Genomic DNA, 144,179 nt, shown 5'->3' on the forward strand with positions numbered 1-144,179 from the left:
TACGTACATGCCGTAGGGAGCATGTTGTTTGTAGATGTTTTCGGAACGGATTTAAGTTGAGTAACATGTTTCAGCTTTCCTGCTAATGCTCTTAATATTTAAAAGAGATATTAGTATCACGGATTATAGTCGAGCCAATACAGAATTAGCGTGACTTAATATCATGTTTAAATTCTAACGAAATAAGAGTTTTATAAGTTTAATATAATAATCTGTATATTTTTTTATGTTTTTTTCTTAAGGATGACAACGGAATGATGCACTTACTTACGCTAACGTTGTCGTGGTATCAGTGGTGAATGATTACATGAGCACGAGGTAAGGAAATTATTATGATGTTTTCCAGGAGAATCCGCGTGGAGGTGAACATTGCTTGCAATTGGATCAGTCCACATTACTAAAAACCCCCTTCTCTCTACTATCTGTGTATTTGACTGTGACACCATAGCCAATAATGTAAGTATGAAATAATATTTTTATTACGATACACATAAATATTATTATAACTTTACAGCTGTCTACATTTCTGAATTGCTTTTGGATTGCGGACGTAAACGCATCCATTAACCCGGCTGCAGGAGCAATAGAGTTCGCTTCTCTATTTCTGTTCACTGCAGTAAATCCTGTATCGCGCGTCCACGTCGCGGGGGTGGGCACTGCTCACTCTAATAGGACAGAATGAGTTGGTGGCTAAGTTGTGCAGGGACCTAGCTCTCTGAGGTATAACGCAGACCCCAGCCCAGGGATACGGGTGAAGACCTCAACGGTGGATCGAGCGGAAACAAAGTATGTTGGTACCGTCGATACGGCGGAAGAGGCAGCCACAGTGGCCTAGTATCTGGATCCTAATGGAGGGCAGCGGTATCCATTAGTACTGAGTTGAAACGCAAGGAAGTTAGATCCAGACCGGTTCATTATCAGATTTTTGCAGTCACTGAGCCTGTAGTACCGCGATTTAGAAAGCAACGGGAAACTACTACATTATGAAGTCCCACGAGAGTTTGAATGATGAGTATTAACCAAAGACTACCTATGCTGGACGATCCGTTTAGCAACCGGCGCTCTGAGCTTTCCGGGGCTCATAGTGTGAAATTGGCTACCGGCCATGGGAATGTAGGTGACCAGGCATTACATGCAGAACATACTACTGGGAAAAATATTCAGTTAAGGAAAAACATTCGCATAGGTACGTGGAATATACGAGGACTCCTTGACAAGGGTAAACTTCACATTCTGGACAAAGAACTCAAGAGATGCAATACCATTATAACTGGTTTAAGCGAGACTCATTGTAGAAATAGTGGACACTGTGAATTGGAAAATCATACCATCTATTTTTCAGGAGAAAATACAACTAGTTTCGCTGGAGTAGCTATTGTGATCCCCAAGCGTTGGAACCGATTGGTATTGGGTTATGAACCAGTGAGCAACAGAATTATCACTATGAAACTCAGTGCATCTCCTGTCCCTCTTAACATTATCCAGGTATACGCTCCTACAATCTCAGCACAGGATGACGAAATAGAAGATTTCTACAATAAGCTAGGATCTGTGATAACAAAAATACCACAAAGAGAGCTGCTCATTATCCTTGGTGATTTACAACGCAAAAATAGGTGACACAAAAATGGATGTAGGTCTGAGAAATATTGTAGGTTTATACGGCTATGGGCAAAGGAACGCGCGAGGTGAACGACTTCTCCAATTTGCAACGGAAAATGATTTTACTATCATGAATACTATATTTAAACAACACCCCAGAAGGCTGTATGTATGTATGTACATCTAGTATGGACATCTCCAGACGGAAGGTATAGAAATCAAATTGACTATATTTTGATAAGAACGAGATGGAGAAGTTCAATTACAAACGTTCACACTTTACCTGACGTTGACTGTCAATCTGATCATCAGTTTCTAGTATGTAACTTAAAACTTAAATTACGTAATCATTAGTAACCCAGAAAAGCTGCAAAGAGATTAGAAATAAGAGACCGTACTGCCTTCATTGACAAACTAATTGAGAATGATTATAAATGGCGGACAGAATCTGATAACAGCTCTGATAATAGCCCTAATACTCTCTGGATATTTGCTAGAGATTACATTATGGAATCTCTTCACTTATTACAACCTACAAAGTCTCAAGTCAAGCGCAAACAATGGATCTCAGAAGATACCTGGAATCTTATAGAGGAACGACGTTCTATCAAAGCGAAAGGGGCGTCAATCTATAACCTAAATTTACTAAATAGTCAGATACAAGCTTCATGCTGTCGAGATTATAACAACTATCTTAAAAATATCTGTATGGAATTGGAAAGAAATGCTGACCGCTATGAAACGAAAGATCTGTTCAAAAAAATTCGGTACATCACGCGTCAGTTTAAGCCAAGAACATGGGCTATTGAAAATTGTAACGGAGATACTGTATCTGAAATACAACAAATTCTGGGAGTGTGGAAAGATTACTGTGCGTCGCTTTTTTCTGAGAAAAGTATACAGAGTTCTACGATCACACCCACCAACACTACTGACTTACAATTAGAACCATCTATTTTAAGGGACGAAGTACGAGCTGCGATATATCATCTAAAGAGAAACAAGTCTGTAGGAATGGACAACATCCCCATTGAAATATTTCAGGCCATGGGTGAATATGGAGTGGACATACTATATACCTGTGGACATACATACTGCAATGGTATATGGATTTCTGAAAAATGGCCTCAAGATTGGTCACATTCAGTGTTCATCCCTCTTCATAAAAAAGGAACAACAAAGAAATGCAATAACTACAGGCTTATCGCGCTAGTTTCTCATGCCAGTAAAGTACTATTACACATCATAAACACCAGAATTCAAGCATTTATTTCTCGTGTAATATCGCCTGAACAAGTAGGATTTGTAAAGGCCGGGGAACTAGGGAGCAAATACTTATACTTCGACAAATAATCGAAAAGAGTAGAGAGTTTAACATTCCACTCTACGTTTGCTTCGTGGATTTCCGAAAAGCTTTCGATACAGTGATTTGGGAAAAATTATGGGACGTACTCATAGAATTGGGAACCCCATCACACCTGATTCGTCTAATTCGCCAATTTTATGTTGATGGCACTGCGAATGTTCGTATAGATGGCGTCAATTCGGATTGTTTTAAGACACTGACTGGGGTTAGGCAGGGCTGTGTCCTCTCACCATTATTGTTCAATGTTTATACAGAATACATCATGAGATTAGTATTGGACAAATGGGACAAAGGTGTATCAGTTGGGGGTCGACGAGTATCTAACTTACGCTATGCTGATGATACCACTCTCCTTACCCAGTCACAAGAAGACATGGAACAGTTTCTAGCACGCCTCGAGACTATAAGCATCTCCTTTGGACTGTAAATCAATAGAAGCAAGACAAAGATGATGATTGTGGACAGAGCTGGACAGAACAGACCTGATATATCAACAATTCGAAACTGTGAAGTTGTATCAAGTTATGTATATCTCGGTTCCACAATCACTAATACAGGCGGATGTGAGGATGAGATAAGAAGGAGATGCGCTATCACGAGAAAAGCCGTGACCAAGTTGCAGAAGATATGGAAAATATCACCAAGAACACTAAAATGCACTTAATGAAAACACTAGTTTTTCCAATTTTCCTTTATGGTGCAGAGACTTGGACAGTGAGGATGCAAGAACGCAGGAAAATTGATGCCCTCGAGATGTGGCGCTGACGGCGAATGTTGCGTATACCTTTGACTGCTCGTCGAACCAATGTTTCCATCCTTAACGAACTCAATATCAGGGAGAGATTATCGTCGACTGTGCAAATATGAATTCTTAAGTATTTTGGTCACATTAGCCGGAACGAACACTGTATGGAGCGGCTAATTATCCAAGGTTCGATTGAGGACAGACGTTCTTGGGGTCGATCACCAACGAGATGGACTGACATTATAAGAACGGCTACACAACAGTCCATGGTACAATGTTCTCGTGCAGCCAAAAACCGTACCAGGTGGAAGCAAATTGTAAGGAGCTCTTTCGCCAAGGACCACAACGATACCATATCACAAAATATACCATCATGAAAGCCACGACCACTCTGCCAAGAGTGAACGACTGAAGAAGAAGAAGAGACATTTCTGAAAAGTATCAAATATTAGCTAAATATGAGAGTAGCTACTATCCGGACTGATAAACAAGGAAGCGTGGTTCATCGTTTTAAGCTTATCGATCAATCCATCAACTTGTCTATTAATCAATCAATGTTATTTACATAATATGAGTGGAATTTTGTCCATAAGATACTGATCCGTAAGATACTTAGTTTGAATATATGGTTTCAATTGATCCGTATAGTTACGGATATATATGCTACACGATACTTATCATGTTAATTGTGCATGATTTTCGATTTAGAAATCTTCAATGTTTGAAGTCCTGTTCTTTTAAAAGCCTTAGTATTACATTAAGAATAGCGGTCTAATTCCTAGTAACATGGCAAAAGACATGAGTAAAAAATATAAAGAGTATAAGTGGGCATATATATATATTGAATACAGTATCTGATTATTATCAGGAAATATTTACTGTAAATTATTAGAAAGAAATAAAGGTTTCAGTAAATTGTCTACGCCCGTAAATATCTATGAGAAATAGCAACCTCTTTTAAGCACAGATTGGATTCAGTTACGAAGGACATTAAGATATAATTGGTCCGATCTACGCGACTGTTCAGATTCCCGTAGCGTCCAAATGAGTTTGCGGGACCGTAACAGCAAATTGTGAAATGGACTTAAAAGTCCAATCCTTGAGTCGCTAGGTACGGTACGCCGAGAATATTGTTTGAAGATATAATAAATTTCATGTAAATTGGAAGTACAAACAGATTCGCTGTTCGTATATATTTCAGAACTGTTTACAATAGTAGTTAAAGGATCAGGCTAACTTACATACATTGAATTGAGTACTCTGTTCATGGTTTACAAACACAAATATACACAATATATACGTACCTACACCTACACCGTAGCGTACTTTATTGCTGATACATATAATAATGATATTGTTACAATTCTTGAGACATTCCTGCACTAAAAACTACCTTACTTATTTTGATTAATAAATGTCATTTATTTATCTATATATCTCTATATCTTACTATGAATAAAATTGTTGCCTAAGTACTAAAAATATTGTTATATTTTCAGTGCTTAGGCAACAACTTTATAAATTCATAATTATGTATTAGAAATTACATGATAGTATAAAAACAGAAAACCTTAGCAAGTATTTAAGACATACATACCTAATAGATAATATTAGTATATTTTTGTTTATTTGAGAAATAAACAAAAAGACGTAGACGTAGACGTCTATTATACTATGAAAGTTTTCGAATTAACTGGGACATAGATGGTAAAAATTACATACCTATATTTTTAAACTTTCGTGTTTAATATACATTATTTATATTGTTTACCTGGTCTTAACAAGACTAATTTTATCTCAAATGAAAGTACTTACCTCTCTCGATGTTTCGACTAGGTTGCACTAATAATTTTATGGTAAATACCTTTATTTGCCATATAATTATTCGGGTTAAGACCCGGTTAACAAATAAATAAAGATTAAGTTATTCCATAACTTTTAAACATTGAAGTAACAGTTGTTTTTTAAAATAAAGTATAGCTCTTCATTACATTTTAGATTACTTTTCATTTATTATTGTTTTTGAATATGCATACTAAACTAATGTATAGTCAGTAACTGCAATTTTACGGAAATCCAATATCGCGGGTTTAAGTTGCGACTATTTTGAACAATTTAATAAACTTGGCTTCTTCACTCGGAGAGCTAATAATGCCATGTCTTAGATCGGTGCTTCGTGCCCTTCTCACTGAATGGATACTGTTTCACTAAATATTGCTTGGTTAAATCAAGGTGCATTATTAACCACCTGTTGTACGATCACGACCCTACTGTTATGTGTTTTTATTTATATTAACAATTAAAATTTAAGGATTCAAAAATTATTATGACATTTAAAACGTAATCGTATCTTTCCTGATACATATTTCACTATGTTTTACTACAAAAAATATATACACTATATGATATAAGCGAATAAATTTATAACTTATGTATTTCTTATAAGACTGTAGGTCTACTTACGTGTTTCTATTGTTGAGAAAAACAAATGATTAGTAACTTAGTTAAACATCACAACAATGCTCATTAAATAAAAACCCTGCTAATAATGCTCATAATTACACGGTTTACACAATTAAACATTGAAAGAGAAATGAAATAGATCACTCAAACAGGACAGAAACACAGTTTGACAAGTTTCACCTTCTGTAGCGCTTCTGTAGAGCAGGGCTCAGCGCTACAGAAGAAATAATTAAAGTATTCTCACAAAGGCTCAAAACGGAGATTCGTTTGGGGAATTCGTTTTGTTAAGCTTATACTATAATATTATAAGTTTGAATTATGATATGCCAAGTCATTGTAGAAATAAAATTCTGTGGAAGGATGTAAAGGACTCGAGAAGATTTTTATTATCAAATATAGCACTGTAGATCAGTGTAAGGTCGGTCGGTCGGTCCTTAGTAACATTCAAAACATAATACCTCAATACATTTATTATATTACAAAATATGAAATCACTGTAAGTAGTGGAAACGGGAGTAGGTAGTAAAAGTCAATAAGACTATTACTAGCTACTCCCGTTAGTAATGTAGGTACTCTATCCATTATGGTTACTTCCTATTGAATTCTTCAAGGGCTAACTGACTTCATCTTGATCCTTGATCATCATTCATCGACTTTCTTAGTATACAGTTACCGCAGGCAGGTCTAGGTATAATTTCACATACCTACACCCATTTTGAAAAATCCCTAGTGTACGTGTAGGTATCTATTAACTATTAACTAATTATTTCTCCATACTAACAATATTAAAACAATTCAAATTATTATTAATTAGTTTATAAGATTAGCAAAATAGAATGGAACGTTACGTGCTACAAATTGGGAATATTGACATAATCGGATCAAGTGGTTACCAATTGAAGGGATTAATTTATTATTAGTGCCGCCTGCCACAGATAATATAATTGATAATATGAATCATATCTATTATACAAAAGTAGTTAGTATAATTTTTGCTATCACTTATTTTATTTATATTTTTATCTACCTCTGAATTGGTTCTTAAGTAGGTATACATGTCAATAATTTCAGGATCAGACCCTAAATATAACTTTACAAAGTAATTATCGAAATAAGTCATACGAGACCAAAGTCGATTGGATACTTTTATTTTTAGTTCCTATGGGCACTTTCCAGCATCATTATAATTAAAATATTCCATCTCAGAAGGTATTTTATTACAGTCTTACCATATTATATTACTGTATTTTATAACCATTTATATAATATTAATAGATGCTTTCTAACGCATATAATTATCAAACACTAAAAAGTTTTATATCCCATCAATGAATAAATTTACTAATTGTATTTTTCTACAACTACTATCTACTATTATTTTACTACCTTTTCGTTTTTTTTTCTATACACATTTAATGTTTTTGACTGGTTAGCCATTTATTAAGCGAATTATTAATACTGTCAGAAAAAGTATATAGATTATAGATAGATATTTAAATAAAAGATTTTTTGTAGTCAAAATACATTACACCGTTTATGAATTTGGAGGACATAATTTACCTGTACATAAACAAGTCTATAAACGAGGGGTTATGAATAGCCACCCCATTTAAAATCCGACAAGCACTCTTCAGCGTGGAGCAATTATAGTAAAGTGCTCCTGAAAGATAATTTCTTTTGCAAGACGATGACTTTGCTTAGCATTATCCTATCCGGAGGGTGGTAATATTGAACATATTTAATGAGAGGAGAACGTTAAGAAGGAGTTTTTAAAAAAATAACTGTGTATTATGTTTTGTTTTCGTTTATTGTTTGTTTTGCATTACTAATACCAATTAACCTATTTTTAAGCTAGGAATCAAATAGGTCGGCGTGACATTCGTGATTTTTTTTCTTCACCTGTTCTAGCACAGTATTTTAGAATATTGCAATGTTTCAGATTTTTAATTTTCAATCGTAATAAGAAATTATAGGTGAAAGTATAGGTTATAACAAAATTATAATAAAGGCTAAAAACCTTACTAAAGAAATAATCGAAAATAGTTATAGTATAAAAAATGCTCTAGATTTCGTGTATGCCAATGGAATAATTCACCACTCCAAAGTCTTCCCTGATTACTTTAAAATAGAGTATTAACTCTTGATATAACTTCCATAAAGTATTTATAAAATTAACGTTTTATATTATATTGCTTTAACAATTTTATTGTACCTTATTATTTTATTAAATGTATAGCTTTTAATAACTGCTACAAGATTCTGCCTATTTTTTGTTTATCTTAGACTTATTAGTTCCTTTGTAAGAAAGGTCATTGATGACGAACACATTCTCTCAATTTCCCCTAAAAAGATACTAGTCAACAAAAAGAATGTCATTTTTTATATTAAACTTGCATAAGACCTGTCAACTTAACAAATTTTATTTAGTAAAGAATGTTTAAAGGATAATCAAATATTAACCCAGAACTGATATACCTAATCGGATGGGACGACCTTTGCGGAGAATTATGTATAAACATCGGTTTTCGTTTCCATATTCCCAGCGGTGCGACGCCGGACAACATTGTTTTTATGTTCTATTATTCTTGTTTATTTACATAGGTTTTGGTACAAAAGAATTTAGATTTACATTTAACTAAAGACAGATATATACTTATTTTAAAAATAATTCATTACTAACTATAATACTGATAAAAATAGCATCGAAATAAGAAACATGGTTGACTGGGAGAAATTTAGATGTTAACTCCGCCATGTGCACTTTATGTATTATGCACATTTGTATATACATAAGTGCATTTAATTTTAATACATAAATAAAATAAACAAAGTAAATAATTCATGACTTGTCATTGCAAGCAATGGAGTTACTAATAACCCCTCCCCTTATCATAATGATTTATGTGTTCCATTATTGTTTAATTATTCTGTCCATTTGTTACTTTTTCATGGCTGAACGAATTATGATCTGTCTTCATCTTCATTTTCATCCTAATAACATTTAATACGAAGACCGATTGTATCACCATGAAGGATGTATGCTGTATTTTATATCAATAGAAATAAACTTTATTCAAATCTTATAAGCATTTGAATAGTACATATCCTTTTATTCTATCTTTAATTCGGAACGCAGATTCATCAGTCATTCAGCATGAGATGCACAAACTTTAATTTCATATTTCACAATATGAAATTAAAGTTTGTGCATACAAAGGTGCAGGTAACAGTAAGGTCGCTAGTATTTAATATAGACTGTTACAATAGATCAATGTAGCAGTCTATGGTAGAAGAAAAGATACTTCTTTAAATAATAAAATATTTACGGTACATACCTACAGTACGATACCTATATAGTTAGATATATACTTACTAAGTATATCAAATGACACCAAAAATAAGTAGGTAGATTAAACAATCCGTTAGTTTTTTTATATGTTACGCCATATCTTCTAAACTGAACGAATTTTAATGACTTTTTCTTTTTACAATCGATAAGGTTTACTCTGATGTTGGTCACATATACTAATTTTATGATTCAGAAGGTATATTCAGTTTTTGTAGAACAGAGTTTACACTACTTTGTGGAACGAATACCTATTCATATTAAATAGACAAGAAAGTAGGTGAAGGAAACTGTTTCCAAAATAAACATTTAATATTTTATATTGTTTATTTGGATTTACAATTGATTTTTTAATTTATTTATAGAAACATTTCAACTTTGCGAATAGCTTGAGATAATAACGTGAATTTCTCGACCATACTTCATTTCTGTGGCCTCTGTTAGTCAAGTCTAATTAATATTTCATGTTAATACTTTTGTATCTGTAAAGGAATCTGAAAGATTTATTTCTGGAGAAAAAAATGGTATATACAATTTACAGAATTAGGTACTTACCAATCTTTTTATAATATTAAAATTTCCATTACAAGTATCTATACTTAAAAATATTCATGAATATTGTAAATAATTTGATACTTTTATTACTTAGCTAAGCTGTACTTATAACGATCATTATTTTGGTTATTTGAAAAAGCTTGAAATATCCTTCAAAGTATACTCATCATATCATATATGTAGATCATATCTGAGTGTAGTGCTAAAGTGTCTCTACACACCCTGTACCATATACGTCTATTTAATATCTTATATATTATGTATTTCATAATAGATGATAATAATAATACCTCGGCACATTTTACAAAACGTCATCTAGTCCCAAGTTAAGCAGAGCTTGTTGCATGGATTCAAATAAGTTATATAAAGAGGTACTTACATTTTTTTGTAAATACATAGGTACATAACACAAAGAAAACATTCAAACCGGTAATGTAAACAAAAATATTATAGAAATGTTTGTAGGGTACAATGCTAGGAATTGAATCCGCGATAATCGGAAGTATAGCGGTACGCTTAACCACTAGACCACTGAAGATCTACCAATCCATTTAATATGATCTATGAATCAATTTCATAGAATTATTATGATAAAATACATAGATTTTGTTAAAAGCCATTCTTTAATCAAGTTATATATTAGCCGCGAATCGGTCCCTAGGGTCGGTACCCATAATTCCTTATTCGTTGGGAACGCTGAACACGAAAGTATTATCATTATTTCATATAAAATTTCCCAAGATTTCGTACTGAAAAGACGTCTATCATTATACTTTTTTATAAGAAATGGACATTAAAATTTTGTTTTGTTTGTTATTACATGTCATGAACATCTTATGTGGCCAGAATTTAATGGCTCAAATTTCGACTTCGAATAAATTATGGGATATAAATTCCGACTATTTAAAACCATTTAATATATTACACCCAAGTACCGAATACTATGCGTTGAGTCATCGATTGAAAAGAGATAATGACATAAATATAATACTGGAACATCGAATAGCAATGGTGGATAAAATTAAAAACATTCCTGACGCTGGTAATATGAATGTAACGAATATGGACAAGCATGGATTAGTGATTGCTAATTTTAAACGAACTTGGCCGGTAGAGAAATGGGGAAAGTATGGATTTTTTTCAGACGATTTCCTAGATATGATTAATGAACATTGGTTACACTTTCCGCCACCTTCACAATCCTTACAGATGACATTGGGAAGTTTTTATCTGATATTCTCCACTTTTGGCTGTTGGGGAAATGTTATTGTTTTATTTATGTATTTCAAGTAAGTATTATTTTATATGTTTATTATTTAGAACATTCGAGAAGCTTAATAAATCTAAATAATTTAGTACACCTTACCCTATAATATATCATAGGTTATAGCTATTAAGTATATCGTGTATAATTCCTGATGAATACGATAACGCTTTTCTAGTTAATTCAAAATAGTATTGTAGTTAAATGTATTTGAATGTAATTGTTTATTATATATAAGTAGGGTAAAACGCGGATAGATGCCGCATTGGGAAAGGTGCCTCATTTTCAAAAAACCATACTTACGAAACTCGTGACTAAGTGTTAATAATATATGTAGAAGCCAAAGTGACCCCGCATCTTCATTATCCACGGACTGTTGTTCAATGAGGATGTATTTCACTTGTGCATGTAATCATCTTCGCCGCGGACTTCAGAAATACGTAAAAGATATAAAGGTTAATATTTGCCGTTGTGTAGCTTTAAAAATAGTAGGTATAAATTCTTTTATATTTTCTATTACGTCAATATATTGGCGCATTAAGTGTGCATCTAGATGTAAATGGTAGTTCTTTTAATTTTACTTTTTTTAAAAAATACTTGGACATCTGTCCCTATCACAATCCTTTGTGATTCTTATCTTACCTATCCTTAGTTGCCCTGAATTTTCGAGGTACAGGAGGATAGATGATCCTCAAAAACAGGGTTCCACAAAAAGCTAAATTCTGCATAATCTGTAATTGATAGGTAAAAAAAACAAATAGTAATTCAACATAAATAATTAAACTATTATAGTTACATAGAACTAAATAAAATAAAAAGTAATATTTAAAGAATTAGGAGGCAATTTCAAAAAGTGGCGCATCTATCCGAGTTTTACCCTAATTACTTATTTACTTTGTTATGACAATATTTATTAAGCAGATTTGTGTATTTATTCTAAGTATCTACTTTGAACAAATAAGGAGAAGGCAATCTACGAAAATAAATATTAAACGTTAAAGTACTATATATTTCGATATTCATACAATTTATGAGTACCTACATTACGTACGTACACATAATATTCATGATGGTATATAAAATTTACACAAAATTTTACAGTTTGCTGTCTAATTAATACATATTAATTGCAATTCAATATTAATATTTTACGATAGGTAGACTGTATAAAGTTTTGTGCGTTTTACTATGTAATATTATGTTATCTGTGATTTCACCTACTTCAGACGTCAAAGAATTTGCTTTGTAAACTGTGTTATATTTAGGCGCAGATTATGCAGTGAAATTAGAGGATACGAGACATAACTTTGTAGTCCTCTGGAACCAGGAGTGGTGACCAACCACATGATAACGTGTTGCCCGTAGTGCTGTTCATGTGGTATATAGGTGACAGTTGCCGCTTACTATCAGGTGGACCGTTAGCTTGTTTACCATTCCAATTAGATACATTAAAAAAATAGGCAACAATGTGAGATACATTGTTACAAGACTACAAATAAATTATCCTTACTAATATTATAAATGCGAAAGTAACTCTGTCTGTCTGTCTGTCTGTCTGTCTGTCTCGCTTTCACGCCAAAACTACTGAACTGATTTAAATGAAATTTGGTACCCATATAGTCTAGACGCCGAGGAAGAACATAGGCTACTTTTTAATGCGAAAAAAGGGTTGTAAGGGGTTGAAAATGGTAATGCAAGGTTATCTTTATGCGGTTGAATACACACTTATTATAATAATGGCTTAACTAAAAAATTTGATATTTTGGAAAGTCTACTTTATAATTGTGTTATTAAGTCTATTTTCAAAAATTTTTAATTTCTGAATTACACCAGTATTGTACTAGGTATGCGACTTATTAACGCTCATATGTCATAAATAAACATATATGTCATTTGTATAAGCAGCGCGCAGGCGATGTTGCGCGCGCAACTGATTATTGTCAATCCGTTGTCTCCTTATGAATTTAAATGAATAAACGTTTGCTCTGCAATTTTATTTTATAAATACATAAATATAATCCTGGTATAGCCTATATCTGATGACCCTGCTCTTGGACAAGAGCGTAAGAACATATTATTAATATTTTTGAAGAATAAAACAACATATAATATTAAAAATGTTGTCAATACGTATGAACAACATTTCCTTGGAAGAAACAACATCTACCGTTCCATCCGAGCTATTCAGGTTCGGAATACGCGTTTCTCCATTCTGGCCAGTAGAGTCAGAGATATGGTTCGCGCAAGTAGAGGGATAGTTTGCAATTTAGAATATCACATCTATTATTTTGATTTAACAAAATTTTATTATGTTATTGGCCAACTGGACCACCAATTTTCAAAAGAATTTAAAGAAATGTTTAAACTGTTTATTAAATATAAATAAATATGACATTTAAATTTGTAAATATCACATTGTCACCATTCAAGGGGTAAAACAAAATAGCAGATAAAAGTTTTTATGGAAATTCGTCATATTTGAAGCTAGAACGATGAAGCTTTTTTCTTACGCTTTTTTGGGTCAGTTTATTTAATAAATACCTTACTAATATTATGAAAGTGAAAGTGACTCTGTCTGTCTGTCTTAAAAGCCAAAACTTCTGAACTGATTTAAATGAAATTAAAAGTCTAGATCTTGAGATAGGACATAGGTTACTTTTTAATGCTAAAAAGGGTTATAAGAGACTGAAAGAAGAATTTTTTTAAAGTTTAAGCTAAAATCTTATTTTTTTGCGTATTGATTAAATATAATTAACGAAAATGGGTTGTAAGGGTCAAAAGGGGAGTTAAAATGTTGTATGCATGTATTGTCATTTTTTAAAGCTAGAAACTTGAAACCCATTTTTTAGGCTGTTGAGAAAATATCAGTACCTACCGCCACAGGACTCAGCCATAAATGGTTACATTATAGCGACATCTTATCATTGGTACATGATGACACTAATATAAGTAGCATTAAAAAAAACAAGAAAAAGGGTTATAAGGGGTTGAAAGGGGAGATGTAATGTATGTATGGTATGTATGGAAGTATCTTCATTTTAAAGATAGTAGTTTAAAACTTAGTTTTTGGCTGTTGATTGAATTGTATGGAATTATGTATGGAAATTCATTTTTGAAGCTAGAACGATGAAACTTTTTTATTGGGTTAGATTATTAATATATATATTTTATTATTTGCTCAAGGTCACTATTTTACGCGGACGAAGTCGCGGGTACAGCTAGTTGGTTATAATTATAATTAATATTATCAAAATCTTATACTTACATTATCAAAATCATACTTACATATATTAAAATTCTTTGTAGATATATTAGAGATTCTTATAGTAGATATTATCAATACTTGTAACCTTATAATTTCCCAATAGTTGATTACCTGCAGTGCTTTTATACGTATAATTAAGTACTAAGTTACTTTACTTACTAACTTTTTTGAGGGAATAAATACCTATCTAACCTTTGACCTACTTTCCAAAGTAACAAACAAACAAAAATATTTATTATCGAAAACAGGACGAGATGGATCGTTACAAAAGGCGGATAACAGAAGTGGAAATACAATGCAGCTATTTCTTTATTATTTTTTCACCTAGAGGTGGAAGGAACATTCTTTCAGTGCCTGATAAATACACCTTTATTTTGATGGTATCTCTATGGATTCGAACCTAGACTGAAGCCATCGTAATTTCGTTGCCCATTTGAATGGGATAGGATACCAATCGGAGGGATGATGTTAAGACAATAGATTAAAAGGTAGTCAACCGGACGTACCCCAGAGACAGGCGAGCACTGAAAACGTTTAGCTCTATATCTTGTCTCGACATCTAATTATGAAAGTATCATATCTTTGTGTTATACATATTTTAACTAAATGCCTAAACCTACAAAATAAAATAAATTTTTACATAACTTAATAATCTTTAATTAATTGAATCAATTATCAGCTTTGCAAACGTAGAAAATGGGCAAGTGGATATATAGGCGGGCGCAATGGACCAAACAAATTTCCCTTAGTTAAATTAGTCATTGCTCGGATACGTCACGGCGCGGTGTCAGCGCCCTTCGGGGTGTTGAATAAGAAAATAAAAGAATATTATTCGATATTAGGCATATTTTTATTTTCAATAAGGTAAAAATATATATTTATTGAGGATGTATACCTCTACATTATAAAAATATATAATTTAATTTATTTTTAGTCATATATTAATAACATTATACTTTCCCGTAAGCAAGAGTTTATAGACAATAATAAACACATATTTTAAGGATCGTGGAAGTAAGACATTATGACAATATAATTTTGAAAATATTTTCAATCCAGTCCCCTATAGCACCAGGAATTGTATTCCGTGCTTGTTCATTATCAAATTTCTTCGGCGGTGTGTTGGGAATCTCTACGTTACCAATATCTACCTTCCATCCAGTAGAATAGTCTTTATTTATCAATATGCATGCTAATAAACTTCCAATATATTTGGAACACTTTAGATAACTCTTTTTAGTTCCATCTTCTGTAAAAAAAACTTTTAAGGTATTACCCAAATACTTAGATCCGTTTTTAAGATATCCATTATTATTATTACTGATATTTATATAACTCTATTTGCACACAGTACTTTATAGTGATGAGCATAATTATTTAATTACTAGTTATAACCCCTGCATATCCCGTGTATATTTTGGTAAAAAGTAACCTATGTTATTTACTCTATATCTAGAGCATTTATCTAAGTCCTTTACTATTTTTTTGAATATTCCGCGCAGTAGTCTTTGTTTTAAAAAGTAAAAACATTCATTAATTATTAAAACTTTTGCATTTACAATGTTAATAGAATTTCCATAGTGTTCTACGGGAACTGCGATATATATATATATATATATCGCCGTCCCCGTATATGTGTATATGTGTATATAAGTATATGTATTTAAAGTGATAATTATAAGCAATTAAATAATTATGTCTAGTACCACCTATACGTAAGTAGGTACCTACCTGTGTTGTTATTTTTATTAGATTTACTTGCGCCTGAATCATTATCACCCGTGATTAATGAAATGGCCTGCTTATTCAATAAATATTCACTTAAATCTTCGTCTGCATTAAGTGTTACAACACAAATAGAAAAATACAACAAATATATTATTATTTTATTTTCCATTTTTAGTTCCAGTTAAGACCAAGAGGAAAGGTGCGCAATTAAATTACAACTAAATTATAATAATCAAAATACGTCGTTAAAAGACACCTGTGTCAATATATAAATACCAGTTAGGTATATTTAAATATTAAATAATTAGACTAGTGACGGCATAAGAAATTCAATATCAATTTAATATACATCTGTAGTTACGATAAAGTAAGTACCTGCCCACCTAAACCTTGAGCTCCAACATTGTAACTACACGATTACGTCCCTTTGTATTTAGAATTATAATTATCTTTTCATTTATCTGTTTTCTGCGTCATCGTGCATTGCTGAAGTTTATCCTCCTTTCCGTGATAACAATGATGGGATAATTAATGAAACTATGCTGTATCTATCTGATAGATTTTAGTTAGATCTTACTATACCTATGTTTTCCAAAGTTTTTTTTGTATTATTACTAGTGAATTGATACTTAATATGTGATTAACTAATAGGTACCTATAGTTGTTCTTGAAACATTATCCCCTGAATTTACCTTCCTTGATATTATTGTTTCTTAGTCTCATCGTAAGTTTCTACAACTTGGCTTTAATTTTTGTTATTTTACAGATGCCGATCACTACGCACACCCGGAAACATACTAGTAGCTAACCTCGCTCTCAGTGACTTTTTGATGCTTGCCAAAACTCCTATCTTCATATTCAATTCATTTAATCTTGGTCCAGCCTTGGGTAAATCGGGTAATTACAAAATCATAATTTATATATATAACTGATCCGTTTTTACACTACTTACTAGGAAATATGTTAATATATAACAATAAACGGCAGTATTTAGCTAGGAATATTACTTACACACACAATTAATACTTCCAAATTATTTTCCCAGGTTGTATAATTTATGGATTTGTCGGCGGCTTGACTGGAACCACCTCCATAGCAACATTGTCAGCCATCGCACTGGATCGCTACTGGGCCGTCGTCCGACCGCTAGAACCCCTCCGGGCCTTGACCGTGTTAAGAGCGCGGTTGATGGCTGTCAGCTCTTGGATCTATTCCGCAATATTTGCTTCGATACCTGTTTTCGACTTCGGATACGGACACTATGTTCCCGAAGGTTATCTAACAAGTTGCAGTTTCGACTACCTTACAGAGGAGCACTTACCACGTGTCTTTATATTTATATTCTTTTGTGCCGCCTGGGTTGCACCTCTCAGCCTGATATCATATTGTTACATTAGCATTTTTCATGTAGTTGCTAGTAACAGAAATATTGTTATGAAAAATCAAGAACAAAGGCTCTCTACAAGACACGTCAAAGAGCGAATTAAACGTAAAGTAGAAATTAAACTAGCTCTTTTAGTTATGGCTGTCATACTCTTATTTTTCATATCATGGACTCCATATGCCATAATAGCGCTTATAGGCATATTTGGAAGAAAAGATCTTATAACTCCATTAACTTCAATGATTCCCGCATTGTTCTGTAAATCTGCCGCTTGTATAAATCCATTCATTTATATAATAACACACCCGAATTTCCGTAAGGAATTTAAAAAACTAATTTACCGTAATAAATCGGGAGGTGGAGGGACGATAAAAACTAGAGACTACTCTACGGACACTACCAAAATTCATAGAATCAGCAAAGAGTCAATTGATGCCGACATTGAAATTATAGAGATGAAAGACATACCACTTAGAGGTCAAGAAATAACACAAATTAATAAAGATAGAGTGAAGACAATATCATCAAAAATATCAAAAAATGAACGAACACAATCAAATGTAAGTATGAAAAGCTTTGAACAAGACGTAGTCAGTCCACCGTCATGGTATCGTGAGCCACAATTTGTTAAGAGAATGAGTTTCCTAGGTCGATCAACTAAGAGTGTAGTAGTTTCTTTAAATACAGATCTTGATATTTAACATTATAAAAAACGTTATGAAAAAAAAGGTTGAATTAGTTAAGTAGAAACATATTGTACCTACAATATACATTCAGTATAAAATAATCGATTAAAAAAAAATGAAGTAAATACGAAACCATTCAAGTGGGAATCGTATTCAATAATACTGCCTATATAAGAAATCGAACCATTCATTGCTATGTAAACTTAACATAATTCAGCCGATTATTATGGAACTATAACCACTGTTAAATGATATTTTGATTAATCATATTTACCTATATAAAATCTAAAGTAATTCACGCAATTGAAAATTGAGTTGAAAAGTATGAAAAGTGAATGTCGTACCAAAAGGGTGGAAAAAGGCGCATCAAAACACAATCCCCTCGGGTCTACGGACCGCGGTCTCTCGAATCAAAGTTCCTAGGGTTCTAAAAACCGTGGACAAGATAGTACCTACTAAAGTTGTTACCTTATGCAGGTACCAAATTATAGTATTAGATACATGGATATTTAATACTAAATACAGTTGGATAAATAAATCATAGATATTTTTTGATTATTACAAATCACACACTATTAAAATTATTAACTTATGTAGGTCACAAATTATAGTATTCATCTTGTGTATTCAATAAAAATGTATACCTACCTATAATTAATTTAAGAAACTACAATGTAAAGCTTTTTTAGACAAAGGAAACCGTAGGGGTTTGATAGAGATAATAAGATGCCACCAATCCTAATAATTAATTTAATAGATACTATAAAACAAACAATTTATTACAATATTATCATTCATCATCAGATGATAGTTGGAAGTTGGCAGTCGATTTATTAGATTAAAATAGTCATTCTAGAAAACGTTTGTACTGTACAGAACTGTGTAGGTATTTATAATTTCTACGTTCTCCCGTAACAAAGTCTCGAGTTAACAAATGTTATGAATAAATATATATAACTATTCAAAAGTGCTTGTATTTCTTTATTGTGCACACACACATAGTAAATTAAATTATATAGAATAAATGTACAAGGGCGAGCTCATCTCTAAAGAGATTTCTTCCAGCAAACCTAGAAAATGTCATAGAATAGTGTTAAATAGAATAGTCATACATACATGTATGAAAAGAAAAGAAAAGTATTTATTTGAATAAAGAATATTTATCTTTCTATATCAATTATATAGTTGGTTACAGCATCTCCATATTATTGTTACATAGGATACAAATTGAAATCACATAGTGTCTAAGCTTTCTACATATTTTTTTGGTAATTAGTTATAAGTACTTCTGTTATTGTCTTATTGTACAGTTAAGATTGGAGGAATGCAGGAATGGATGCCACAGAAACACGAGCAAGAGCAAGAGGTTTCAGTGGCATGTTTAATGTAACTATATCGTGTAATATGTAATTTGCTAAATAAATAAACGAAATGTCCAAGTATAATCCGTATAGTATAATTTAATAGCCTTAGATATATGAAGGCATGGAATTCTTTCATTTACAACATTTCTCCTTTATTTGATGTCAGTTAAAAATCCAGAATAGACGGCGTACTTTTTTTTAAGTAAATTGATCACAGAATCTAAAACTATTGAATAGTGCCAAGCCATAAAAAAGAAAAAAACTACTGACAGCAAAGGCAAGTAAGTCAACCGAACGCCAATGATGCCATTATACTTCATACATCATACTTTGTTTAGAAATGTTGGGATCACAGATAACATAATATTACATAGTTGGGATAGACCTAATGAAAATTGAACTGAAGGCTGTTGCCTGTAATGTGTCTAAAGAGCTTTCAGAATTTTACACAACAATTGATCTGAGACGGGCTTGCACATATTCTACAAATACGACATAAACCTACAAAATAAACATAAGCAAACAGTAAATATAACTTGCAAATACGCCTCGTTCAAAAACCATTTGTATCACGGTTTCATACAAAAAATATTCGGATCCTAATGACGTTAGCCTAGACAAATATCACTGTCATATGTCAAGTTGTCATGCAATACAGACTACATTCAGAGAAACCAAACCGTTCAACGTTTCAATATATCACCTTATGAAATTTACATTATCTAATCATGAAATATATAACGAAGTTGCAATAATATTTAAAAATATAAACGAGTCTACTTCTAAAATAGCCATGATTAACTAATAATAAGTGTAAAAAGGAAAATGCTATATGAAATCAATAATCTCTCTCGAATAATCGGTAGAAAACAATATGAATACATGAGGAATTTTTACAGCAAACGTTCTTACAATGTGCTTTTTTTTGGCTCTGACAGTATAGCACTTAGTAGTTTGAGGAAAGTAAACGAATTCAGGTCAGTAATACAATGATTATAAATACTATTTATTGTAACTGTAGGTTCTTTACAAGGTAAGCAAAGAGAACCGATTTCTTTTATTCTTTCACGTAACTCTGTCTTCGTCTCTTTTGTAACTAACTCAAACTGGTAGCGGAATCATTAGATCTGATGATGATAATAGTTCTAAGTGATCTCATTCATCAGTCATATACATTGTAATTTGTGGGCATATTGTATGTAAAACATAATATTGTGCTAGTACTTATGCTAACACAAAAATGTTTTACATCTTAACATTATTATCATAGTTTCAGTTTTTACTGTAATTTAAATTCTGTCTTATTGCAGGAAAAATAGCCATAAAATTAAATGTTTAAACATTGTTACAAGTAACACTTCAAAAAATAGGACAGTAATTGAAAAATATGCTGCAAGTGAAAGATTACAAATATTAACATGGCCTCTTACAATTCAACCTGGAGAATATGATATTGGATTAATTGTTGCATTTGGTCATTTAATCAAACACTCAGTTCTACAACATTTCCCTATGTGAGTAACTGTCAAGTAGATTATTTAAAAATTTTGTAATTATATAGGCTTCTTAGAATCAAGAGTAGTAATTGTAATTGTACAATTGTCCATTATATTCCTTTCTATATATAAAGATATATAGAAGTGCTAAAAAATTTTCTGCATTTCCTTCATCATATTGTAGAGGGTAGATCGAAATATTTGTGGCCTAACACATAAATTCTTGAACTATTTTAATGTAATTGAAATAGTTCAAGAATTCCTCCTTCCTTGCTTACCCAATGGTTATTACTTCTATTCTCTACTAAATTCTATTGCAATAGCATTAAGCCTAAGTGCAGCATCTTTAAAGAATGGAGAAAATTGTGCCACATGCAGTCATCAAATACCTGTTTAAAAAAAACTAACTCCATAAAATATTCATGAAGATATGTCAACAACATTCGGAGAATCTGCTCCGTAGTATACAACTGTAAAAAAGTGGGTTGCAGAATTTAAAAGTGGACGAGAGAGTATTGAAGATAACCTGCTCGCTCCAGCTGGTCTATGATGTCTATGACTTATGACAAATCTGTGATCTGATATTAGCAGATCGGAGATTAACCATCAGGGAGATTGCAGACACTATTGGTGGACTACCACTACTTGCAAAAGGTGAAACTATAAACTCAGCTTATTACTGCACCCTTTTACATCATTTGCGTGAAACAATCAAAGAGAAAAGGCCAGAATTACTCTGCAAGAATTGTTGTTCCATCAGGATAATGCACGCGTTCAAACATCTGTTAAATCTATGGCTCAAAATCGTGATTGTGGCTTTGAATTACTGTTCCCCTGATTTGGCACCTTCAGACTTTCATTTAATCCCAAACCTAAAAAAAAACATTGGAGGTCAAAAATTTGTATCAAATGAGGAGGTCAAAGCTACTGTGGGTGCCTTTTTGAAGGCCTTAAAGAAACTTTTTTATGACTGACATACAGGCGTTGGAAACCAGATGGAAGAAGTGCATTGAGTTAAGTGGAGATTACATGGAAAAATAAAATTACTTTTGTTTTTTATTTTGTATTGTTTTCTTGCTGAGGCCGCGAACTTTTCAATCCACCCTCATTTACAAGACACAAATTTCTTTCACAAATTTTCTGTGTCTGTCACAAATTTCTTTGTTACTGTTATTAAAAAATATTCTTATTACTTAAATGCAAATATTCTGTTTTGTGTCTATTGGCCTTCAAAATGTCTGTTGCTACCTTGATCACAGTATGAATTGGTAGGTAATATAAGATCCAATGCCTAAGTATTCCAGTCATCTATGCTGCATAGTCCTGATAATATGATGATAGATGATGTGGCTACCTAAGTTACTGGAATAATAATAACAATATTGCCACAATAATAGTAATAATCTTTATTATTCTATTATACATTATATCCTTTATTTCTTACATTTAAATAACTTTTTTGCTACTGTATGTATTTCCTTTATAGCACTTGTCTTTCATCAATGGCTAGTATCATTTCTTATCCAAATGCAATTTTGGATTAAATTTTTTCCTATCCCTATGCACACTAATTATACCTATCTATCCCTGTGTGCACTAATTATATACATTGTAATTATGTACTATATTCTGCATCAGTATTATTTTATAGGGGAATGGTAAATGTACATCCAAGTTTATTACCAAGGTGGCGTGGAGCTGCACCTATCATTCACACATTATTACATGGTGACCAAATAACTGGAGTCACACTTATGAAAATCAAACCTGATGTATTTGATGTGGGTATGTTCACATCTCATTTTTAGTAATATTTTACTATATATGTTATAGTTTTGTAGAACAGTTTATTGGGTATACGTACATCCAAGTTTTGTATATTGTAATTAAAAATTAAGACCTAGTAGTACTAGTACCATTAATGTAGATATATTCAATAATAAAAGGAGATGGACAATGTTAGAATACTAAAGTGATTTGTATTTTCAGGTGAAATTATAAGTCAAAAAATAGTTCCAATTTCACAAGATATAAGGTTACCAGAATTAACTGAACAACTGTCAGAGATTGGTGCAGACATGTTAGTGCAATGCATAGAATCATTACCAGACAGTTTGACCCAGACTAAACCACAAAGTTCGGAGGGTGTTACATATGGTAATTAATTTGTTAAATATTAATCATCTGTGATTATGGTCACTAAAAGAACAATATATAATTTATGTTAAGTAGGTGGTATATGAAATATCATTGCATATAATTTCTAAAAGTATTTTTAAAGAGAAACAAAGACATATATATATTACTTAAAAAATAAAATACTAAAACCTATAGACATGAATAATTGTTACATTTATTCCAAAATATTGCAATGGATGAGAAAGAAAAAGAACTGATTTTTATTTTACAATGTATATACTAGCAGTAATGATGCTATAATTAAAATATGTCCTAATTAACGCCCTTAATAACTATGTGTGTACTTAAAATCCTTAATAACTATGTCGCACTTGTGTAGCGTGACATAGTTATTATTATTATTTACTGAATACTAAACCACACCTAAAACTGAATAGTTTCATAAATCTTATGTAATAGGCATAAACAATGTAGATATTGAAAACTTTATAAATATGTTTAGTTAAATAACGGTTTAGAAAATATTCCAACAATTTCTATAACTAATTGTCGTCGTAATCTCTTACAGACAGGCTACAAAAGAATGTATTGCAGGAATGCAATAAAGTATTTATTATTTCTTTTCAGCTAAAAAAATTAATAAAACTTTAAGTGAAGTAAGATGGACAGAAATGGATGCATTACAAGTGTATAATCTCTATCGAGCAATATATGGTTTATATCCATTAACTACAAAATTTAGAGATAAACAGATGAAATTGTTTAATGCTTTCATATACGATAACTATGTTGCAGACCCCAGCGTGCCAGTAGGAACACTTGAATTTTGCCAAAAATCAGAAGCCGTTAAGATATTATGTAGAGATAGAAAATATATACATTTCAAATCGCTCAGAATAGTAGGTAAAAGAGAAATATCAGCGTTAGATTTTTATAATGGTTATATAAAAAATGTCTCGGAAGATAAACGAAAATGTTCTGTCTTACAACGTACAAATTAATACAAATTTTGAAAGCAGTCATGCCTTTTATTCATTAGAAACAACCAATGCTTATCTTAGTGGTCGAGTTAAATACAATGATAAAATTTAGCACAAGCGCCATACTTTTTATGATTCTATTTATATCTCTTTAACATTAAGTACATTTGTTCTTTTATACGACTATCCAATGTTAATTTCAACACTTAAGTTGTTAACAATAATTATATGTTTATCAACATCATGGGGAAGAAGATTGTTAATAATGGGGATCAGGGGCCCCAGTGCTAGCAATTATCATGTCCAGTTAACGTCCACTACGGCTCTCCCTTAAAACCGTCGTGGTTTATTTCCAATTGGAATTCGACATGATGGGCAGCTGACTTGATTTCATGGTCATCCTATTATCCTCCACTATGCCCCGCTACCATAAACCGTTAACGCAGCCAGAGACATTAACCGCGCTTGCATAAAAATAAATATATATAATATAATAATAAAAAATAAATTGCATGCATGGGCGCTGAGGACCGGCCCTGAACGCAGGCATATGTATCTTACCATTATCATCAATCCTAACAATACCTTTAGATCTTCATAATAAACCAGTAAAAAGAGTAGTCAGAAATAATTGCAATAAAGTTTATTTAGACTGTTTATTTTTTTATAAGATTCTTTTATATACAGATATTTCATAGAAAATAGTTGAACTCAGAAATGAATTGCACATTTAATAATTATTAAAAATTCGTATTACAATCACCGAAGCAATCAATTATATGTTTGTCCATTGTTTAATAGCGCACGATGAGACAGCTAGCATCACCATCAGCAGGATAAAGTAGTGAGTCTTTATTCTTGAAAAATAGTCAGTCAAGAAAAAATAGTGTATAGAAATGAATTGCTCATTTAATAATTATTAAAAATTCGTATTCCAATCACCGAAGCAACCATTTATATTTTGTACATTGTTTAATAACGCACGATAAGTCTGCGAGAATCGGCATTAGCAGGATAAAGAAGTGATGGTTTGTATTCTTGACAAATAGCAAGTCAAGAAAGTTTAGTGTATACTAACAATATCGTTATATCAACCTATTTCTTTTTATTATTACATATATATTCAGATTGAATATACACATTAATTACCTACTTAAAACTATAAAGTTTATATTAAAATGTATAGATAACAACATATTACGTAATTGTAAATAACTTTCACACTAATACAAATCACTGGGGCACAAATAGTCTACATAGGTACGTCTAATCTTTTAAAAATATTTAAATTAATTATTCAAAGATCTATCTAATTTCGAGAAGACTAAAATAACTAAATATTTGTGTAACTAATTGTCCACTTTCATCCTGAAAAAAAAATACAAAAATTAATAAACCTTTTTATTCAAGATAAGAATTATGTAATTCATGTTGTGGCTGATACCTAATTCGTAGAATGTTAAGTGTTAGGTAAACTTAATTACTATAAAGCCATCTTGATGTTTTTTATCCAAAACCTTCGAAACCAGTTATTATATATATTATATATATGTTCATACACATAGATTAGGTTCAATTATGTTCAGTTGTTAATTCAATTCAATTTATCAAGGGCTAATAAAAAAATTATAGACAAGATTACTCATGTACTTACCAATACATAATTAAATTTCTAATTTATATAATGGCATAATATACTGAACACGATACATAATGAAACGATTAGTGCTGAATTAGTTACCACAAAAAGGAGATAATGTGAATGTAGATGAATATTCAAACGCTGTAGCTAAATGTAACAAGTTCTTCCTGCTCCTCCAACTTTAATTAAGCCATGTATATAGCTACCTTATTAAAAAAAAAAAAAACTTTTTTAAAATAGATATATATTCTTTGTGAGGTATAAATCCATGTAAATTCCTTTTACATAAAAAATACCTAATAATAAACTGGATAATTCATACAGCGCCATTTGTTTCCAAATAAACAGCTTGTATTCTGGGTACTAAACAACTGACTAAAATACTTGATACTTGTTTTTGTATATACAAACTCGCGAATTCAAACGTTTGTACTGTGCAAGGAATCAACCATTGAAAATAAATCGGTGTGCTAAACCGCTAGTCCACCAACGCCGTCAAACATACGTAAACGTAAAATTTATAATAAAGACATTAAATTATTCGGAATGTATTGAGGTACTAGATATTATAGATATGCGAACTAGCGCTATAGTTCTTGTCCGTTTTATAAACTTTTGTTTTTTACGCCTCTTTTGTCTATTTAAAACAATATTCGTAGTTGCTGAAAAAGTTAAATTTTTCCACTATTCAACCTACTAGAAATTTAATGAAGTTTCTTGATTTTTTTTGTAAGTATTTCTGAAAGAATCTTAATGCAATAAAATACTGTTACTTAAATGTCGCTGTTTAGAATTCATAGTAGGTAGGTATGTATATAATTACGTATCTTATATCTGAAAATAATAAACCATTTTTATCTGACACTGTATAATCATGAAAAACAAAATATTGCTCAGTACAAAATATTGCTTACCTATAATATAAAAACAGAAGCCGACATATTTAGATCTTACCTCCTAAATTTAGCTTACACAGCAATGTGATTTTCTAACTATCCGAAACTACCCTGAAAAAAACTAAATATGTATGTTTTATTTTTTATTTACTGTAATTAAGGCTTCTGTTTTTACGTATACTGCTTATTTAAACGATTGACAAATTGACGCAATAGTAAAGGTACCGAACTATTAACTAGAACGACATAAAAACATTTTTACAAAGCGAAAGTCTATTTACACTATGAAAATAACAGCAAGAAATCATAAAATAATCCAACATCTATAGATTTTCTTTAACCCTACAACAGTACGTCATGGTTGGATTAATTATTAAACTATTTATTGCATCATCTTCACCACTGCATTTTAACACATAAGTACATTTTATATTGTATCTAACATATTTTTAGAATATAGACTAGGAAAAATGGCTTGTGATAAATATTTAACGAATTACAATTCCGCAACAAAAGGCGAGAATTTCTAATTAGGTATCTAAGTACAATTTCTCTTTTTTTTATTATACTACATTACTCAATTCACTATCCCCTAAAATATGAGAGAATAATATGCCCGATATAAACATTTCTCAATAATCCTTATAAATTGATAGTGAACAACATGCCCAAGCCTAATCTAAGATTTTCATTCTATTTTGTATACTAAATGCAGAAATAGTTCAATTTATCGATGTGTTTGAAAATGTAATAACATAAATTAAATTCAATAAAAAAATACGTGTTTTTAAAAAGTTGTTGGCAAAAATAGAAAGTAACACAAAATAAAAATACATCACATATAATAACATGATTCACATAGGAAAGTGCAAATGAAATTTGTTTTCTAAAAATGTACAACTGAACAAATAGATTTATTACGGAACTTTATTCACTTAATCTTAAACAATACACCTATTGAATGATCAAAAATTAACGAAGTAGTACTAATTGAAATAACTGCAAAGTTATTATTTGTATCATAATATTGTAACATTGTTTAGAAAACATTTGTGTTTTGCAATGATTCAGATTTGTTTTAAAATATTTAACATTGATTAAACCATAAATAAATATAATGCTTTGTGAAGCATTACTATCAAATTTATTTGTTACAATAAACAAAAACACTTTTTTATAACAATACGAATAAGCCATGTCTTAAGACATTATATATTGAAAGGTGCCATCACGACATATTGCACAATATCAAAACGCCTGATTCTTCAATTAAAAAAGTCGTATTTGAAAGCACTCTGAACTACGCTGTACATTATAATCTTTACATAATCTGTCTAGTTTAAAATCAAATATACCTATATACCTATCTGCAGCAATGAGTCTTTCATGCCTGAACATTTTTTTAAGCAATATATAATAGTAATTACTATTACATATCATTATTTCTTTTAGTCGTTTATGTGTACGACAAGACAACCGTGTATATTTGCGTAACAATGAAAGCCAATACATCTCAGTAATAGCACTAATTTTCTTAAATTATTGCACTTATCGCGCTCCCTACAGAAATGTATTATACTATCACTTTTAAAATAGTTATTATACCTCTTTTTACAACACTTATATGAACACAATAATAAAACTGTAATACACATATATGATGTTAGGTTTACAAAATTAAGCTGGATGGTGCAAATCAAATGAACATAAATAGAAAATTTGACAATTATGGTTTAACCAATTTGTATATTAAAGTGGTAAATCTGAATAGCAATGCCTCAGGTAGTGACATGTGCAGTATGTGCAGTTGACTGGAATGCGATAATCTCAACTTGATGTCAAGCACTGATGGGGCCCGTCACTCAGGTCACAGAGAACATTTGGGCTGCGACTGTTCCCTAAAATATTAGTGAAATGTCAGTAAAACTACTGAAATTAATAAATTATTACCAGCACCATGATGTTTGTCCTATTTATCGCGTAGGTTTCGTCGTGATATTTAATAAATGTTTTATTTTTTTCTTTCAAGATAAATTCTCCTTTTGAAAGGATGTGACAACAATGTTTAATATCCCGATATATGGCAATTAAAAGTTCATACAGCCGTTGGAATGGAAATATCGTATTATTAAAACACAGAAAGACAAAACAAACATATATTCATAAAACAAACATGCATATAGAAAAATATATAGCTTTTACATACAAAAAATACAAGCACACTGTTATAAAAAAATTTCGTATACTTTCAAAATCGCATTTAGTATATACTGATATTTTTAGGACCGAATCTGAAATATTAAAGGAATTATGGTAAAGGCAAATAAATAACAAATGTGCACTGACAAATAACCTTGCAGCGGAAGAATTGCACAAGTGTTGATAAACGGATATATGACCTTCGACCTTCGATGCAAGCTATTCAATGTCGTAAGGTCATGATAAGATGTTCGTGATACGTATTTATATAATTGAATAAGTAAGACAAAACGTGATACATATATACACCGGATAACTTATGTCGTTCAAATGAAAATGGCAAATGACTATGGCTTAAATACATTTGAAAAAGTAGTCATATCTGTTGGTCAATTATCCAAAATATAATCTGACACAAATTGCCTTCTGAGAAATAAATGAGGTAATTGTTTAATGATTTTAATATCAATAGAATAGCCGTCGTGTAACTATCATGCGATATTTTTTTTCACGCGATAAACTAAGTTATCCGGTATAAAAGTAAAGAAGACTGTAAATATGGTAATATTGTTGTTAAGGAAAGAATAGTTTATTTTCAACATGTTTATTATGGACACCGTAATTTTGGTTACAGGTAGTAATTCCTATTCGGGAAAACGTGGAATAGCTAAGATAAGATTAAATTGATAAAATATATTATTACAAGTTACTCTTACGATACATACACACGATACATTATTAACTATGTCTGTATTCAACTACTATGTAGGTCTTTACAACATCAATAAACTTTATCTCAACAACCACTCGAATATGTTCATTTATACAGAGGCTAGTAGTCAAAACTAGATAACAAACCTTGTGCTAGTGAAATTTGTTAGCTAATTTGACAGTTAATACATCAACAATGATAAAAATAGTATCCACTACCTATTCTATATTAATAGCAAAGTATACATACTTCAAATCTACTGTCAGTTTGTTAAACGACAAGATGCTTCTGTTCATGCTTTTAACTTACTGTAAATAGAATGAATAATATGACTGCAAGTTATTAACATTTTATAACGAATAATATAATAATGCTTATTGTCAACATGCATCTTTTGATGTATTTAATTAAGTTGATAGTACAAAAAAACTAACAGATACGAATGTATGTCCAATTGAGAGTACAAGTGAAACAATAAAAATAGCTCTACATGGATTTTTTTAAAGTGTATTATCAATAACCTAATTGAAACATACTAATATAAATGTTTTTATTTAAAGCATATATATAGTCCGATTAACAATCAGGCTAAAATTAAATTAAAAATATATTTCAAAGCAAATTGCAGTCAACATATTCATCACTACAGACACACACATTGATTTCGATAGATGTCGCTTTAAGTGCTTGTTTATGCGCTTAGTGTGTGCTCTTTGAACCTTAGACTTCGGCTGAGTTTTAATTCGGGATCACTTTACAATGTTATTTTTTTAAAGGAGATGGGCGTACATTTAAGTTTAAGGTGATGAACAACTGTCAGTTAACAAGTAATCATGGTGTCTATTAAAATCTCGTCAAACTCAGTAAGTGCAATATCTTATTGTAGAGCACAATGTTGCTATAATATTGCAAGGTTACGTATTTTAGATATACATACAAACATTAAGCTTATTTGGGTACTGGCAATTGCTTAAAAAAATACGAAGAAACAAGTATAAGCTTATTAAAAGTTTAATCATGAACGAAAGAAACAGCATTGGATAAAATAATTTTTTAATGATTCTAAAGGAAAGTGAGAATTTATGAATAAATAGCTCTTGTAACATCACAGTAAAGAAAAAATGAAATTTTTATGCTTTTATTTAAACGAAATAATTGCGACATCTATCAATTCCGTCAATGTCGGTGACTGTACAGTTTATCTAAGTACTAGTACCTTGTATAATAAATCTACACACTGTGTTAAGTTATTGCCTCTATTCTACATAACGGGCTGTATAATGATCTAAATGTAAGCTTGGCAAATAGGAAGCTGATGCATGGAATGAGTCTTACATGTGTTCTGGATGACTGCGTATACAGTCAATGAAGTCACTAGGTTTTAGCTCGCCTCGGCAGATACGGAACACAGCTGTGAAAAGTGGAAACCTGTAACATAAAAAATAGTGGTATTAAATTACCCGGTATACATATATATCTCAAGGGAGGTGCACGATTTCAAATGCTCATTTCCAGAAGCGATAGTTTTCATATAAAAAGAAAATAAAAACGAAATAAACTTCTGTAAACATTTACACATGCCGTGGCAATCATTAATTAAGTCAACACTATATATATGAACTTCTCGGAAATAATAGTAAGTGTAACTACATAGTGGATGTCTTGCTGGTCGCTCAAATATAATAAATAAATAAATAGGACGGGTAAATGCAATATTTCACCCTTCTCAAAGAGAAAAAATATACTATCTACTACTATTAGTCTATACATATCCAATTCATATCAGTTGCTAAGCGCTACCCTCGGTTAAAGCGATACAATAACATATAAACACTTCAGTACTTCCGTTGCAATATGAAGTAACCTTTTAAAATATTAGAAATTGACAAAATACTAAAGTGTTAGTCTATACTATAGTGTGAGTAAACTTAACTGTATGTAGCCAGTTCAATTAGGTTACGTGAGAGAGCAGAGAAACCAACTTAAATTCGTCCAGTAATATGATTAGGAAGAAACAAGAAAAATACACATAAATTTCAAAATATTCTAAAAAATCTGTCTATTTTACTTCATAGTATTAAGTAAATGCTTTTAAACAGTTTTGTTTATACGATGATTGTCATGAAGAGCGTATTAAAATGTACAAAATACAGTGCAAGCTGATTTAACCTACACAAACTACATGGGTATGAGCCAAGATATTCTATTTTCATACACATTTAAATGAAATTATGCAAAATGTGTGTACACGCATCTACATTAGCATTTAATTTTATGTTACTTCAAAAATATTGATATCTTTATTATTATTATACATATATCTTATATATAAAATTCTAGTGTCACAGTTTTCGTTTCCATACTCCTCTGAAACGGCTTGACCGATTCTCATGAAATTTTGTGAGCGCATTGAATAGTTATGAGAATCGGCCAACATCTATTTTTCATCCCCCTAAATGTTAGGGGTAGTCCACCCATAATTTTTTTTTTATTTTTTAGACAAAATTTTTAGTTTCTATTTTTTTATGATACAACATACAAAAATACATGCAATCCTAAATTTTCACCCTTCTATCATCAACCCCTATTTTTTTATTGCGTTATTAATTTATATGGCAAAACACCGTTTGCCGGGACAGCTAGTTAATAATAAAAAAAGCATAAAATGCGATTCGAAATACGCTATATTTGTTAATTTGTTACTACCACCAAAAAATATTTAAAACTGTTTAGTAACACAGAATACGTGCACCACTATTGTCAAATTACTTTATTAATTATTATGTAATGCCTAGTATTATACGCACGCGTTTTTTACGTGTACAATATAATTAAACACGAAGCAGCTACGGTCTCTTTAATCAGCACGCTTTGTTTAGTTGGTTTTTTCTTCAATGCACGAACAGTTGGTTTGTATGTACACTATAGTGATAAACATAAATCACGTAGCTAGACGCGTCAACACGATAATAGTTGTCGCATAGGTCGCGTGATAGGTCGTGTGAGAGTTCGTCATAGGTCGTTCATTCGTTACAGAATATTACATTGATTATTGATAGATCTACTAATACATCGTTTGTAGGTGGCGTGATAGGACGCATGATAGTGCCACCTCATAGATCACATCATAAATATGTGTTATTCTAAATGATACGTATTTCTTCATGTATTAATTCTTTTGGAAACTGTTAACATATATATATATAATAACGTCATTGCCTTGCCTTTATCATATTATTTGGGGTCGGCGCAGTATTTAAATATAATAATATTATGTAATTATAATAGTACTATTTTATCATTTATACTACATATTCCGTGTGTATTTGGTCGTCACACTATACCGTATCGTTCAATTAACGTTAATCGTTATAATACAAACGTCACATACCGATTTTAACGGGCATTTATATTACTGGATTTTTCCATCAACTCGATGAATGAACTGTTATATAATACAATATGTAGTGTTAGAAATAAAATAGCGAAATAATGAATACTATAATATTTAGTTATTTTTCTACTTCTCACACTGCAATAATTCGATCTATCATTAATGTGTGGTTTAACCTTAGCTCACGAACGTATCACTAACCGTTTATCACTTACCTATACCATACAGGACCTACAAAAGTGACAAGTAATACCTATGAATAAAGTAACATGATATAAACACTGATTTTGGGTTGTTCTTAATAGTTACTGTAAGCATAATCGATTTATATTATTTTGTTTAATTCTGCTAACAGTAGCATGTGTGAGCCCACAAATTCAGTGCGGAGACCAGACTATCACTAGCATTACCTACATTTCCTTTTTGTGATCAAGTAGTCGCTAGTACAGTAGTTTAATTCCACTGAATTCAAAGTAATATAACAAAATAATATAAACCAATAACATAATTAAAATAGAAGTCGGCATAATTTATTTTAAATTGTAATAAACTTACCTGTTCTCCATATTTTTGTTAGCCAGCATGTGGTTCACTTCATCGGCAGTTATTGGTCCCTGAAGTTTCTGTCCATTCAACATCTCATCTTCTAGTTCTTTTATAGAACGGCCTGTTTTCACAAAGGCTTCTGCTACTCGCCTATTTCTGCCACCTACAATATATCGAAATTGTTTCGTAGAATGTTTTATACTCAACTAACAATACCTGATTATTTTTTGCCGGCTGATGTCTAGATCAGGTCTCTTATCAAGTTGCGAGACAGTACTGGTTATTCGGACTATTCATAACATAAATTAAAAACGCTCTTCTAACAAGGATTAACTCAAAGTCTACAATACTAAAATATTTAATCGCTTAATGTATTTATGTGCTTAGGTCGTTATATATTATATATATTTATATATATTTGCTTTATTTAGTATAGTATATTTTTATACATGTATTATAAATATATTGACTGTACATAGTAATATTCTATTTGTGTATTTAGAACTCTTGTACTACCATTATCCGCTATATGTCCACTGACACAGCGTTAGGTTGGCTGGAAGAGATCTCTTTCAGAGATAAGCCCACCCTTGCTCACATTTTTATTTATAAATATGTTGTTTCTTACTATATATATATAACAATATATTTACAAGGCAAATTTTGTAACGATACAACTACTATCGGATACTATTAGAATAAAAATAAACCCTAGTTAACACAAATTAAAAAAAAGGTACTTTTTAATTTAAGGAATTTTTACGAGGTTCAGGCATATTATTCTTGAGCAAGAAACTTGCATGTTGCTTTTTGTAAATAAATGTAGTTCAAATATATTTTTTGGTAAGATTAAAATGAATGTATAGTAGTTGATATAGAACAAAAATATAAGAGTCAAAGTATGAAACACATAAATAAGTAATACATTAAATATTACTTATTTATGTGTTGTTTTTTAAATTACCTAAAATAAAGACTTTATGTAAACACTACTTCGATAAAATTGTACATTCTTTAAGTTTGGAATGTTACATAACAGATAATATCTGATGTAATGGAAGTATTTGTAAGTGGAAGTGAAGACTATAATAATACCTACATAACAAGTATTACATATTGTTAGTAACAAACAGGTAATACAGCTGATAAGGGTTTATTTTATCAAGTCAATCCCTATTATCTTTTAGATAAATATTTTATCTATTATAATAATTAACATACTATTTTTGTGCTTCTGCGTATATAAACGGATGTGTGTAAATATTATCGACATTATCGACTAATGCCATTTGTTTGTACCAAAATGTCGAGGTTTATAACCTACATTGATGGGCAAAGTACGGTCCGCGAGCAAAGCGCGGCCCGCGATGGGCTTTAATCCGCTCATTTAATTTCTAACAAAGGACAATCAAAGTCCCTCGGAAGTATATCTCGGTGATTCATTAACAAATGAGGTACAAAAATAAATAAGATAAATCGAAATCTGAGTGGAAGACATTGACAACAAAGTTCGTTATACTTTGTGTTCTAATGTATTGTTATTTTTGTAACGATTATTTTAAATAAATTTAATACAAATTTATAAAAAATCATACATTGTTTAAAGGAGAATGCAAGTTTTAGCAAACATTTAACAGCTAACATGAATTCAGAGAATGTGTGCTAATGATATTATGTCATATTTGTGCGAACAGATTCTGGCAACGAAATACCTGAAATGTTGCAATCAGTATTATACTCGAAATATTTTTTCCAATATGTCAGTTTATGTTATCGATTCTCTAAAACCTTAATATATTTTATGTTATAATTTCATGTTATTAAACACTTTACTTAAACACACTGCCCACTAATCTCTGTTTACCCTATGATCGACTGGGAGAAAATACCTTATGGTGTTAAGTCCGCCATATGCACCTTTATTTTTGTATTTGTGCATCATAGTTTTAATATTTTTTTATTTATTGCTTTTGAAATAAATATCTAAACGCACTAGACTTGGATGGGCGGCCTTAGTAAAGCTTGAGGCTTTATATAACCGAAACCTGTGTATAGAATTAAATTAAGGTAAAGGATATAGCATGTAGTGTAGTGGGAATGCAAAACGTAAAAAAAAATTTGGATGGGCCGAACTCTTGTTGATAACCAGGTATAAGTACGCATACATAGTATCTTTGAATTGAAATACTTATTATTTAATTAATATATAAGACTTACCGTAGCAAGTGGTAACAAGATCGGCAACCCCGCAAGATTCAAAGAATGTACTCAACTTGCTACCAGGGTAAAATACATCAACGAATTTGATCATTTCCATAAGACCTAGCCGAATAACTGCTGCTTTTGTGTTATCACCGAAACCAAGACCGTCAACAAATCCAGCACCCACAGCAACTATGTTCTATAAGAAATATTAATATTTGTTACTTAAGAATTTGTAAAATTTTCATCAAAAAAACTGGTGACGTAACAGAAAGAGTATAACACTCGTCTAGCTGCACAAAGACCCATATTCCACGAGTCTTCATACAAAAGTAGTGTAATGTATGTAATATATGTCACATGGTATAATACTCGTATGTACTCAATTTTGACCTGACTAGGAATAAGTTACCTATTATGCCTATTGTATCACAGACCGTAGTGTTTTCCCTGCATTTCATGCTCAAATTTCAAACACAAAACTTATTGTATTTTCATAATTCTTTGTTTAATTCAATATTAAACTAATAAGAAATTGTGTTAAACAAACTTTATATGACATAAGAATCACCTTCAATAAATTATGAAATAAGATTTTCAAAACAATTTCAGACACAACTGTTAGGAGTGCTTTTCTGGATGTCATGACACCAAAAGTGATACTTAAAACATAATGCGTTATTAAATATTAGTGTTACAGTAATTAGAGAAAGAAATCATGATTAAACCTTAAGAGCTCCGCAGATCTCGACAGCGTCCTCGTCATCGACGACTACAACCCTGAAATATTCCGTCTGTATGATGTCACGCAATACCGGTGCCAGCAATACATCGCGGCACCCGATAGTAGTCTCGCAGAATTTTTCTTCTGCTACCTGAGAGAATATATAAATATTTTATATTGATAAATTCTATGGTTCAGAAAGTTTTTATCCAATTGAAAAATAAGCGTCTTTATTTGTCTTGAGTGCATGTTATACGTTATCTACGTCAACTTTAATTAATTAATTTTCAATTTATATGTGAAATTTACGCCCAGTGTTGGTCATATATTGTTAATATCATCATGATAGAAGTCCGCTGTTATGTAAACATAAAAAATAATTATGTATTTGTGTCTTGCTTCTAAATATGTTGTCACTGTCTTCGACTAATATTTGATTTGTTATCAGCGTTTTCCACTAACTAGAATGGTATTTATATTGACACAAAGTTTCTCATATCGCTTCAGATTCGATTTAACGACCGAGTCAGAGTAGGAAGTCACTAACTCACGAGTCGTCATTATTGATAAAAACCTTAAATAGTAATGGACTAAGTGTATAATCCCTGAAGAATATCTGACGAGACACCAATGAAGATGACTAATGATGAGGATAGAAATTCTGTTTGTCTCTATCTAGTTTATATTAGCTAAATAGAACAAGGAATATACAATGGATAAAGATTTCCATGGCTTTCAGTTTACTAGAAGGAATAAAATTATTTACTCAACCCATAACATTGTATAGTGAACAAAATTAATCATGTATTTACGTTAAAGAGTATCTTATCACTCAGCAGCAATTACTTGGAATGAAGTCCAATGCTAAGTATTTACTTATATATTTATAGCACTGGACTTCATTTCAAGTGTAGTTATTACTCATTCACATGTGTAATTGGTAAGAGCAATTAACTCATACAAAACCGGAGACGAAACTATAAATTATAATTATTATAAATTAGCGAGCCCTACGGTGAACAGGCGATTATTCTAGACATACAAACGCATAAAATGTTGACTATCAATAAAGTATAGTTTAGATATCATCTACTTAATAATGGTTTTAAGTAGACTACGAATAAAGTATACTTTTAGACAATCTATAAAAGAACAACCACTATCGATCTATTATAAAAACTTCGGAATTGATCAATAATATCAATCAGAGATAATGATTTCGAAAAAATGAGATACGTTAATGTTAATTGTTGTATGGGCATTTTTTAATGCAATTGTCTTTACGAAAACAATTACTTAACTAGGTAGGTATAAACTACTATTTTTTATTGTAGATGAATTGACTAGGTATACTTCATAAAAATGATCGTACATATTAATTATAGGAAATTAAAAAAATATTCCAGCTTGATTACGCATAGAACTACTATATACTATGTACAAACCTCGGATGCAATATTAGCTCCCATGAGCACAGCACAAGGAATTTTCAAACATCTTGTGATGATGTGGGAAATCAGATCAATGCCACCTCCTTCTGCGATATCGAAGCCCTGAAACACACAGCAAAATTTTATATACCAGTCAATCAACGGATGCGAATTACGTAAAAGTAGATAAACCATTTTAAGTGTTTATAACTCTGTTATAAATACTTTATTAAAATTACTAATTCATTTGTGAATTAAAATAATTGAGAGGCCAGCACAGTATATTTGACATTATAGCAGTACAGTGAGTAGGTTCAGTCAGTGTTTATAAACCAAAAAATTAAACATTGATATCAATTTGATTAAATTTTCTGTTATATCGATCAGAGGGAAATACCTTTATTAATGATAGTGCAGCCGCGGTTGGCTTTATTTTCCCAAGAAGCGTAGAACATATAGTTCGTACGAATTGATGAGGCACAACGAAAATGAGGATATCTGCATCCTTAGCCGCATCTACCAAATCAGGGACAGCAACCTATATAAACAAAAAATATATTTAATTAATTAATTACTATTAAATGAAGCATTTCATTAATTAGTGTCCATAAATAAAGTACAAGATACAATGTTACAATTTTTAAAGTACACCAAGTTACAACATTTTATATTTACATTATTGTGTGTATAAAATCTAGATTAAGTTAAATAAGATATAAAAAATATAGAATTGACGGTTAATCATATTCAAACTAAAGGCATTATAGACGGTCCAACTCATTTATAAATCATGCAAGTAAAAATTTTCCATTACTTTAGGTGTTCAATTAACAGAATACTAATACAAGCTCTATAATATCTCTTACTTTATAATGTAGAATGTTTACATAAAATTTTGTCTCCTGCTTTATAAAATCAATCAAGTGCGAGTCGGAATTGTGCATCGAAGAAATATTGAAAATGAGTTATTAAGTAACAAACAGTTAAAAGCAGCTAAATAAACAGCTTTAGGCTATTCAATATATCGATTCGATGCCATGAGCAATTCCTAGAATATAACGCTGTAACAGACGCACGGACAAAGTGTCATATTAAGAATAAAATGTTTTGCGAATTTATGTGGTTTGTTTGATTGTAGGTATTTATAGCACCAACGAAGTTTTTGTAATCTTCAAGCCTTTGATAATAAGCGACATTATTTATACCTGCATATACATTAGTTACAAGCGTGTTATTTACCTATTTGTAAGTCTGATTTATAAGCAAATAGATTATTTTTATATTATCACAAAACTATATGGTTAGGTAAAAAGCCCTTAATGCAAGATGCTTTTTACATTTAAAGTATTATTGTCTTATATCAAATTATAACCAAATTAGGGCAGCAGATTAGCCGTAATAAGCGTCATTTAATAACCATTACCTACTTAATTTTAATATATTGTTTTGTTATTAAATAATAACATCGAAATTAAATGGGAGTGAAAGCAATATTTGACATTGTGTCTGTATAAGATAATGTACACGACGTTTTTTATTAATTTTTCACTTTCAATTCTTAACTGTGCTTAAAACACGTACGAAACCTAATAATACAATGAAACGTAAATGGAATACAGATACAAAATAATTATAGATTACATTTGCCTGTTCTTTATATAGACACTTAACATTCAGACACAATAAACCTGATAGCATTGAATGGTTACCTAATGACATTGGCAATGGAACAACTCCCTTATGATAGAAAGATATAAATAGATTCTATGCACGTGACACTGCAAATATCTAGATATCACAAAGTTCTAGTTCTCAATCTGTATTTATTCTTCAAACAATAAATATACATTTTTTGTTAAATTTAATATTTATTTTTTAGATTATAAATATGTAAATACTTTTAATATTTTGCTGAAACCAAAGACGTTTTTTATACACATAAATATATACCACAGTGGTGGCAACCAAGAATACGACCCATCTGATGGTAAATGTTAATAAACGTGTGCATTGCCGTCTCTCAAAAAACCCTAACATACACTTCTTGAAACACCCCTATAGTCCTCATAGGTAGTTCATTTGATTATATGAGTGTCCGTAAAAGTAAATGCCTCTGAAATGACTGAAGTTTCATAGTGTGAGGATGAATTTCCTTCCGAAGCCAAGTGGTGTAATGGTATAAGGTTGCTGCGGACATCATATTAAATTAATTTCTTAGAACACAATCCATTGTATAATATATGTATTCAATAGAACAGGCAAAGTCAGGCTAAGTCTTACCTCACTATGAGGGTCTATATCTCTAGTGACATTGAGATCATCCACAATTCTCATGGCACTTCTCTGAACCAGGTCATAAGACTGAGATAGGTGCAAGGAGCATCTAGATATCGAGTCAGTGGTTTTGATGGTCCTATAGATGAGAGCAGCATTTACATGGGGGCGGGACTGGGGATTAGTAGAGTAAAGCAGTTCCGACCATGCTCGAGAATCCCAGAAGTAAGAAGGATATAGGTACAGCTTATATAACATATATACCCAGTATTATTGTCTTTATAACAATGAATGTCAGTGAAGGTCAATAAATCATTAACAAAATAATTTGCAAATCTACAAGAACACCAGTCCAATCTATTAGAGGATAGAACACCTAATCTATTTAATAATAAAATTCTAATATATTGGAAGATAAAAGTATGTTGGTAGAACAGAAAGCACAATGTTAAATAGAGAACTGTTCCATTTCGAAATAAAAATAACTTTTGAAACTTATATATGTTACACACAAATATAATATATATACGCATGACATAAAATCTTATAGGCAAGTTATGTGTAAAATATTAATATATAGGTATACATATATATATATAATAATTTCTGAAGTAAATATAGCATTGTGAAATGTCACATGTCCTCAAAACTAAACTTATTATAAGGTACATATCAAAGATAAGTTAGTGTGGTAAATATTATAAGCAGAATTTAATATAACATATTGGCATAACCAAGTGCCAAGATAGGATATTATACTTATATAATATCCTATCTTGGCACAGCTGCCAGTTTCTTTTGACACTGGTGTCTTAATTGAATTACAATGCAGTTCCTACAATGTTTCATTTCAAACAGTCTGAAATTGCAAAATATACAATTCAGCTTGAAACCATGGTGTCATATGTTTCATACAAATCATATTTGAAATGTGTTCCAAGTGTATAATTTGTTACAATATAGGTATAAGGGCTTCTCTTTCAGATATTTCTTATTTGAGACTTTTTAAGAAAAATGTTCTTTTTTTTGTAATAATATAATATAAATCTGCTTATTATTATATTTATAAACATAAAACCTTTCCGTCTCTTGTGCATGTCTTATTTTTTACCAATATCCATACCTACCTGTCTGGCTAGCTACTTCAGTTGAGTAGTAGGGGGCAAGAAGCTCATCTAGTGCATTTTATTTCATTTTTTTATTATTATTTTTTAGCCAATTTCAAAATTTAAATATTACATAGCATTGTAGGTATATGTCTAACATATTTAAAGTAAAAATTACTGTCTGGACAATTAACTCTATATAAGGTTGTCTGCTAAATAATAGTTTAGAGAATAATAGGCTTTATTCAACAAATATTTCTCCATAAATTTAAAAGTTCAGCTAATACTCACTTTTATTATAGTATAATCTATAGTAAATCTAATAAAAAGTTGAACTTTACTTACCACATTTGCAGGTAGTTTGTGTCCTGGCAAATATTTTACATTCTCATGTGTTTCATTAATAATTTCTGTCAGTTTCTTCCCTTCAATTAATTCCTCATAAACCCACATTGTCACACGGTCTTCAAAATTGGAAAGTCTGGCTGCATTTTTTCCAACAATTTTTGCAATTGCTGAACCCCTTCATGAAAAATTGAAAATAAATTAAATAAAGTAAGTAATTTTTGTGCCCAATCGATTATATCTGATGGCATGTGTTATTAGGAAATAAAAAATTTTACATTTGTAAACCTTTTAATATATACATATATTTTCTATGTTCATGGTAGTGAAAAAAATACATACTTAAGCTTAAAATTGTGTTGACATTTACATTTCCTTGTTATAATTATAACAATAGATAAGATGGTTAAGAGGCATCCTGGCAACCGTTTTTAAATTACAATTTCAAATTTGAAACTTCATAGAAAACAAAAAACAAAAAGTACATAACTAAAAGATATAAACTACATTATGTCATCATTGTATTAAGGTCATATCTCGAGTAGTTTAAAGGTGATCAACTAATAAGTGTATAATTAACAAAAGCACGCAAGTAATTTTTTTAAAAGAGAAATCTCACCAATTTCCTGATCCAATAATGCAAACTCTGTTTTTGATTTGCTTTTCTGCCATTTTATATGAACTGCAATAATAGTTAGCAAATTAAATAAAATTATAACTGAAGTCTCTGAATGAAGATAAATAAAAATTGCGAATGAACTGCTGAAGTTAAAATGCAATCAACTAAAAACTGTTCATACTGCTCACAGCAGTGAATACTGAATGTCTACTGGCTAATGTTAATGACAGACGATCGTAGTGAATATGAACGTTATCAAACCAGTTATCAGTTTCTTTATCAATAAGTAAACAGAAGGATACTTTTACTACAAGTGTGAAGTGAGTAATAGATTAACAGTTAGAAAACTAAAACAAACAAAAAAGTTGACAATTGTTAAATAATGTGACATGCCGACATGCTACTTGATGACACTGACATCGACTGTCACCGATACCTTGAATTACATGGTAAATGGCTGTATGGGCTGAGTCCTTTTGCCTTTCCCTGAAAATGGAAATACCGAACCAAAAAAAAATTAAAGGGTATAGTGAATTCCTACATGTTTATTATGATCACATTATGTTGGAGCTCATAATACACAACATAATTTATTTGCTCAAATCACTTTTATAATCTAGTTCTATTTGGAATTCGGTTTATTTCAAACCGGAGTTGAACCGATATTATGCTACAGAAACAGCTAGTATCTATGACCGTGCAAAACAAATAATAAAATAAACATTCGAATGTTCTCGAACGTCATGATCGAAATGTATGCGTATTTTCATTCATTCGTGCCCAATGATACTAAATTATGGTATATCCCCCAATTTAGGGTAGATAGGACAAATAGAAGTTGTTGTGGAAGAATATTGTATGTTCCGAGAAAACATATGAACAGTATAAAAGAACTTTATTATGGATTTCACATATTCTAAATTCACTGTTATAATATTCTATTTGTGTAAAAATTTTACACAGAAAATATATCCAGCAAAAATATAATGCTCTACAGGTATAACATTTGACCCTGATGACTGGAAACTGAATACTCTCAAATTGCGGTACTATAAAAGGATATAAAATTTTGCAGTGCTCTAAAAACCGTTCACTTTTTGCTATTGTAACACTGCTACCTTTACCTTATCGACATTATCGACTCCAAAAAGTATCTCTAAAGAAATTAAATAAAATTCTAAAAGTCAATTAAATCTGAACCTACCCGCACGATATCTGCAAGGTTAAGATTATTTCAATTTCATAGTTCTTTCGAATTAATAGATATTCTGACTGAAAAATTTATTTAAAATCTATATTTTTAAATATTATAACGATAACAAGTAGTGTTAGGTGAGATAACTAGGTTCAAATCAAACATAGAAGTATTGTCTACCTGTAGGAACATTCCTAGAGGTATAAATTTTTTAGTATTAGGAGCTATGTAACTTAAAACGACGTAAATTATTGTAATTGCTTCTGGTTCGGTCAGTAGTCTTCAGTCAGTCACTTTAATAAATAGAAAAGCCTAAAACATTTCTTATTGTTCATTTATAGAACTACCCATATGCTCCCACCTAATTATTAAATAAAGTGCCATAATGTTTTTTTAATTTGCTGTGGATCCTGAATCTAAGCTGTAGCTTCATACTAACTGTTGTATTTTTAGCATTTCAAACCCTTGATGGAAGATTGTCTGGATTAATTTCACCAAGCATGTGATACTAATCATATATATATATATATATATATGATTAGTACATATGTGGAACCGTAATCACTTTAAATCTATTGTATACAAAAACATGACATCAGTTTCTCGCCCAATCCATTTCTAACACAATACTGGTATCGATTCATTAGGCTCTTAGGAATTTTATTGCAATGCATATTTTTCTTCCCTAGATAATGGATTGTTAGTTCCCTAGATAATGAAAATGTTAATTAGGTTAAAGGGGTCCCACCACATTACGTGATTTTGAGGTCATGGGGTAATTTTGAGGTATATAATTTGACGACCTTGGTGGTCTAGCGTAGACCGCTACTGCCTTACGCACACTGTTTTACGACCGATGGTGTCGGGTTCGATTTCTCGCACGGCACAAACATTTATTCATGGGTATGATTGTTTGTATCGGTCTGGGTATTTTCTATGCATAATATATATGTATTTACGAAAAAAAAATTGTCTATCTATTTATATCAGTTGTCTAGTACCCATAACACAAGCGTTAGATCGCTTAACTTGGGTCTAGATGGCGCTGTGTGAATCGTCCTCAGATTATTATTATTATAGTGGGAACAAAATGTATGTGGCGGTTGCACCTGTGTTGCATCGCGTGACCTAAGTAAATTCACCTTACCGGGAAAACTAGACAGTCATCTGTCAACACTGTTCGTATCTCAGTATAGTATTTCGTGCTATTTATTTATCATTCGTTCCAATCATTCTTGCTTTATTTCGTCATTCAGTAATTTTTCGTTTTTATTGCGATAGAGTAATATCACGCTTCATAGTGTTTCTTTCTGAACTTTCTAGTATTTCCAGTGCTTAAAGGTGCAATTTGAAGGTTTAGTAAAATTATCAATCTTTAAAAGTTAGCGTGTAAAAGTGAGTATTAAAAACTGTTTTACCTAGACCACCTATAGTATTATAAAATCAATAATTTTATAGGCTAAACTTTGGTGTCACGTTTGTTGAAATCAAAACCTCGAAGACGACTTGAAACCATGCTTGATTGAAAATATTGTATTCATATCTCAAATCGCAAATTACCAGAATTCATAACTATTTTATTTTCCCTAAAATGAGTAGCTTGACTTACTACGTCATTCGTGATTTAATTATTTATTTAAATTATATTTAATAACGTATAAATAATATGAAATAGCGTTTTTTAAAAAGATTACAGCCATATAAGTCTTCATTTTTTTGCATTGTAATGAAGTTATGGTAAAGGAAATTATTAATCATACTAGAACATTCTAGTGAACGACAACTACATAACCTCGCAAATAAGTTATAGTTGTAGTACAAATTATTGTACTCCAAACTAAATTTTAACGTGTTTTTTGTTCCAATATGTGTTTTTTAATATCATGATAGTTCGACAATATAATGACAACGGAATAATATGATGCTCCTAACTCACGGGGCGTCAGTGAAGTGAGATAGAATGAGAATGAAGTCAGTATCAACCTTATAGGTCAGAACTAGTAATGAGACTAACTAAAACTCTATTTTATTAACAATCTTCTCCCTCCTAACCTTAGTAGTTTCATTACTAGATTATTAGATTATAGATGATTATGAGAATATTAGATTATATTACCTGTGGCATTAAGTTCTTTCTAATCACAAGTTTAGTTTAGATTTAAATTTGTGTAAAAGATCAATTTTAGTTTAATATGTAGAAATGTTTGTATATGTATATTTAAAATTAGAAAAATACAAAATGATGTCATAGTCATTGTGATGTTGGGTTTACTCAGTAGGGAGAACTAACCAAATGAGGAACTCCTTTTTATATTTCAAAAACTATAGTTCAATACTTTATGTAAATGTATAAACTAATTATTTATTTAAATTACTGACTGTTAAATATGCATTATAAATCATTAATTTGTGCGACAAAAAAATGTAACACACTTCTAACAGTTTACACTAAACAAAGATTATATTATTATAATTAAATGATATTTTAAATCATCTCTTGTATTTGAATTACAACAAATAAAAAAATGTGATGACTGAAAAGGAATCATTTATGATCAGTATTAAAAGAAATATATGACTGTGTAGTTCTATAGGAAATACAGCTATCAGCCAATATGCTAAACTAGACAGTCATTCAACAACAAGTTTAAGTGATATGGCTGAAATTATCATAATTTTCATATATCAAGGTTAAAAGTGTAGTGAGAATTAATATTGACAGTATGAGTAAGTACTGTTAAGCACTTAACTAGGAGTAAGTTCGATAGGACATAGTAATGTTCATATTACATAATTAAAAATTCAACTAATTTTTACAATTTTTTTTCTGAGTTTTACTGGAGGATATAATATTTGATATTATAAACCTTTACTGTTAGATGTCAGTATTCATTATATATTTGTCATGAATAATCATTGTCATCATTTGCCTTGTTGGCATCCCCCAAGCACTATTAGCAACCCATTTAATTTGAATTTTAACATTATATTTTTTTTAACAGGACGTAAAAATGGTGAAAGAAACTACTTACTATGATATTCTTGGGGTCAAACCCGCCTGTACAACGGACGAATTAAAGAAGCAGTACAGAAAATTGGCTCTTAAGTATCACCCCGATAAAAACCCAAATGAAGGTGAAAGGTTTAAACAAATCTCACAAGCATATGAAGTTTTGTCCAATCCTGATAAAAGGCGTATTTATGATCAAGGTAAACCATTCAATTAATTTTGTCATCCATAACTTCTGATTTTGTTTTTGTGAATCAATAACTTAAGAGTGTGTATGTGATGAAATCAAAATAAATAAACTGTGGGGAATATTCCAGATTATGTATTTTCTACTTTTAGGTGGGGAGCAAGCATTGAAGGAAGGTGGTGCTGGAGGCAGTGGTTTCTCCTCGCCTATGGATTTGTTTGATATGTTCTTTGGTGGTGGCTTTAGCGGAGGTCGTAGGCGCGGTCGCGAACGAAAGGGCAAAGATGTTATTCATCAGTTATCAGTAACACTTGAAGAATTGTATCGTGGCGCGGTTCGGAAACTTGCATTACAGAAGAATGTAATCTGTGATAAATGTGAGGGGCGTGGTGGCAAAAAGGTATGACTAAATATATGATATACATGTATGAATTGTAAATATTTTAGTAATTTATAGAAACTTCTCTAAATGTAGGTCTCTTCTGAAATATTGTTAAGAATACTTTAATTATTTCTCTGCTTTGTTATAATATTATTGTTTTTTAGGGTGCTGTGCAAACTTGTCCTACCTGTCGTGGTAGTGGAATGCAAGTGCAAATACAACAGCTTGCACCTGGTATGATCCAACAAATTCAGACTGTATGTAGTGAATGTCGAGGGCAAAGAGAAATAATTGATCCTAAAGATCGGTGCAAAGTGTGCCAGGTATGAATTAAAATCTAAATCTAATAATAAATTATTCTAAAGTAATATTGAGTATTTTTTTTCTACAATTTAAATCTTAGAATTATTTATTTTCTTTTATAGTTTTATCTTTTGATGTCATGTAAGAATATTTAATATGGGTATATACAGGTATTACTTCTTAGGAATTAATATTTCATAGTATTTGTTGTGGTGTTTTGATATAAATAATTTTCATATTATAATAATATTGTCAACTCTGTGAGACAAATAACACTTAAAAACAAACTACATATTTTCGATCTCTGTATAGAATATCTGTATATTGCTTTTGCTTCCTATTGTGAATTTTTAATAAGAAGAAAAGTATAATAGTGATATTGCTGATGATATTCCTGACGTTTATTTTAGGGGCGCAAGACAGTACGTGACCGTAAAATTCTGGAAGTGCATGTCGATAAAGGTATGACAGATGGTCAGAAGATTGTTTTCGGTGGAGAAGGTGATCAGGAGCCAGAATTGGAGCCAGGTGACCTTATCATTGTGTTGGATGAAAAGGAACATGATGTAAGTAGCATAAAATAATTTAACTGTTTCAGATTACCTACTACAGATACTATGTCCATAACTATTAAAATTTATAATTCTAATGTATAAGCTGTGGCTTTGAAGTATAAGTTATAATGCACATTATATTTTGTTTATTTGTCCCACTAGTCGGGAACGACATTTTAATCCCACTCTGATGTTTACATAAATTATAGTAAAGAAAATATAAAGCGGTGTGGAATATTTGACAGTTCGAAAAGATCCAATATTCTTATATTGGGCTTGTTTCCAACTATTGTAATGCTTTTGGCCGTAGTTGGCATTTACAGATTCTAAGGAACAAAATAAGGAGATCTGGCAAAAGTCTCGTGTGGCTGCCAGCAGGTTATGGAATTCCCGAATCACCCCGAATACCGTAATTTCGTTTCCTGTTAGAATGGTGCAGGTGGTCGAATCTGCGTGTGTGAGACCCACTTACTTCACAATTTTTATTTTAAACTAGCTGTACCCGCGACTTCGTCTACGTGAAATTTAACTTTATATTTCTAAAATAAAAGAATTTTCCTAAAGTAAAAGTACCCTAAGTTATTCCTTATTACGTCAGATACCTGCCAAAAAAAGTCCCGTCCAAATCGGTCCAGCCATTTCAGAGATAAGCCGGAACAAACAGACAGACAAGTAAACAAAAATTGTAACAATTGCTATTTTGGTGTATGTATCGTATTTATATTCATATACATGTAGTAAATAAGGGTTATTTCAATATTACAGACAGACACTCCAATTTTATTTATATGTATAGATTAAGTAACCATTTTCTTTCAGACATTTAAACGATCTGGAGATGACCTCATTCTACGATTAAATATCGAGTTGGTGGAAGCACTATGTGGTTACCAAAAAGTGATTAGGACCTTGGATGACAGAGACATAGTAATAACGGTGATGCCTGGAGAAGTAACCAAACATGGCGATGTCAAGTGCGTGTTGAATGAAGGTATGTTTCTGGAACCATTTTATATCGTTTAACTATCACAGATAGGTAATTATGGAAGAATATTATATATATACTTTGTTATCACAAATATAACTAGTATAAATAGTATTTACTAAAATTAGTGTCAATAATATGCATTATAATTTTTTTTTCCCCAGGAATGCCTATGTATAAAAATCCATTTGAAAAAGGTCAACTGATTATTCAATTCTTAGTTAATTTTCCTGAACGTATTCCACATGAAGTTATTCCTGCATTGGAGAATTGTCTGCCAGCTCGACCTAGAGTAAGCTTTCTTATTTTTTGTGTTTTTTTAATGTTTATAATGCAAAATTAGTCAGGAAGATAAAGACTATTCTAATTTTATTATCTTTATTATACTTGTATGTTATATGCTTTTCAAGTTGAGTTTATAAAGTGATTACTTCATTTGTATATGTTTACTCAATATGTCTTATATTTATATAAATACTAGTAAACAGAGCCCTATATTATATTAGGTGGAGATCCCGGAGTTGGCTGAAGAATGTAATCTGGTGGATTTGGATCCTGATCAAGAGAATAGAAGAAGACGAGCACATCATGGCAATGCTTATGAAGAACAACCAGGCATGGAGCGAGTTCATTGTGCTACTAGTTAAATTGTTACAAAGACGCACTACCGATGTACCTAATTCATTACCTACTCTATTGATTAACAGAATAGTTCGTAATTTCAGTTATTTATGGTGTGCGTGAAATGTAACAGATTAATATTGATAGGCTTATATGTTAAGTTACTTAAAATAATTTGTTCATTTAGCATTTTAGTGCTTTTACAATATTGTAATTAATCGGTCTTAGCAAATGCTATTACAGTTGTAACATCCATTTAGATGCGCTGTCACATTAGTTGTAATTTTATGTCTCAACATTATTGTATTTGCTATATGTATACAAAAAAACATTCATATTATGTTTTTTTGTATATTATTATTTATGTTTTGTAAAAGATAGATGTAAATATTCTTTTGTATTCCTCAGCTTATGGAGGTAACCTAAATAATTTTTACATCTATTGAAAAACATGCGAGTAGAAATTCATTATCTAAACAATTATTTTATTTGATTTAAATAATATTTTTCTACTTATATTGGTGATTTTATTTAACTGGTGTGGTATATTAATTGGGAATTGCAAACTTTCAGTAATATTATTAATTCTTTAATAAATATTACTATACATTTATTAGTGTGCTCAGAAATCAGAATAATAGACATTTTAAGTCCTTTAATATACTTGATAACATATTGGTTTCCTATTATAATTATAGGTTTTGTTATATATATACCTGTGGTTTATTGAAATTATAGTGTCAATGCCTGATGATGTGTTATTTAATATTTATAATATTAGTTCCGTAGGAATTAGGTATTGTCTTTTATAATATAATATATATATATATATATATAAGTAATAAAAAGACAGAAATCACATTAGAATACGTCTTACAACACAAAAGCCATCCTTACGTTATACATGCGAATTTGTCTGTTTGTTACCTTTTCATGACAGAATGTTGAATGGACATTAATAAAATTTGACGTGAAGATACATTGTATCACGACGATGGCCATCTTTTATCTCAAAAGAAAAATAAGATGTAGGTGATAGGTGCTAGTGACAACTAGACTAAATAAAAAGTTAATCAATGCATAATAAATGTGCAGCTTAACAGAGTAATGTCTAGTATAATTAAGTAATAACTTTAACTTCTAATAGATATTATAAATAGGAAGTTTCGTTTAATCGCGCTTTAATAGCTGACTCAATTCTAATGAATTTCGTATAAAAGATACCCCAATAAAATATGCTATACTTTCAGCTTAGATAGACAAAGCCTAAGTAAATTACTATTGACAATACTACCTAGCAAGTCCTAGTAAACAACATTGCTAATTGTACAAAGTATTTGTAGGTACAGGGTACTAGAGGTTCAGTGAAACGAGTATTTGATAAAAGATCTAAGATATTAGATAATATATAACTTTTTTTTACAGTTGTATTGGGTGAATAAAACATAGATATTATTCTGATTTCTAGGTATACAGTGTAAAAAATAAATTAGGTACTTCATATCATAATTTATGGTTAGAAATAACCTTTTCTCGAATCGCTCGTTACATTCCACTAATGCCCCGGCTCCTTGTGCTGTTGTTTTAGCTTTGTTGTTACAAACAACAGAGGATTTAGTATTTGATGTACGAAGATCTGCTACAGCTATGAAGTTTGAATAATTATATGAACATGTTAAATGTTTGATGCATCCCATACCTATATTTGATAGCGTTTCTATACTATTTCTTTTTATTACACACCTAGTTTCCAAGAGTAAACTAATGTCTTTTATTTTTATAATGTAAAGCATTACAACGCAGTTACACAAAATTCTTTTTAAGACATTATCTTGAAGGTAGTATCATTTCGACCTCTTTTAAGGCGGCATTAAACTCTGGTTGTAACTTTAGCTTTAGAAGAATGATGCACCATATACTATATAACATTGAGATAGGTTTACGATTCAAATTATACTTATTTCCAGACAAATGAAATCTTCTAATTGAAAGTTTGAGTATTAGATTTGGCAAAATTAAGATAGCAATAACAATTTATAAAGACCATATTTTTAATAGTCCGTTATTGGTTCTGAGTGAAATTTTGTATATTATATAAGCTGTTATCCGCTACTGCGAATGTAGTGGAACATTACTATTTTTTAATCAATAATAGCACTTCTATAATGAAAGTCGCGTAAATTACTCCTTATAACATTAGCTATCTACGAGTGAGCGCTCCACCAAAATACCTGTTTCAGAGATTAGCAGGGACGAACGGACAGATAAAATGACTAAAATTCAATTTATTCATGTGAGTATATACTTTCTTATGTATTTAGTAAATAGCTGTTAATTGGAGTTATAGATTGAAGCAATATATGTCGGATTACATCAGTGGTAAGTTATAACTTCACAATAATATTGACATGAAATTTTATACATTAAAATTAAATAAAAATCAATATTAATTCCTATTTACCGCTATCATTACAATGACAGTGTTCTAATGCACAATGCTAAGTTACAAAGAAAACAGAAATTAAAATTTTGTATATTTTGGTTTTAATTTTCTGCGGATATAGGTAATACAGGTCTATCTATCCATAAAACTCAATGAAAAGAGTCTAAACAGAGATTTTTCACAATTATAGTCCGTAATTATTTAGATGTTTGTTTCATTTTCATCTTTACAGGGCTACCAAAAGCTTGTTATCAACAAAACACGAACTAGAATGGCAGCTAATTTACAGTCGTCTAATTAAATTAAATTTAAAGTTTTTGTTTCTTTGTTAATCTATACAATCGGTAAAACTAAGTCTACAACAGAAGTTTTTCGCTGATAATACGCAACCGCTCTTGTACTGTTGACTTAGCTCTAGTTACTGAAGTACAAGATTTTTTGGTTTTGGTGGTGGTGTCACTGTACGAATGTATATCCAGGCGATTATATTGTAAATTAGTAATCAACTAACAAATATCTGTTAAAATAATACTGCAGTATTTTTGGTTAATGTCGAGAGTATAGGCTTCGTGCTTAACTGCCAGCGTTTGTCAGGTAGATATCATTTAGTCGGCTATAATTATTAGATACTCATTACCATTCCCTTTTTTCTTTTTGAAATGTAGTAATTTGTTGTACCTAACATTTAATTCAATTTTTAAACTAATGAAGGACACTAAGATGTATTATTATGACCTATAAATTTGTGATATGCCTTAATATGTACTTTATTGTCGTGTATAATTTAATAAATTTGTTTCTCTCATAAAATTAATGTTTTATTATGCACCTTTCAAAGGCAAAATTATTATTTGATAGTCAATATTTAATATATTGACTATCAAATAATAATAATAAATCCAAAGAATTAGTGCATATAGCCTTAAGATAAGCAAAGCTTGTGTCATGGTTAAAATTCATAAATCTTTTTTTGTAAATACGCAGTATACATACAAAACACCCGATATAAAGAATCATACTTAAGAATACAAATATTTGTACCGTATTAGGAATCGAACCAAAACACGAAAATAAACGAGATTTCAGAGAGAGCCGGTCACTCTATTTCAGAGGATAAAAGAGATAATCAAATAAATAAATTAGAGTAAATTATTATTTTAGAAAGGTATATAGGGCGGTGAAAATAGTGGCCTCACTAATAAAAAATATAAATCCAGCACTGCAATTTCCCTTTTATTTTTCTCTACAATATTAGCATCTTATTTCTATATCCTAATATACCTTTGTTGCTTTTATAATTTACTCTTAAACGCCCTGATATCATTAAGTTTCATCGTCAACGAGAACAAGGATGCACATAGCATGTGGTTATCGGATATACGCTTTAAAGCAGCCTTGACGCTAAATTAAATATAATTAGTAACTAAAAGTAACAATGTAGGTATAAATTAAAAGTAATAATTAAATTTCATATGCAATATTTATTATTCCCTTGTTGCATGGTTAATAATTCCTGTAATACTTCAATCTGTATAAATAAGCAGCTCCTTTATTGTTACCCATTGCCATATAGCCGCTGTTAGGGGAAAACTTGACACATTGAATACGATTGTAATCATCTGTTTGTACTGGAAAATTGCTAAAAACATGATATGAAGGTATATGCACAAGTTTTACAGCATTTTGATAGTAACTTGATGATAAAGCTAGGATTTCTGTAGTATTGTTGAAATTTATGTCTGTTATTCTTGTAGTTAAATTGGAGATGGTCTTCATTGGAAATGGTTCAGAAGTAGTGATATTATTAGTTTCATAAATATTGACAATGCCTTCTTGACTTCCTGTTGCTAATAATTTACCACACATACTACTAGATATACAGGAAGCATTTATACAACCACTGTCATAAAACTTCTTAATAGCTCTAAATATGGACAAATCCCATATAGTAATTTCTCCCTGAATGCAATAGCTATACAATTGGTCACTATTGTGACTGAAGGTCACACATACTACTTTATAATTATGTTTTAAAGTTTTAATAAGTTCCTTTGAGTGGTTACAGATTACATGGACTTCATCAAAGCCATCTGAGGTTACTATATATTTTCCATTAGGAGATAATCTAAATATTGTAGGGTATTTTACACAGTATGGAAGTTGCACCATTTTTTGTGTAGCATTTATAAGATCATATGTGCAGTAATAATGATTAGTTTTAGATGATAAATATGCTTCAGATCCGTCTGGAGAAAAGTGAACAGAAGCAACATTCTTATATTTGAAACTATGAAGTTTACTGTTGGTATCACCACCAATAGAGAATAATGATACTACTCCAGCCGGACCAGCCACTAATGCCACACTCAACTTAGGATGGAATTGTATACATGAGATCACATGACCCTCTTTTCTTGAGTCATGATTTATATTCAGTAATTTTCTCAGTTGTAAGAAGTCTTTTGGCAAATTCAAGCCTCTTTTTCCTTTTTTAATATGACCAACTTTCCTTAAAATCTCAGTGTCTTCAAGGTTTGTTTCAGATTTATTTGTTAATTTTGCCCAATTTGGTGTACCCATTATATTTTCATACTTCTGCTTGAGTCTTGCTGCATAGGCAGCTTTCTTTTTATTTATTGATGTGGTACCAGCAATCTGTTGATTATCATCTTCATCATTCCATGCTGGTTTTAAATTACAGTCAGGAATATGTTGGTATTCCTCATTTTTTATTGTTTCAATAAATTTTGATTTATGAAATAATAATCCCGATAACCTGAAAATAATACTAATTTATTAACATTGTTTGATTGACTCCTATTGGGCACAAACACCACCATCACACAATACAGGCTCAGCCTGTGTGCACAAACCGATACACAAATTTTATCTGTACAGTTTAATTGAGAAATTTTCCCCTCTGCTATAACCCTGGTCTTATAAATATAAAGGGACCGCACTTACATATTATTAAAACATGTGTGTTGAAACTGACCCATCAACACATACTAACTACAATAAAATTAGAATATTTATATCATCATAATTCATTTTATATCTATACTCCCAGTAAGCACTATTAATTAGAAAATAATGACAGTCGGCTAGCATTTTAAGTGAGGTTTCAATACATAATCATATTTGAGTTTATAAAAATTTACCAATACATCATGAATTTCACCACTACCAGGTTTTTAACTTAGTAATCAATTGAGATTATTAAGCTATCGCACAGAAAATGTTCATCATCATACTAAATTATGAATGCTCATTTCTTTTTTTAATGAGATAAACTTTATCAGTAAGTTTTAGTGTATGTATATGGAATGGTACACATATCTTTACATATAAGCTTGCCGTTGCAGATTGTATTACACTTCAGCTAGCATTGTGTGTAATAATTTCTAATAATAATACTAAATCATAATATTTACGGCGTCTCTATACCTTCATAATAATACTCATCTGTCCTTGTCAGAGAGCATTTTGTAATTGGTTGTAAATTATATCCAATGAAAAATGTAAAGATTTAACAAGTAATAACACTACGTAGATAAATATTCTGTAAATACACGGTATATGTCTTCACCATGTGAAAGATGTCAGAAAAGTTCTGAACATCAATGAGTAGTTTATATTCGTCTATACACCACGACATTCAGGTAAAATCTTAAGATTTAAACGTAGTTACATTTGAATGAGATAAAATAAGTCTCATGAATATTTTTTGAAATTTTTAATGTTTTCAATAACAAACCTTGACTCTTCTTCTTCCAAATTTGAAAGTTTTCTTTTCATTATTATATTTTGATTGTTGACCAAATTTATTAATAGTTTAATAATATAAACACTATAATATAAAACAATTCGAAATACAATAGGAAGAGAAGAAAACTAAAACTTTAGAACTCAGGTTATTAGAGCGCATTGATCCAAAAAAGAATATGTCAAACAATTGATTGACATTTAGATTATATTGCCAGATGACCATCTCGCTTTACCCCAAATTTTAACTAAAATTATATAAAGACGCCAAGTTTGTAAGTTTCTTTACAGTATTCTAGTTCTATTTAGGAGCAATACTATAGAATTTCGATAAGGTATTTGAATAATGATAATGACACGTCATTTTAGCAGCTCTATTTTTATTAGGATAATTTATATGGGATAATTATAAATAATGATTATATACAAGACCTATCTCTCTCTACAAAAAAAAAATTATTGACTGTGCATTTTAAATTGTTGTTACGCTGTGTAAAAGGTGAGCAAATTATACTTTTATCATTCAAGACTAGATCCGTTGATATTCTATCTTCATTTTCTATGTTATGATAATTTGTGGCATTTTAGTCTTTGGTACACTGTCGGTAAAGTAGCATCGTTTAATCATTACCACTAACACCGATAGATGTCACTATATTAAAATTTTCAACTAACCATTTTATGTCCCTTTTTCTCTTTTTCGATGCCGTACTGCTGTACTGTATGGAATTGGATAGGTTTTTGAAGAAACCAATGTATCTACATAAACTTGTCGTATATTATTACAAACTCTAGTTTTTCTTAATCTTTCATTCGTTATTCGCAATCGCAGTGTTTCTCTTCGTAAGCATCTGAATATTCATGGAGATATCTTACCTATATTTTTATTATTATTGCTATATGTGCTGAAATAAATAATTACGGTTGCTCTAACATTGGAGAATGGTGAATTTCGCGTATGTGTGAAATGAAGTGGACAATTTTAATTCAGTGACCTTTTTATTAAAAAAAATTTTGAGTCTTGGTGATTAATAGACAATAGTTAAAAAAACCTTATTATATTACGGGTGTTAAGTTTTACAATGGGGCCGAAAAGGGCCCCGCCATAAAATTATCAGATCAGTTGTTTAGTGTCATCATAAAACCATTATATTTCATGACATCCATGCGTAAAAACCGAACGGTAGAGAATGTTGCTGCGTTTACAAAGCGTATGCAAGTTGCTGAGCGATGATAGGTGGGCTGAAAGCGATGCGAGGTGGAGTCCAGCTCGGCCCGCTGGAAGATCGCGTCTTGGTGTGTTCAGCTAATGTACAGCCGGCTTACTCGGCGTGTGATGTGTGTGCGCGATGTCAGGCAAGCCCGCGAGTGTGGGCGCGTCGCGAGCAGGCGTGCCCGGCACACCGCGCGTGCTGGTGTACGTGGCGGACCCGCGCCAGCTAGAGCCCGGCGCCGCGGCCCCTGACCCCCCTCCAGCCGCACCACCACCCTCTCACCTTGACGCGCTCTATCTTCCTGAAAACTTGCAGCAGCAAGTGTCATTGCCAAGAAACTCTATTTATAGGACACAGGTTGACCGTAATGATCAGAGAAATACATCTGGAACCATTTTCTATAAACATCTCACTGATACGGATAGTAAACGTGGTTTGTTTGGTGCGAGTGATATTAGTACAGTTCAACCAGAATTTGTGCCTATTGCGCAGCAGCTTAACAAAGAACCTTGTTTAAAAACTGATGAAAGCGCAGTGAGTAATCACCTGGATAATATAAATGTGAAAAGAGACAGTGGTGACGCATCTGAGCTAGGTAGTATTGAAACTTTTCAAACTAGGAAACTTGGACAGCCAGGGGAGGTAGCAACATATCAAACAAGAAATTCTATACATGTGGGTTCAGATAGTGTTATGCCACCTATCACACTGCGGCAGGCACAGAACCAGTTTAGTGAGAGTGTTAATGTTGAGGCCAGTGCTGATATATCTAACTCTAATGAGAGAGAATTGACAGTGGGTAGGAGCTATGTAAACTATCAGTTTTTAGAACAAAGTGTATCACATCAGTCAATAGTGAATCAAAGTATAAGTATATTGAACCAACAAGTAGGAGTGAGCAGAGGAGTGACTGAAGGTGATAGTGGAAGTGCACCACAGCTTATTCGCACAGCGGATGGTGTGGTGCTGGCAGTGTTGCCGTCCGGGTTGCCACAAAACACTGATACTTTGGATACCATTTCAAGAACTACACACAGTGATCCTCCACAGGCTATAATTGTGCCATTAGGTTGGAGGAGACTTGTCAGTGGTACATCAGTTATTTATATAAGGTATGTATTATGATATATGTGTATTTTTAAGGGGTGATAATATAATGGTGCAACTGGTAGTAAGCTAACATTATATATATTTAATCAAATTAGGTGTTATTTTGCAGAAGTCCATTTCACTACAATATAATATAAATCCATTGAGTAGTAACATTATATACACAGGCGGGGAACCAGTAGAGCATAATAGCATGAACATGTCTTGAAGTAAGGTCAGTTAGCTTATTGTGACATTTTAACTAGAAATTATCCCCAGTGATTTGAAGGGAACACTCTCTTAAGGTGGTCAACCTTAAGAGAGTATTCCCTGCATCTGCATCTGACATGGTTCTCAGCTAAAATGATGGTTTGTAAAATGTGGTTTTAAATTTAGTTGTATGTAAAATTTCAGTGTGTTTAGTATTATATTATTAAATGTCATTTAAAACTCATGCCCTTAGGTTTGTCATTAAGTTAGTTAGTAATTCCTATATTAATATATTTATATTCAACAAAAGACATTTTAAACTAAACCAGTAAGTATTTAAATTATCACCTATAAGTATGTTTATTTCACTATTTAAAAAATCTCTATTGTATATCTGTTGTATTTTAATACTAAATAATAGCATAAGTTGTATAGGATGATTATTTTAGTTGGATATTATATTTAAAGTCTAATCAAAATAGGGATAGACTACTTAATATTTGGTTAATAAATGAAATCCAGGCATTCAATTGAAAAATACTAGCAAAATGTTAAAATAATAATGAAGTTGTTTAGTACAATTATGAGGTAAATTTACTATGGAAATTGATGTCTGTATAGTGCTATTTACTCATTTCGTATTCAGTTGTATTGATTGAATTAAATTGAAAATTGAATTGAAGTTTCAGCTACATGTGTAGTATTTTCCCACCTGTATGTTATATAAGTATTATTGCACAATGTGTAATGATTTGAGAACAAGAAAGTTGGTGTGGCTATGTGGATCTATTTATTTACTTTGATTTCTTATAATGAACAGTTCATAGATCAAGATCTCTGCAGTCAACATTACTATTTTATTAAAGTAATAAAGTTTTAATATTTCATATTATAGGTACTAATTAACTAAGATACTTTTTGGCTCTCCTGATAGGAATATACTATGGATATTTATGTAAAATATCTATTTATTGTATAAAATATCTTCAAGCCCATTGCCAGGTAGTGCTGTACATAATAAATGATATTTCTCACATCTGCCGTGCTAAATGCGATAAGTTAGAGTCTACCACTGTCATATGGATTTATGATTAATTTAGTTTGTTTTTGGGGGTTTCCGTCACACGAAAGTTAGTCAATTAGTTTGATATTGACGCGCAAATTAACATAATTTTAATTTAGAACTGTATAAAAGTGATTTAACACATTTGATTACGACCTAAAGCAATTTCCATAACAATAATTCTTATAAGTAATAAATAAAAAATAATTTCAATGAAAGTAAAATTTTTGTAAATAGCTTAAATTTACATCAACTTTATATTTTAACTAAAGTTTAACTTTACTAGATTGTCGAGATTGAAATAATAGGTTTGTTATCGTTATTCATGGAACTTGATAGAATTATAATGCTAACAAAACAATCAATGCTCAAAATAGGGACTAGTTAAGCAGTAATGAAGCACCTGAGTAGATCGAACGTGGTCTGCGGATCGTATGTTAACGTTAAATCAATCCGCCGCCGTCGCAAGTGGACAAACCAGTCGGGCAGCTGTGCGGATGCAGGCTCGGTGCAAGTGACGAAACATTTAAAGGCTTGCTACAACTCTCTTTTGCTTTAATAAATAATAATATTCTCCCGAATTCCTGTGTGGATAGTACAGGGTTTTTATTGCATATATACATAGGAATATTTATTTTCAATATAAGAAGACATGTTCATACTTACAGAACATTCATACGACCAAACTTGGATGCATTGCTACAGTGTTATTTTAGCTTCTTTTCAGCTCTTCACTCTAGTAGTATTCTAGTGGATTATCTAAATAAATAGGTATCTGATAGTTTGTTTGGTCCAAATTGTAATTGGAACTAGGGAACACTAGCTGTGCCTGCGGTCTCACCCGCGTGACTGTTATAGCCTATTAGTTAATCTGCTATATAAGCTATATAATTGTAACGTTTCATTAAAATCCATTCAGTAGTTTTTGCGTGAAAGAGTAACATAAAAGAGTAACCTAAATAAGATAATTATTGTATATCGCCTTATAAACACATTAAATGCATATATAAGTATATACGTATACGTAAGTATTAGGGTTCATTCCCGGGAATTCTCGGGTCGAGAATTCCCGGGAAATCGTTGGGTTTTGTTCCCGGGAAATCAAGCTCGAGAAAAGTCGAGAACTCGAGAAATCAAGTACCTATATAGAAATTAAATTGCCGTTTGTTGTATTGCGTGGCGGCACAATAATACAAGATATTAAGGTTTTCTTTCATGTATTTTTTTTCGTTTTACAGAAACTATTTTTGTTTACAAGTTTAAGGTAGATTTTTTCTAAATAACCAGCCAAAAATGGTGCTGTCATTATAAATATAAGTCTGAATAATATTAGGTCCTAACATATGAAAGTGGTGTTTTGTAAGGGAGTAACCTGAAGTATTTTTTTTTTCAAAATATAACATGTTTATTTAATCAAACTATGTACCATTGTTAATTTTAAACTTTCGTGTTTAATATACATTATTTAAATTATTAACCGGGTCTTAAGAAGCTATCAACCGAAATAAAATACCATATAATGACGCGGAATCACTGAGACAGGACGTAGCAAATATCTTAAGGAAGACAAAGCTGCCAAAAAGTAACGTTACAGCCGAAGAACGATATGCACTGAAATGTATTCGTGGAAATGAGAATATCCTGGTACTCAAGGCCGACAAGGGTAATGCTACCTACCGTAGTAATGAACACTTCTGATTATGATAGTAAGATACGTGTTCTATTATCAGATACTAGTGTATACAAACGTGTATCCTACAGGCCAGAGTGACACGTCGAACACGAACACTTATTCAAGAATACCGTGATATTTTCACTGAAGAGGAGTATAACAGTCTTTATAGGGCCAAACATATTCAACCATCAAAATTATATGGCTTACCCAAAATACACAAAAAGAACGACCCCTCTTCGACCAATAGTTAGTCAGATCAATTCACCAACTTATGATCTGGCTAAACATGTTGCAAAGATCCTGCAGCCACTAGTGGGTAAGTCATCCTCTTTTGTGAAAAATTCTCACCATTTCACGGACACTAAAAAGCACAAAACTGGAACCTACAGAGATAATGGTGAGTTTTGACGTCGAATCATTATTCACCAATGTTCCAGTGAATGAGTGCATGGAGGTGGTCAAGGATAGGCTATTGGAGAAAGACCTGCCGTCACAGTATAGTGTACTTCTGAAACATTGCTTGGATGCAGGCTATTTTCTGTACCAAGGTGAATACTACCTTCAAATAGATGGCGTTGCAATGGGGAGCCCAGTGGCACCATTAGTAGCTAATATTTGGATGGAGCACATTGAGACAAAGATTCTTGCTCTCAGACCATTAATTAACTAATAAATAAATTAGCCTGTGGAAAAGATATGTAGATGATGTTTTTTGCATATTTAATGGTACGCAACAACAAGCAGATGAATACCTAAAATACCTAAATTCCATACATTCTAAAACCAAATTTACAATGCAATTGGAGAAAGATAGGTCCTTGGCCTTCCTGGACATCCTAGTTATGGTGAGATCTGATGGCTCGGTTACAGACACAGTATACCGGAAACCAACACACACAGATAGATACCTACATGCCTCCTCACATCATCACCCACGACATTTACAATCAGTCGTCACTACTCTCACAAACAGAGCGCAAGATCTCTGTGCCCCTGAATTTGTGGAACAAGAACTATCTCACGTTCAAGAAGTACTCAAGAGTTTCTCTTGAGTACTTACATAATTTTAAGGTTACATAGAGTAGAAGATAAATAACCGCGTAACAAAAGCTAAAAAACCGGAAGTGAACAGACAGCCAGCGTACATAACTTACTTAAGAGGAATAACGGACAAAATTGGAACAGCACTAAATAAATACTCCATTAAGACTGTATATTATCCGCCCTCAAAAGTAACGAATAATTTACGTAAAGGATAAGGATAAGCTACCTTACGAAGCTCCAGGTGTCTACAAAATTGACTGTAGTTGTGGTAGCTCTTATATTGGCCAAACAAAACGATCAATAGCCGAGAGAGTCAAAGAGCACATCGCAGCGGTTAAAAATTGACAACCACACAAATCAGCGATTGCCGATCATCTACTGAACGCTGGAACAAATCACTGGATTGAACTACATGCGCCTAAGGTCCTCTCTACTGATCGCCACTATTACCCACGAATGGTCCGGCAGACGATTGAAATTAAAAAACATCCCAATTTCAACAGAGAGGATGGCTTAAAATTATCATCTGCGTGGAATCCAGTCAGCTCGTGACCACGGCTAGTGCAACCTAGTCGAAACGTCGGGAGAGGTAAATACCTTTATTTGCCATAAAATTATTCGTGTACTATTGCTATTTATGCACTTTTGCCATCTCATAGGTACTTCATTGATCCCTTTACTGAAAAAAACATTTGAAAGGGAACATTTGGATATATCAATAAAATCTTTGGACTTTGGACTGCCCCATCGGATTTGAATTTTTTCCCAATCAGTTATCCAAATTTCGAAAAAAATGGTAATCTGTTGGAGCAAGATCCGGGGAGCAATTGTAAAGTCTTAGACATTACAACTGAATCTCTTCGAATTTGGTAAATGTCAGTTGTGCAGTGTGTGGTCTAGCGTTGTCCTGAAGCAGCAGTAGCCTACGGCGATTGACCAGCCTCGGTTGTTTATCAGCTAGCTTTTCCATTATGGTTTCTCAATTGCTGTCACACATCTGCCGTAATCATCTGGCCAGATTTAAGAAAGCTGAAGTAAACAGGAACAACACCGGAACTAGTCCACTAAACGCTCGCAAGTAACTTTTTTGGGTCAATTTTCGCTTGGGGCAGGATTTGGTTGGTTTGCCAAGGTTCAGCCATTGCGATGAGCGTTTCCAATTATCATACAAGATCCACATCATCACATGTAATGATTCGATTTAAAATCCCTTTATTATTATGCCGGTTGACTAATGTAACGCAGCAGTCTATGCGCGTTTGTCGATCGAAACGCGAATTGTCTATTCAATTCATGAGGGACCCACCTTTTAAGCTTTTTCGCCCTCCCAATTTGCTACAAGTGGATTAATACAGTTTTGTTACTAACACCGCAACCTGAAACTAACTCTGACGTGGTTTGTGATGGATCTGCTATCATAATTACCAACCTTGGACTCCAGCCGCCCACTGGGATTGTTTTGCAGGTCGAAATTTCCAGAACGAAAACGTTGCAACCAATAATGCATTGTGTTTTCTTTTGCGACACCACCACCATACACATCATTAATATTTCGAGCCGTTTCTGCAGCACTAGTGCCATGGCGGAACTCGTACTTGTACTTGTAAATGACGCGATATTTTAAGTTTTCCATTTTGTAAGCTGAGTGACCCAAAGAAAAAACCAAGCACATGTATTACGGTTTTCGAAAAACAAATGCATGAGTGAATAGCCGTATAAATTTGAAATTGAAATTTATAACCAAAGTGGCCAGTACGACAAAACGCTAATTTCATATGTAAGAACCTAATATATTTCAGTATTTAAAAAAAAAATGGCTTATTCATAATATGTATAATGTTTTTAAATATAGCTACTCAATAAAAGTTTTATAATTAATATTATAGTTAAATTTTATATTTAATATTTAACAAAAAAATGCAGTGGTTTTCGTCTAAAATGAAACCACTGAGTATTTGACGTTATTGGAACAAAATAATATGAGAAAACGTACGTAAATGTAAATTTCTCGACAACCCGAGAAGACCCGAGAAATTAACCTCGAGAATTCTCGAGACCCGAGAAATTGAAAAGCTCGAGAAATCATGAACCCTAGTAAGTATATACTTACTAAAAAAATTATCTGTGTGTTTCTCTTCGTAATCTCTGATTCAGCTGTACTGGCGGGACAGTAACTCACAGATGGTTATGTTATAAGGAATACAATAGTTTATTTTTATTTTAGAAAGTTATTTATATTAATTAAAAAAAACTTTAATTAACAAAACGTAAGATTCCGTGGTTTAATTTTACATGTAACTATCTTGTAGTTAGATTGATAGATGGATATGATATCCTTTGTTTGCATTGTTGTCTTTCTTCACATTAGGTTTCATACAGTAAGGGGTAGAATAAGCGGATGAATTCATATACACAACTCTCGATTCATTCACTTAACTTGTATAATTATTATATTAATGTAAGAGGAGTTCTAGTACATAAAATACGCATAAGTGGCATCAATTTATTTTTTTTTGTTTTTCATGCAAATCGTTTTTATATATACTTTTGTTGTAAACATAGCTAATGTTATACAATTTTCCTTCTAAGCTTTTACATTATATCTACTTTAATGGTGTTTGTCATTGATATACATAACCGAAGTAAGCTCTGGCGTACGGCGAGGCTTAGCCTAGGAGATTCCATTGTGTTGCTTGTAGTCATTACGAGGCTCTTATCTGTCATTGGCAGCATAATGCCTGAGCCGAACAATACTGTAACTCATACACCTTGGGCGATAATAGATCTTCGTTGTACGCTTGAATATCAGCTATTCTACGTTTACACATTGGATGCTTGTACATGTAATCGCATTTAAAATTCTAATCTTAATACTCTATTACAAAATACTTCTTTTTACTAATGTTTTGTGAATAGTTACTTATATAAATTAAAAGTAGAAAATTATCATTAACGTTAAAGAAAGGTTAGGTGAAACGTCCATGACTCGTTAATAAACTTGTTATTTTTTTCGGGGAAGCAAACTTAACGAGTAGTAAGAATAGTTTAAAATGTTTGTTTAGGTAAGTGTCTTTGTGACTTTTTATTTACATACGTCTGTATATAAAATCTCATTTTACTTGCACAGTAATTAAACAACTTGTAATTATTTATATAAACACTAATACTAATACGAGGCTAAATTAAGTATCGTTGACATTCACTTAGCTATACTACAATGTTTAAGTCAGCTGACTTCTCAAAAATGTTTTTTTTTTATTTTCAACAAAGTACAGCTGACCGTCTATTTGAGAGTCGGATGTCATTCGTCAATGCCTTTATTGACGCAGACAGGACTAACTATTGCTTAACTGATTTATTGCAGGCTTAACTTGTTTTCTTTCGAAAGTCGTACACTTGGATTTCTCTGGCCTTCTTTGTGATGGTTGCACAATATGATTGTCTGTGTTCTGTGTCCATACGGAACGTTCAATTGTTTCGAGGGACCGATGGGTGGCACCCGGTTTTCTTATCACATATTAAATTCGTTCCGACTTTCTTTAAAACCAGTAAATACAAAAGATGCCGTCTGTACTTATAAATGTGTCTAACACCCACCCGCCGCGTGAATGTGCCTTGGAACTTGCATAAAAGGGATTCACTTTAAAAACTAGAGTCGTAAATTTGACTCCTGTGACATGTTAAAGAAGTGAACTGCTTATTTCGTTTGTTAACAATTATATAGTATATATAAGTATAGCTAATATTCTCGTTTTAATTTACAATCACTATCTGAAATATTGATACGAATATGCTACTTATACGCATTTACAACAAGAGCATTCGATGTTTTAGTAGTTCCTTAAAATGTTTTAATGTATAAATGCTGGGATTATTAAACTGTATAAAATTTTTATTGGCATCCGCGATTTCATCTATTTTTTTTCACACTATCTTCACGTCAAATTTCATTAAAATCCGTTTTGAGGTTTAGTTGTGAATTAAAACCAAATATACTTAGCTTTTATAATTTTAGTATGAATACAATCATAGTTTTACGAAGGAGCCGGACCAGATATTGTATTTTGTACGTTTTTGTTAAATGATTTTATGATCTTTCAGGTCCATGGTAGTCCATAAAATTTTACAATATCTCTAATTTAGGACTTAGCATGCCACTCAGTGATGAATGGCTATTGTGAAACACAATATTGTACCTGCGATAAAACAAAGACGATATAAATTTCCATAACTTTACATTTATGGTCGTAAATTATTTTTAATGATAAATCAAATGTTATATATATTGTTTTTAAAATGTTTACGATTCTAATAAAACTACAAGTTCTAACAAATGTAGACGAAAACAGTTTTGTGTTATATGCACTGTTACTGTGTTACCTATGGTTTCAGGTCGATTTTCTTATATGCGAGTCAACAATACTTATATATAATATTTAGTCTTAAAATTTTATAAACATAAATTTTGGATATATGAAATTGCCAATGAATACTGATGTAACTAACTTTTGGTCAGTAATAAAATAAATAGGTATACATATGTGATATTGTCTGGAATCGCTGCGTTTTATATTACAAAATTGTCCCATAAATTTTAAAAGTTGTATTAGATCAGTTACAATAATAAATATTAGTACAATATCTACAGCTAATTCCTTAGTAAGCACGACAATGGGGCATCGAAAGGCGAGATCATACGCGCGTTGACCTCCGCAGCCGCCTCGACGCGGAAATAATACGGATTACGTAAGCTGAGTCGAACATTTTTTATTGCTCCATTAAATGAGGCACACCGTCGACGTTGGGTGGAGAGCATTTTCTACAACAAATAAACGATCCAAAGTAACATCCATGATACGGCCATTACTCGTCCTACTGTTAATTGCTATGGATAATTCCGGAACGTTTGAAAATGTGGCAAGACATTATTTACATACTCATTTGTTTTACTTGCAGCACGTAGAATTAATTGTATTTGTAATTGTTATATAATTCTTTATATAATTATGTAATTGTACACAAGTTGGAATCCTTGAATAACATAATAATTCTGTAGATTTTAAAACGTCGAGTTACATTCATGGCGTTGTTACCTATAACATCTCGAGGAGTACACCGGATGCGTCTGGTCGCTGCTCACATGGGCTCCAGACGGACGAAGCAAAACGAAACGTATGTTCTCAATCGTTCCCACAGAAGCGTATCCGAGGGGATCGAGTCAAGGTTGTTATGCGAATCTAATAAAAACACTTGGAATTGTGCATTAAAAACTAGGCGTCATTACAATATTGAAGTTAATTTATTTGCTTCATGATGAATCGGTTGGATTTTCTCGGCATATGGCAGGTGCACTAGAGACCTGAACTCGGCTAGACAACATTTTATTTCCTTTCATTCAATGTCTGTGTGTTTATTTTTTATGTTACATACGTGTATTATTAACACTGTCTGGATGGATATTATATTAGCCATGAAGATTGTTATGGGTTACAATTATAATATTATTTTCAGTGTGTATTAATGTGTCTATGATATTAACTCTGATGTCCATAATCGTAATTTTATGATTATGATATTTTTAAATACTACTATGATATCTTTAAATAATTGCAACTAAAATAATATACTGATATTGACAGAGCTTGTTCTTGTCATTGATCACATTCTTCGGAGTTCTACTCCCTAGTGTGCTGACACATATTTGGAAATTTTATGCAAAGTGTAAACTACACAATTTAAGCCTCATGTTTAAGATAGAAAGTAGCGCCAGTGTCAGAGAAGTTGCAGAGTAATCGTTTGTTAGAATGAAAAGTGAGTATGAGTAAAGAAAGTGTTATAGGTATATGAATGTAAAAGGTTATAAGGGAAAGACATGCATGGACTGTGTGAAAGACAATATGGCAAGAAAGAGTGAATAATAAGATGACTGCGAACGCGAACATGGATGAATGGAAGAGAACAAATGAATGGGCTAGGGAAGACTGAGATGATGTTTATATATGTTTTTTTTAGTTTTTCGTTAATAGTTAAGATTTCGTATTTTAATATTGTACTTCGATATATTAAATTTAGTATCCTGACGACATATAATTTAGGACTCCCACCCCATGTCACATATTGTCACACTTTATTGATATAGTACTTTCCTCCCCCTCAACGTGTGACGTAATTTATGGATGGCCCCCTAACATCCATTAGCGAACATCGATTCGGACTATAACTAGTCTGTAAGGATATAGAATATCTCGTAGAAATCTAGACTATTTCTAAGAACGTCGCCATGTGTTCGTTCTATACAGTTTTTGCTAATACGATATCACTATTCAAGTAAATTATCCTTTTTCAACACTTGTGGAATAAAATATTGAATTCCAAAGTTCTTAAGTCTAAATATCTACTCTTGGTAATCTGTAAGATCTACTCTTGGTTGGTAATGTAAATTGGATTTAAACTGTCATTTATACTATCTATAATATATATTACAATAAATAATTTGTAGCAGATTTACAAAACTGCTCGGCCGATTTTTATGAAATATTGTGTGTATATTCAGTAAATCAAAGACCTAAACTATTTTTACCCTAACCCTGAAAAATATTTAATTCAAGCATTTTTGTCATTCGGCATTAAATACATATAAGTCTAAATTTTCACCTACTAGCATCAATCCCTATTTTTTAATATCGAAATTAGTACATACTTCAATTTAAACGGCAAAACCACGTTAGTCGGGTTAGCTAGTATTACTATTATTCTATTTAAGTAGAACATAAGTAGATATATAACATAAGTAGCTTCAGCTTTTTCCTTGCTGTCACTTTTTTTTTTTAATATTTGGATGTGAAGCTGACGTTGAATTCTTTAATTTGTGCTCAGATGCCATGCTTTTTAAAGAGTTCTAAAGCCGTTATTCTTGTGTATGACCACTGTCTCTTTCCGTCAAGTTAACTATCACCTCTTTAATGTTTCCTGTTGTCTTTATAAAAATTAATATAATTAATAACCTAGGACAATTCAGAAAGTGCCATCTAGTCCCAAATTAAGCAGACTTATGCTATGTTTACTCAATAAGTGATAAAAATACTTTTTTAAAAATCCATATTTTATTTAACTTTTTAATCGGGTCTTAACGTGAAACATTTTATGGCAAATAAAGGTATTTACCTCTCTCGACATTTCGACTAGGTTGCACTAGCCGTGGTCACGAGCTGACTAGCTGACTGATTAGGTGACAGCAGTTTTTTCATCTACCGTCACTAGATTGTTTAACGAAAATTCGCGACACACAGCACTCACGGTATCCGTACACTTCTTGACTATTGATGCTACTGAACTTTGCTTGAATTTATTTATGACTGGATTCCACGCAGATGATAATTTTAAGCCATCCTCTCTGTTGAAATTGGGATGTTTTTTAATTTCAATCGCCTCCCGGACCATATACACGTGGCTATTATAAATACAGAGTGACCTAGAAATGGAATAAAGTATGTTTCATACTAATTAGGGCTTGTAAGCGTAACTAATTTATGCCATAGTGTAGATGTCTGACTATAAGCAGAAAAGATAAGCTAATGAAATGTGTCGCGCTGCGGGTACTTACTGTGTAATGCACTTACAAATTACTTTGTAGGTATAAGGCTCATGTTAATGTACTTACGATAATCAAATTTTTTATATATATTTTTGTAAGGGCAAGGATCATGTGTGAAAAATAAGTATAAGTGTGATGTGTTCATAATATAATTCAATCAATTTATTTATTATTGTTTGACGTGTTCTTATTAATTTTATTTAATGGTATGGCGTGGTTAGAATATAATGTGACAACGGTAACGACCATTATATTATACCAGAAGTATATAGCAAGGAAGGATATTGAACATGAAGCTGACGTGACGCCGAAGTGACAGATTTATCTTTATCTTTTATGGGATGACTTGTTAAAAGATAGATTGTGTTCATATTTATAAACTAATACTTATAATAATATATAATAATATTTCTTCTTAATACTTAAAAGTTGTTTATTATATAGCGAAAAAGAATGTGTGCAATTCGGTGAAGCCAATGCTTCGCGTGTTGTGCTTCGTGCCGTGTCGGACATTCACCTGCCCCGGGTGCCTGAGTTTGAGATATTTAGCTATTCAAGGGTGCATAATGAATGAAATCAAATTTTATTTTGAACAACATTCAAATATTGTGTTTATAATACCAAAACATAATAAATAATAAACATGAAAGTAAAAGTCCAATGTTTATTTATACACTAGTTTGAATCTCTAACATCTAATGATATTATACAATGAGAATGACACCGATTGGAATCCTTTGACGATTTCCGAGTCTGAGAGAGTCCTTTATCGAGCGACCCCGACCCATATCAACCTCGTTCCCCTCCCATGAATAAATAAAAGCTCAATTTGTAGCTCGCGCGTTTACCGACGCATCGATATAAGCGCCTCCGGTCTAAAATGGACTCCCCTGATGCTCTCACAAGTTTTTTATGTAGAACTAAAACGTACATTCTATAGTTTTATAAGAGGCCTCTTATATTGGATGTTGTCGACTGGGTTATGTAAAACTAATCGCGTTCAAAAGCTGGTCGTTCTTGTTTAGCTTTTTATTGATTTGCGTGGGGACCGTGACTTTTTAATTAATGCTATATACTATAAATAAAAAATATATGCTCGATAGTTTGAGAGATTGTATTCATCCAAATTTATCAATGTAAACTAAAATCATAATTTGTATACCAAAATAAAAGTGTTATGTTGTATAATTTCAGAGTTCGTATTTGTTATGGTAAGGGGATAATGTAATTAACCATTAACGTTGTTAATAACACTTATTAATTATTGGAATTACATTTATTAAGCAACTTAAAAAACTAGGCTCTCAATTAATTTGATTGCCTTTTCTGTGTATAATGTCATAATTTGGTTGATTGTAATGATCGTCTGTATTTATTAAAAAGTTTAATATAAGTTGATAAAAATGTTTAGAAATAAAGGTTTCAAATTAAAAATTCTTTTGTGTATCGGCCTACCGTCAAGTACTTAGTCATAAGGTTTCTAGATTGTACACTAATCGGTAAATTGTACTACGAATGCTATAGAGTCTATATTTTATGCTCGTAAAACAAAGTAAAGTAATCAATACTGTTATTACGTGCGTATTAAAATAAGTTATTATCGCCCATTAAAACCAAATGAATATAAATCTATACACACTTTACTTAAATAAATCTAGCACCATTTAGGCATATAAACTGGATAGAAATAAGTGTCCATATGTAGTAAACCTGTTGATTGCTAGCTATCTGTGCTTCGTATATGTTTCACGCTTTTGCCAGTAGGCAACACTGGTCTTGTAATTTCACATTCTATAATGTACTTGCTAAACTAATATAAAAAACAATGATGTTTTTACAAAACACTTTATTTGATCGCTAATTAATTTAGTCCGATAAAACAGTGATGTGCCGGGTCTCGTCCTAACATTATAAACTGATTTATATTCTTCAATGATAATTTTGTCAGTAGGTGTGAATTATATAAGTATAAATATAACTGTAAGTTATAGCCGCTTAGATTAGCCGCGGACATTAATATACTAGCTTCAGAAAAAGTGTGGTAAAATCGGATGCCATGACTTATAAATAAATAAGTGGCTTCTATTGTAAAAGTAAAAAAAGCAACATTTAAGTTATGCTGTTTCTAGTGCAAGCTAACTATAATTACAATATCCAAGACTGATGTATTGGTTTTGGGTTATTTTTTTCATTTATAAAACGACATCGCTGTAAAGGCAAGATTTATAATTTCCACTCCATATTTGAATATTGTTATAGAAGTGTAGATATAGTCGTTGATAGGGTAACTCCAGACGATATATTCAATTTCATTGTTTACACTGACAAGGCTCATTTTGTTAACAGGGGGAATTGACGTTGACGCAAGCCCTCCACGTCACCTAATAGGGTGTTAACATGTACATAGATAACCCAATCCTGTTTGTTGTTTCCTTCATTGAATTAACATTGTCATGATTGTTACCAATTTAGTCCTTGTAATATGTTGAATACTTACCGATATAGACATAAGCCCAGTTGTAAAAAAACTAACGTTGTTACTTATACTTTGATACAAGTGGTATTTTTATTCTAGATTTTATTGTTGGTTTGTGTTCTATGTAGGATGTTTATTAACCACCTGTTGAGTTATTTGGGGTAAATGGGACTAAAATAACATTTCAGTCGAAACAAATTGGTAGGGTTGTCCTCTGTAACGGCAAATGGGGCTATAGTATGCGAAGGAAGTTGTTGGTGAGTCATATAGGGAAACCCTTTCGTGACTCAACTTATTATTGTATCGCGCGCTTAGACTTGCGCTCTCTTATATTATTGATAATATTGTCGTTTTGTGTACACACATTGCCGAACTGTTTTAACCGTTTGCTCATAACCCATTATGAGCATTAAGTCATTGACTTAATATGAAAAATACTTTAACCGCTTACACTACAAAGCCTTACAATATTATATAACATGAGCGCACCTTCCTAAGTTGGTTTTATTAAGTGGTCGTGGTCAAGATTTGTTAACTAGTTTATGATTTTCAGAGTATCCGCTGTTTGTCTACATTGATTAATTTTTAGAGCAATCAGGTTGCGAAAATTATTCCTTTTTTAGTTTATCTTATTTTATGTCTATATGGGATTTTTTTCTAAATAACTACTTTTTTTGGGTGCTAGTCCACAATTCATTTGCGGTACGATATTTGTGGTATTCAAAACGCCTTACAGTTTAGTTAGGTACAGTTAGTTTATAGTCTAGTTTAACGAAAGAAATATAATATTAGAAATTACTAAAAAATGTTTACGTATAACATATTTCCCAATCGAAACTGTCGACATATTCTGTATGCGTTCACATTGGATTAGCGCCAAAATATTCCTTCATAAAAAAAGTAGAATGACTGTCGCCAGCGATCATTAAGTAAACAAGAGTAATCGCTATAGTTTTGTGAAGTTTTGTTAAACGACACCACGTTTAATGATCGTAAGATTATTGATTTTAAAGTTTTTGATAAACTTTAAGTGGAGGATATTCTGAATTCAATAGTATTTTATAAATAGGCGATCTATGTTTTAGAGGTCCATCAAAAGGTCGTCAAACGCTACGTGTCCAGTATATTAAAAATGTCGGATATGTCGAAACTTCCCTGGTGTTACATGCCTTTGTGCCATACGAACATAGACGTAGTAAAATTAAAATAAATAGAAACTTGCATTTGTTATAAAGTTATAGGGGAGTAGAAACAGAATCCTGAAAATGATCTATGCGTGATCCTGAATTACGGAATTTTAATTGAATGTTGATTGAAGCATACCTATGCTTCAATCAACATTAGTTATAGTTATTCCTTGGTAATTTTAATTGAATGTTGATTGAAGCATAGGTAGTTATAGTCATTTCCTTCCTTGTTCGTTGTCTTCCGAATATGATGTTTCTCAGGTGCATGATAAGTTAACCAAGTCAAACTCCCTACACTCGGTCCGATGATAGTGATCCATGTATTAGAATGGCTATTTACCTTCCTCATAGAATCTTGTACCTATTATGTCAAAACCTTAACGATCCACAGACTTGGTTTTGTTTTTACTGACATTTTTTTCTAATATATGAAGTAAACATTCAACAATTTTATCTGAAAAAAAAATATTACAAGAATAATACAACATTTTTGTTACCTTTTGATTAATTTACTTCCTTGTTGTTCTCTAAAACGCTATATAAGTGGCGTTACGATTACTATTTTCTACACTACCTAATTTATTTTCATACAGTAATTTATTTTCTTAGAAATATGGTTCAATATAATCTTAGTCTTATTCTTTATACTTCTGGCATTGCTCGGGTGACCAAGGAAGCCTATGGACGTCTGAAACACCAGGGGTGTCATATGAATGGATTGTTAGTAATGTTGACTGATGACCCCATAGCTAGCAATGTACCATGTCAGGTTGACCTCTCGTTAATAGTTATCATTTGCTCATTGCTAGCTACATAGCTATAGCTAATGTTTTCCCCTGGTAACCATCGTGATACATTCCTGTTGAGTTTGTCACGCTGGGATGACTGACCTGACCTGACCATATCATCCTCCGCTGATGCCCCGCCATCGCAAACCATTAAAGCCGGCATAGATCGTCGAAAGTAATGTTAGTCTATTTGTTTATCGATTTTGCCCGTATATTTTTTTATTTGTTTCAGTGTAGGAAAGTAATTTGAAAACTAGTTTTAGATGTATAATTGGCTAATGGCTGCTTTGTTTTTATTAAAAAAAATAATTATAACAATTTTCGGTATTGGCTATTTAAGTATTAGTCAGAAAAGAAACTCCTTGGTCCATAAGTTTTTTGTTTTGGTCACTAGTTCCCTGTTTTGCTTATTTAAACTGAAAAATAAAATATTGATAACATATTAAAATATGTAACAATAGCTGTTTCGTGTGATATAGAAAACTATCATTTCATCTAATACTTATTTGTATTAAATGCATAACCAATAAATATTTTAAAATTCTCAAGGTAAAATATTGATTGTGAAAGTTATAATAAGATGTAGTGTAGGTAGCTGATAAGAAGTTCACAAGGTCTTCTAGTATATCTATAAAAATAAACAAATATGTGATAAGTATAAAGTTTTGTGGCCAATTCAATTTATATAACAAACTGCCCAACACATTGGCTTATAGGGCGAAAAGCTAAACGCAAGGTGCGAGAGGGTTTGCGTGTTCAGTCATTATTATAAGCAGCTGACGTAAATATTCCCCCAAACATTGCAAGCGATTGCAAAAAGCTCACGCTTGTTGTACGAACACTGTATATTATAGTGGTCGAAGCCGCAGACACCGCGCATGAATAAAAAAGGCGGGTAAACAAAAATCTTTTTTGTGGTCGCGGTTTACCTTTACCCGGGTGTACCAGACCGTGAACAATCGGCGTGTATTATCATCACGTGGAGCATTCATGAAAGAGGTTGTTTGTATAGCGAATCGAGATGTTATAAAGTTTCTACACGTATACGAATATTCAGTCGACTAGTATCTATTCCAAACTAATTATAACTTTCATATTGTTTTGTCCATTGAGATTCGGTTAGTAGATGTTGGGTAAGTTTATATCGTGAGTGTATTGTATTATAAGATTGTTAATTTTCCTTCTTTTGAGAATATGTATATATTTAGTTCTTTGTTTCTATACGCTGTTTTTGCATTTGTTTACTACTCTTTTTTTTGTACAATATAGTATATCTTTAAAGTATATTTTTTTGTACAATGTAAGTTTATTTTATTTTTATATATATATGTAATTGCAAACTATTTTTATATTTCTTCAAAATAACATAAATTAAGCAATAACTTCTATCAATCAAAATGAATAAGTACACAGATAAAAAAATAATGTAAAATGTATACCTACATTTAAACAGCGTTTAATGCAAGTTATCTTAATATTTTTAAAATTATCTTTTAAGTAAGTTTGGGCTAAGTCAGCATACAGATATAAAACAGTTTATTATTATGACAAGCAGTCATAACAATTTATATGTATCCAATAATCGTTTTTTACGTATGTCTATGTTGAGAATCGCTTATTCAGATGCAATGATGTGTGGTAATAGGGTCTAGAAATTAAATATCGATTGACTGGGCAACAGTCAGCTAGCCGCGTGATTAGTCTGGAGCGCCGCGCTGCGCCCCAGTCGAGCGCGCACACGCTTGACTAAAAGCTTTTGCATCGTTCGCTTTTCACGAAATAGGCTTTCAATCGTTTACACGAATCACTGCATTACTCCCTTGGTGCTCACCGAGCACTATATTAATTAAGTCTCTGCTGGCTGGTCATGTTATTAAGTACCAGTGTGACTTGTATAGGTAATTAGGTACATCAATTGTGAGGAAAACCGGTTTAGATTAATATTTCAGATAGTATATCGATGCAGTACTTACTTGTCGTCTGTGTAACGTTTAATGTCTTGTATTAATTAATTTGAAATTTAATCAGTCTGTATAAAGTCTCTATACGGCACTAATTATCCATATCGATGAGAAATTATCGATGATGTTTAAAGGGGCGACGTACTTGTATTTAAAGATATTATTAATGATGTTTAATGTTTTGTATTTTCTTGTTGCAGTCCTAGTGGTACGGCGCTAAGCACTCTACCACAGCTCAGGGATTATCTTCAGACGACGGGGACTTGTAAATGTGGACTACCCTGTCCTTTGAGACCGGAGACTGCCTTCAGCTTCGATCATAAGGTACATTGTATTCAGTTTACTTTTAAATTGAAATTAATTAATTCAGTTAGGTGCATGTGACACCATAAATGTTTTACACATATAATATTACACGCTATTTAAAAGTAGTATCTCACAGTGTTGTGGATTTTTCTCAATTGAACATTTTAATTATTTCTTCATGGAAGACCATTGTTTCCATTATTCATTAAATTCATCGAAGACTACAAAAAAAAAAATAATCGATATTCTGCACTGACTAACATCGATAAAACGGGTTGCATACCATAATTTTTTATTTCTATTTGACGACTGATGACTGCTGCCTACAAGTATAATGTGTTATACATATAAATACTGCTTGCAGCAGTCATTAATTATAGCTATTCTTTTAATTGTTAAGAGGGTTTTGGAGCAGTTTGCGAGTCATCACGTGGTAAGTTAATAATCGCCTGTCTTTAGAGACTAGACATGTTAATGCATATATGTATAATTGTTTCGTTTTTACGGTTAAACTATAGCGATAACCTAAAGCGGGGATGGAAGCGGGCCAAGTAACGTTATCAAATAATTTATACGACCGATGTCGCTGGTTTTATACAAATAAGAAATTTCTTTCCTGCGTATTAGACCTACATATTCGTAAGTTTTTTTTTATTATAAACGTGAATTGCATTGGACATATGATGCAGTACAATTGCTTAACAATGAGAATAGGGTATTAATATTATTGTATTACATCTCTCTATTTAGTTTATTTTATATTAGTAATTGGTACAAACATATTTAATCGACTGAAATATAATTAATACAACAGTCTAATCAATTTATATATGAAATATGAGCATATGATTATTAAAGATGTGGAACACGAATTACTACTTAATCTAACCTTAAGTTTTGACTCATAAGACCTATAAATCTTTTTAAATTCTGAATATTCTCACTCTTCATGGTGACTGGCGTAGTCAGAACTCATTTCCATAATAACCATGTATACCGTTGCAGATTTTTTTCAATATGTGATAATATTTGTAGGGTGATATTTATAAACATGTGTCCCATGTATCAATCTGAACAGCGACCCTTTATTTGGTAAGCGATATAGGACAGTAAACTGAATAATCTAATCTGTCAAGCATACCGTTTTAAATGCTAAACATTTTATTACCAACGCATATACCAACGTTTTTCATGCATTGTATAGTTTATTTATATGTTTGAATGCAATAAATATTAAAGATGTAACGAGTGAAGGGCCGTGAGGTCGCAAAGAAGGCGAGTCCGAGTCGAGACATTATAAATTGGGCCAATTACCATGTTAATGTCACCTTGACACATCATGCGGACGATATACGACTATACGAATAACCAATGTCTATTACCAACTCGTTTAATATTATCTCATGTTCTTTTATCTCCTATTCTCTTTACACTGTTTTGATGTCATTGTGAAAATAGAATTGACGATATGATGCATCTGATAGGTAGTTTACTGTATGCTATAAATTACTTGTTTTAGGTTTTTCTTTCAATATAAACTTACGATAGGAGGACCAACTTAAGACTACAATAGTTTTTTATCTTTCAATTAATTTTATTATATTAATATACATAGAGAGACAGCAAAAAATTATTACTCTAGTTTCTGACTTTGTCCTAGTCGGGTTAAATAAAGAAAGGTTGGGGCACTAACTGTTGAGCTTATGTTGAGAGGTTATACAGTATGGAATTCTTCAATAGAGTTAGAATCTTTATATGGTTCAAGTCGTCGTTTCGAGATTATATTATTATATGATTTTAATTAACATTCATAATTATTTATTGTAGTAAACATGAAGCTTATTTTGATTCTAGTACAGTAAATATAAATATATAATATGCAGTTCGCATAACACTTGTCCATTTTATATAATATAAATGTTATAAACAAAAACATCTGTTGTTCATTTATGAATACTCATACGCAGATTATGTTAAAGATTACACTGTCAATATTTGTTCCGGTTGAGTATACGAGACGGTTAGAGCAAGTGATACAGTACCACATGAAGATGCGAGGTTACATAATTCTACGCTTGTTCATTAGAATGGAAGCGAGTTACATACATATAATTGTAATCACAAAAGTCCTTTTATGCAGACATCTACAATGAATAAGTTACAATATATTAAAATATATGTTTCAATGAAAATTGTACAAGAATATGTTTGTTTATTTTGGAAGAAAATACATCAGGAATAGTTAGGATTCGTTTAGGAACTCTAGTTGTTGTTATCCCGTAAGATCATCGATATACTTTTTATATTATACTGTCCTCGTCCCAGTATTCTTCGCAATGGTGTACATAACATAAATCGTATGATTATACATGTATGACATATAATACATCCAGAATATACTCTATACTACTATAAATAATCGGAGAAACTCTAACAACCGACAAACGTGAACCTAGTAATAATGACATTGATAATAAAAGAATAAGGGAATAAGATTTTTCTAGTTACGTATAGGTTAATCATTCTTGGTTTAATATAGCGTATGACTTTGTATATTATGGTTATTACAAAAACTAAAGCTCTCTCTAAATTCTTTACTTATATGTAATACTTTACTTTTGATCGATATTGGTATATTATTATCATGTAATATCCATATGATAATAGAGTCGTTTACAATTTTCGAATATACTCCAATACCTATATACCAGTGCATAAGAAATGAATTCGAAATAAAACAGATATTCTATTGTAATGTAGAGAGCGACGTGTAGTTGATTGATTGTTGTATTATATGACAAAAAAATAAATCCATGAGATTTGGTAAAATATTTATTTTCATATTTTAATTTAAAATGAAAGGCTACAAAGTTATATAGAATGAATTACTGTGACGCTTACTGCTCACAGTCCACGTGCACATGTACTACATGATAACAGGACTGCCATTAAACACAACCGACCTACTGCTGACCACTATTTATTAAGAACACACTAGTATTGCCCAACAAGTGAAGCTTTATGTTATGTTAGTTGGCCCAGTTTGTATCCAATAGTATTTCTGTATATTTAATCATAATATATTAGTTGTAATGTTATAAAGATTTGTAAATTTATTGTCTATATTTATAAAGAAACACTTCGTAAAATACTGGACATAAAAAAATACAACACACAAACAGATATTTTGTACAAATGTTGATTAAATATATTATTATATTATACACAGATATTTTAATGGTTTCTGGGAATTCATACGAGTAAGGTAGTTTCATGTGGGCGAAATTTGCTGTAATTTGTAGTAATTCTTCTTGAAATATAAATATAGTATAAACTTGACGAGGCCAAAAACTGTCTGTTTATCTGTTACTATGCTAGGGTTTCATGTAAAATGGGACTTAGGATGAAGTTTTCGCAGAATGTGTTGTAAATTTTGTATTTATTTGTTATTGCCATTTGGTACTATCCATTGACGGCGATCTGCAAATCTATACACTCACGAAATCGCGGGTACCGCTAATTAAATAAGAAGACATAATCCTATGTATTAAGTGATATTTTAAAATGTTTAAATTATTGCAAAATAGCAGTGTCGTCTTAATTATGTAGCCCTGTTGATAAGCCCATCATGGGGATCTTTATTCCGAGACCACTATATCTATAGATATTTTCTGGTATATATTTTTGAATACTTTCTAAGCGTAACTATAAAGTGCATCAACGGCATACATGCATCTAAAATTTTGTCTCGTCAGTCCAATCCAATAAAGGTGAGTTGTAGTTGCAGGCGTGCAACGGACAAGTTAATTCTGTCAAAGCTTGCTGCGACCTCCTCGCTTCGCCTTTGTGTGCACTTGAAATGTACAAATTGCACCGCGGCCCGTAGGGAGGAGGTCGGTGCACTCGCCTCCTATCCCACACTCCCGCTCTCTCATCGATTCCTCTTTGTTCCGAGCATTCGTCTTGAGATGCACTCGGTGAGATCTCGATTTCACATTCAGTCTGAGTAGTGAATTGATCCACTCGTACTCGTATCTTTACGTTCTGTTAGCACGGATGCGATTTTATGGACGTAACAAGTTCTTGAACTTGATGATGGTTGAGATTCCAATCGAATATTGAATTTGGAATACTAGTCTGGTTAGTCTGGACTCGTCTCTCTGAAGTCGTTTTGGTATCAGTAGCTGTATGAATTTATGATATAACAAATTACTCCCATCTATTTTAGACTGATATATTACATAAATGGTAATGTTGATCTGATCGTACAGTTTTATCGTATACCAATATAAAAGGGATTGTTTAAAAATATATGTAATTATTTTGTGTTGTAAATATCTTTTTTAATTACATTATAAAATTTTAGATACTGGTTAAATTATTCTTACATAATGCGTCCATCAAAATTATTCAAACGTTGATAATTTCAAAATTCTGACTTCACATAGTAGTTAATTATCTTCAATTATAATGAACGTTAGTCATGAAGGGCATCATACCGGTGATTGACATGCTCTATTGTTCGGCTGTTTGTACTACAATCTGTAACAATAGTCTATTCATATACAAAATTCGTAATTAGTATGATATTTAAACTGAAAGTTTAAAAACATTAGGTAAAAAATATAAATTACCAGTTAGTTTAAGTACGACTTGCATGGAAAATAGCCTATTTTACTTGGTATAACCAAATGTTAAATTATACCTGATTTAATTTTTCAAATACGTCACAGGGTTAAATCATGATAAATATAATCTTTCCTCTTCATAATTTTGTATAGACTAGCTGGTGCCCGCGACTTCGTCTGCGTTTCCGTCGTTTTTCGTAAAATAAGTAGCCTATATCCTTCCTCACGGTTCAGTGGTTTTGATGTGTTTTCTTAACATTTCCCTTCACTGCTCTACTCCTTTTGATCGTAGCGTGATGAAAAGTATACTATAACTAGCCCAGCAGTATGAAGATTAATTGTACCAAGTTTCGCTAAAATTCATCGAGTAGTTTTTGTTTCTATAACGATCATACAGACAGACAGACAAAAATTTTACTGATTGTATTTCTGGCATCAGTATCGATCGCTAATCACCCTGTGATAGTTATTTTGGAAATATATTTCATGTTCAGAATTGACCTCTCTATAGATTTATTATATGAAAGAAGATAGATAGATGAGTATTTATTATCTATAACTATTTTAATTATTAAATACTGCATTCTAATTACCATTCAAGTTTATTTATTGATAGTAAGTACGTCTAAGTAATCTAAATATTTAGATTATTATATTTAGAACAAACATTAAAGTATCTTAATCACCTTAACGAAACAGTAAAATTTAAGATAGAATGAACCTTTCTTAAAATCTAAAAACTATAATTTATTTTTAATTTTGTTATTATATACTATGTTTTTTTAATATTGTATAGTTAATGTAATATAACTTGTGTAGTGATAAAGTCTCAACAAGAAGTAAGGCTTAACAGTGGCGGTACACATACAGAAGTATGTGTTTTTGTAGTGGAGAATCATAAAATATCAATATGTTTATGTATATATCAATGTATTTTAAGATTATTAAATATAAAAAAAGTCTAAACCGAAATAAATATTTGCATACTTAATTTTTATCTGGAGATTATTATGGCGGTGATATGCAAAGTTCACAATAATTTTATTGGAATTGTTACACTAAAGCAAGTTGCGTGCATGTTATGTAATCGTAATAAATTATTTTTAGCTTAACACGTCTCAAGTATGTAATCCAGTTAGTGAATAGGTTAGGTAATACGTTATGTACGCATGCAATCGTGTCTAAATAATATAGTATAAGCGTACAGAATATCACCAAACACATTTTTAACTAATATACGATTTTATTTAAACAAGTTTTTCATTTATTCAAGGTCGATATAGTTGAATCATTGATGTCTATATATATGCTTATTTGATCATAACAGGTTTGCGATATGTCTAAAGTTTTTGCTTTGTCGCGAAACTGTTCAGTAAAAAATATTGGGTATATGTCTCGTGGCTTTATATATCTTACTAGACGACAAGGTTAGTGTTGTCTGCAAGATTTTTTGACGTCTTTTATAGGTAAGTGCCTATCTTGTTTACTGACTACGAGTTTTACAACATTCAGTCTACCTAAATATTTGTGCATCAAACTACTGTTATGTTCAATGATAATTGACCAATTGACCATAACGCCACTTACACTCTCATATATTTTTAAAAATTATGACATAGTGATTTACATATGTATACATGTTTCTAGTATGTTATATTTAACATACTAGAAACAGAGAGATATTAGAAAATATCTTCTACTGTTTGCCATATTGTATAGCATAGCGAAAATATTGTATAGGCGAATTGTCCAGGAATTCCAGAATTAGTCGAAACTGGCGACCGTTGTTTCTAGAGTCGTGCGTGACCCTTCAGCGCTAAGTGCTGACACGATATCATCGCGACTACACTGCCAACTACCGCTAGGACGTTCATGGACTATTATACTCCTATTTACGTCTTGTACGATTCTGGGCATAAATTCTTAACTTTTTACACCATTGATGAGCCATGAGATTTATTGCGTGTTGTTTTATTTTCCAACCATCAATATTTGATCTTCACACAGCTTCATATCAAAAATATTTTAAAATAATTTTAGGACCATGTTTGCAAAGGTGGACTAAAACCCTAGAAGAGATAATTTCAAGTAAACCCAAAACAGTGGTATTGTTCTCTAGTCTATAGATGCAAGGGAGAGCTGGACATATAATATGCACGAAAGAAGAGTAAGTTTAGGGATGTCTTCATAAAGAATTAGGGGAAAAATTTATTTACTGCGCCGACACCAAATAATTGGGTAAAGGCAATGCAATGATGATGTACTTATATGAGACCAACTTAGATATTAGTAAAATTTAGGATCCTATATTTATAATGAAATATTAGGAATAGATTATGGAATTTTATTATTTATGTTTTGGTACCTACCTTGTTTATTTTTTGTTGTGATAAAAATAGATAGGTATTATGCATTCCTAACATTTTTTTAAATAAATAAACAGTACTTATATTCATGACTACATACTATAAAATTGTATTGCACCACTATAGCCGCATACGTCAGCCGCGTGCATCAGCTGCAATGGCCGCAAGCCGCGAAAGTCTATTTTTATGATTTTATTATACCAAGTGTAGACTTGTATGTACCTATAATGTACAAAAATAAAAGTCACTGCCGTTATTATCTTTGTCTTTATTAACCCTTTGGGGTCGATGAAATTAACCTAATTTTATTTTTCATTATTTAGGGTCATCCTAATATTCGTATAAAAGGATTCTATATAATATAATCGCCACAAGGCATCAAACTCTTTTTTTCCCTTTAACATACCGTGCTACTTTCAAATTAGGGTAGTTCCATTCTAGGCTAAATCGTACTGTTATGATTTTTCACTTCTGCATTTCCCTTTTCATTAAGATCGGTCATAACTCAATTTCAAATGTTTGCGTCAATTATCAATATGTAATTAAAATTAAACCATTTTCACAACTTTTACTGATAAAATAATCCTTATAGTGAACTAAAACTTTAATCTTGCAGTAAGAACCTCTTCAAATTATCAATCTAAATGTGATTTTAATGACAAATAAACATTTAGAAACTTCATGAAATATGAAGCCAATGTAAAATATTGCATTTATCGTTACATGCTGAAATAACAAAACATAAAATGTAAGTGGATATAATAATGTATTTTAGACAAAATATTGTATTTTTCTTTTGACTCAACAGAATGCAAACGTTGCGAGTCTTCGGTATGAAAGCTCTTAGGGCTGCAATATTTTAAATTTCATAATGTTTCCCGTCGTTTGTCATGTAAACGATCTCTCGATTTATCTCAAGTTGTTGCGATGGAATCTCATTGTCTTGTCTTCAACAACGAACAAAGAAATGTTGTTCCGCATAGCAACAGATACAAGTGACATTTAAACGATCGATCGAGGTCATGATCTGTGGATTTTATGGTCTTGTAAGATATTAACCAGAATCGTTCGTGAATTTATTTATTATTAATTAATACCATTATATCGAGTACATTGTATTGAAGCAGCATTATTACATAGCTTACCATTTCTTACTTGCCATAGAATTTTATACCAGTTATTTCGTTAAATAAAACATTGTGGCAATAGGAACTTTAATAAAACAATATTTGATTTGTTTAATTGCTTACTTGGGGAAAAGGGGAATGTTAGTATTCCCGACTGTTAATCGTATAGCTAGCAATGTACCATGTCCGGTTGACCTCCACGCGGTTTTCCTGAAAACCATCGTGATAAATTTTTGTTGAATTTGTCCCCAATGGATAACTGACCTGACCACCTGACCTATCATCATGCGTAAACCGTTAGCGCAGGCGGTTAGACCATTCCATTTATATCCATTAAAAAAATGCTTACTTAACTGACGAACGTTAAGCAGGGTCCATTAATGGAACTAATAATCATAGAGCCCTAAGGTTATTATAGAAACCAAAGGAAAATTATACTAATTGATATTATAGAAATATTGTTTTATACATATTTCAAAAATGTTTAGTTTTTAAAATATATTATATGTACTTACATACATAAAATAATGTTAAACTATTATCTTGTCTTGCTTAATCTTAATCCCTCTTTAGCGCCATGATAGAGAATGCCATTAGGCATTAAGACCGCCATGTATATAATTTTGTGTTTGCAAAAGAATAAATAAATCATTTATAAAAAAAAAGATATTTATTAATAACGTTTAAGAGTTTCTCCACTTCGAAATGTTGCAATATTTTGGTTACAACAAAATAAAGCACAAAGAAGAATAATTACAGCTAAAGAGATTTGTTGTAAAATAAACGTTCAGTTAGTTTCTAAATGCCTTCCAACTTTCCCACACAGTAAGGTGAAAGTGGCGACCGAGCGCAGGCGCAGGGCAGTACGTAACATTTTGATTTATGTGTACTTAAAAGTAAGAAATAGATATATTGAAGTATAGCTATACAGATCATTGGGTATTTCTAAATATAATATTGTGTGGGTATAGTATTATTGTTGTTGGTATATATCTTCCTTTGCTTTATTAGTTATTATATATCCTTTAGCTAATAACGTATTTCTTTCGATATTATTTCTGTTTTGTAACATGATTAATTTTATCTTTTTACTTTACTTTGTAAAAAGTTAAAAGAATATATTTATATATTTTCTTTTTTATTTTCATATGATTGGTCTTTTAGTACCTACCTATCGAATACATTTCAAATTTGAAATATATTTATATTTTATATTTGTACGAATTCATCCTAAAAACACTGTTAGTCTTTTGGTAGTACGTTGAGTTGAAAATATAATAATTACTTAGTTCTGTTAATTACCGTATTATTACTTCTCAACGGTCAGTTCATTATGTCAGCAGGGGTGGTTCCCACAAAATAACTAACACGCGTCAGTTAAACTGCATGCATATGGCACAATAAAACGTATGTACTTATGTACGAACAGTACGAGAGACACGCTTCGCCGCGTCGATGCATGGTAAGATACGTAACTAGCAGCGCCGTCGGCTTTGTCTACAATCTACAGCATTGTTTATAGGCTATTGTAAGCCCAGAGATCAGCTCCCGATGTAGAATGGAGCCATATACAATGACAAGTCGTAGGTGTCGTTATCTAGTTGTGGTGCGCTCTGCTAGTCACTTTGACAATTTATTTATATTATTATTACTAATAAATATGAATATTTTATTACTATTTTGAACGGACATCAAAAGAGAGATAAATATAATCAATTTTGATAAATTGTTTAATTAAACGTAGGAAGTTCTTGTTTTTAAAGTTCTGTTACCCGTTTAAATTACCCGTTTTTACAGCCGCGTATTTTTCTGGAACTGTATGGATAATTGAATTGGAATATAATATACATGCACTTTTACTTGGGAGATTAGCAATCTTATTAAAGCATAATACATGTTATTGTATTAAAACATGTGCAAACAGGTATGTCAGTACTTACAAAGCTATACGCGAGTATATAACAATATATATACCTATTCAGTTTTAGTACGTGTCATAATAAGAAATATTTAAGTAATTGCTTCGAGTATTCGTAAACATAGAAAGTTTAGATGTGTTTATTTTTTCTTTCCTTAAAAAATAAAAGTGGTATTATAAAAAATATTCTAGTCTATATAACGCTACAGTAATAAATGCAGTTATATTGTTCTTCGTAGTTAAATTATTTTGTAATGAACGATATACAGTTATGTGTACTGTTTGTAGAGATACAAAACTAAATGATATAAATATGTTGGGTGTTCCATGATAAACGTCACCCCATGGTACGATTTAGGTCAAGGTTGCCGATATTCAATATCACAAACACAATACGACCCTCACCCCAAATGCTACTGTTGCAGTACTTGAGTTTGAACCGCACGAGTAATTGTAAATAAAAGTGTTTTAGTGAAACCTTATTTTACTTTTTAAATAACAAAGGATATAAGACGTCTACTTATTTCAGGTTTCCATTATCCAAATGCCATTGAAACGGGTATAACATTTATATATATATATAAGGGCCTGTTTTTATAATGTTTTCAAATATGTTAATTGAAATTATAAATAGGCTAAGCCTTGTTTCGTATAAAATTTGGCATAGAAAAGGTCGACAAATTAATGACTGCGATTAATTAAAGATTAATCTTTTATTTCTTGTGTATTGTTTCCTTAACGGCGGCCCTTCTGTTGATATATATTTCTCTTTTTACGAGAGTATGACCTAAATAAAGATTACCCGAAGAGGGACGTCAATTCTCTTTTACGGTTACTTTTGTAGAACACGATGATTACGTTTAATCCCTATTATAGTCGTGAAATGATTGCTTTGGTAATGTAAGGTACATTATAAGTTCATTTAGTAGAATATATTTTAGTTTAATGCTAAACAGAATATAGACAATGATATAAGAAATAGATATAAGCTAAATATTACATTTTATACAATTTACAGAACGGATTATACTTGTATGCCTTATTATTATCATCTGGCTTTAGATGTTGATTAGTCTGCGTGCATGTCAAAACCACAGTACTATTATAATTAATGTGAATAACTAGATGTCTGCATACAATTTCAAAGTTATATAATCATGCTTTCCTGTTCAATAAATGTTTATTGTATTATGTAACATTTTTTAACTTAGTATATATTCCAGTATTTAAATAATTTATAAAACCATCGTTCAAGGTGCAGACTGTACATATTTTTATAAATTAGCTTAAATAATAATTAAAAGTTATATGTAATTTGTGACAACAAACACAATCTACACATTTCATCACATTTTGTCATTTTATCTTTTTATTTTATTAAGAAAACGAATTACATAATAAATGGTTAATTATTATTTAGTGAATGCGTAACATTTATGTTAGGTAGGAGAATGGTAATGTATTACGTGCTATAATGACGGTCTTCTAAAGAGAAATACACAGCGTACCGCAAACCGGGTGGAGAGGAGATGAGGGGCGCGCAGGTTGTACCGATACAAGCAAGTTTGGCAGCCGTAAATGTCCCCGTTAATTAGTGGTGAGCTCTCGACGATAGGGCTACAAATTACTCGACATTCTGTTGCCGCACGCAAATAAAACGATCGTGGTGTATCTACTGCATACAACTACAGTAATCGATTGTGTACAGTCTACCTGCCGAACTATATATTGCTGATTACGAGGGTTTTCAAGTAAGAATGAGTAATGAAACAATGATCACAACAAGAAGACTATTTGTATTAGATATGACATCACCAAACTTAATCTCAATAACGGAGATATGGAGAAAGGTCGTCGATCAGACAATGAATTCTTCACGCTGATTAGTTTCATATTGCAATGATAGTATGCTTTGTACTCTATAGACATGAACGTGCTTCTGTGTTCTAATATCAGAGAGTCAATCTACTAAGGTTGATTATTGTTAGCTAATTTAACACACATTGTATAGCTAATCGAATGAGTTTATAGGTAATTTATATACAGACTTGTCTATATTAATTTTATTATTATTATTCTTTATAAATAAATATTTCATGCTTTTCTTATTTAATACCAAAATTTTATTTTATTGTTGTGCTATCATTATTAAACTTTGTGTTTATATATTACATTATTCATAATTCGACGTTTGAATACGAATGTGATTGTACGCTAAGTGGTACAAGGACGTATACGGCCTTCTGTTCACCGCATGAAGCCGCACATTATGTCGTGTCTTGGTCGTACCCATTATTTTAATTGTAAATGCAGCTTTCTGTATATATAAATGTATTGATTATTACAAGACAAACATACTGGCCTTAGTTGTTGTTTGTTTTCGTTTCGTAACGTATCAGTATCAAAGTAAACTTTCTTAGTTCAGTTGTGAGCAAATATCCTGGCACCGAAAATGTCGCTCATGGTATGTTTGAGATTGTGAGAGCGCCGATTTCCTCGATTTGTAAAACATTGGTGTAGTACAATTCTTGCAGCTGTGTCAGCGGGCGAGCGTAGAGCAATTTGCGTGTGCAACCGTGCACAGTGGGCGTCCGTATATAATAAACGGTTGTGTCACCAGATCGTACCCATTATACTAACCTAACGAGAACAGTTTGTCTTATGTATACTGCATTTAATAACCTCCTGTATACTAATACATGAACATAAGAAAACACTTCATCTTTGCGGTCATGTTGTGAGTCAGATAGGGATAAAGGAGAATGTTAATCATGATGATGAGTAACTCGACATTAGTAACAGAAATTCTAGTTTCCGCGAAGCGATAAATCATGGATATAACGAATTCAATTGGTACACCGATGTGCGTTATTTTGTTCAAAGCAATAAACTAGATCAACCAGTTCAACGTATTGTGTTAGATCTATGAACTAGATCATAATTGGTGGTTGTTTGCGCGAAATCAGGAAATGCTATGCTTGATGATTGGCTAGTCTTATTGCGTACTATAGTTACTTAGACATCGATACAAATAGGTTGACAGTATTTTGTAAACGTTTAAAACAAAGCCTTATTAGCATTACCATTAGCATTACTGTCACCATAATCAATGCAACATATAAAACAAATTACCAATAAAGTGTGAGCAGTACTAGTGGAAAGTACACAGAATAATTTATTAAAATATATATTCACTTTTTTACTATTTCTCTGTTTTCTCGATAGTTTTCTAAACGTACGTACTATACGCTATATAAGCTATGATAATGACATTGTTGGTAAAGTTATCTTTGTTAATGTTAATCTTGTTTAATTATAGAATTAATTTTGAACTTGAGATTTTTTAAAAAGAATTGGAACTGATGTTTAATATTTTTTCTATTGATGTTGACCATTTTATATTCGTAATCTGAAGAATAACTAACACATGAATTACATACAAACATATTGAGTGTTGTGTCGATCGTTATAAGTTATGTAAATTTATTCGAGCATACCTTATGTGCCAACAATTTAATACCTTGTCCTCATAATGAATAGAGACTGTAATGTAATCTAATTTGTTGTTATATTCGGGTTATTCATGTGTTTGTGTGAATAAATTAATGTATGAGTTTTATGTGCTTAATAGTCAATTGGTTTCATTCACAGGTGGTTAGCAAACCATATCAAGCGGCTACTGGTGCGGAGTTGACCAAGCTGTGCAACCACAAGCGGAAACTGCTGGCAACACTACAGGCACGCGTGCAGTCGCCCGCTACACCCCCGCCACAAATAGACCAGAAGAAAGGTAATTATAATTATCTGTATCTATCTATCTATTATATATAAATTGTAAAGGTTAAGAGTAGTGACCAACTGCGTACCGTACCATAGTGATAAGGCACATTGCTGTGTGTGCTTGGAGTCCCGAGTGAGATGTTGATTGGACGAATTTATAGAATCGACTTGTCTTGTATCTTAAGTCCGAAGTTTCGCAATCTCGTCTTTTCTTATGTTTTCCACGATTAAATACTAAGTTTATGCGCTATTTCGTCAGTATAAACTTTACCCACTTTGAGATTACATTTTGACATAAAAAGAAAGACTATATCTGTCCTCGTGTTACATGACGTCAATCTACGTCTACGTCAAATTTCATTATAACCGTTAAGCCGATTAGTCGTAAAAAGGTAAACACAGTTGGACTCAGTTTTGCATTAAAATCATTATCATCACTACATAGTATAAAACAGAGTTGCTGTCTATGTCTGTCCGTCCCTATGTATGCTTAAATCTTTAACTAAACTACGCAACTGAATTTGATGCGGTTTTATTAATAGATAGAGTGATTCGAGAGGAAGGTTTATCTATATATATCTATATAGTACAAGCCGGGGCGAGTAGCTAGTTATATATAAACTGGCAACCTTATATTGATATAAGTCTTACCCATACTTAAATAAAGTTTCTTGTTATATGTTTAGTTTAATTTATTTGTCACTTACTCTAGTTTTGTAAAAGTTAAATCAGTTATTACTCAACTGCCTTAGTATTATTATATAGTATATATAATGAATATTATCATTATGTAAGTATTAATTAGACTATTATGTCTTTGTAATTTCAATCCTAGATTTATGTATAGATCTAATGGCCCGTGTTTTGTCCAATACAGTTGGTAAAATAAATTTCATTCCCGTATTTATTATTACTTGATGTTCCTAAATTCGTTCAATTTATTAATGTCTTCATTTTCACTAAAAGCGTTGGCTGTCACAGCAAATTACTTCGCGAAATTCAATCTCCAATTTAAGGAGTAAACAAGAAGAAATGAGATAACAATAAACAAATTATTATTCACGTCATAAGGCAAGGGGGAGACTCGTGGAATGAGAAGAAAATCGTCACCGAAATAACAGGGTAAATTGTGTTTAGGATGAGACATGATATACAGTAGTTTGACGATTTATATATGTAGATTCTATTCGGTCACCAATTCATGTTTCGGTTATTTTACATACATATTACAAACGGTAAATGGAATAACTTTAGTTTTAAATTACTCATTATTTAAAAAGTGGTTGCTAATTACACACATATCACATATGTACATTTGGTAGGGATTATCAATGTACTCTTTATTTTTAGTAATACTTTATTATTATACGCTTTTTTTATATCGAAGGTGGTGAAGGTGTGTAAATTTATATTAAATTGTATAAAATAAATTACTTCTGCACTACTTCTCAAAACAAAGCGTGTGTATATAACTGTGATTAACGTTATTGGTAATACATTTAAAAATACTTAAATATATCATATACATAAATAATAATATTTTATTATTATTTACTAATCCAAATAAATGAAAAAGTCCTCTTATCTTATAATTTGTAAAATTAGTCGGGTAAACAAGACTCATAGTCTAACTCCAATAGTTACATATTTCAATCAATCACCTTAATAATTATCATATAAAGATAATGTTATAGTACGCACTTAACTGTCATAAATATCTCTGAATAAACTTCTACAATCACGGTCGGGTTTATTGCTGTCGTTTTCGCGTTGCTTCTGTTCAATTTTTTAATGGGCGCATGAAGCTGACTCTTATAACGTAAAACGTCCCACCCTTAACGGGCGTTTACCTTTAAATTAAAAGCTTTTGTATTGCCAAGTTACTAACTTGGCAGTGAATAAACTAAGTTTCTTAGGCAAGTAGCTTTGAAACATCCATTGTTTAATTCCCGACTGGTGTTTTATAATTCGAGTAGCCCTCTATTATGAGAAAAGGTTTAGTGCAGTTTCATCGTAGTAGAATGTCCGGAAGCATTATTATCCGATTAGCGGGCGGGTGGGCGTTCTGGGCGCAATCTCCGCGCTCGGCCCTCCTTCATCCAATTACACGAGTGTGAACCGAACAGGATTAATCAGGATACCGGCGCCCGTGCGATACTTGTCTGCCTACAATTGAGTATATCGATGGCAACTTCGCCGGTGGACTTTTTTTTGTGTATTTAAGTAGCTATAACTAGTAGCTATAAAATTAAAATTGTATATTTTTATACACTTTATTTAGAATGTGTTAAAGACATTTTTCCTAGTACATGTCTGTTTCTAAATATCAATACAAAGATTTACATACTTCTGAAACACTAAAAATTGGTTACTCAAAGACCGAGTTGTTGTTTCTTGTAACAAAGAGGGTAGAGCGGTCTCTTTGTTGTTAAGTGGCAGTAGGAGGGGGACAGGGCGCGGGGTACATTTAGTGCGGCATGAATAGCGGGTAACTGCACTTCGTCAGCCGTCTGTCCGGGAGTAACAACCTGTACTGTACCCAACACTCTATTGCAATCCTAGCTCAGCCTTATCTACACCTATACGTTACCACATTTTTAGTTTTGTATTTGAGTAAGATAGATAGGATAAGATTTACTTTTTTTTGTTGGTATACATAAATATGAGAGAGGTCTAATTATTCACATTTTAATATGATTATGATTTTACATTATTATATATTACAGTTTTGAAAACATTAGTAAAATTATTAATTATTAATTATTAATTTAACGTGTTTTTGTAATTAAAATGTAATATTTTTGTTAAATACCATAATATGATCCATAACAGTAAAATACTGTTGTAGCAAAAATAATGCTCGTAAACAAGATTAACCGTTAAGAACGAACGATGTAGTAAATCGGGAAGTCTATACTGCGAGCCGCAGAATTGCGTAATTACCGTAAAGGAAGTCGGCCGTTTAGAGCAAACAAAAACGCAGGCGACTCGATCAGTGGCGGGAACAAAGGCCGGTGTAATTTGAAACAATCGGCGGTGGTGCAGAGCGGCCGGTGGCGTGGGCCGTGGGCGCGCACCCCTCCGACTATTGATCTGACGAGTCGCGCTACCCTTCGCCTCGCCCGCGACACCCACCCCACACCACCACCACGCCACCCTGGCGCCTAGCGCCTCGGAGACCACCCTCTGCTCGCTTCGCACACAACCCGTATTTTAATTGCAAATCTGCCAGATAATGTGCAAATAGATAACGGTATTATTCTCGACTCGCTAACTAATTATGAAGAGCTATCGAATTACGAGACTGATATACTTTTTATCTCTATAGGTTTGCATTTTGTATGGTAACGTTGTTATGAGCTATAATTAAAGCAACTGTAAAAACCTAATAAGATTTTTCAATTAGTTTAACCTGTCATCATAAAGCGTGTTTATAATGTGTAATGTAATTTTGGCGATACATGGTTTACATATCAATGGGTCGATGATCGGTGCTCTCTCCTCTTCCGATTTGTTGTGGAATCGCTTATTTTCCATTTCCCTCGCCCACAATCTGGGTCGTTCGCAGTTTCCCTCGGAAATGAATGTCGATAAGGGGGAAATGTTTTAATAGATTTTATTATCGCTTGAATACCTTATTAGTTATTATATAGCTTGATTTCACTTGAATTATATATTCTTTATTGCACTTAAATACATTTTTTATTATATATATATTCAACTTTTCGGAGGATATGAGTCCGATAAAATTAATCGGTTCTCATATATTGCATTAAAACACTAAATTTCATGTAGACATTATGTATACTACTCTTAAAAAATAAATATGTTTGAACAAAATACAAATATGATAATTCGAATAAATAACTTTGCAAAGCTTTATTATTCTTTTAAATTATTAGGTCGTCTGGAGAGCGAGGCAAAGTCACTCGGTTGCTCCCTACGCCTCTGTCAATGACTGTGTACTTACATTGTTGAACTTACATACTTAGTTGCTTTTTGTTTTGTGTTAATCTCTTGTTTTTATTGGATACTTGAAATGGTTTACTTCAATAATTGTTGTTTAGTTATCATATTTTTATGAGAATTATCTCATAAAAAAATTAATGAAAATTCTGCTTGCGTTTTAATTACGTTGATAGCTCAACATAGACGCTTGAATGGCGTGGATGAATCAACCAGTACGTGGTGGTGAATTCCTCACTAATCAAACACAATAGTTTTCGAAATGTACTGCGTTAAATGTTAAAGTCTAAATCCAATTTTGAAGCATTATGTTTATGCATTTGTATGTATGTACTGTTTGTTCACCTGGTAGTCTTAAATAGTATAGTACAACTTAGAAACAAACTTTTTGGTGTAATTGAAAAAAGTTAATAAATTAAGTGACCTGGGGCTTAGGGATTGTATCAAAAATTACGCAAGGGAAGGAAGCGAAAACCATTATTGTTTTAATAACTGCGTTTTAGTTTCTCCTCGTTAATGTTTCCTGGCAAAGTGACCTCCCATGTTATTCGACACAGAATAGTTTTATGGGTTATTTATAAAGATATTAACATGGATAGTTAATCTGTTATTAGCGTTATAACAATTAGTTTATTGCAGTTTGGAAGACATTATTCTTAGTATAAAATTTGCATAATATAAAGATTTCTTTATTTTAGATTTATTCATTATACACAACATGATTTATTTTATATTTTCTCTAGATGTCTAACTTTTGGTCTAAGTTATGTTTTGGAATAAGTTTATACTCAGTGTGAAGTATGTTTTTTATCTATCTATCACCTGTTAAAAGTCATTGAATTTTTAGATGTCTGTTACTCTATGTTTTGGATGTATTTGAGCGAAATTTAATATTCCAATAGAGTATAGTCTATACTGCTCATATCCAGCAATAACATAATTATACGCTAAATATAAAAAGTATTAAGTAGTTATAGCAAGTAGTGTTGCCTATGTAAAAAACATGTTGATAAAAGATATGGTCTACTTGTGTACTACATCTACATTTAACCAACCCGTTGAATTATATGTAGATGTTTTTTTTTATCTATAATAATGGAATGGAGCACCCGCCTGCGCTAACGGTTTACGCTGGCGGGGCACCAGTGGAGGATGATAAGATGAACATGAGGTCAGGTCAGTTAGCCCATCGTAATAAATTCACTAGGAATTTATGACGATGGTTTCCAGGAGGAACCGCGTGGAGGTCAAGCTGACATGGTACATTAGCAATGTACCATGTCAGCTTACTAGCAAGTAATGGGGTCATGATGGTACACATTACTAACAATCCCCTTCCCCCTGCTTGTGTATAGTTGACCCTATATGTAGATGTTCTATATGTTCAATGAAATGGTTTAGTAATTTTAATTGTAGATATTATAATTCACTTATTTCAGGAACAGGGCCAGAAGCGCCTGTTTTGAAAAAGAAAATGAAGAAAAGACCTGGTTTTCCACCGAACATGAATGTATCTCAAATTGTGGTTCAGAGGGAACGACCTTTTAACGAGTTCAAGGTGCGTAATACCTGTGTATATTATTGTTACGTATGCATTATAGGAAAGTCGAGTGCTGCCAGCGGCACGCGGCACTATTTTATTTATATCGACACTTAATATCCGTGTTTTTTAATTGTAGTTGTGTAATTATTAAGGAAAACGTGTGATTAATTGTTTACGGATTTCCGTAAAAGTATGTTATACACTGTAAGTTGTTTGGGTTGGCTACCCCTTGTATTATATACATATAGGTATATATATTAAATTAACTACATTAAACGATATATCTGAAAGTTTATTGTAGAATCTTCTGATGTGTAACTATTGAAAATTTCAAATTAATATTAGGTATAACGTATACGGATTCGAGTTTATAATTGGTATGTAATTATATACTTGTACATTTCAGCCTCAGGAGAATGAGCACAGTAGAACGATCTCCCCAGGAATAATACCGCATCGTATTAACAACGGACAACCCGTATCTACATTTACACCAATGCCACAAAACATTTTAAATGTCATTCCCCATGACAGTGATGTCAAACAGGAAACACAAGTACAAAGGAGTTCTCACTACCTTACAGTTAGTAGCGGTTGGATAACGCAACAGCAACAAGAGAGTCTAGATGGACAAAAGACGAGCCAAACTTCGTCGAGTTCAGCGAATACTTCTGTTAATGTTGGTTTACCAGTAGTAGGTACCAATGGTCAAATTATTGGTGTAAACACGGGATTCAATAAGCAATCCGCAAATTTGAAAAATGTGATGGGTGTAGTACCTAATAATGTTGTAGATATGGAAAGTAAGGAAGATAAAAAGGATATATCGACTCTATCCTGTGCTAATGTTGTAAAGTATCCTGTTAAGGAGGAAGAATCTCAAATATTCTGTGGTTTAAATCAACCATTGACCCCAGAAGTTATGCAAAAAATTAATGAACAACAACAAATTTTTATACAACAAAATCAGAAACAAATAGAAATGGCTATGAAAGGTTTTAGAACTCAAATGGCTGATAATGTTAATCAAAGTAAGACCCAAAGTCAATATGTACCACAAGGTCAACTGGTGATACAAAATGGAGCTGTTGTAAAAACAAATCCTGCTAAAACTCCGCCCTGGCAAGTAAAAAGAAATGATTCTAATTCAATTACCAGCCCCAACTTAAAAATCCATAAGATGGACAATATAGATTATGAAGAATCAAGTACGAACATATCAGAAGATTCCGTTAGCTCTTATAATTCATTCACAAACAATGAACACATAACGAATCAGACCATGTGTACTAGAGTGCCCCCATTGCCTCAACATTACAATATGCTACCTCAACAATGGCCTAATGTAGATGTCAATAAGAAAAAGTTGAAAAACAATGGTAAAGGTGCTAAGAAGAAATCTAGTCCTACTGAAAATAAAGTAATGACTTTTGGAGCTAATGGTATACGAATGATTCCAGATCTTAAGTGTGAAGACATTCCAAATAACAATGTCCCGTCCTTTATGGACGATCCAAATGGATATTTAGCACAGCAAACAGTTTTACTGAATAACACTATATCCAGACAAGTAGGGATAAATTCCTCATTTGACAGTAATCAATATGAAAATTGTAATAATTGTTATATTCCTCATAGTCAAAATCAGAACGAAAAGGCACCTAAATCATCGACAAAGGCTTGTGAAGCTGTTTATAGAAATAATATGGTAACAAATCCGTCACCATCGCCAAATAATACTCCCGATAGTAGTGTTTTGTCAGATAAAGCCATAGAAAGTACTATATCACAGTGTTATAAAAGTTGTAATACATCATTTAAAGGCAATTCAGATTTCTCGGAAAATAACATGCAGCTTAAATATATGAAACATAATGTCTTCAAAACAGACTTTGATGGCCATCAGGCTGCTTCTAGTCCTAAACATTGCTTTGACGATAATCCAGTAACGTCTTCTACGTTTGTCGAACGAAGTCCTTTAATGAATGAGAACTGTGGACCCATACAAGCCGGGACAGTTAGTACTAGTAACGTTTCACCAACAGAAACGTTGCAGCCGCCTGAACCATCACCTACGTTATCAAACAGTTCTCGAAATACTGACACTCCTCACAGTAATGGAAGTAGTGGGTCGCATTTGCAACAAAATTGTACATTCCCGATACCCAGTCCCGCATACTCGGGATCATGTAGAGATAACTTTAATAGCAATCCTCCAACTCCTAATAGCGGTCAAATGTATCATTATAATTCTCCAGGTCCTCCAAATAATCAATCAATTACAGGAACTCAAATGATGCATTTTATATCAAATCACAATGTGAATAAAAATCTCATGGAAGTCGATAACATATCAATGGTTGGTGTAAAACCTGGTTTGAAACCATCACAGGAAATGTTTAGACCTGATAGAAGAAGAATAGAGAATTCTATGCCTGGTTATTGTCCACCTCCACATATGGGCGGAGGACCAGCGCATTCTTTAATACAATCGTGTTACGTACAAACCTTTGTAACTACAATGGCCAGTGGTTTTTCGGTTACTCGTGACACGGTCACTTCAGTTTTAGCTGGTAAAGCAAATACAGCTACTACGTCAATTAACGCATCACAGGCTAATTTTATAAGGCCTCCGCCACCTCCTAGTGTAAATTTGGCTACCACATATGCAATTCCAAACAATCAACCGGATCCATTTATAAATTCTGTAAATTTACCAACAAGTTATCCCCTACATATAGCTGGTACAACGGCACAGAATATGATATCAAAATCTCCTTTAGAAATGGTTCAAAATGTAATTGGTGGCTTACCGTCAAAATCTGAAGTTAATGGTAATCCAACAAATACAATTACTCAGACGACTAGAAGACCTCCAACTACGCCAGCACAAATATTAATTTCGTCGACGGGTCAGATAATTATGTCAAATAATCAAATGCTTCCACCTCCTCCAAAAACTTCTACAACGATGTCACCAATACAAAATTCCAACACTATTGTCACTAATGTGACCACATCTATAACTCAAGTTATACCTGCAGTAGGCGGGGTACAGCCCATTGTAAATCAACCTACGGTTGTTGTTAATACTCTACCGACCCCGTTTGTTTTCCAGCCACCGATGGTGGCGGTCGATGGGCAAGTTGTGCAACAAAATCCTGTATTACCGCAAATAGTAACTGGAGGTATTGTTTCTGGTCAATCGACTAATGAAAGTCGATCATCAATTGATTTGAAAAGTAGCCAAAACTATGTCCAGGGCGTTGCTATGCTCTCTCCTGAAAGTATGAAGAAGAGAAATAAGAAAAAGAAATGTCAGCCTGCAAATATCACAAATGTTTTACAGATTACAGCACCACAGCAAAATCCTAATAATTTAATGGTACATCACACATCACCGCAGCATAATTCTAGTCCCCAGTTTTCTCCACGCAGTTTTCAATTATCACCCAACAATAATATATCACCAACGCCTGTATTGCAAGCGTTAACAATAGTTCCTGGTAAATCAGGCACGCCCGCACACATTGTCATGAATGGACAAGGGAGCTCAAACAACTTTGGTTCCCAGCAGTTAATCGCAAATACATCACCGTCTCAGCAGATTAATTTACTGCAACCTGTAAATTTAATAAACAACGCTAGCAGTGTTATGCAAAATTTCCCCGCTTTTCAACAATTCATCGTGCCAAATCTTGGCGGTATGGTTATGACTGCTGATGGCGCTATTATTCAAGATAATTCTACTGGAATGCCTATGCAATTACAGTTGCAGACTGTTAATGGTCAGAATGTTTTAACCCCCGTTCAGAATCCAGGAGTATTTGCAGCGGGTGCTAACGGCGGGGTTGTGATTCGAGCTCAAAATCAACAAGGAAAGATAATCCAATCGCAACACAGTCCTGGTGCTCAATTTTTATCTCCAAATAATCAAGTAATGATGAGTAGTCCAAATTTTAATGGGCAACTAAGTCCATTACTTGCTAATTTGAGCCCCACTAATGTTGCGTTCAATAATTCTCAAGTCAGATCGGGTAACGTCCAGGCACAGGAGTTCATTCAAACGAATCAGATGGGACAAACTTTGATGGTTCCTTTATCTCCGAAACAAGTTTCAATAGCTTCAGGATCGAATAATAGAAGTAACTCGACTTTCGTACAGCAGAATACCACAATAGTGCAACAACAGACGACCCTTGTCTCTAATTCTCACAACACCCAGATGTCGTCGATATCGACGAACTTGCAAGGCGGCAATTCGCGCTTGAGTATCGATCCCAACGTTCTACTCGGCCACAAGCAAATTACAGGTCAGAAAGCGAGGACCTTCGTCGAGATCCCGCAGGAAAACTGCCAGCTGGAGGAGACCAAAGATGACAAGCATCATCCTGTTTTCAACCAAATGTCTTCCGATGGCGAGATCAAGCTGGAAAATTCAGACGGGTATCCGAAGTTTATGAGCGAGTTCGGTCCCGCGATGGGCCCGGGCGGGGGACCGGGGCAGGCGTTCGGGTCGTACGTGCGGCACTCGGTGTCGACGCAGACGTTGGTGAACCAGCAACGCGGCAAGTCTCCGCCGCAGGCGGGCGGCGGCGCGGCGGCGGGCGGCGGCGGCGGCGGCGGCGGCGGCGGCGGCGGCGGGAGCGGCTGCAGCCCGCCCGACACCACCACGCTGAGCCCGCTGGGCGCGCCCGAGCCGGCCGCCAGCCCGCGGCTGCCCGCGCACGCGCGCTGCCTCTCCACGCAGGCCAACTACGCCGACACCACCACCAAGTCGCCTATAATAAGTACTTACTATATTATTATGATAAATTATAAACAAGAAAACCATATTATTCCAGTAATACTTATTTAGAAAGTGTTGCGCTGATTCTGAGCCGCTCGACGCTAACTCGTCCGTGAGTATCTCGAAGCTTGCATATTATAACTAAAAAATACATGCTCAGTGTTTAGATTTTTTAAATATACTGGATTAGTCACGAAAGATATACGAAGTCGCCTATGCTAGTATTCATAAACCTGTATGATATTTCAAAACATCAAGAAATTTAAGGTCTATTATTATTAAGCAATTCAGTTGAAAATTCATTTCTTTTGTTCTTTTGTTGAATGTAGCTCTTTTCCATGAATTTCGCCTTGGTATACCTTTTACGACATCTAACTACCCTTCTTAATACCGAAAACTGAATTGACAGAATAAAATAATTAATATTTTAACTTTTAGTAAATAAACTAAGTTTGTACAATTTATGTCTAAATCTGCTTTGTCTATAATCTAATACATTTAGAAATGTAATCGTGTGTATAAAGCTTTTTCCTAGTAAACATAATCAAAGTATAGTAAGTGCAACGTTAAGTATGTTTATGTAACATATAGTAGGCTTATAGCACACATCAAATTATGTGCTTTAAATTTTATTATTATTAACAAAAGTTATTCTAAACCGCAGAATTCATCAAAATGTCAATTCTGAAAGGAGTTAATGTTTTTTTAGTTATGTAACAGAATATAAAAACTTGTATCTTAAAATTTTTATAAAGTATATTTTGAATAAAACTTTAATTCTTTAGTGTGTTAGGTTTTTTGTCGTATGTAGGTTCGCAGTTAATTTTAAAATTACTTGAGGTATGTACTTACATACGTATATCATTGGTTTAGTATTCAATACGAAAATGTGTACTTTTACAGGCTATGGTTCAGTGCGTGTCGAGCAGTGAGCAGGATATGGCTGAGTCACGAGAACAGTCGTGGTCTACGCCTCGTAATGACTTCAATTCTGATAATGAAACCCAAAGCTCCTTAACCGATAGCCGATTTTTTATCACGCGTTACGACATATCGTCGTCGGGAGAAAAAAAAAAAGTACTGTAACATAGTACATAGATACATAGGTACATTAGCCGTGTCTGTAGACTGTAACAATATTATACCTACATGAATTTTCGATTGTACAAGTTCGATACAGTTATATATCTATTATGTTATCTTTGCAAAACAGATGTCATGTAGACCGAATTCTCTGCCATAAGTTAAAAACTTGTATCTTAAAATTTTTATAAAGTATATTTTGAATATGAAACAAAGTAAGTTTTATGTATGGAAATAAGTATTGAGCGGAGTGCGAAGCGCGGATCGATCTTATAGATCAGATTTGCACTCTTTGTGTTCTTAAATTTCATCGAAGGTCGACTTTCATTCCTTCATAGTTTATCACTAAAAAAAAATTTTTGTTGAGATTTGAGTTGAGTTGAGTTACCATAGACAACATGACTCAACATGTGACCTGGTGTGTAAACAGCATATAGGTAACAAACCTAGTATTATTGTATTAAAATACAAATCGGGTTAAAACCCTCAATGCAAAATAATGGATGTTATAAGTTTGTCGCTTGTGTCTATCTATCATAATATCTCCAGACTATGATGCTTTTTTATAAAGATCATGTGATTTTCGATTAGGGGATTGATTAGCTATTTAGGATTAGGATTAAGTTTTATAATTATTATTTAATTTGATATTACTTTATTATTGTTAGATAATATATAGTCTATATATTACGTATGTAAATATGGATACCATTTTTTGTATCCACCACTGTAAATCGAGAAACATCATTGATTGTGCCTTATTAAGTAATGGAACGAGAGAAAGTAATAATTTATATATTCGATAAAAAACAGTATTGTATTTCTATCGGTAGCTTAGTGACCATTGTACACTCTTTACTTATTTTGGAACGCTAAGGTCGCTGTGCCTGTTCTTACTATAAAGTAAAACTAAAGATGATGAATATACCACATGTGTTTTATCACATTTTATTTGTAAATAAATGTAATATTTTTGAAAATATTCAGACATCAGTGTTATAAAGAGAGTTGAATAATTTAACTACCGAGCTTTGAATTTGGTATGTTCTTTATAATAATTCTGTAATTTTATATTAATAGGTGATATACTTATATATATTAATGGTAGTTATACGTGATATATGTATATAAGCTTTACGGAGGGGCGTATATCATAAAATTGTTTGTCTAATTAATATTATCTTAATTGATTGTTGATTAATTAAGTCTTCCTAATTGATTTAATGTATACAAATAATTAATTATTATTAATATAAATAATTGTATAATTGAAGTGTCTGTTGGTGTGTGAAAATGTATATAAATTATTACAAATAAACAAACATTAATACAAACAAAGAAGTATTAAATAATTCTTTGTTTGTATTTCTGTTTGTTCTTGCTAAACTCTGAACCGAGTGGACCGATTTGGACGGGGCTTTAACTTTATTTTAGATATTTTATTTATTTTAATAAAAAGAGAAAGTTAAAATCCACTCGATCATTACGAAGTCGCTAGCTAATAGCTACTTCATATTAATTGCGTAATGCATAAGGTTGAATAACGAATCAATAAAACATCAAAATGCCTCCGAACGTGTTTACTAATCTGACTCTATTTACACAGAAAGAAAATACTGTGTAAATAGATTAGTTATTACAAAATATATGAATTATATTTCATTAACTGTTGTTGTTGTCTGACAATTATTAAGCTAATGGTAGTACGACGTATAAGCATGATTGAATAACATTAATCTACCATTATTACATTGCAAGTGCTTTTGGGCAGATTTTTTTTTTTTATATTTTCAGATATGATGTCTAGCGTTCCACTGGTACGACAGAACCGCACCCACAGTTCTGTTGAATCTACTGAAGTGCACTACAATATGAGTGTAAATCCGTCACCCGTAAATAACCAACATCAATTGGAATTACATTCAGTTGGGTCCAGTTACTACGACAGACCGCAGGGCTATAAGCGCAAGAACGACTTTGGGGATGGATCCAGTTATAGAACAGACAAAATAATGAGGTCTAATTATGGTATGGTTCACGGAATTCCAAAAGACTCCGACTACGACACAATGTCCATTACTTCGCCTGAGAAAGTGCAAGCGAGACATTTCCCTCAGTCGGGGACAAGTACAGACACGTCTGCTATTCAAAAAGTTTTTGACAGACATAGCTTAGGTTCCAGTGATGGTAAGTGGTGCTTTCTATGGGTGTATTGATCTTGCTACGCTTTGGATTCTTTGCTATCTATTTTAAACTTTTCAATGCAATCTGGACCTATATACGTATATTAAATATAGCTATATATTATGCTGAGAATACTGACTGCAAAAGCAGTATATGTATTGTATATATACAAATATATATTACTAATTTTGTGAAAAAAAAAATTAAATGTTCTATATTTATGTACTGGCACCTTCCTAACAATGAGTACACTACTTTGAACAGTATTCCCTTGTTGATATGTGTGCAATGACTCCTTCTAAACTGTATCACTTTACAATTGAAAACTGTTGCCCACAGTATACTAATATATCCAGAACATCTCACGCTTTAGCCACAGCTAACAAAATTCTAAATTATTACAATGTTGTGTCTTGTATTGGTTTTGGATTGACAGTCACGCCAGCGATCATAATAAATTGAATTTATATGTTTATAATATTAAATGAATACATAACAATGTGTATTGTGGTATGTTATTTCAGCTTCTACATAATGCGATACTATTGGTCATTGGTTTTCTTTTGGTTGGGTTAATACAAGATACAGCTGTTAATAAAGGGTGTACTGGAAACTAATCAGAATAAAAAAAGTGACGTGCAGCGTTCAAACGTTCTCACCCGGCTTTCTGTCGCTTTCCATTGCACCACACTCGAAGTAACAAAATTGGCTCACAAATTGGGATTCCATTACTAACGCATCATTGTAAAGCCATCATCATTTCATCTGATCATCATTGTAAGTAAAGCACATTTTTTCCGTATTACCTTATTTTTTACGGTCGAGGGATCGAATTAATTATATTAAGTATTTTTCTAACTTTCGATACTCGAAATAATTTCGTATTGTAAAAAAAAGAATACTAGTACAAAAATAATGAGATTATACACATTCTAACTTCGTAGCGTAGAAGCGTCGCGGTTGACATATTATGGAGACGGAAGTGTCGTGAGGAATCTAACCGCGCGTGTGTCAGTAGAGGGGCGGAGGTCGGAGGAGGGCGCGGGCGAGGGCGGGCGGCGGTTCTCCGCGGGCGACGTGGTGTGGGGCCGGTGGCGCGGGTTCGCGTCGTGGCCGGGCGTGGTGCAGGCGCGCGGCGCCGACGGCCGCTGGCGCGTGCGCTGGTTCGGAGCCGCCGCCGCCGCCGCGCTGCCCGCCGCGCGCCTCCTCACGCTCAGCGAGGGGCTCGAGGCGCACCACGCCGCGCGCTCCAACCTGCGCAAGTACGTACACCACACGCACACTGTACGCCTGTACACGCCTCTACACGCCTCTACACGCCGGTACACGCCGGTACACGCCGGTACACGCCTACACGCACACTTATACACGCATGCACACGCACATATACACTGCTTGTTATTGAAGTTTTACTAGATATATTTCCTAATAATAAATATAACCTATGTTACTCAGGATTATTCTAACATTATATTGGTGAAAGACATTTTGTAATTGGAAAATCGGTAGTTAATTTGTTACTAACATGCAATGATACAAATGTAAGAAGACATTTGTATTATTGTATGTTAGTAACTCTAGTTCATCTTGGTTGGTCTATATCTGACAGCAGTTATAGTTATGTGTGTTTCTGCCGACCGGCCACCGTTTGGGTACATTACAATCTGTCGCCAAAATAGAACCGTGAAGACATGACGTCATTTTATTTAATTTTCAAAACAAAATTCCACTTCTCCCAAAGCAAACAGAAAACAGCTTTAACGCAACCAACACATCTTATAATATTAATGAGCATGAATAATGGGTTTGCCAGCGCTAATGGTATTTGTTGGTAGAGGATAAGTAAATTATGATTAAAATGAGAACGAAGGGAGGTTAGCCCATCGCAACGAATTCACCAGGAATTGACTATGATAGTTTCTAGACGGACTATGATGGTTTCTAGACGAGACCTCTTATGGTATCCTGACGTGGTACGTGTTTGTAATAAGGTTACAAGTCCTTTATACCGAACAATATTTATTATTTACTAAATATTTACCGTGTTCACAATATCGGACTTAATAATGATTTCTACTTTATTTATTGTTGCAGGAGTAGGAAATTGAACGTGCTCCTAGAAAACGCTATCCAAGAAGCGATGGCTGAGCTCGACAAGAAGAGCGCTCGTGGTGCAGGGGCTGCGGTAGAAGGGGAAACGAGCACGGTGGAAGACTTGGCGGAGGCGGCCACTAGGACGGAGGCGGACGAGGAGTGCGCGCAGGGAACTAGAACCCGCGCCGCTCGCGCCCGCACTCGTCGCCGCAGAAAGAAAGCCGTCAACCCGGCTAAGCCCGCCGAAACTACACGATTACGCAGTTCCCGATGACCACGTTGCACACTGACGGTACGATTAGTTTCTCATTGTATAGAGATAACCACGCTTATTAGCAGCGGATCCTTAAATTACGTATCAATTTTTTATCGTACATGCAAACTTTATAACGCCTTATTGTTTAAAATAGTATTCAATAATGCCGTTTAATGAAAAATAATTATGTCGAGTTGATTGGTTGTTTTATAAAAAGTCATCATTTCGAGGTAAGTACATTAATAAATAAGATAGCATTTCTGTTGAGTGATACAGTAAGTTGTTCCAAAATAAGAATTCTGCGAAGGATATTCTGTTGGTCATTTTCGACACGATGTATGAATTCTAACGCATTGTTAATCGAATTAGGGTAGTTCAATTTGACATAATTCAGATGAATGTTTATTATAGATTATTATAGACTACATTGGAAAATTTTCAACATGAATATGTATTCCATATTGGGTGCTACCACAAAACGCCACAAATATCACTCGAAACTAGCTCATGTATAATGATATTTATTAAATACATAGGTATTTGGAATATTTCTGCGATTAAATTGTATCACAATTAGTATTATCAGTATTTAGATGTTACTGATACGTAGTTAACATAGTATATTAAAACACTAGTTAGTGAAATATTGAGATTGACTGTTTGGAAATTGGATACTATTATTTATGTTTTTAAAAAGTACTAGGTAGTGATTAATCATTCCGTATTATATATGTGGAGATTCGTTAGGATTTTAAATATCGTCTCTGTAAAATGGTTTTAAAATCGGATCAAAATTCCCTTTGGGCATTATAGGTTCCTAATATGTTTGTGGACAAGCTTCCATGTATGTATTATACTATAAATACATACTGTAAATTAGACATTTACTAAAATTTTATAGTGTAGATAATAATTAGGTGTGGCAATTGTGATTTTAAATCATTATTGTTACAAGTTATTTTATAAGAATATTTTATAAGAGAAGTAGATTGATGTCAATGTAATTATTATAAATTATTAAATTGAATTCCATACCTGTCATCGATGTATTGTACAATTTATGATAAAATGTAAATTGATAAGAAATTATGCTATATGTTGTGTAAATTTATGTGTTTTGTTAGAGAGTAATAAGTATAACATGATTTCTAGTCAAAATATTGAGCATATTAAAATGTAGATATTATAGAAAAGGTAACTGACAATAACACTGGCCTGGCGTTCGTTGACATCGCGTAATACCTGTCGACATTGTTTCGATTACATAATAAATAAGTACACACTTTTTTATACTTATTATTATAGAACTTGTTTGCGTTATTAATTTTATACTTTTGTTATTGTATTAAAATGCTAGAATTAATAGAAAAATGTGGTACATATACTGTAAATGAATATCAAGTGATGCGAATCATAAGAATGATCTAAATAGATGCTATGATAAATTAGATGCAGAGTTGTATTAACTAATAATTTTATACATTTTGTACGTTGTTGTAACAAACTATTTGGAACAAACTAGGCCTATACGTTAATTTAGTTGTATGACATTACGCGACTTTTGAGAGTAAACAAAGAATAATCTGAACAAATATTTGAAAATTATAGAGCAAGTTATGTGATTTGTAACATAATGTTATAGTCACCGGCATCGTGGCCGAAATCGGCCGGGATTACATCATAGTCACCATTTTACAATATATATACATTTTATACATTCATCTCTTCTTCAACATTATGTTTATTTTCATAACGTCTAAAATGCAGATGAACACGATAGGTTATGATTGTACATATTTCGAAATAGCAAGTAACGAACTTTATTTTCAAAATATTATTTTATTATTTACTATTTTAGGTCTGCTTATTAATTAATAATTGACACGTAGATATTTTAAAATATAATAGAGATATTATACAATACCGCAGGAGCATAACCTCCTTATGCCTCTGCGGTATTGTATCTCAATCGCAATCAAGCTTGAGATATATGTTCCGACTGTAACTACTTTCGCAATCTTCCTCTAAATGTTTTCAGTCATAGATCTTAAGCAAATTATATGTTTTTAGATTTATACCTTTTGGATATTGAATATGGATGTTTTATAACTGTGATTTGCACTTTAGACGTTATTTTACTCTATAATATTTTTTACATTTAACCAAGTACATTTAAGTACATTTCTTACCAATAATTTTTCTATACTGTTTTTAGACTTATAACTATTATTATGACTATATATCCCAGTCATAATAATAATAGTTATAAGAATTAAGTTTCTATGTTAGTTTTGTGAACATGGGAATAATAATATTTAATGGGCATAAAGTATAAAATATTATATACTTATACATTTGAGTTGTATTATATTTTTGCTTTTGATATACATCCATATTTTTGAAGAAATGATGTCCGAAAGAATTAGTACATAACTATTAATTATTTAATATTATTATAATATTTTGCCTTCAAATTAATTACTAAGAAAGTTTAAAGATTACATCACTAAAATATCACAATCTAAAGTTAAAAATAACTCAATGTCTTCATCATTTATACTTTTATGTAATTCTAATAGCCATCATTACGTCCAATTAAAAAGCTGAAAGATAAAACAAATATACCGGATTCATAGATTAAGAAAAAATGGAAATATATTATATATAACTGATTATTACAACATTAGTCAGTACAATGTTCTCGATTTCTCGTTATATTTAAATTTTTCCTTACCCTTGTTTTAAGACTTAGTGGTATGTATTCAGTCGTAGGTACTTATAAATGAAAGAATAAAAAAGCATCAGCGATATAATTTAAATATCTCAGTAATAATGTCTCGAAGGTAATATAGTTCATATTTGTCTTTCAGTGAGGTTCTAATTGATTATTATTTTCATTCGAGATATTAATTTATTATTATGGGCATATAGGTAGTCTGTGAAATAGACTCTATAAGTCGCTGGGATAGTGCTTAAATTATGACAATGATACTCATTGTTCTATTTAAAAGTAAAAATGAGGTTTATAAATAAATTTGTGGTACAAGGGAGATTATTTTAGAGAATTTCAGAATGCTTTTTTTAATCATATTGAAATTACATATTTAAGTAACATGATAAAAGATTTTCTAAAGAATTTTAGGTACAATGTTAACTATAGGTCATGTCATAGCATGCGTACATTTTAACAGATAATTTGTTATCGACAGTCATTGTTAGATACTATCAATGTGCAAAACTACTTTATGTGATCTTTTTATATGTCCGGTAAATAATATATCAAGGAATTATCATAGCTTACTGTTTTTATATTATCGTATTTTAACCTTAGAGATTCCACATAAAATTCCTAAATGATAAATGTGACTCCAGATATCGATATAGTATTTAATGTTAAATGAATATTGTTTATTATATTGATAGTCAGATAGCACTTCCCGTGAGATGGTATTATGTACATAATCTTATTGTAGTTATGTATAGTATTTTATTTCAATGAAATTAATGTTTTATAGACTAATATACAATATAAGATTATTTATTTGTTTTGCTGTGTACATATTTTTTTCAATAAAATGTACCTGTTTTATTTAAATCTATTATTTCTTTTAATACTCTAACCATTCAAACACTGTCATACATTATATATATTTTGCCAGGAACAATTACAAACTCAGCTGACGCAAACTATACGAGTACTAATATACATGTATAGCTGAAGGGTTTATTTGTTTAAACGTTTTAATCTCGGAACTACTACTTCGGATTAAAAATATTTTAGTGTTGAATTGCCAATTTAGAAGGACCAGAAAGGTTATATAAGGCTCTATAACATCACGCTGAGATGACTAGGGCCGGAGCAAGTTCGAATAGCTGAGTTTTTAGGACTACTCTAATGCTGTTGGCCTGGGGGGAAGGGTATTATTAGTAATGTGGACTCATAGCCCTATTGCTAGCAATGTGCTATGTCAGGTTGACACCCAGGCGGTTCCCCCTGGAAACCATCGTGATAAATTCCACAAATTTGTCACAATGCTAATCCGTTAGCGCAGACGGGTGCACCATTCTATAATTATTATTTAAATGAAATAAATTGCTATTGGCCGCTAGCTGGCCTTTTGATACAAAACGATATAGACCATAAGGAAATATTGATTTAATTCAACTAAATGCTAGTAAGATATACATGTTGAAATGTTACAATATGATAAGACAATAGAAAATAAATCATAGTATTAAAGGAGTTTCTATACTACCACATTCACCCATCCTTATGATTCATAATCATTTAAGTAAGCAGGGGGCCTACTTTCACGAACAGGCCGTTGGGGCGAATGAACTACTTCTGAACTGGAATTATCAGTATTTAAATTCTCATTCTCAGATGCTGTCTGGTAGATCTCGGCATCTGTATCAGAAGAGTTATGAATGGAGTTATCCGTTTCATCTTCAGTGACTACTTTTTCAATTTGCCTTTTAATTGGCGCTAGATATCGGTTTGATACTGTGTCTTCTCTCCCATCAGCAAAGGGTATTATATAATAGTTTGGATTTGATTCCAGCAGTACCACCTCTTCCACTAAAGGATGATATTTACTTTTTCTTACATTTTTACTCAATAGTACTGGGCCCGGAATCATTAGCCTAGAAGGTAAAGAAACTCCGTTATCAGATCGTCTTGGGAAACACATCTCATGTGCTGTAGCGTTAGTAGCTGTGCATAATAACGATCGAATTGAGTGCAGCGCTAAAGGCAAGACATCTTCCCAATACCTAATATCTAGGTTTTTGGATCCTATGGATATTTGTATAGTTCTCCACAGAGTCCCATTCAGTCTTTCGACCTAGCCATTTCCTTCTGGATTATAAGGCGTAGTCCTGCTGCAAGCAATATCATTGCTTATTAAGAAATCTTTAAAATCTTGTGACATAAATCCAGTTCCACGGTCTGAATGAACATAGGGAAGGAGCCTCAAAAGTAAAGAAAAGGTACTTTAAACTTGCTATTATAGTAGCGGATGATACATCTTTGCAGGGGTAAAGCGAAATCGAGAAAATTCATCAACAATAGTTAAAATGTATTTATTTTCGGAATTTGAAGACAACGGCCCTTTGAAGTCTAAACTAAGTCTTTCAAATGGGTTTCTATACTACCACAGATTTACAGTTTCAACGGACGATAGGTGGCGAGTGCAGATAGCACTCCAAACCCCCCATCCATGTGATTTATGGGGCGGCTACAGAGCAACTCCCGCCTGACCGATACGACTATAGTTTGAGGTCAGCGTTAGGGGTTTGAACCTAAGCTCGTAATTTCGATCTCCCTTTGAATTGGACGGAGCATCTATCGGAGGGAAGCAATTGAGTGTGCACGGTCAAACGTGGCTAGAAAGAGACAGAAAAGTTTGTGAGTAAGGAATGTGAAAGTTATATCTAATTCCTACACCCATTTGAAAGATTCTTCTGAAAAAAATGTTACATGTGTCTATCAGTTGTCCATTTGCCTGGGCGATGGCGCTGTGTGAACAGTCCAGGGTTATTATTATTATTATTATTTTCACCTTCCTTCTTAATTCTTAATTAATATAGGCTGGTAGGGGAATGGGAGTAATGTGGCCTCATGATTCCATTAATATCAATATTCCATGTCAGGTTGACCCCCACAATATTCCCCCTGGTAACCATCGTGATAAATTCCTGAGCTGACTTCATTCTCATCTTATAATCCTCCACTGGTGCCCCACTAGCGTAAACTGTTAGCGCAGACGGGTGCACCATTCCATTATCATCCCAAAGAAAAATATAGGATGGTATATATAGTACTGCGATAGTGTAACTCTTATTATTATATATGTTTATATTCAATTTGCTAACAAAACTTTCCTTGCCTAACTACTTAGTTGTAGGTATAGATATATCACATAATAATACTGTACTAGTAGTATAGCTAAGTTTGAGTGCTACAATAATAAATAAATGATAATGTGTTTGTTTTGATGTGCCCACTTCCACTGTTGGCGTACGAGGGCAAAAGCTGGAGTGACATTTATGTCTACCTATACAGCATGACCAACGTAATGAGGTCTCTTCTTCAAAGATACTTCATTGTTTGACTATACTACTTTCATTTGGTATGTAGGTTTCTTTTTACAATGGTTATACTTATAGTAAACAAATTCCGGTTGGCAAGTTTAAACATTTCCTCGGCCGTTACTCGCTAGAGTCGTGTCCTATGGTCCGTGAAGTTATTGCCTTCACGACTTATTGACGGCCCAAAAGTTCGTCTGCTATTAAAACTGTTTCGCTTCTTAAAATACGTCCGCGTTGGCCCATCGCAGCTCTGTATATAAGTAGATAAAGGAAGTACCTATCTACTTGTAAATAAATCAGACATGTGCAAGAAGAAACTGATAGAAGAAAAATATGATTTTGTGCAATTTTGACTGTGTGATAATGAATGAATAACAAATGTCCATTCGTGGTGTGACCAGTAGTTACAGATATCTTTTTTTTTTAAATTAAATACAATTTTCCATAGACATTCGTCCGTGCCTTTTTTAATTTACTTTAATATTATTATATTTCTTTAATTTCCACTTTTGTACAATTCCAGAGGAGCCTCCAGATGTTACAGTTTGCCTAACAGTGGCACCGAGGCAGATCTTGTCTCTTTTGTTTATAGTATTGTTTTTTTTTCTTTTCCTAGGAGCCAGTTACATTTACCAATACGCATATACAATTATATAAATCTTACACTACTACTAATTTCACAGTTTACTAGTTTAGTTTACATTACGTTGTGTTGTATTGTTACATTATAAATTCTTACATTGCATATACAATTATATGAAATCTTATTTTAACACTGCTTTCAAAGTTCACTATTTGTCCAGGTCCAGGTTTTGTTTAATTATTGATGATTGTTTAATTTCACAGTTCACTTTTTGTCGTAATCGGCGCGCATTCGGCCTCTTGTATAAAACGAGTAAGTAACTGCGTCTTCTCGATTTCTCGTATAATATACGCAGTCGCCTGTGTGCCTGGTGATGGCTACCACGGCATGAGAGTAGCTGCCATGCACTTCCAAGGGTTTACTTCTAGTATTGATGATAATAACCCTCTCCGATGTCAGTCCCTGGGACTCATGAATCATAACCCTCGGATATTAGCTTTGCTTTCTCCGCTTGGGTATAAACCAGGTATAGAGCCCTGCTTTGGTCCGATGGTTTGACCTTGTACTGCCGCTTGGGTTTCTTCGGGGCAGGTCTCAGTGCCCATTCTATGGCTTGTTCTTGGCGTGTTGTGTGTTGTTACAGAGATATCAGTAGTTGAATGAAAAATGATCCTTTTGTATTAAAAATTCGATATCTCAGAGAGAAATGGTGGTATGGGGGCCCCGAAAAAAGCGTCTTGAAGCTGAATAAACAGGCTATACGACTATTATGTAGCTTAATTTTTTGTTCCATAGCCATAGATTAAAACCAAAATGTAAAAAAATTATAAAAAATCTTTTTCGTGCTTCATCTCAGGATTTGCATGAAAACCGGAGCTCTTAAAAATTTTTACCCAAAAAACCTTAAAAATTGAATTTTCAAGCTTCAAGAGCTTATTTTTTCATTTTCTGTACGACTATTTTTCACTGAAATAGAGCCTGTTGAAAATCACCCATAAATTAGATTTTTTTTATTCCCTTAATTTTTGCGAGTAGTGTATTATTATAAGCTTTTTAAGATTAATTGATCAATCAAATAAAGTCGGTATAAAAAAAATGAAGTCGGTACAAAAGCATTATCTGGCAGGCAAGTTAGGATCTGGATAGATACACCTACCTAAATACTTGTTATGTACCTAGTCATATATTATTGTGGTGTAGGTCCCACATGTCATGTCACAAATGTCGTTGCTATTTGCAAGTCACGAACTTGTTTTGCTCTATACCGCCGGAGTTGGCAATATAAACACAAACATCACCTATCATATCAACACCAGCGGCAGCGTCCTCTATACAACTTGTCGCCTGCCTGCAATATGTCCGGATTAAAAAATAATATTGCGTTTGTTTGCTGTCAGATATTCTTTCCCCTTTAGTAGGAATATTCGTAATGCCTAAAAAATATCAAATAAAATATGTAACTTCATAGGAGAATGGACGAAGGTCCTATACATAGGTATTATTATTCTACGATGAGGCATTAGTGATATTGTAGTAATAAGTATATAGACATTTTTGATCTGTAGTGCTGGTTTAATTATGAATGGTTATTGGCATTTGAAATAGATTAAAATTAAATATTCTGCAATTTTTTATGGGTATACTTACTTCCTTACTAATATTATAAATGCGAAAGTAACTCTGTCTGTCTGTCTGTCTGCTTCGCCTTTACGCCAAAACTACTAAACCGATTTAAATGAAATTTGGTACACAGATAGTTTAGACCCTGAGAAAGGACATAGGCTACTTTTTAATGCGAAAAAAAGGATTGTAAGGGGTTGAAATTTGGGGATGAAAGATTATATGGAAGAATCGTCATTTTTAAAGCTAGAAGCTTGAAACTTATTTTTGAGGCCGCTAATTAAATATAAATAAATATGACATACAAAGTTTTTAATAATTTTAAATAATTTTAAGGGGGTTAAATATATTAGGGTACAATTTTTTTTATGTATTGTTGAAGCTAGTAGCTTGAAACATATTTATGAGGCTGCTGATTAAATATAAATAAATATGACATTCTAAGTTTGTAAAAAATTTACCCTTTGTGGGGTAAAATAAAATAGGGGATGAAAGTTTTTATGTAAATTCGTCATTTTTGAAGCTTGAAACTTATTTTTGAGGCTGTTGATTAAATTTAAATAAATAGGCCATCAAAGTTTGTAAAAATGTTACCTTTAAGGGGGTAAAATAAAATAGGGGAAGAAAGTTTTTATGTAAATTCGTAATTTTTGAAGCTAGAATGATGAAACTTTTTTCATTAGCGTTTTTGGCTTTATCGCTTACCTGCCAAACCTACTAAACTGATTTTAATGAAATTTGGAAACATAATCTAGATCCTGAGTATGGATATAGGGTACTTCTTAATGTGGAAAAGGGTTGTAAGGGGATTGATAGGGTAGGTGCAAGGTTGTATGGCTATATCGCCATTTTCAAAGCGTGAAACTGTTTTTTAGGCTGTTGTTTAAATATAAATAAAGAAAAATGAGTTCTAAGGAATTTAAAAGAGAGTAAAATGTTTATATAGAAATATTATCAATTTTAACGCTAGAAGCTTGAAGTAAAATTTTTAGCCCATTTTTAAAATATATATTAAGAAATAGATTTATAAGGGTTTGAAAGAGTTATGAAAGATTGTATGGAGGTATCGTCATTTTTGAAGCTAAAACGAGAAAACTTTTTAATTTGGCTTTTATTGGGTTAGGTCATTAAATATTTTGGTCAAGGTCACTTTTTTACGCGAACGAAGTCGCGGGTACAGCTAGTTAACTATATTTTAAAACAATTGACAAATATTCCTATTATATACCTAATTGTTACATTGGTAGGTACTTTCTATTATGTAAGTAAAAAGTACGTAGGTGTGTATTTCCCAAGCTTAGGTATTGTTGATTATCCCTTTATATCGTATAATTTTTCATATATACATTTCATATTACTATATACTATTTGTTATTAGGTACATTGTTCATTATAATAATGGAAATGACACATAAAGTAATAAATCTACTTAATGTTCTTTCTTTCGTTTTCCGCCCATTTTACTTGATTACCTACAGCGAAAAAAACAGTCTAAAAGAAGGGAAGTTCAGTATTAGCCTCCTGGGTCAGCTCTACTTAAAGTATAACAAAACAAAGTTATTTTGCAGAGCGCTAAGACAGGTTTCAGTTAGCAAACGAAATAAAACGTCCAAGTGATATGTTTGGTCCATATGTCTTCATTTCAATGACCATTCATTTGCGAGCGGCCCGACACAGACCGTCCACCCACGAGATTAATAGCGATTCGATTTTGCGCTCACCGTAAGGCCTATGTATAATTTCACACCCTTATAACTCTTTTATAACAATAAAGATGTCTGATCTAACGGCGTTGTAAACCGGACGAACCTTGCATCTCTTCGAGATTAAAAATTAATGTTTAAATGGCAAACCGCTGTAATCATTAAACATGTATCTGTGTGAGTAACCTTTGTACGGTCGGGTATACTCAATTCGCAGTGAACATAACATTAGGTACATAATACTATCACCATGCAAACATATTTTTGAAAGGTAAACATTAACCAAGTAACCAGTTATATGTACCTACAGTTAACAACTCATTACGGTCCCACTGTTGGGCATTTCGTTATTGTAGTTTGTTATACAGGTAATGTGTCTATTATAATATTAATTTCTAAGTCTGTACTTAGAAATTTAAAATACATATGTATTTTCGATAGTCAGATAAAAAAACTTTACTAGCATTTTGCGTCCTAAATATTAATATAAATATTATAAATGCAAAAGTGTGTTTGTCTGATAACGGCTGAATGGGTCTTTAAAACTAACATTATATATTTAATGTACTGATTAATTAAATTAAAAATCTTTATCATATCATACGAATATTATATATTCGTATGATATGATTAAAGATTTTTATTTCATGACTTTGGCTTTTAGAGGGAGCCATATTTAATTTAAGGAAACGAAACAGAGCTTATAACTAGCGGACGATCAAAACGGTGGAACCGAAGTAAACAACACTTAAATAAGTTAAGAAATATGTTTCTCGTGAGATTTTGTTTTCCATTAGAAACTCATTTCAAGTGAAAATGAAAATTGACAGAAAACTAATTCTCACGTGGCCCCAATTGGTGCTAAAAAGGTTTAGGCGGGATTGAGGTCGGGGTATTTAGTTGTTCAGGAAGTTTTTAACTTCCTAAATACTTTAGATTTTAACCTATTCCCCAGGCCAGCCTACCGAAACAAAATTACTTCAACGTAATTTCTAAAGGCTTTTCGAAAGAAATAGTAAAAATGTCCGTATCTATTATTGTTATTGTGCTAACTAACAAGAGTTATTATTGCTATTTTGGTATTACTGTCTTTGCCCATGGTACAAACATATGCTATATATTTTATGAAGGTGACCCTTATGACATATATGGTAGGTAGGTATATGTGTTATAATGATGTATAAGCTATAGTAATAAACATCAATCCATCCATATTCACTAGCTTTCGCTTACCGTATATACCGTACTAGCAGACCCGGCCTCGCGTTGCTGTGGCTATATATATATAATACTGTTACGAGCAGTATGTGAAAAAATGGAGCATCTTAAAATAACGAATTTGATATGAAATTGTATTCACCGTTGTTACCCAATATACGGTTTCAATGAGTCTGGTAGGATAAGGAACCAAGAAAACTGTCTGGCAATTTAGGAAACACAGTTTGAGAGAACTCTCAATAATATATATAAATTTCAGCTTTATTAAAATGACGTAAGTTTATTTATAAAATAGTATAGTTTAGGGGGGTCCGGCGGGGGGTTGGAACCACACTAAGTGTCTGGCAATGAGCAGCGCAAGTTATAATAATGCTACGAACAATATATGAAAATATGGAGTTTCTTAAAATAACGAATTTGATATGATTTTTTACACCTTTGTTACCTGGTACCTGCCAAAGGAACCACGATCCAGATTTCATGTTTGGGGATCGTTGTTACCTGTGTTGGGGACACACATACAAGAACTTTCACGTTTACTAAAATGACGTATGTCTGGCCGTCGTGGGCTCTTGCTCTACTAAGGTTCTTAAATAAAATAATATTGCGACTATAAATTAAGATGTAAGCTATCCCATCTTTCAAGTTGGATCAAATTGTACACAATGTGCAAATCAAATTTGAAATCGGTTTAGTTTAGGAGTCCATCGCGGACAAACAACGTGACTCATAATTTTTACACGTTTATCTATCATTCAATAGTGACCCTTAAATGTAACGCAAGACTTAGCCTATATATATATATATATATATATATATATTAAAGTACTAGCTGCGCCCGCGATTTCGTCCGCGTAAAATTACAAAACTTCCATATAACATTTCATCTCCCCCTTCAACCCCTTACAACCCTTTTTCGCATTAAAAAGTAGCCTATGTCCTTTGTCAGGGTCTAGACTATCTGTGTACCAAATTTCATTTAAATCGGTTCAGTGGTTTCAGCGTGAAAGCGAGACAGACAGACAGAGTTACTTTCGCATTTATAATATTAGTAAGGATATAGGTTACAACCTACAAACTCCAAAGGCCTTGATAAATATCAAAAGATTTAAATTTTGAATTAACTTCCAAGATGTATCTAATAATTAGTCAGGCGAATTACCTACAAAATTAACCTAAGCCTGTTTTTGGAATCGATACGGAATAATCATAGTATACCGATATATCAATTATTTTGACACTTAAATTTTGTAATAATTGCTTACTTATATTATCGGTTATCCGAAAAATGTTACTGACATCAAAAGCCCTATGTGGGCGGAAACTTATTTAGTTAGTAATACACCAGGGCAAAAAGTACAGGATAAATATATTTTCCATTAAAAAAATAAGTACGTATTCTTAGTTATACACTAAACAACAATTTAGTTTCCCAGCAATGTCACAAAGTAAGAGTACTATATTTTTAAGTATATTTCAGATTAGTATAATAGGTATATTGCAATAATAGATACCACAAAAATGTACCCACTTACAGAAAGTAATCATGTAAGTAGTGAGGGGTAGTCGGCAATGTCGCGTCAACTTATCCAGTGTGTTAGCCTCGTAACCGATGGCCAGTGATGCCCTACGAACCCGAGCCCTGATTCAGCGATAAATGGAACCGATGCGGATCAAACGAGTATTATACGACAACTATTCACTCTAAAATATGGTCCTGTGTCGACGATCGATGGCTCACCAACCTACATCAGCTACAGACACGATGGTAGTAAATTGCAGCATTCGCAGCAGATACACCAATGTGGAATTTGTCTGAGCTATATAATGCTTCGTATGTAGTTCTGATAGTTATAGGAGATTCGCTAAAACTACATGAAACATTTTCTGTTTACAAACACAAAGAGAAATGTAAAACAATATTATATATAGTATTTAATTAATGTAGGGCTTTGAATCTAGTATAAACTGGATCATGTCAGTAGGTAGGTAATTACGATCCCGAGTTGTCCTCAAAGGACATTATTTTAGAAAATTTAGGTATGCAACTACTATCTCAGTGTCTTTCCTCTTATCAGTGATGTAAATTAACTAGATAAAGTAACCTTTGGGTAGGTATTTTTAAAGAATTTTGAAAATAAACACTGTGCTTTGTTACACCTAACTTGATCCTTTTAGATAACATCGATCATCGCCGATGTGGAGTTCTATCAAAATACGTTACGATACCAATCCTTAAAAATATTCTAGTGAGTTAAATTCACGGGGTCCAAAAATATACCGTTTTGATGTTATTAAAACGGTGACATTATTTTTTTTAATTTTGAGAATTGTACTTCTGACAATACCACTGTGCGTAGTGACTACATCTTTTCGCTTTTAGTGAGGTTGCAAATTTTTGCTTGCAAATTTTGTTGCTGCCCATGTATGTATAAGAGATGTTTGCCACTTACCGCCAGGTGGGCCATAATCTTGCATAAAGTATTCTATGTTTGTATTGAAATTTTGAACAGCAAATACTTGCCTAGGTAGGTACTATTATATATGCAGGAATGTAGACCTGAGTCGAGTATTAATTTCGTTTACTATCTTATTCCAACAAGGGGCAACGACTTGCTTTATTTTGAAGTTTATTACTTGGATTACTTCCAAATGGATAGGAGTAATCTCAAGTAATAAAAAGTAGCTATGTAGATAGTAACAAGTAAGACCCAACGGTTTTGGTATAATTAGGGGTTCCTATAATAGGTACGTATAAAATAGATGTCATTTAATTTTATTAGTTTCAGATGTTATTTTGTTAATTTTGTAAACAATACCTATACTTTATTCTGTATTTATATTTGAATAGCAAATAAGATAAATAACTAAATTGATTAACTACACGCATACGCAACTTAAGAAACAGTACGTGGCTTACATTTATGAAATAAGAAATAAACTTACGATCACTCAATCTTAATTCTTGAAATGAATTCTGGAGGAACGGACCCTGGGTATACGACAACCGCAGTGGAGGGCGGGGCGCGCACGATAAATCTCCTCTTACGACATCGACATCACTGCGCTTGCCAACGCACGACTGGCACAACACCACATTAGGGGCTGCAGACTAATGTCCCTGTGTAACATTCTCCTCTGGGGTAATGATGTTCATATAATATGCTATTTATAATGGCAGTAATGTTCGAGTCGTTTTACGCATTGGGTTGTTTGAAATGACTAACTGAAATGTTTTTGTGATCGAAAAAACGTAATCGTATACTCATATGAATAGTACCTATTTAAGTTGAGCACTCACTCTGAGAAATATTAGTTCCCGTATATTTATAGCTATGAATTAGTTTTATTTATTTAAAATTACATATGACTTTAATAACGTATGTATATTAGAATTGTTATCGAATACTATCGATTTACAGTGGAATAGATAATCAAAAATATATGAGTGTTGTCACTTTTCGTTTAAAATTTAAAACAAGGAAAGCAGTGAAGGAGGAAAATTTTATGGTTGTCTGTGCACAGCAGCCGGTCTTGTATAACGTCATGAAAAAGTCGTAAATGCTGCGTACCTACTCGTGTACGAGCGAAATTTTCTACTCGAACGGTCGCGCGATCTATGGCAGGTAGGTACATACAAAATTTTATGATTCGTGCCTACATTCTTTACTCCACCTTCGAAAGTACTTACATTTTATGAACAGAGCTGTTAAAATTATGTATGTCATTCTATTTTTAGTGACGACCGATTTTACACAATTAATTAATAAAAACATATCCAGTAAAATATAGTTTTATAATATATATATTAGCTACCTTTTTGAAATCCTAATCCGAAACTTTATGAATATCTGAAGAAAAATGTTCAAAGGATCTTTAAGGCCGATTATGTTGCTCTACTTCTTCTATTCTAACAAAAATTATAAATCTATTTATAGCCATGCATGAATTTTTACTTTGATAACGTTTCGCTTTTAGATATAAAAATAAATATTTTATATACAAGTCTTTCTCAGAAAATAAGAGACCATCGGTATCATAGTCTTTTAGTTTTTATGAGAATAGGTATGTATGTATGTAACAGAATTGATTGGAATCATAGTTTTTTGTGTAAATAAATTTTTCGTGTAAATTAGCTACATATTGATTCCAAAATCTGTGAATGTAGGTCAAACAATAAAATTCAAATATGTAGATATTTTGGGAATAATATACTGTCAAATAATATTCAGATAGAGTAGCATACATATAAACAACAACAATTGGAAAGAAAAAATATACGACAGATGAAATTGGAAACTGCAAGATAATGAACATTGGGTTGGCAACTAAGTCCCTATATTGGAAATTCGATTTGCATTATCGTTTCATGACGTTCGTTGGAGAGGTAAATAAGGCTTAACACTTAACTGTGCGCCCCGGTAGAGAGAATCATTAAAGCGTCGATATTTCGACTCGTTTACCAAACTATAGGTAAGGCTCTTGATACTTGTATTTCTATGTCATTTATATATTCATATTAAACTACTAGTTGGGTTTCTGTACATTTATAGAGGCTGTGTTTGTTGTAGGCGATAACCAAGCCAGCCAACTTCATCTATTTAAACAGAATCCGCACCTATTTAACTACGTCTATCTATTCATTCACGTCACTAATATAGATTAAACGATGAATTATAGGAATTAAAATACATAATCAATTATTATTCAATGAAAAAATCAATTACAATAATTGATTAAATATTCCAATAAATTGTGTAAGTAATCAAGAGATTTTAGACAAACGTATTTTTGTTTGAAAAGCTAAGAGATTTTGGATTTCCTACGACTTAAAATTCAAAACGAAGTGATCACAATAAGCAAGGCAAAAAAAATCAAATGTAATGTAATGTAATCAATGTAATTTAATAATTTATGCAAAAATTTATATAGACTTATCTTTATTATGTTGGCAGTGAGTATGGTTAGACAGTTTCTACCTAAATATAAATATTCTAGCTTCCGTCATTAAAAATGTTATACTATAAATCCTTCTTAAAGTTCTCGCTTTACTTTAATAATAAAATTCAGACGTAAACGTAAACTTAAGTATCAACAAAGGATCGTTTTAGATGCTCTGAGGCGCTTTAATGCAACACTGAAACATAAATTCTAGTACTACGTCTCTACTGAGATTAGTTAACTGTTAGTGACCAGTTGAAGAAAGAGGAAGAAAGAGAGAACAGGGAAGGATATTTCCAAGTGAAATTGTTTACTTGTTTTTATTCATTTTACTAAACGAATAAAAACAAGATATACGATCAAGAGATACGATATACGATAAAGAGTAAATTAAGTAGATATCAATATATAGTAGCACCGCAAATATTACATATAGTTGTTTACTGAACAAATTATAAATTGGATTATGCGTCTATGCCTACTTATAAATTCTAGTAACTTACCTAGTTAGTAAATACCTTATAATGTACCTATACCAAGGATTATCTTTGTTTTTTTTAATGTATGTGTTTAAGTTCGCTATTAAACAGCTATATAATGTGGTGTATTCTAGTAGGCATGTTTTTTAGAAAGAGATAATTTACCTATTAGCATGATATTTACTAATCCAAATGAACTTATTATCTACAGTCCGTCATCAAGTTATTAAAGTTTGAAATGAGGTGCGGTGCGTGGTATATGTATATACATAAGCATATATATACGACCTATATATGTATATACAAAGGAATATATATATATATATAGGAATTTTTATAAGACTCGTAATTAATCAATACACTATTAGTTTAATAACTATTGATTTAATTAGTATTACAACAGCACATGTGTCTTCCTACTTGATATCATACATTTGCGTTTATTTGACATTTACAAAAATCTCTGCAGTGAGTACTTTGCTATTTATGGTAGGTATATTATAGAAATATTACATAGCATAAGAGTATTTTGATGTATAGGTGGATTAATTGGTGGGAAATTGAAATATACTATAAAAAAAGATTGTGTCCATGAAAAAAAGGAAATACGATAATGAATAACATACTACGTTAATTAATCGTGCAAATACAAAAGGCAATGATGATGTTTGTAAGAATATCGTTGCTTTTTGTATTTTCACGATTTTGCACGATTAGGATGTAATATTTTAATAGTAAATGCCGGGACATTGATTTGCAAATATACCTACAGAATTTTTAGCGAAATACGTATTAAATAACTGTCAAGTCAGTAAAAGTTTTCCACATGATAGAGGTGGCTGACAATACCGTACACAAATAAAATAAACTGTTATTATTACGATCTCAATACACATAACTGGCGAGCTCGACGATTGCTCAATGAATGCGAATGAACCGAAAGAAATACGTCAAGTCATAAACGCTTCGATGGCCCGGTAACTTGATTGCATGTGAACGGAACAAATCTTGGTAATCACAATTTACGGATATAGGGTGACAATTTTTGTTTAGTGCTGGTCACTTGTGTAGTAGGTACTAAAAGTTTATGTATAATTTGAATAGAAGTCCTTTATTATTCGAAACATTTTATCAGCAGCTATAATCTACACATGTATGTAAATAAGCGCATTAATTCTACATTATATGCTAAAATTATTTGTGCAAAAGCCCATATAATTAGCGAAGTAATTTCAATGACGACTCCGGTAGCCAAACGGTTTATGATACCACTCACTCAATTCCGATGGTAGCGGCTTCGATGAATGTTTGTGTCAGTGTGGCTGTGTTTTACGGATATTAATAATAATAATAATGACCCTGGACAATTCACACAACGCCGTCTAGTCCCAAGGTAAGCAGAGCTTATGTTATGGGTACTAGATAACTCATATAAATGCATGCATGCATTTTTTTGTAAATAAATACTTATTATACATAGAAATCAGCCAGACCGATACAAGCAAACATACTCATGAATACAAATGTTTGTCCCGTGCGAGGAATCGAACCCACGATCATCGGATAGTAAAGCGGTGTGCCACCGATGCTGTTAGTTATGTATGTATTGACAAGATGAAGTAGGTACTGTATTTGTATCAGTTATATAGTTCCCATAATATAAGCTCTGCTTAGTTTGGTACTAGATGGCATTATTTGTATTGTTGCAGGTTATCATTATTATTTCTATAAATAATAATTAGCTAGGATAAGATGCCTTTCGTATTGTCCACATTTAGGCGTATTAGGAATTTCACCTATGATCCCGGTGCTATAATAGAAATAATTAATTTCTTAGATAATATCATCTTTTCATTCCTAAGTCAGCCCTTATGAGACAATCCAGCTACAGTTATTTCTATTATTTGTTTCTCTACTGTATTTAATTTCTCATTAAATTTATTCATAGACATAAAACTTTGTTTTATTGTTTTTATGTGTTTCGCTAGCGGTGATGGTAACATAAAGTCATACGCATATCAAACTTAAGAATGTTTATATATACACATTAAATTTATATAATAACATCTACATTATGATCCATTCAGCTATTTAGTAGAGTGAAAAGGTAACAGATACAGTAACAGACTGACAAACAATTAGTATTTCGTATTTGTAATACTATTATGGATATGGTTTCATACAAATCTATAGAATAAGGAAACTGTCAGATATATATCAATACCACATGGTCTAGAAACTTCATTGTCCATTTCGTAGCTATTATGAAGAGACTGTACTGCACGTGTGGCTGTGACGCGATGCGTTGATGCAGTTCAATCGATTGCAGTGCTCTATATCGGTACAAGGACGGTCCCGCAAAGGGTCTATAGTACTTATATGTGGAGTATATGAATACTAATAAATGCGAAAGTATATGTGATTGTTTTCACGACTAAACAATTGTGATTTGAAGTTTGACCATCTAACATACTAATCTCTAATTGGCTTCAGGAGAAATATAAACTGCACCCTATTTAATTAAACTACAAACGATTAGAATTTTATAAGGTACCAGTGTAGACAAGCTTATATATCATATTTGTTGACAGCTTCGCGGTTGGTCGCGGGTTCAATTCCTCACACGTGACAAATATTTATTATTTGTTATACTATTATGGATATGGTTTTGATGAGTATGATTGTTTGTATAGGTCTGAATGTACGTATATTATATATGCATTTAAAAAATATATATTATCAGTTTTACACACAGTTTATACACATAACACAAGCTCTAGCTAGCCTAGTCTGGCTTGGGACATGATGGCGATCTGTGAATTGTCTTCAGATATTATTATTATTATTATTTTAAAATCAGTAAAATGGTCACAATGTTTCCCTTGGTGTAGTATCTAAGGTGCTAATTACTGTACTGAAAATAGGAATAATAAGTTCGAGACATATGAGGAGTATAAAGGAGGACTACCTTGGGAATAATAAGATGCTCGGGTGTCATACCTCGACCTCGATGGTCTAGCGGTTAAGGCTTATTAGCTTATTAGCTTTACTTACAAGTAGGATAATCGGGTTCGAATCCTCGCACGGTGCAAAACATTTGTATCATGAGTATGATTGTTTGTTTAGTACCCATAAATAGTACAAATAACACAAGCTTTTACCGTCGGATTAGATGGCGCTGTGTTAATTGTCAAGGGTCTTTATTTATTTATACTATTACTATTGTGGGGTCGGTAACAATAAATATATAAATAAAATAGACCCTCAACTAATAATTAGTATATTGAAAAATATATAATATTAACAATAGATTATCTTAAAGAAAAAAAAAATATATGGAACAGAGTTGTATAAGACGAGTGACGGATGACGTGAGAATATTTTATAGGTGAAATGTGGATCGTGTCTGTCTTGTCTGTAAACGGCCAGTTGCCATGAAAAGAGGTAATGATGTGAAATGATTATAATACAAATATATACAGTACACCATACTATGATGATAAAAAGCTCTAATACAGATTATTTTATACTTTACATTGTATAATTTATAATCATTCGGACTTACTAAAGGAAAAGAATCGTATTATAAGCATACATACGCTTGCGATACGCATTTATATGCTTCGAATAGAATAAGCTTTTGCAGGCTTTTAATTAGCGTAAAACAAGTACACAATTCCAGGAATATCCTGAACTTACGAGAGACTTATGATATATAAATGTAAATTCCAATTATATATATACCAGCAGATAACTAAAGTACCTACCTAATCATTGTGTTAGCAAATCTAATTCTATGTAACAATAACACCTAATCTAATAAAAATATTCAATTCTATTAAGAAACACATATGGATAACATACTACCTAATAATATCTAGTGAAAAAATAAGATACATTTTCTTAAAATACTACGTCAGCTTATTTCGTATCTTTATACCTTATCACGTAATTAATGGCAAAAATTACTTCATCTATTAAATTAGGCAGTAATTTTCGCATTAATCACTTTGGGGGCGGTCAAGTCGCTCTTCGTACAGCTCTATCAGTTTGCAATATATCATCATAAATCACGCTAAACGTTGGTCTAGATGTGCTAGCGTGGCGCCTCTTGCTTGCCCTCTATTTGGGCGGCGAGCGGAGCTCTCCATTGAAAGCCGGATGTGTCCCAAGTTTGGTCCGCACAGATATGCTAAATCACAATACATTCTGTTTATTTAGGTAGGTACGTTTAGGAAACTATTTGGAATATGTCGTATGAATCCAAATTTCGTACTGTGACGATCAAAATTGTTATGCGTATTATGCGAGCTCACGAATGATACAGATTCCCACATTATTTAGTCGGTAGATACCTACAGCATTGTACGACTGTAACTCCCTTCTGGTAAACAATTGTACCGGTTAGTAGTAGGCAAATATAGAAATTGTAAATATTCTGATTCTGTACGTTCTTCGTTTTTTGAATCACTGCAATGGGTAGGTACGTTATTAGATGACCCGAAAAATATTTTTTTTTGTTAATAATATATAGGTATTTTTTTGTAATGCCAGATGTTTAATGTCTACTGCTTTTTACTTGTGTAAATGTCATCCTTTCCATTAATGTAGCTATGAAATATGTATTTCCAACATGTAGCATGCACTGTATGTGCTTCTATATAAAACCAAAATTAATACAAATTCTTGGTCCAAGTCTAATATATAACTATCATCAACACCTATAGTAAATTGCATGCTCAAAACGAAAATGTGCTATATTTTAAAGGTAATGGGCGACTGTATGCTAGGAATTGTAATAAATTACCTTACATTTATCTCGTTTCGGTCAAATTAATTGACTCTGTTCACACTGGCAATGTATCGATACATTATATCGTTCCACCAATGGTAACTTTTGTTTCAATTCTTATATGAATTATTTCGCTATTTATTATTTATTTGTAACTAGTACGTACGTCCGTATTAATATATGCATAACTATTTATTTATCAGATAGGTATTAAAACAATATTAAAGCAAAACATAAATACATAGTAGTTTCCGTTTTCTATAAGGGTGGTCGATAGAGTTATCCTGCTAGCTAATAATCAACTTCTATGAAAGAAAATAACAAGTATATTGTAAGGATGAATAATGTACTTAGTAAGTAAGTAGTATATAAGGATTGATTATTATAATAAACAGATAGTATACACTCAAACATTGTACCTATCATTTGCCTAACAAGCACCACCCTTATAATATATATTTTACACAATTAGCACTATCCCTTCATGAATGCAGGGTTAAATGATTTACTATTTTTAGCGTAGAATGTTCTACACTAGAATTTTGTAAAGCAAGACTTCAAAAATACTTATTATATATCCATAAGTATTCTCTTCTTCTGATATCTGTGCGTGGAGATGATCGCATGGTCGATTGGTATGCTGATTTATAAAATCGACAATGAACAAAAAATCGCAGCGACATGTTACAAAGCAAATAAAAACGAGTAAACGTGAAATACATTTTTCACCTCGCTGGCACACCGGATGTTAGTGATTTTTATATGGTAGGTATTTTTCAAGGTAATTTCGACAGGAAGTTATTGTTCCCTCGTAAGCGTAAAGAAAATAGACTGTAACAATTTATTATTTCTATAAGTACTACCCACATATAAACCATTTGAAGTTGTAACAGCGTACCAATGTTTTTCTATGTATTATGTAAAAATAATAAAAAAAAGTTTGTATTTTATTATTAAAGTGCTGGTTAAGTTATGTGTATGATTCAGTTTATATTTTTTCCAGAAGAAGTAATTTACCAATGTTGTGCCTACGTAGCGACGGCAAGTTTTCGGTTGTTAAATATAAATCTAACTTATGGATGTTGAAAAATCATTCTCTGCGTCATAAATTGTAGCAGCAGGGGTGGGCAACAGTGAAAAATTGCACTCGCTGTGTAATCGTTGTGTCGAAGTAGGGGGTGCTAATGTTGCAAGTTAAATTTATCTCGTATAACATTTATTATATCTCCTATACTATACTATATCCTATACTATATATAGTGAAGTTGCCTTCACTGCTTCACCAGTGCTTGCCAATGACTCGGTATGTATCCTATGACAATAAATAAGAAAAATAATACGGTTTTTGAACAAAGCTTAATACGTAAGTGAACGAATATTAGTAGCCGTATTACATATTTTTTCTAAATTAAGTACATATATAGGCAATTAATATTTTACTTCACAACTCGGCTGTAAGTTGCATTACACACATATATGTATAATATAATAAAAATGTGTAGGTAAAAATATTGTTAAAAATATGAAACTAGCAAACATTTCAGATATATAGTCAGTCACGTAAGTGGAAGGGTGAGAACCTATTAGATTATAGGCTCTGTTGACCAGTAAAATTACAAATTTACTCCAACAATTTTGCGCTTTAGATCCCAAATTTAGGGTACCGTGTATTCCACGAGAAGGGTACAAACGTTAAGAAACGTTTTACGTGGGCCACTGTCGTCTACCTCTTGTGGTCGTGCCCTCCGGCGAATTATAAGCCTACATCCCTTGAATACTAAGAGGGCCGGATAAAAATTCACCCCTCAGGTAGCCGCTTCTAAGCCGACAGATAAGTTCGCCTCACAACCACGAGGAAGGGAATCTGAAGGGAACAAATCAATCTCCGCGTGGGATTGGTAGATCAGGCGGACAGGTAAACAAAAATGCTCTACGAGTTTGCTTGTTGATCCTTGGCTAACAACGTAAAATAAGGAGTCTGTTTGGGCTTTAATAAAACAAAGCGGTTTGATCTTTGAATGTAAACATCAGGGGGTTTATGCATCCAAGTGTGGGTATGAGAAATTGCATCGACATTGATATACCTATTTATAAATATTTTGGAAATAACTCCTCCACACGGGTCTGATATATAGGTATGATATATTATAATATTGAATTCAATATATGATTTCTTATTTTAACTATTCGTAACCTTTCGTTAATTGTAAAAAAATGTGATTTATTTTTAATTGAATAGGTTATGTTTGTATAGATCACACGTTATGTCTATATAATTGGATAATGTCGTTTTTTTTAATATATTCTTAAAGTACGGATAAGAGCAGCGTAAAAATTTGATGGGAGTTCTAATATATTGAAATAAATTGCTATTAATGATATTATACTTCTTTATAGTTATTTTTCTTGTATTCAATAGTAAGCAGGAAATAGCATTTATAGCTGATCGAAATTAGTAAGTTATATCACGTTTCCTCGTTAATTATGATGTTCAATCTTGAAGTCAGTAGATCTATATAGACAAATATATTACGAGTATGTTGGTGGTATGGCCTATTTCCACGTCACGTAGACAACTCGCAAACGAGAAGCTCCAAACGAGCCTAGTAGGTTGGTCGCGGACTTGTTGACTCACTAATGACTAATATTCCTTATATTATGTTTAGATATTCTGTTTTCCTTGTCTATTTATTCTATATTAATTAACAAAAGACATTCCCATTAGCCTTAAGACTATTTATCTATTGAAATAAAAACTTATCACATACAAAAATATAGTTTCTATATATGAACTAGTTCATTCATTTAGTTAAAAAATAACTTATAAGTCTCAGTAATGTACATTAATAAAATTGGAATGAAGTCATTTCCTCGTGTTTACATTTTCCTAAATACCTAAAATTACAAATATGTATTAAAACCATGAAATAAAAATGAAATAAAAATTATAAAAAACATTTCGCTCAATAGATAACAACAAAATGTCTCTTCATTCCTGGACCGTGTTCCTGTTGACACAAATTCTTTGTAAACAACTCTTTCGCGTAGTATATTTCTTTTTTAACTTTTATACAACTTAAATATATACGATTTGGAATTGCGAACATGCCTATAGCCCATACAAAAACTAAGCAATTGGAGAGCAAACTTTGTATTTACGTCGGTACTGCTCTAGTTTGAAATAAGTATTGTAATATTTATATAAATCAGATTTCTAAATGCGGTTATAGGTAAGCTCATCACGTTAAAACCATAAAATACTCCGCGAAAGTGAGTGTGCAGAACGCTGTGAGGTCACTGTTAATATTGATAGAAATATTTCTAGCAACTGATTTTTGAAACGATATACATTTATATAATTTATTTTATTAAACCAATTTCAATTTAATTATGTCAACTTATAAGAGATATTTGTAACTAAAGTGGCGATTAAAAATACTAATATTATTACTATGAATCTTAGTTTTATTTATTATATTGAAAATGTCAGAAAAAAACTCAGAACAATCATTGTTCTTATAAGAAATTGTTATAATAATTAAGTTAATACCTATTAGTGGAGGTACTTGCTGTAGATAGAAAAAATACAAGTATGTATTATAATATATTTATTACGATATTCTAGATAAGATTTATCACTGAATATAAATAGTTGTTGCCTTTAACAAATATGTTATGACTATATAGAATATTTAATTCACATTTTAACAAGACTATTGAATCGTATAAACGAAGGGTTTTATTCTAGAGGGTCTTGCATTTATTCGAGAGACTAAGTAATGAGGCCGTGAGCATTCTCGATGCACTTTTGCAAAACTAATTGGTTCTACTAACTTCAGAATAAAAATCTATTTGGTGCCCTATTTCACTCGCTTCTATAGTGCTGTTCTTTCACCACCGAGAATAACAGGCAATTTTTTATTCACTTAGCAGAGTATTCAAAGAATTTTTATTCATGTTATGGTTATATTTCCTAGTTTATGGCTATAATTGATTTTTGCTACAAGATCATGTCCCAAGTTGTTGTCTTTTTGTCTACTTTACAACATGTTATAAAAATAATATATAAAAGATTGCTAATCCAGCAAATAGGACGTTAATTATACTATAATATAATTAGTATAAATAAAATCAAAATTAGGTAACCGGTTATAGATCTGGTTATACAAAACACTGTTCAATTCTTATCACCATCTGCACCTGGTTTGTTCAAAGTTTTTTTATCAGTAGGTTGCCTCAATTTATTAGCTTATCACACAACTCTACTCTCAATAGTTGATGGTTCGAATCCTAGCATGAACAAATTTCATGAAAAAAATCTTGAGTATGATTGTTTGTATTGGCCTGGGTATTTATTTCATTTGTTTTAGTAACACAAGCTCTCCTTAGCTTGGGATTACATGACGCTGTGTGCTTGTGTTGGCTGTTATTTTTATATTCATGTAATATTGAAACATGTAAAGTGACTCAGATTATTTAATAAATAGATACCTAAAACCACACGCAGCTACGTACCTTAAAAAGAAATAAAAGGGATTTTACTGAAATATTATTGTAAAATTTATAAGTGCGTGATCAGACTGACAAAGTAAGGAGTTGGTCCTAAATGTATTGCACCCACAAAACACGTTCCAGCCGCCTCTTACCGGGATTACTGGCGTGTCGTGTTTACACTTGATCGATAGTGTCGGTCTTCAAGCTGCACAGCACAGCACTGGCTTGGCGGGCAACGCCATTCCTATCACGTACGTAGCGAGTGAAGGATCTCTAACAGCGACCTCCCAACGTTCTACGTTCAACCCGACACAAGGGCATGGTGCAAGTCATTGTATAATCGCGTGCTTACATGGCAAAATGTTATCATTGTAATTCAAAATGTTAAAATACTTCAGGAATAACGGACTGCTTCACAGTCAGCAATATAGTTTCACCGCCGGCAACTCTACTACTGATGCAGGCGTAGCGCTTATTACACATATATAGAGATAATGACCTAAATCTAATGAAAACTTATCTAGAGGATAGGTATATATAGATAGCAAACTGTAGATATTGATGGTGTAAAGTCTAAGGGAACTAACATAAAAATGGGCTTCCTCAAGGTTCAATCTTAGGGCCATTTCTCTTTTTAATGTATATAAATGACCTTCCCTACATAGTAGAGAAAGTTGCAGATATAGTGTTATTTGCGGATGACACTTCGTTAGTGTTTAAAATTGGTCGCCAATGTAATCAATTAGACGATGTAAATTATACTATCTCTGCTATATTAAATTGGTTCACATGTAATATTAAATTCACGCTTCCTAATGTACATACAAGTAAATACACAGCTATTGCTTAATGATGAAATAATAAATTTTGTTAATGATACAGTTTTTTTAGGAATAACAGTGGACTCGAAGTTACAATGAGGACTCCATATTTCAAAATTAGCCAGTAAACTTAGTTCTATTGCTTATGCAATTAGAAGGATTAGACAATTAACACACGTAGCGACGGCAAAACTTGTATATTTTAGTTATTTCCATAGTATTATGTCATATGGCATACTGCTATGGGGTAAAGCTGCCGATGTAAATACTATATTTATTTTACAAAAGAGAGCCATACGCTCTTGAGAGTCATTACGTCAATGCTTTAAAGAATGAAATATCCTCACCGTTGCCTCACAGTACATTTATGAAAATATTATGTTTACAAGGAAAAACTTAGATAGTTTCAAGAAACTTAAAGACTACAAGGAGAAACTAACGCAATAAAAACAAGCTAATTTTACCCAAATGCCGTCTACACAAAGTTAGTAATTCATTTTATGGTAATTGCGTAAGATTCTATAATAAACTGCCAGAATCTACGCTAAATCTGACAGAGAGGCAATTCAAATTTTATATTAAACAAATGTAATAGGATAGATGAATTTATAAATGATAACAATATATAGCAAGAATAAGTTTATTTGCGGACAACGTTATAATTTATTTTTCATACTGCTTTCTTGATATATGATAACGTAGAGGCTTTTGTATTGATTGCCGCAAGCATCGTTATGTAAAGTGCGAATACTGTAACTACCATATAGTAAATTTTATGACATTGTCGAGTGGAATGAATAGACATGCTCACTAAAATGTCAAGACATGTAAATGTAAACTTACAAGGATTATTTAAAAGAGCAACACACAAGTTTCCTGCTCGTTCTTCTTGTGATGAGACAGCTTTCCGAACGAGTGGAATATAAAAAAAATTGTTATGACTATTCAAAAGTGCTTAAATTAAGTTTATTTGAATAAATGATTTTCTATTCTATTCTTACTAATATTGGAAACGCGGAAGTTTGGGAGTGTGATCATTCACACTCCCAAGCTTCCGCGTGAAATGAATGTGTGCTACTCTTTCACGCACAAACTACTGAACCAAGTTATAAATTATAAACGGCCAGTATCTAATATATTATTGGGCTATTAATATTCATCCTTCATATTTGTTTTGCAGTAATATTTTTTAGTTAAATAAACTTACAGCGTCTATTAATTACGCATAAAATGAAGTGTTAAATGCATGTGCTCAATTCCATTTTTATTTTTCTGTTATCATTTATTCTAATTCATATTGTAAAACAGAAATCAGCATAAGTATTTTTAATAATATATTATTAAAAATCTTTTCTACGGTTTATTAAAAAAATTCTAATAAGATGTTAGAGCTCGCTATGTGTAAGTATTCAATATTACCGAACTGCTCAAAAAGGAGAATAATGAGAATATGTAGTGTAATATTCCTAGTCATTATCATCATTGGATTACCTTTATCCCATTCATACATAGTACAAACAAAAAAATATGCTGAATTGAAACATCCTCTTTTTTGAAGAAGGATAAAGTAGGTAGTTCCTGAGATGCTAGTTGGAACGTTATCAGTTCTGTAGTCACATTTGTACACGTAGCCAGGACGTTTTATCTAAATTGCACACAGACAGCTGAAGAAAATGGACCGATTCATGAAATTCGACCTTGATATCTCATGCGACCTTTACTGAACTTATCGAACCATTGGAGTTTCTGTCATTTACAACTCGCAACTCCCGTTAGCTGGGCTTGAATGAGCAACTTACATGAGCCGGAGATAAAGACGAATTCGGATTAAGACCACCATTAGAGCCGGAATACATTTATGCGAGTTTTACAGTGTTTGTTAGTATGCGGTTCTTAACTTTGTCTATACAATCTATTGAGGTTGGTAATTTCGTACGGATATCTTTCTTATGTACATATATATATATATATATATATATATATATATATATATATAAAGATTGTACACATGTCGTAACTATATCTAAAGGCGTGATTTGCAATATATAATACAAAACCAGATATTAATGATACATCCAGAAGAACGTCGTCTTATATGAAGATAACAATTTTTCTATTATTTCCTACTAATTTAAAAGATTATTTTGTCTCAGAAATTAAAGATAATTCAAAAGTACCACGTTAGTAAAAATATTAATAATCTTACAATAATAATATATACTATTTAATCTTAATTTCGTTTATATGTAGGTATATTTAAAAACAGTAACAGTAGTAAAACTTCATATGATTCCAGGTGCATATTAAGTAAATTGCTTAATCATTATTAACTGTTACATTACTTATTAAAAAATGTTATTAAAAAATAGTAATGCTTAGTCGTGTTTAACCATTGAAACTTTATAGATAATTACATTACATTATTTTGTTTGTTTTTAGGGTAAATCTTCTTTCTCCTTCTAGATAGAGGTGATAATGTACTTTCTCTTATGTCTATATAAACATATAGATGATAGAATATTACCAATCCACGGCATATAATACATTAGAGGTTGGAATACTAGCCATAAAATCTGCAAACATTTATAATACACTATATTCCAAGAGTATTGGAATTTTGTGACTTGAGCCATATCCCATTAAGCGCCACAACACAATGTTTGAAGATTGCAAATAACAATTTAGCAGTTCACTCATATACACACAAACTCTACTGACATGATGACCTGTTGTTAATTTAAAAAAATATGACTTCTCCAAGTATACTAAAAGAGAATATAATTAATGTGTCATGCCTCCTGTGCCTGCATATACTATATTATCTATAGACCTTACTAATATTTATTTGGGTAGCTAACACAAACTTGTTTAAAATGCTAGTTCACAACTAAACGACTGAACGGATCTTTGATTTGTTGATGATGATTGACGGATCTTGAATTGTAAGCAGGACGCAAAATTGCTATGTTTAATCTCAAAGTAGTTATGGGTAATAATATATTAATACATTATTGTATAATTATTATCTATCTTTTTCTATCTAAACTCAGTAACTGATGAAATGATGTTCATTATGAACAATAGCTGATTTTGATAATATGCAATGAGTTTTATCATAGCGACAGATTTTTCTCTTTAATCAATTTTGTATTCACTAATATTAATATTATCAAAGAAAAAAATCTATTAATTTTGGTAAATATATAAAATTTGTAAATATTGCTCTCTTTAATATTCAATGAGGTATTTATACCTATGCCCGTAAACCTTGAAAGAGATTAGCGTCTAGATTTATTCAGATTATTATAGCGCTGGCAAAGACCCAAGCTCTAAACTGTGCCCATGTGTAATTTAAGTATTAGTTCATATCTAAATTTTATTTAATCTTTATATAGTTTTTACTAATACTTCAAGATGCAGACTTGCTTTGTAAGTCAAGTTTCAGCTACGGTCTAGTCTATATTAACGACACCCACTATAGGAACATAATACGCGGTTTTTTTAATAATGTAATGATATATGTTGATTGGTCTAGTAGTTTTCATATTCATTGAATAAACAATCAATGCTCAATAGCAAATAATTATACGCTATTCTTCGGGCTATTTTATTTCGCCACCGTAGCCGCTAGATGTCGCTAGATCTGAAGCAGTTCGGATTACTAGTGGGTGCTTAGTAACAAAGCATGAAAATAGATGGCAGTGAATTCAGAGCTGTAGACAAAGGCGTAGAATAGATCAAGGCCAGTTAGTCATAAAGAGCACACCGAAGCAGTCTTCATATTTCATACAACTGAACAATTTTCATCCTAGAAAACTATTTTAATTCTTTGCACTAGGTAGGTCACGCGCGGTTTCCATAAGAGATTGAATAATTATTGTAGTATTTTGATTAGGTACTTCATGCATACAGGCCATTATCAATCATTTCAGTCGGCCGTAAATTTTTATGGCTAACGGCCCGCTCCGCGGTTTCGCATGGGTATTTAATAAAAAAAACAAAACCAAAAATAATTACTTTAAAACACACACATACACCCATAATATTACAACAATTTGATATTACTACATACATATCACTTTGCTTAATTGTCAACAATTACCGCAATATACGCGGTTTTTTATTATACATAAGTTTTTCTTGACACATTGTGTTACATGATTGAAGGTTTCATATTATATTTTATTACGACGGTTTATATTACGATATATAAACAAATTTAAATAAAATAAAATAATATTATATGGATAACGTTTTGGAAAATATTCTGTTACCGTTCATAAGAGATGATATATCCTACATTATCCTTTATGAACAGCAGTAAAGACAAATTTTTTTTTCTGATTGGTCTAGTAGTTTTCATATTCATTGAATAAACAATCAATGCTCAATAGCAAATAATTCTTTATTATTTTAATATTAGTACAGATTAATGTCGTAATACAATGATGGTCAGCTATTACATAAATACTGAGGTTGTGGTAGGTATATTTTCTTATCAACTCTGTTTATTAACATAACCATGCTATCTGCAAAGAAAAGCAATCACGGTAGAAGCATTTCCGATTCGAACGTCATTCATAATACGACTTTTATTTGGCTGGATCACCGACGCTAATGGATCGAGCTAATTAAACGAACACGTCAAAGGCTCCTGCAATACAATTGCTTGTCCCTGTCACGCTTACATACAATTACTATCCACTGATGCATATTCATTGGTTAGTTTGACCAGGCATTGAATTTAAATAAATGGGTATTGCTTATCTTCCTGAATTGTAGATTTAATGTATTATTGTCTATGGACCGAGAGTTACACATAAGATAATAATTAGTGTAAATAATATAAATAAAAAATATACCCACACAACTGTAATCTTTTGTGATTGTGTGGGTGTTTTTTTTAAGACATAGATGTAAGATTTTCCTTTTACACTAAAACATGTCTCTTTTACTTCGGTAAGTTAATTGGCAAGTTATTTTTGTTCGGATTAAATTGATACGCACATTCCTATTATATATTATAATAATAGTGATTATATTATTAGGAATTAAAGATAAACGAATATTTACACTATATATGATGTACGTAGGTTTACTATTTACTAATACTGTCAATGTAGGTACAATTATAATAAATATGTCTAATATTAGCTTATTAATGATATTATTATGATAATTATGACAATTATTTTAAAATATAAGTAAACAAACAAATAGCACGGATTATATAAATCAGTAGTTTCCACTGAAGCAGTTACAATGTATCTGAATAGGTATTTCGAAATAAATAGATATTTTATAAACATCGATATGATGTTAAGTACCTTTTTTTGTAGGTTCAAAAACATATAACATATTTACATAAATATTCATTTCAAATTAAAATCATCATACCAAAGATATAATAGAAATTTTATTTCAAGAAATACCTGATAGTTCAGATTTATTTTTATTACCTGAAGTTAAAGCTAACTTTTGCGAAATATGTCCGTTGTGGATGAAATATATTTCCAATAGTCTATAATAATAGTAATATACGTTTATTGCACAAAGGAAAGACGTATTATTTGAAGATATATTCTTCAAATATATTTATACCAGGAATTTTGAATAAATATTGCACAAAACAAGTAATTTTTCTTTATACCATAACATGTTTGAGCACTAGTTATTTATTAAAATAAATATAATAAAAAATACCCAGTAAAAAAATCTTTTAATATATGTACGCTGAATTAAAATAATGAACAAAAGAAGCCACTTAATATAGTAGAGCGTTGCTTAAATGGGGCATCACATACTTGTAAGATGTTATTTTGCTTTCCTAATTTTTGTCTGATACATTGTAACATATACAAAGTAATATCAATAATACTCAAAGTCAATGAAAATTAAATAAAACGTACTATGCAGAAATAATCAGATTTCAAATAAGCCATTACTGTTTATTTGCAGCTATAAAGACAAAGTTTTAGAAAAAAAAACCAGAAACCAGAAAAAATACTTCATGTGCAAAAACGAAGAGAGTCGTTGCATACAAACACTGTTATGAATTGCAATGAGCTCTGAAATAGCCACGTACTTATAAAATACGAGTTGCGGCGGTCAAAAGCTATCGAAGAGCGAAACATAAATTAAATGGCTGGTTTCGTCGTAGAGCTATCGTAGAGCACTACAATCTACGGAACGTCTGGCTCTACGAACATGCCATGCGTCCACGGACAATGAAGTAGCAACGCAACCGAGCTTGCTGCCAATGCTCGCTGAAATCTTTTGAGCTCACATCAGACAGAATAGACGCTACGACTCCTGGCAAACGATGCTACTTCTGCCAAGTTGTTTTGTTTAATTTATGCAGACGAGTTTTATGTCAAAATAAAATAAATGCTATCAGATCGACGACCAACCAAGCGAAGAGGTTTTGTGCATTGCTTCAAACGACGTTTCATGTTTGTTTAGAACGATACTTTAAAAGGAATTTACTTAGTTGATTAAAATTTTATTATATATATATTTGTTTGTGGATTTATGAAATAAATTAAAAATTGTTTTAAAACGAATTATTACAATATTACATATGTATTACGGATTTCTTAGTGAATTATTATCGTGATTGTAATAAAACTAGATAATTGTGGATAATTGAAAATAATTTGCTTTCGTATATTGTTAAAACGCGATTGGTTATTACAGTAATTCTATGATAGTAATTACTTTTACTCAAAAAAAATTTAAACCCTATCTTCTATAGTATATTATCTAACTAATAACCACATAATGATTACACAGTGGTCAAGACGCATTTCCTAACAAATATAGCCCCATATTATGTTTTTTAAAGAAAAGAAACAAGTTTTTGATATATATAAATCGATCTTTTATTTTTTGTAGATATAATTTCATCAGATCAATTTTAAAAGTGTTATATTATTTTATATAAATGATTTTCGTTAATCATGAAAATTAGGAGCTTAACGGGCGGGTCACGCAATGTTCGAAAAAGTTTAATTCAGATTAAATTTTTTATTCAATTTGCGTAAAATATGAATTTTCCGGTAACGTTTTACAGAGTTAACTACACTTCGTAATCTACCTCAGCGAGGATTAATGTAAAATCGACGGCAGCGAAAAATATTCTGCTCTGTATCGACGCGGCGTGGTGGTTAATTACTCTTGAATATTTATTGGTCGTTTGAATAAATCGCTCGCGGCGGATAAGCCTTTAACTTGTATTATATTCATTTTTCCAACCGCTAATTTTGGGTTCACCCTTTGAGCCTGCTTTTCAGAAGCTCAATTTGTTGATTCGGAATGTTCTCATTAAAAAATAGCTTAATGAGCGACCTCGTTAATAATTCTGAAAATCAAAGGTCGAGGTTGAGAATCAATTGCCGGTGGTCAGGTATCTTATCCTTTCTAGTAATTATTTGTATATATTTATTTTACATAAAATGTGTAAAAATATTATTGATAATATACACAGTAAATGAGTTGCTTAATTATGTTCATAACAATTAATCCAATTACCAATATTTAACCTGTAGTACAACTATAAAGCACAATTAGGCCTTAAGATACGACCTACTTAAATGTTCTTCTTCTATTGTTTATATTCTAGTTACTTTTGAGGTAGCGATAACCTGTTATATTATGCTATATTTGTCTTTTTGTAATATTCAAAAACTCATATTTCAAGATAAACTTATGAAGGTGTTCCAGGCTTACGAGATTTCAGCAGAACAAACAGCAATTAAGATTAGAGGAGAGATAATTCAGGTTATATCTTCATGAGCTTGGTTAAATACCCAAAACTTTCAAGATATATTGTTCTACTCTCTACTACTCTTTATATATTATCCCTGTTTAGCGCAGTCAGATAGTAAGGTGAATTCTGCTGATCCCTGGAAAAGTTTCACTATTATGAAGCGCGAGTGTGATCCCTTTCACATTACTTTTATGAGCACGCCAGCAGTTGACGGGGCCTATGCAAATGTTATTACGTTTACTAAGAAAACATAGCCTCAGGGCTCAAGATGCATTATCTGTTACATCACCAAATAGGACATTATTTGGTGATGTAACAGATAATGCATAACTGAAATATCGATTATGCTGAACCATATCTTGTTCAAAGGAATTTTGAATAAAAATAGTAATCTAACTATATTTTTCAGTAGACATATATCGTATATGTATATGCTTGATATTAGGGACTACCTACCTATAGCAAATGGGGATAGTCTTAAGTGTTTTTTGAGAGGGTGAGCAAACCAAATACTAGTCGTTAATTGAGTCTAACTTTTAACAAAACAAAAACATTACAGTTGAAAACCAGTATCGAGTACTGTTAAAAAGTGAAATTATTCTTGATTTTTCAAATCTTTATACGCATACGGTCTAAGGTATGAAAGTGACAGTACTTTTGTGAATATATAATATTGATCGTTAGCTTGTCAATACATTACGCACGTAAGTCGTTTACTGAGAATAACCAATATTCCTGGCTGCGATACGATACTGAAAATCCTTTCCCGATATCTCTACGTAAATATGTTCTCCATTTATGTCGTAAATATTCTTACTATAATAATATCTGAATGTATGCAGATCGGGACGGCCTGCACGTTGTAGATAACCCGTAATTTTGTCGAATACTTCGGCCGGAGAAAGCAGTCTGTGGCGGCATTCAATCATATACTAATGAATCAACTTTGGTGCAGACTGGCGCGTTGCCCGCCGAATTGAACTTTTAATTGATTTGACATTATTCCGTTTGTGGACCCCGAGCGATTGCGACGCCCCTTCAATTATAACTCATCTTCCAATGAAATGATCAAATGAAAATTAATTTACGAAAGTTAAATGAAGTTATTGAAACGGCGGCGAAGATGTCGTTTACCACAGCAATCGGTTCAAGATTGATGTAATATTTACTGGCAAATTATATAAATTTATGTGGGATTGTTATTATGTTTTACATTAATTACATTGTTCTTAATAGTTTCCATGAAGTTAAAGCACCTTAAGTATATTTTTAACCCACGAAAAGAAAGTATTCTCTATTCGATTGATTTCTTTGTGTAAATGTAACTCATTATCTGTAGTCTGTAGATCTGATCTACCAAACAAATATGTTATTACTTAGATTCTTAAATAGATTCTATATCTACCCTTGTATAAGCACAGTGGGTGGAAATTGCGAAGTGGAGCCGATAGCCTGTGAGGTTCGTTTCGAACTTGCAAATGAAAAGTTAATGTACAACTTTGTGACAGCGGCGGAGCAGCGGCGACCTTCTGGTTACCCACGTTGGAATGAATCTAAACTTTATAATTATTTGTTACGACAATGTCCTAGATATGTCATAGGAGGTAAGAATAAATGGCAAATAAAAACTAGGTTAAAGGGATATCGACATAATATTCTATATCACTTTATTAATTTCGAATACGCGATGGACTCTCATGAGTTAGAGTAATTCCAACTGTTATAATTTGACTTCAAACTTATAAGTAGTTTTACAACTAGACCAAACTTATCGATAATTGTTGTAGTTATTATGTAATTTATCTATGAAACTACCTGCATTCAATACTTTAAGCGTATGCATTTTTGGATTTGAATAAGTTTTGATAAATCAGTAAGTTATATAAATCTATGAACCATAACCTTCAATAAAAAAAAAGAAACGAGATTTGTTACAATGAAATAAAAATATATTTCGGTATAACTATAACCCCTATGCAGGATGACGTACCTACTTATATACTCGAGAAGCGCCCATGAGGCACGTGTCAATGAAATTTATACCATAGAATAAGCACTCTACTGTATCGTCCCAAGAGGTTTAAACAAAGAATAATAGATATTTCCTCAGACAAAAATAATGCCCGCAATGTCTTTTATGCGAACATTATTAAAAACGAGTAGACTGCCTGATATATATGTTTAATCGGTTTCAGTGAGCATGAACACAAACCGGGAAAGAGTTATGTGGTTGAGCCTTATATGTGAGTCGTGCGCACGATTAGCGGCGACTCGCTGAGCCCGCACAGATTACACATGCTTGGCGCACAGTTCTAACTTTAGCGGGCCTATAAGGATGTACTTATATACTTTACTAGGTACCGTAATGTACATAAACAGTCTAATGTTCTTGTCGGATTAGACAGTCCTCAAAAAACATACGATACCTATTTCGTAACAATGAATTGTGATGCTGGTTACGACTGGTATAAACACAACAACTACAAGAATTATACAAGTTTATCGTTGTTCTTGTTAGTCAGAAAATAGTCAAAATTTCGGATGTACAATGCGAAAGTAAAAGGATGCAGATAACAGGTAGGGACTGAACAGATATAATAATCATATCACCAGGTATTTAAGTTTGATGGTCGAATGAATGAAGACTCATTGTAATATGGTATGTATGAGACATGAAAGTGATTGAAGCTAGATCAGTATGTAACAATAAAAGAATCCGATGGCACTCGTCACTTCGTCTTGCCAAATGCGTCTATTACTCTGTCCAGTTACTATAGAAACTTAGTAGACAACGTAAACCGAATAAATTTAAAAAGTATACAAAATGCTCAACTTCATGTTTACGCTCTTAAATTTGTAGTCAGAGACTCTCAGTTTATGTTTGATGCTAGATATCTGACACTATAATTTACTGAAATTAGTGCTTTAACTGCTTGAAACTTGGGCCATAGAAAACAATATGCATTCATTAAAGCATGTAGCGGGATGCACGACACGAATCATCGAGTCACCAGTGCCGCTCAACGTTTATGTCTTGTAGAACATAGCGCCGCGGTTTCCTCGCCCCCGCGCCCCGGCTAGCCGCGTAGTTCCGTTCAAATTAAACGCACGCCTAAGACCCGTTATAAAATTACATTAACTTTATATAATACTGTAAAGCTCGGTTAGGAGTAGTCGATTAAAAGGGCCATATAATGATAATTATCTCGCAGAATATAACGGCACGTCCGTGTTCTCATTAGACTTGATATCGGTTTATGTCTTTTGCAAGTGCCACGAAATAAATCGTTCCAGTCAAAGGTTGGCTGAACAATAGTGAAGTGGCTAATTGTCGACTCTTAATTATAGTACGGTGAAATATCCGTTACATTTTCGGGCTGCTGTTCCAGAATATAGCGTATTTATAGTCATA

The 144,179-nt window shown here is 32.2% G+C and overlaps 7 protein-coding genes across 11 annotated transcripts; 4 read left to right on the forward strand and 3 right to left on the reverse strand.

The window, feature by feature from the left end:
- Positions 1 to 10,863: 10,863 nt before the first annotated feature.
- LOC131841809 (opsin, ultraviolet-sensitive-like) lies at positions 10,864 to 18,419 on the forward strand. Its single transcript, XM_059190140.1, has 3 exons — positions 10,864 to 11,366; positions 17,101 to 17,231; positions 17,380 to 18,419. The coding sequence occupies exons 1-3, from the start codon at positions 10,864 to 10,866 to the stop codon at positions 18,417 to 18,419; spliced, it is 1,674 nt and encodes a 557-aa protein (XP_059046123.1).
- LOC131841812 (uncharacterized) lies at positions 15,525 to 16,606 on the reverse strand. The gene is made up of 2 exons (XM_059190147.1): positions 16,338 to 16,606; positions 15,525 to 15,855 (listed from the first exon to the last, which is right to left on the reverse strand). The coding sequence occupies exons 1-2, from the start codon at positions 16,501 to 16,503 to the stop codon at positions 15,629 to 15,631; spliced, it is 393 nt and encodes a 130-aa protein (XP_059046130.1). The 5' UTR covers positions 16,504 to 16,606; the 3' UTR covers positions 15,525 to 15,628.
- A 2,026-nt stretch (positions 18,420 to 20,445) lies between the features above and the next one.
- Positions 20,446 to 24,851, forward strand: LOC131841811 (methionyl-tRNA formyltransferase, mitochondrial). 2 transcript variants are annotated; one of them, XM_059190146.1, is made up of 5 exons: positions 20,446 to 20,745; positions 21,079 to 21,282; positions 22,952 to 23,049; positions 23,254 to 23,421; positions 24,031 to 24,851. In XM_059190146.1, the coding sequence occupies exons 1-5, from the start codon at positions 20,594 to 20,596 to the stop codon at positions 24,402 to 24,404; spliced, it is 996 nt and encodes a 331-aa protein (XP_059046129.1). In that variant the 5' UTR covers positions 20,446 to 20,593; the 3' UTR covers positions 24,405 to 24,851. The 2 variants fall into 2 exon arrangements, with proteins under 2 accessions (XP_059046129.1, XP_059046128.1); XM_059190145.1 differs by having other exon boundaries at positions 22,916 to 23,049; positions 24,031 to 24,845.
- A 163-nt stretch (positions 24,852 to 25,014) lies between these two features.
- LOC131841810 (glycerol-3-phosphate dehydrogenase [NAD(+)], cytoplasmic) lies at positions 25,015 to 42,819 on the reverse strand. 3 transcript variants are annotated; one of them, XM_059190144.1, is made up of 9 exons: positions 42,473 to 42,819; positions 41,854 to 42,031; positions 38,526 to 38,666; positions 38,144 to 38,251; positions 36,703 to 36,849; positions 35,990 to 36,173; positions 33,782 to 33,935; positions 31,168 to 31,260; positions 25,015 to 25,751 (listed from the first exon to the last, which is right to left on the reverse strand). In XM_059190144.1, exons 1-9 carry the CDS (start codon positions 42,523 to 42,525, stop codon positions 25,733 to 25,735), a joined length of 1,077 nt encoding a protein of 358 aa, XP_059046127.1. In that variant the 5' UTR covers positions 42,526 to 42,819; the 3' UTR covers positions 25,015 to 25,732. The 3 variants fall into 3 exon arrangements, with proteins under 3 accessions (XP_059046127.1, XP_059046124.1, XP_059046126.1); XM_059190141.1 differs by lacking the exon at positions 25,015 to 25,751 and adding an exon at positions 28,285 to 28,819; XM_059190143.1 differs by lacking the exon at positions 25,015 to 25,751 and adding an exon at positions 29,064 to 29,212.
- A 2,093-nt stretch (positions 42,820 to 44,912) lies between these two features.
- LOC131841714 (dnaJ homolog subfamily A member 1) lies at positions 44,913 to 50,530 on the forward strand. Of its 2 annotated transcripts, none has more exons than XM_059190030.1 (8): positions 44,913 to 45,062; positions 46,670 to 46,877; positions 47,017 to 47,264; positions 47,411 to 47,569; positions 47,960 to 48,115; positions 48,923 to 49,094; positions 49,253 to 49,380; positions 49,595 to 50,530. In XM_059190030.1, the coding sequence occupies exons 2-8, from the start codon at positions 46,679 to 46,681 to the stop codon at positions 49,733 to 49,735; spliced, it is 1,203 nt and encodes a 400-aa protein (XP_059046013.1). In that variant the 5' UTR covers positions 44,913 to 45,062; positions 46,670 to 46,678; the 3' UTR covers positions 49,736 to 50,530. The 2 variants fall into 2 exon arrangements, with proteins under 2 accessions (XP_059046013.1, XP_059046014.1); XM_059190031.1 differs by lacking the exon at positions 44,913 to 45,062 and adding an exon at positions 45,436 to 45,657.
- A 2,879-nt stretch (positions 50,531 to 53,409) lies between these two features.
- On the reverse strand, positions 53,410 to 56,099 carry LOC131841784 (U3 small nucleolar RNA-associated protein 18 homolog). Its single transcript, XM_059190109.1, has 2 exons — positions 55,910 to 56,099; positions 53,410 to 54,928 (listed from the first exon to the last, which is right to left on the reverse strand). Exons 1-2 carry the CDS (start codon positions 55,948 to 55,950, stop codon positions 53,656 to 53,658), a joined length of 1,314 nt encoding a protein of 437 aa, XP_059046092.1. The 5' UTR covers positions 55,951 to 56,099; the 3' UTR covers positions 53,410 to 53,655.
- A 48,343-nt stretch (positions 56,100 to 104,442) lies between these two features.
- LOC131841726 (DNA (cytosine-5)-methyltransferase 3B-like) lies at positions 104,443 to 107,533 on the forward strand. Its single transcript, XM_059190046.1, has 3 exons — positions 104,443 to 104,456; positions 104,853 to 105,170; positions 106,003 to 107,533. The coding sequence occupies exons 1-3, from the start codon at positions 104,443 to 104,445 to the stop codon at positions 106,274 to 106,276; spliced, it is 606 nt and encodes a 201-aa protein (XP_059046029.1). The 3' UTR covers positions 106,277 to 107,533.
- Positions 107,534 to 144,179: the final 36,646 nt, after the last annotated feature.

The sequence above is a fragment of the Achroia grisella genome, unplaced genomic scaffold (assembly GCF_030625045.1).
Source record: "Achroia grisella isolate CSIRO2021 unplaced genomic scaffold, CSIRO_AGI_Agris_v1 utg1920, whole genome shotgun sequence".
Classification (NCBI taxonomy): Eukaryota; Metazoa; Arthropoda; class Insecta; order Lepidoptera; family Pyralidae; genus Achroia; species Achroia grisella.

What these genes read in the sequence shown, in the direction of transcription:
- LOC131841809 (XM_059190140.1), top strand. Translation starts at nt 10,864, where the DNA reads ATGGACATTAAAATTTTGTTTTGTTTGTTATTACATGTCATGAACATC. An exon ending in GTTTTATTTATGTATTTCAA is followed by an intron (nt 11,367 to 17,100) that starts GTAAGTATTATT and finishes GTTATTTTACAG; the next exon opens with ATGCCGATCACTACGCACAC. An exon ending in TCCAGCCTTGGGTAAATCGG is followed by an intron (nt 17,232 to 17,379) that starts GTAATTACAAAA and finishes TTATTTTCCCAG; the next exon opens with GTTGTATAATTTATGGATTT.
- LOC131841812 (XM_059190147.1), bottom strand. Translation starts at nt 16,503, where the DNA reads ATGGAAAATAAAATAATAATATATTTGTTGTATTTTTCTATTTGTGTT. An exon ending in TAATAAAAATAACAACACAG is followed by an intron (nt 15,856 to 16,337) that starts GTAGGTACCTAC and finishes TTTTTTTTACAG; the next exon opens with AAGATGGAACTAAAAAGAGT.
- LOC131841811 (XM_059190145.1), top strand. Translation starts at nt 20,594, where the DNA reads ATGCTATATGAAATCAATAATCTCTCTCGAATAATCGGTAGAAAACAA. An exon ending in AGGAAAGTAAACGAATTCAG is followed by an intron (nt 20,746 to 21,078) that starts GTCAGTAATACA and finishes GTCTTATTGCAG; the next exon opens with GAAAAATAGCCATAAAATTA. An exon ending in TTCGGAGGGTGTTACATATG is followed by an intron (nt 23,422 to 24,030) that starts GTAATTAATTTG and finishes ATTTCTTTTCAG; the next exon opens with CTAAAAAAATTAATAAAACT.
- LOC131841810 (XM_059190141.1), bottom strand. Translation starts at nt 42,525, where the DNA reads ATGGCAGAAAAGCAAATCAAAAACAGAGTTTGCATTATTGGATCAGGA. An exon ending in ACAAACTACCTGCAAATGTG is followed by an intron (nt 38,667 to 41,853) that starts GTAAGTAAAGTT and finishes TTGTTTATATAG; the next exon opens with GTTGCTGTCCCTGATTTGGT. An exon ending in TCTTGTTACCACTTGCTACG is followed by an intron (nt 33,936 to 35,989) that starts GTAAGTCTTATA and finishes GATATATTGTAG; the next exon opens with GTGGCAGAAATAGGCGAGTA.
- LOC131841714 (XM_059190030.1), top strand. Translation starts at nt 46,679, where the DNA reads ATGGTGAAAGAAACTACTTACTATGATATTCTTGGGGTCAAACCCGCC. An exon ending in CAAGTGCGTGTTGAATGAAG is followed by an intron (nt 49,095 to 49,252) that starts GTATGTTTCTGG and finishes TTTTTTCCCCAG; the next exon opens with GAATGCCTATGTATAAAAAT. An exon ending in GTCTGCCAGCTCGACCTAGA is followed by an intron (nt 49,381 to 49,594) that starts GTAAGCTTTCTT and finishes ATATTATATTAG; the next exon opens with GTGGAGATCCCGGAGTTGGC.
- LOC131841784 (XM_059190109.1), bottom strand. Translation starts at nt 55,950, where the DNA reads ATGAAAAGAAAACTTTCAAATTTGGAAGAAGAAGAGTCAAG. An exon ending in TTGGAAGAAGAAGAGTCAAG is followed by an intron (nt 54,929 to 55,909) that starts GTTTGTTATTGA and finishes TATTATTTTCAG; the next exon opens with GTTATCGGGATTATTATTTC.
- LOC131841726 (XM_059190046.1), top strand. An exon ending in GCGCGCTCCAACCTGCGCAA is followed by an intron (nt 105,171 to 106,002) that starts GTACGTACACCA and finishes TTATTGTTGCAG; the next exon opens with GAGTAGGAAATTGAACGTGC.